The sequence below is a fragment of the Phoca vitulina genome, unplaced genomic scaffold, assembly GCF_004348235.1.
Source record: "Phoca vitulina isolate PV1807 unplaced genomic scaffold, GSC_HSeal_1.0 scaffold7, whole genome shotgun sequence".
Lineage (NCBI taxonomy): Eukaryota > Metazoa > Chordata > Mammalia > Carnivora > Phocidae > Phoca > Phoca vitulina.
In genome coordinates this window covers 62715934-62843261 of record NW_022589710.1, presented here as the reverse complement: position 1 = coordinate 62843261, position 127328 = coordinate 62715934, and the positions used below count along the sequence as shown (strand labels likewise).

The 127328-nt window shown below is 52.5% G+C and overlaps 1 protein-coding gene across 1 annotated transcript; it reads left to right on the top strand.

Annotated features, from left to right (window-relative positions):
• Nucleotides 1–6836: 6836 nt before the first annotated feature.
• SYNE3 (spectrin repeat containing nuclear envelope family member 3) lies at nucleotides 6837–97425 on the top strand. Its single transcript, XM_032405872.1, has 18 exons — nucleotides 6837–6909; nucleotides 41169–41326; nucleotides 50589–50761; nucleotides 51629–51938; nucleotides 59319–59480; nucleotides 61110–61457; nucleotides 64836–64972; nucleotides 65980–66154; nucleotides 72891–73073; nucleotides 73999–74142; nucleotides 75389–75523; nucleotides 78318–78479; nucleotides 78618–78790; nucleotides 79239–79368; nucleotides 80980–81138; nucleotides 84028–84177; nucleotides 85066–85104; nucleotides 95133–97425. Exons 2-18 carry the CDS (start codon nucleotides 41183–41185, stop codon nucleotides 95337–95339), a joined length of 2931 nt encoding a protein of 976 aa, XP_032261763.1. The 5' UTR covers nucleotides 6837–6909; nucleotides 41169–41182; the 3' UTR covers nucleotides 95340–97425.
• Nucleotides 97426–127328: the final 29903 nt, after the last annotated feature.

Here is a 127328-nt window from a genome sequence, read left to right as displayed (position 1 = left end):
CACGCAGCACCTCCGCGGTACCTATCACGCAGCACCTCCGCGGTACCTATCACGCAGCACTTCCACAGTACTGCGCATCCAGACCTGCCAAGCCTGCCCTGAGCAAGCAGAGCACACCGCAGCCGATTTCAAAAACATGTCTCCAGGGAGCGAAAGGACAAAGGATTCCTCTGCGTCCTCTGTGGAGAAGTCTTCCTGACTCACTGCCTCTTTCCGACTTGGAGTCGGTCCTGAAGGTGTGTTTGCAAGCACCGTCACTGCAGGGTCTAATTTCTCACAGTAGCGCACACTGGCCCCGAGCGAGCGTGAGCACATGCTCATCGTCCTTACCCTCGAGACAGCTCCTACAGGGAAGACAGGGCGAAACTGCCCCCCCCCACTTTCTAGATGTGAGGATGTTGGCGGGGGCCGCCCGGCTCAGCCAGCTGGGGGATGCAGAGCCCAGAGATACCCCAGGTCCTTGTCCAGAGGTTCTCATCCAATGAGCTTTTCACTCTGCAGGTCCACCCCAGGGCTGGCCGCCATGACACTCTCAAGGCTGCATTTACGTTTCAAAACAAAAACAAACAAATAAGCCAGGTTGCTGGTATCCTGTCATTTATTTTTTTTTAAAGATTTTATTTATTTATTTGACAGCGAGAGAGAGAGCACAAGCAGGGGGAGCAGCAGAGGGAGAAGGAGAAGCAGGCTTCCCGCTGAGCAGGGAGCCCGATGTGGACTCGATCCCAGGACCCTGGGATCATGACCTGAGCTGAAGGCAGAAGCTTAACCAACTGAGCCACCCGGGCGCCCTGATGTCCTGTCATTTTATGATGAAGCTGTAAGGGTCAGCGGCGGGGAACGCTGTGATTGAAGAGAAACCACACCACTGGGGTGTTTGGCAGCCACGGAGAGAGCCGAGGGCAGACGTGGCCTTCCTCGTATAGAGTAATTCAGAAGACACAAAACCACTCATGATCTGAAATGCACTCAGCCAGCCCTGGGTGTTTCATGGTAGGAAGTGGGAACTTTGAAGCTTTTCTTGCTGCATACACAGGTAGTCAGCATAACCAGAGCGCTCAGTCCTGTTTACACACACTCACACAGGACAGACTTCCAGGCTGGCGCTCTCCCTCTCGTGGCACATGTATTACATGCAGGCTGCTCGCCTGTTACTAAAGCCAGTGCAGTTCTTTGCAAAGTACAATTAATTTTTCATCAATCACCTTGACCCTTAAGGAACTCATCACACCAATGAGGCCAGAGATGAACACTTCAGCTTCAACGTAACTCTGTGTAAAAATATAACCTAAGAAATGGTTGGGGATTGAATCGTGACCAGGAAATGGTCTTCCCCTATTGCTACCAGACAAACAGAAGGCCCAGGGATTAAGCGTGGCCTGAGGCCGGGATGCCTGGATTTGTATCCGGTCACACATAGCTATGTGATGATGGGCAAGTCGTTACCCTCTCTGTTCCTTTGTAAAAATTAGATAATGGTAGCTACCCTGAAGGGTGGTGATAAGGATTAAACGAGTTAATATAAGTACAGGCTTAATACAGTGCTTGGCACATTGTAAGCCCTTAATCAATGTTAAGTATCATTACTACCCAGAACACCTTCCCCCAAACACTTGGACCTTCACGCCTCCCGTTTCTAGATTCCTCTAAGGTTCAATTCTGTACCGTGCAGTCTAGTATTTGATGACACGCAGTGTTGTCTTGTGGTTTCAGTGTTATTTCAATGTTTGAGTCTTAATGTTGCATCCTCAATAGACTGTAAATCCCTGGTCCTAGGAACCATGTAGTTTACTTTCGCCGGATTTCTACAACGCACAGCCCTGTCCTGGGCAACCAGTGGACACATAAACATCCCTGGAGTGTGTGCATCACTATAAACAAGTAGGAACAAATCTGTGGTGTGGTATTATATACGGGTACTACAGCCAAGAGCTAACACGCGAAGTGGGAAGACTTATAGAGACACAAAAACCCCCATACTGAACGTCTGTGGCTGGTTGTCTCACAACAACCCCCAACCGGAAACAACCCAGACGCCCTTCAACAAGCGAATGGCTAGACAAACAGCGGTCCCTCCATGCCACAGAACACTACCCAGCAAGGAAGTGGTAGGAACTCTTGGTACAGTGAAAGTAGCCAATCCCCAAAAGTTACACACCATATGAGTCCACTTATGTACTATTCTTGAAATGGCAAAAATGTAGAAATGGGAATGGATTAATGGTTGCCAAGGGTTATGGAGGGGATAAGAACAGTGGGGAGGAGCAGCATGAGGGACCCTTGGAGGATGGGGAAGACCTGCATTTTGATAGTGTTCAGCGTCAACATCCCGGTCCTGATATCGTGCTATATCGTTTTACAAGGCATCACTATTGGGGGAAACTGGGTAAAAGGTACAGGGATCTCTCTGTATAATTTATCACAACTGCATAATCTACAATTGTCTCTAAATCAAATGAATTTTACAAAACCACTTACGGCATGCCCAGCAGAAGCAGAAAGAGTAGATTGGGTTGCCCACTGATGGGAGAAATATGGCAAGCCTCTTCTAGAAGGGCTTTATTTTTTAGGAAGGAAGTTTGTTGATTGTACTTAACATTTTTGTTTCCATTAGTACTTAATCCTTGGGATATATTAATAGCAGTGTTTAGTCATGCTAAGCGACATTATTGTCTAATACCATCAGGATTCACATGGTTGGTGTTTTTTTTGTTGTTGTTTTTGTTTTTTATTTGACAGAGAGAGACACAGCGAGAGAGGGAACACAAGCAGGGGGAGTGGGAGAGGGAGAAGCAGGCTTCCCGCTGAGCAGGGAGCCCAATGCGGGGCTCGATCCCAGGACTCTGGGATCATGACCTGAGCCAAAGGCAGACGCTTAACGACTGAGCCACCCAGGTGCCCCGGATTCACATGGTTTTTTTAAACTGGCAGGAGTCATTGAGAGATCATCTTTTCCAATTCTCTCATTTCACAGATTCAGAAACTCAGAAGTGGCCCAACGTTACACAGCTAACTAGCAGCATTAACCAGGACTAGAACCCAGTCATCCCAGGATCCAATCCTGTGCTTCCAACCGCTCTGTATTTTTATTTTATAAATGCAGCACAATTAGTGGATCTAGATCAATATCCTGAGTTACCCCGGTGTCCATGCTTAGCACCTGAGATGACTCATTGCCCTCCAGCAGGGGTGCCCCTGCCCAGTTATGGGATGGCTGCTGCTGGTGGGGACAGCAACTTACTCTGAGACCAAACCAGGCTGGTGGACCCCTCACCCTCCAAGCACATAATAGGACCAGAGTGGGATAGTACAGAATAACGCTCGGAGGACTGGCCAGAAAGCAAACAGAGAAAGAAGCAGCTGGGAGCAGAGTCAGGATGAGAACCAGCTCTCCACGCCCAGATCAGGGCTTCTCTTATGGGGGACCCCAGAAATGGCCACCCCAGTGTGAGCTTTTCATCACTGTGTGGCCAGTGGCCTTTATTTAAGTCATCATGAAGGGGGGAAGCCAAGCTAGGGACAGAGAAATGGAAACCTAAGTTTCCAGAACACCAATTACCACCCGGGACCCTGGGCACGGTCCCTCCTTCCTGCCGTCTTGACTCAGTTTACCCATTCATACAACAAGGGGGTTTGGATTAGCCAGAAGAGTGGCTCTAGCTTTTGTTCTGAGCTTCCTGTACGGACCAAACACGCAAACAAACAACTAAAAATCAGGCTTGCAAAATAAGACTCATACAGATGGCTAGCCAACAGCAAATGTGTAACAGACCTGAATCATTTCCCCGGGCTTATTAAATCAGCCCCTGCTTCCTCATGCTGGCTGCAGGGAAGGGACATCGGGAAGGAGCAGTCAAAATTTCACTTTTTGGGAGACATCTTGTATGTTGCACAAACAGCCCCCACTGCCAAATGAGTCAGAATTTCCGAATGGCATAATTTTAGGGCCTCCTTGTGGTTCCCTCTCTGGGCCACTTCTGAAAGGGAGGCCTCAGGGCGGGGTTTCCTGTGCTCAATTCCAGAGATGCTGGAGGGGCTCTCTCCCCACCCCCCACCCCCATCCTTTGCCAGAATTTTCTTTCCAGAGCAGTTTTCGTTTCCACTCCTTTCTGTAGCCGTGGGTAATGCTGAAGACTGAAGACGGAGGTGAAGGCTTACAGCTTCCTAGCGGCAAACTGCCCCCTCTCCCGCATTGATTACTCAACATGTTCGCCTTCAGCGTGGACTACTTTGGAGCGGCAGAAGACTGGCACAGAATTAACAAAAAGTCACGCCCTGTGCTTACGTCATGCTCGAGAAGAGCAACGGGAGAGCATCGTCACAAATCACCAAGCCCTGTAAAGATGAAGATAATATTAATGATGACAATAAATCTACTAATATCGGCATGTAAAATATTTTTTATCACGTATATTTTCCCCTATGGAATATTCTTGCTATTCCCACTTAAGAGATGAGAAAACCCAGGTTCTAAGAAATCACATGGCTTGCTAGGGTTCACTCAGTGAAGGAGCAGAGCTGGGTCCAGAGTGTGGGTCTCGCAGCTTTGAGGTGGTGCTCTGTGCTGCGTGAGCTGGGAGTTGGGAGGGTTTGGGGGGTCTGGGGGGGAGGTCAGGGCATCTCTATGCACACCACCACCCTGTTCAGGAGACAGCCCCCTGGACACAGAATCATTGCACTGTGACCTCGACCTCTGGCAGTAGTCCTCTGTTTCTCACTCTCCATATCCCCAGGGACTCACACGTAGTAGGTGCTCAGGAAATATCTGATGAAAGACTGAATAGCTGTGTACTAGAACCTGTTGGGATCATGCTCTACCCAGAACAACTCACATGAGCGGCGTGCTCACACCACCAGGTGCAAAATTATTCAAGATGGATTCTTACTATTGAGCACATGTAACTGAAGAGGAAGACAAAGATGAGTAATGAACAGAAAGTTGCCAACTCCAAGTTTGGCGCTGGAGCTTGAGCTCTTTGCCCCAGGTGTGCCAAACCATCTCTCCCTGCAGGAAGCTGACTTCTGATGGCCCGCTGCTTCACCCTACCAGCAGAGCTGGTGGGACCATCTTCCTCCTTGTGCAAAGCACCTGACCTCCGTGTGCCTTCGTTTCCATCCTAAGACAGACTAATGGAACTTTTCCTAACCCCCTGGAAGACCTTGGCAGAGATGCAATGAGGAGATACACATGAAAGCATTTGGAAGAACAAAGAGCGTTATCCAAGTGCCAAATATCATAATAATTGGTCATTGCTGACTGCACCTTCAACTTGGCTGTTGTAACCCCAAGGCTTGTGACAGCACCTCAGATGGAGGCGGGATGATAATGAGAAACATAATAGGACACCTAGAACCGGTCAAGGGGAAGCGTGGGAGAGGCCCTTTGTGGGCATCTCCTATGACCCTGTGGATAATTATAGCTTGATGAACAGAGTTCTGAGTTAGGAGGTGTGGCTGATACTGGCATTCTCACTCCAGCTAGGTCTACCCCAGTGTTACTTCTGGGCTGTGGCATTCTTCTGCTTCGCCCTCAGTTTGGAAAAGACACACACACACACACACACCCATACACATGCATGCACAGCATGCACACACACACACACACACACACTATTACTATCTGGTCCTGTTTTACAATTTAATCTTTGTCTTCGGCACTGATTTGTTCAACAAATATGGATAGAGGACCAGATAAGCTCTCACTAAGAAACAACAGAGGAAAACACCCTCTGGGAAGCAGTAGATCTGGGCCAGCTCCCTAACTCCTCAAGCTCAGCCTCCATGGTGTCATCTGCAAAATGGGCGTCACTGACACCTAAATTGTGAAGACTGGAGTCCCCATGGTACACAGTTCCACAAGTTGTGTCGTTAGCGGCTCTCATTCCCATCCAGAGGAGACAGAACCAATCAGGCAAACATGTTGTAATTACTCTGACAAAGATCAAGGCTGGGGTGGAGAGACAGTTCAAAGGGCCCTAGTGCACTGAGAGCCAAAGGCAAGGAGGCAGATAAGATTCAGACATTCTGCTGCAAGGTTTAAGAGTTGGTGGAGTCGCTGATCAAGGTGAGAGGGTGTGTCATTTGGGTGGGAGCGCGGCGCTGGGAGAAAAGGGAGACACTTTCCGGGGGCCTTGCGTGGGTGGGAGGTCCAGATTATGCTTAGAATTCACATTCCTTGCGGCTCACGCACCGTCGCCCCCTCTCGGCATCCTGGGGGACTCCCTTCTGAGCCTGGGGCCCAGAGATCCCGCGCGCCGTGGCTCCAGGCACTGTGGGGTGGGAGGGACCGGATGGGGTGCCCCCACTGTCAGGCCAGCTGATAGGTGTCACTTCCTTCTTGGATTTCGCGCCTCAGGGGAGTGCCCTGGCGTTGGGCCCCGCCTCGGCTCTTGCGGGGGGGCAAGACCTGCGAGCCCCCTAGCCTTCTCCCCAAATCTAGACGCCCGAGGAACTCCCTCCCCGATCCAACTTTCCCCGGGGGAGAGGCAGCTCCGTGTCATCCCCAAGGATGAGACCCCGGCCGAGGCAGGCAGGGGTCCGGGGATCCGGGCGGCTCCCGGGCCGGAGTGTGCAGCCCCGGGCGCGGGGCCGGGGGTGAGGATGGGGAGACCCCACGGCAGCGCTCCCTCCCTCGGAGGGGTCTGCGATTGGGCGCCGGGGGGCTGTGGCAGTGCACCGGGGGCCTCGGCCGAGCGCGCGGAGCCGGGCGCGTCCTCGTCCAACCCTGCCCGGTGGCAGGGCCCGGGGGCGGCTCCCGCGGCAGGTCCCTGAGGGGACTGGGCGGGGCTGGGGGCGAGTGTCCGGCCCCGCCCCGGCCCCGCCCCGCTCCGGAGCCGCCGGGGACGCAGGGAGGAGGGCGGCTGGGCTGGAGCAGCCCGCGGCGCCGCGCTCCTGCAAGCTCAGGGCCGGGTAAGTGGCGCGGGACCCGGAGGCCGAGCTGGGGCCGTGAGGGTCGGGGCCGCAGCCCCCAGCCCAGCCCCGACGCGTCCCCCAGGGGTATGGGTCGCCGAAAGTCGAGGGGACCCGGGGAGGCGCGCCCGGCGCGGGGGCGGGGGCCCTGGCGTGACAGCTGCGGGCGGGCGGGTATTTTTAGTTTAAACCCAACCGTTCCCTGCCGCCTGCGAAGTCCCGGAGCCTTTCTGCTCCCCAAGCCTGGAGGCGCGGCCCCCCAGATAAAGCCCCTAAGCCCTGGGCAGCGCGTCCCCGGCTGGCCGGGCGCCGCCTCCAATCTTCGCTCAGCCTCTGCTTGGGGTCAGAGGACCTGTCACCGCGGGCCCGCGCCGCCGCGTGTCCCGGGCCTGGGCAGTAAACGCGGGCGGGAATACCCCGTCCTGGCGACCACGCGCTCGCCTCGGAGTGCCCGCGACAGCCCAGAGCCCGCGCGCTGGGCGGGGGAGGTCGCCCCAGGCAGCCTCGGTTTCGTTCAGACGCCTCCTGGCTGTGCAGCTCTGGGCAAGTCCCTCGGCCTCTCTGAGCCTCATTCCGCAACTCTCAAGGAGGGCGTAGCGAGGCCGAAGATCTCTTGCAGGACCTGAGCCAGCCCCAGATGGATGCTGACTCCGCTTAGGGTCTTGAGATCTTGACTCTAGACAGGGGACCTGGTGGAGGTAACCCAAGTGGTCAACCTAGGAGCCCGTGAGTGCCCCACCCTGCGCAGCCGACCTTTGCTTCAAAACTATAGGGCTGCAGTGGGGTGATAATCAATGTTATTTCTTCGCTTTGGCCCAAAAGCTCTGGCCCAGGGCTGCCCTGGGACTTCCTCCTGGCTCCAGTGGAGGAGCCTGACATGCCCAGGAAGCATGCCCTATCCCAGGTGACAGAGGGCAGGAGGAGACAGTGGGGAAAAGAGACGGTCCTCCCAGAAAAGGGAGCATGTCACAAAATCACTGCCCTTCTGAGCTTGGCGGGACAGCCTCCTTCAGCTACCAAGAAGAGAGAAAGCAGGCCCCGAGACGGGGAGTGATTTGCCCAGAGCTGCACAACCAAGAACAGAAGCTGGCTCTCTCAAAGGGTCAGGCCCTGCCTCATGCATAGCCAACTGCCCCCAGGGGTCAGAAGCTGGGAGGCGGGAGGCACAGGCCGGTGCCAATGGGTTGTTTTGCTCTGTTTCCTGTAACCGTGCCCCAGCGAGGCTCTCTGACACGTGTGGGTCTGCACATTCCTCAAGCAGGACCGCACTGGGCTGCCGACAGTCACAGCTGTGCCAAGCCTGCTGGCCCCGGGGCGCCGTTTTCAGCTAGGGAGGCCCCTCTGAGGGCAGCTGGAGTGGGGGAGTGGGCTGGGAAGGCTTTATTTCTGGAACTTCTGTCTTGCTGGGGGTCCTGAGGAGGCCTGAGGATTTGCTGGTGGCCCTGTGGGGAGGATTGAGAATCCAGGCTCTGGTTTCTGCCTCAGGGTGCAGGCTGGCCCCCTGCAGGCACCCCGCTTCGGGGTGAGTTTGAACTCCTTCGGTCTCCATGGGAACAACCAACCCTCTCTCCCAGCTGCTTTGCATGATCTGTAACCGCTGCAGACCTGTCCTTGCCTGGGTGGCCGCTGGGCCTCGTGATGCCAAACCCTGGGGCCGGGACAGTTGGGGGACCCTGGCTTAGCTGCAGGGTGACCTCCGCTCTGGGGAGGTAAGACTGGACAGGTCCAGCACAACCCCCCTAAACACCCTGGAGCCCCTGAGAGCCAAGAGGGCGGTGGGGCCTCCCGTGTTGCCCAGCTGTTAAGAATGGGGGTGGCCACGTTCGACCACCTGGGTCCAGGCCAGCCTTGGCCGTGAAAAAGTCACTTCAGCTTTCAGAGCTTGGATCTTCTTCCACAAGAGGGGGGGTAACCATAGTGCCCCCATCTTGGGTGCTGTGAGCATTAAATGAGACGCTCCATGAAGAGCGTTTTATACGGGGCCAGACACAGCACATGCAAGCAGCTATCATAGTTTATGGTGATGGGGCCGGGGGGGGGGGGTAGGTGGGGGACACCTGAGTCCCCCCTGCCCAGCGCAGCTCTGCCCTTTCCTCTCTGCCTTGAATCCCCGTGTCTGTCCAGTGGAGGGTGGCCCTGGAGCCTTTGCACCCCTGAAAGATGGTCTTCGACCCAGGCAGAGAGATTTGAGAGGGGCCTGCCAGGGGACCCCATGTGTTTGTGGGCTCTTAGGAAGCATTTCCTGTCTCTCCTACGGCCCTGACGGCAGCCAATGCTGCCGCTGCTGGCCCATTTACAGATGAGGAGACGGATGCAGAGGCCAGGAGCCACAGAGGCAGGATTTGACCTCCGGGCTTTTGACTTGCTGCTCTTCGTTACGCCCGGCTGCGTGTCTGTCTCAGAGGATAGAAGCACCATGTTATCCGCTGATCTTCAGGAGAACAGTATTGACGAGGCAGGATCCTGGTTATCTAAGACATTGGTATTTCCTGGAAAAGAATGGATTCTGGACTTTTTCTCCCTGTAACATCGAAACGTAGCTCAACAGGGCCGAGAGAGGAACCTGGGAGAAGGAGATGGAAGTTCTGGAATTGTCTGCTGACCCTCTCCACCCCTCCAGGGGATGGAGATTTGCCTCAGGATTTGGGGACGGGGCTGAGCAGCTAGGAAGCAGCTGGGGGACCGTCCCAGCAGCCAAAGCCTCAGTTTGGTCATCTCTAAAATAGAGATAAGAGGCCCCCACACCTCCCTGTGGGGTTGCTGTGGGGGATAAATGAGACAATGGGGGACAAGGCTCAGCAGAATGCCCTGCAGGCTGGGGACACATCATAGGAGGAGTTACGGTGGTTTTATTATTACTAATCCTCCTAATGTAACTGTAACAATGTGCTGCGGGGTGCTCCTCTTGCCTGGATTTCTAGGCTGCAGACTCTGGGCAGGGAATCCCAGCATCTCCGAAATGGCTTTGAAAGGCTGGGCAGAGAGCTGCTAATTATGAAGCTCAAAACGCAAACACTAACCAGGAGTTGTTAAGCGTTGCATACATGGGAAGTAAAAAGCAATGGCAAAATGGGAGAAATGAGCACCTTTAATGAGTCAGAGATGACCATTGTGGGGGCGTATGGGGTGTAAGAGGGGATTGGGAGGGTCACGGGGTCTGTGACAAAGGAATTCACCCTGTAAGTATCTGTAAGGATATGTATGTTTCCTGTGCGCCTCTCTACTTAGATCCTGTTCCACAGATTTAAGCAGGTTTTATAAAAGGCAAGGGAATGGTAACCCCAAATTGGGGTGGTTATCTTCGGTGGGGAAGAGGGCACAGGGTCAGGGAGGAGCCACCTCCACCCCCGGTGGCACCCATTATGTTCTGTTTCTTCTAGCTCATGGGTGCTATTTTAAAATATTTTTATGTTTCATCATTTACAAATCTCTGTTTCCATACACACACACACGCATATATTCCATTTTACATATCAAATCTTGCCTGCAAATAAAAAAGGTAATATGAAATATGAAACATTTCACAAAGCCCTCTTAGGAACTCAGACTCTTGCCATGGATTCAGATGTTAATCTGGCTGGATTTAAGAAATAAAACAAACACAAATCCTAGTGTGAGACAGACACATGGCTTCTTCTGGAGAAATCATCTCCCTCTTCTGAAGTCATAACAGCTGGAAGATGGTGTGAACACGGCAATCTCAGGTTATCAACAGGAGTTTTTAAGGTCTCGGTGTAATGATTTATGCTTTATGCTTTATGATTTATGCTCATGAATCAGAAAATCCTGAAATGTTTGAGCTGGGAGGAACCTCGGGTCACCTGGACCAACCTGCTGGTTTTATGGCTAATAGAAGTGCCCCAGCCAAGGTCAGCATTAGGCACATGGGCAGGGAAGACAGCTCACTCTGGGCTGCCACACCTGTGTGACTCTCATTGGGACACCACCTGCCACACCTCCATATTCGAGGCTAAAGTAACGCGATCATTTTAATTTTAAAAAGTCAGAAAAAAACTACAATGTGCCATGAGCACACACTTCCAGAACTTACACGAACACAAACATCATCAAAGGCCATACATAAGCTGTTTCCGCACTCCCCTTTGCTACAGAACCCTCCTGGGACAGCCCCTCATATTCCCCCCAGTCTTCATGGGGCACACTTGATCTACTTATAAGTTATCAAAACAACTTACTGCTCTGGGTATGGTTACCTCCATTTTTCAGTTGGGGAAACAGGTTCAGAGAGGTTGAATGCCTTGCCCCAAATCCCAGGGCAGGTAAGTGCTAGAGCAGGAGTCCCACCCCGAGGAAGAACTGAAAAGACAGGAAACTTTTTTGCGAGCGCGGTGTTGTGAACGCATCCTTCCCTCCCCAGAAGCTGCAATCCCCAGTGGCCCAGCCCAGCTGGTGGGTCATGGGGACATGCCCTGATCAAGCATAGTTGGGTGGTGTCTGTCCACCTGTCAGATCGCAGAAGGTGCTGGAAGCTGACGGCTCTCACTGCCACGTCTTCCTCCTTATGACCGAGCAGGGCAGCGGGGTGCTGAGATTTGGGGAATCCATCCCATTTTTGGCCCTGGTGCTCTGAATGCTCACTTCAATTCCGGGCCACCTTCCTTCTGCCCAAATCACAGGTATTCTTTGGGCCTTCCCTCTGCAGAGGCCAATGGGGCTCGAGGTGCCAGGGGATGTGTTCAGTGGTGGTTCTCCTGTTGTGCCCAGCCCATGCGCTCACCTGCGCAGTGGAGCCTGGGGCCCCGTCCCCCTGCCCTGGGTCCTGGGGCCAGTTGCGACACCGTGACCCCATTTGTCATGTGCCTGATGGGGCTGGTGGTGCCTCCCCCCGGAGCAGGGCTAATGCACAAGCCAGGCAGCTTTCAGAGACTGGGAAACAAGCCCTCCCTGTATGTGCCCGCGGAGACTGTGTGTGCAGTGTTCGCGAAGGGTTTGGAAGTGACAGCTGCAGGAGAGAATAAGAGCCAGCCTTGACTTCATCTCCTCTGACCCTTTAATTTGACCCGTGGGGAAACCTAGTCTCGGCGAGCGCAAGTGCCTGGCCCAGGTCTCTCTGGTGCCTCGAGGCCAATCTGGGATCTGAGATGGTGTCTTCTGGTCCCTGGCCAGTCCTCTTCCCTCGAAGCCACCTTCCCTAAAAGTCTGTTTCATCTGCATTCATGCTGTAGCACCAGGCGGGCTGGGCGTGCGGTGTAGACAGGCTTGTCTTCGGGCCTCATCACCAAGGCCTGCATAGAAGAGGTGGGCCCTTGGAGTCACTTGTTGAACTCTCATTAAACCAAGACTTTTATTTGAGGCCTGGAAAGGGCTGAGCCCCTCCCAAGTGACATTTGCTGAAATAATACAGCAGGCTGACTCACTGGGGGTAGCCTCTTTCCTTGTTGTTTCAAGGAGCTGGCCCTTCTGTGATGATGGGAGGCACTGGCCGGTCACCAGGCACGCTGACCTTCACCTGGGCCAGTCTCGGCTTCCTGCCCTTCAGAATGGGAGGCTGAAATTAGGAGAGCTCGAACGGGCCTCGGAGGAGATGTCTGGAGACTCTAAGTCTCCCGTTGCAATCTGCCCACCCTAGGAGAGGCCAGCTCACGTAAGCGGGTGAGTCCCTGCCTATCCCCTCCAAGGCTCCCCCTTGCTCTGAGGACTAAGTCCCAGGCCCCCAGGCTACCTGGCTGGCCTTTTGTGCTTTCTACCATCTGGGCTACCTCCTGGTCCCATGAGGCTACAAACCCATCCTGGACTTCCCCACCTCCAGACCTGCCCTCCCATTGTGACTTCTGCCTCACTGTCCCCCTCCCCCAGGTCCTCCCCACCAACACCTGCTGGGTAACTCTTCTAGAAGCCTTCCTCAGGCCACCATGCAGGGTTGGGGGTTTGTTTTCCTTTCCCAGTGTACTTTCCTTTTGGTGTTTAAATTTCAGATTTTGTATTTGATTCCCCGAGGATTGTGACCTCCCTGAGGGCAGAGATACAGGGTTTTTCATTCCCTCGTTGTTGTTATTTAATTAAAAGGCTCTAACTTTAAAATCAGATCTTACAAATATAGGGGTGCTGATGCCACCCTAATGAGCACCCCCAACTGGAGTGGACGGGCAGATCCTAGTGATTCCCAGGACACCGAGGAGAAAGGTGGGCTCCAGAGTCATGACCCAAGGCTGGGGAGAGAAGGGACGCTGGTCACCTCCCTCTGTGGCCCTCTTTGGAGACTGTCCTCTTGGAGAGCTGTCCATTTTCCTGGGCTCTCTGGGGCTGGCGCTGGACCTGGAGCCTGTCTGGAATCTGACATCTCTTGGCCCCCCTGGAGCTCACGTTTGATGCTCATTCCCTCTCTGAGTCTCTCTTGCACTTATCACTACCTGAAATCACCCTACGTATTTGCTCTTGAGCTTATCATCCATCTCCCCTGCTAGCACGTCAACTCCATGAGGGCAAAGATTGTTTTTTCTGTCCCCAGAGCCTCGCCATGGTGGTAGGTGCTCAGTCCCTATTTATGGGATGAATGGAAGTAGAAACTGACAAGGAGCGCTGACGCCCGCCCCCCCCCCCCCCAGGGGTCTGGCACACTTGATCGTGATGGCTAGCGTCTGCTCAGCACTTAGGAGTGGCCATGCTACTCTGAATGCCTCCCTGGGTTTTTCCCCTCTCTATCCTCCCAACAGCTCCGGAGGCAGGCTCTGAGGGTCCCACTTTACGGAGACGTTCAGCAACCTGCCCTCGGCCACTTTGCAGCAGAGTTAGAATTTAGCTCCAACTATCTGACCCCACAGCTCGTGCAGGGAACCGCCCGCCTTCACTGGCCTTTTCATGGTTCCATGCTGGGAGCGCGCTGGGCAGGACTCGGTGAGTCACACCCAGAACTCAGGCCTCCTCCCCAAGCATCGAGTTCTTTCCCCGCAACCCCCAGTGTCTGTCACACTGACAGGCCGTTCCTCAGAGGAAATCCTTTCTGTGGGGCCAGTGTCACATGGGTCCAGGAATGCCACAGGTTTTGCAGAGCCGGGGCCCACCCTGGGGTGCCCCACCCTGACCACCCCGACTACACCCTTCCCTCCCGCAGGCCCGGAGCTCCGCCTGCGGCTTGCTCACTCGCTGTTGAGAAGTGGGTGGCCACAAGCCGGCCGTTGTAGGCTGGATGTGAGCCAGTTGGGGTTGTCAGGTTAAATTCCTTTATTCGGGACTGGGCAGCAGTTTGGAGCCTGGCTTATGTAATTTGCATGTTTATCTGTTTGCTGATTTCACATTCAGCTTGGCTCAGAAATACTTGTAGAAAATGGATTTGTAAAAAATTCCATCTGTGGTATCTCTTGTCCCCATTTGCTTCTAGGTAAAACCACCTGAATGCCTGAGTGGGTGGGGGGGAGGGTAGATGCTCCCAGCAGTCTTTGCTTGTTCGTGTGCTCCTTTGGCAAGGCGAGGGGGTGGCCCCGCAAGTCCCTACACTTGTCCCCTCTAGGTAGCAGCGGGGTTTGTCATGCAGGCCCCTCGCTGGAGCCACTTTGCTGGGGGAGCCAGAGAGGCACGTGTTTGTGGCTGGGATGTAGCCCTTAGGCTCTGGAAGCCCTGTGCCTTGGGCAACCGCCTTCCTTCAGCATGCTGACGTCAGCTGAGCTGGACAGGGGAGGAAGGCTCCAGAAGCACGTCTGTGCCCCTTGGTTCGAACGAGCCTGGTGGGTGAGTGCAATCTTGGCAAGTCACATCACCTGCATGGGCCAGGCCAATTCACCTGCTCCCGGGGCTGGTCACACCTTCCCTGCCATAGGGTCACAGGTGGATGAGGGAGTCCCAGCTGCAGGTGAGCGCTTGGTCTCAGCTGCTCTGAGCACTCCCTCTTTTCCCGGGGTACTCCCTAGCTGGGGAAGTGAGTCTGGTGGCAGCGTGGCTCACGTGCAAGGGAGCTGGCCACTTCCGCCTGCCTCCGCCCCGGCACTCCCAGTGGTTGGATCCACACAGCTGCTGGTGAGCTAGCCCTTGGCTCGGGTGTTCTTGGCTGGGGCCCATGCTCCGGCCAGTCCCAGGGGCGCGACGGGCAGAGCCTGCCCCTCCTTGGGAAGACTCTTATTGGGGTATAGGGTGCAGACTGTGTATCTTGATCACTCATTTCCCTCCCAGGTTCCCGGCCATCCCTAATGGCCAGAGTGACTTTTTTTCTTTTTTTTTTTTTTTTTTTTTTTTTAATTTTTAATATTTTATTTATTTATTTGACAGAGAGAGAGAGACAGCGAGAGCAGGAACACAAGCAGGGGGAGTGGGAGAGGGAGAAGCAGGCTTCCCGCCGAGCAGGGAGCCCGATGTGGGACTCGATCCCAGGACCCTGGGATCATGACCTGAGCCGAAGGCAGACGCTTAACGACTGAGCCACCCAGGCGCCCAAGAGTGACTTTTTTTCTTTTAGAGAATGGCCTATGGGAAAAAGTCAGTGTCACCCCACTGGGCCCTCGGGTCTTATCCCAGCCCGGGATCCTCAGTACAGTGTGAGGGTGTAAACGAGGTCTGAGGTCTGAGTTTGGACTGGGGGCTACTGGTCACAGACAGGATGAGTGTGGTGGCACGTGCTCAGAGCAGGGGGTGACAGTCATTCCTTTCTCCATCTTCATCTCTATCTTCCCTCTGACTTTTCCCCTTTATCCTTCTGGTTATGCAATGTTTTCCTAATCACCTGGGCTTCACTTTAGGCCAATGTAGGAATCTCTGGACCTCAGGCTGCTTGTCTGTGTTTTTTAAAAGCTCCCTGGGTGGTCCTGCTGCACAGGGCTGGTTGAGAACCCCTGGGTTCTGTCTCCGGGTGGCACCTGTCTGGCTCTGATGCTGGCCCATTCCTAACTAGGAGCAGGCCTCGGGCACAAGCTAGCAAGAGCTTCAGATGGAGTTAAGTAAATGGTTTATATGCACAGTGTTTATCCCTTATGATGTTCTGCACACGGTAATCGATCCTCACTCTGGTTTTCTATTTGAGGTAAAGATAAAAATTCTCCTTTTAAAAGAAATTTAAGTGTAAATGGGGAGAATTAAAAAAAAAAGCACTAATGAGAAAAAATAGTAAAACCAGGCATCCCTAGATGTGGCCAAAATCACAGATGTGATGCCCAGATGTCCAAAGTGTGTAAAAACTGTAACTGGGTGACCTCAAAGGGCACCCCCAGGCCCCACGTCCTGATGGACCTGAGAGGTGCTCACCATGGATGGCCTAATAAAACGGACAGATAGCCCAGACTGTTCACACCAGCTGCCTGGACCCAGAGGAAACAGGGTTAGCAGATTCGGGGGTGATGGTACATGAGGTGTCCCCCTCTTGCTTTACTCAGTGACCCCCCCAAACAGACCAGCTGGTTCTCTCTGTTGCAGTGGGTCTCCACCTCTCCTGGATCATAGTGGCAGCTGGGAAGCCCCCTGGGCAGCACTCGGGGCTTCCCCCCCACACTCCCCCCGCCCCCACCGGAGACATTGCTGCATAAACCCAGTGAATGCAAAGTTACCAGGATCTGACTCCATAGGACTCAGGCACCCGCCCTGGCACGTGGGCGGATCAGGTCATGGGGGGCTAGCAGTGCTGGCCCCAGGCCTTGACTTCTCAGATGGAGGAGGGCCCTCACCCTCGCCCCCAGTGCTTACACTATCCGGAAGGGACATAGAAACAGAACTTCAGGTGAACAGACCCTGCCTGGCCCCAGCCTGCTTTTCCTGCCTGTGTCTGGGGGGAGCCACCTGTTGCCACCGGCGAGCTGGTCCCTGTGCCTTCCTTTCCTGATTGTGTGAGGTTCCTGTTGTCTTTTAACTGGTCAGCCCACTCTGGGTATCAGGGATTGCAGACTTCTTGCCGAAAGGAATAGTATGGAGTCTTCTAATTTCCAGACCTCTCAGGAATGCTGTGCTGATCTGTGGGGGTGGGGTGAGGTATTTCTCTTGAGCTGATAAATAGCATCGGCAAACCTTTTCTGTGACGGGACAGATAGTAACTATCTTTGCCTTATGGGCCGCACAGACTCTGTTGTAATTTATTCAGTTCTTCTGTTGTATGTAACCCTGCCGTGGCTGCAGCCCGGAACAGCTTGGCTTACGGATGCTGGAATTAAGAGTTTCCTGTCATCTTTACCTATCGTAAAGTATTACTCTTTCAGTTTTTCCCCCAACCATTTATTTTTTTATTTTTAAAGATTTTTTTTACTTAGAGAGAGAGAGAGAGCATGAGCAGCGGGGAGGGGCAGGCAGAGGGAGAAGCAGACACCCTGTTGAGCAAGGAGCCCCATGCGGGGCTCGATCCCAGGACCCCAGGATCATGACCTGAGCCAAAGGCAGATGCTTGACTGACTGAGCCACTGAGGCGCCCCTTCCCAACCATTTAAAAACAGAATCATCATTCTGTGTACTGGAACGCGCAATGGGTTGTGGTTTGCAGGCCCCTGTTCTAGAAGCCCGCGCTGCAGGGGAGGGTGGGTCTTGCAGATTGGAGCAAGTTGTTCTAATCATTTCAGTTCTGAAAACTAGTTCTGAAATAGGTCCCGATCTTCTAAGCCTGCTGCTTAAAATAGAACCGTGGGTCTGTGACTTAGTTCCCGCATTCAGCTAAACCTTAAGTCTAGTGGCGAGGAGGAGAGGAACCTGGAGGGATAAAACTTGTCCTGTGCTGGGTGTGCAACCTTGGGCAGGTGGCTCAGCTTCTCTGAGCCTTGCTTCTTCCATCTGGAGAGGCAAGAATAGTGGGACCTACCACGTCAATGGAATGATCAGTGCAGGGCTTAACACATACCGGGCACATGGCACAACTCTGCAGGAAGGTCAGCTATGTCCTCTCCCCTCTGCAATGAGTTCAGGAGCACAGGTGGATGGGAGTACTTTTTTCCTTCAGCCAGCAGCCCTGCACAGTAGATCTTACTTGGCACTTTATGGAGAAGGAGGCCCAGAGAAGTTACAGAGCTTGTCCAAGGTCACAGCTGATAATAAATAGATCTAGATCTATTTATTTATATATTTATATATATATGTATTTATATAGTAGATCTAGAAGACTGTGTAACTCGAAGGACCTAGCTCTTTCCATGCAATGTCCTTGCAGGGGACCAGAGGGGGGTTAAATCTAATTCAGCTATGTACTTGCTGAGCTGTTAATGTAATCAGAATCTTTCCTTTTACAGTCAGGCTCTTGTAACTCCTCTGTGCTGTGCCTCAAGTTCTTTGGGGACGAGCATCATTTGGGGGACCTCACGGACTTCCAGCAGCTTGTGGGGGGCTCCAGGCTGAGGGTTTTGTGTAAATATCTTAGGGGGGCAACTTTGTCGTTCTGCAAAGAGCTCTAGTTTAGAAGTCCCAGCCTGGAAACAGGCATCTGGGGAAGTCTTTAAGTTTATCGGACCCTCTTGGGCAAGAACATCTGTGGTGTCTGAGTCTCTGCGGGGTTAGTGGGGAAGGCTCTAGAAGGTTCTAGAAGACTGGATTCGGGGTAGCTGCATTTGAAGAATGGAATCATCGGGGTCTTAGGAAACATACTGGCGGTGAGTTCCTAACCGGTGTTAGGCCTCGGTTTTCCCTTCTGTAAAATGGGGACAGAAATGTCATTAGTGGCCTGTTGCCTGAGCACGTGTCTGTGGGGCGCCTGCAGTGGGCCTTGCTCTGAATGCACAAAAGAAGGCTGGGGAGGAAGCCTGGCCTTGGATTATGGAGGCCTCTGGAGATAAAGCCCAGGCAAGGGAGACCGTGGCAGGGTCGGTGCATCTGGGCCAGCCGCGGTTAGGCTCCGGGCTGGGTTTCCTGCACCCCTTGCTCTTGTCTGAAGGCTTCATCAGAGAAGCCGGGACACCCGGACATTGGACTCGCCAGTCAGCTGCCCCGTCCGTAACCTGGAGCATCTCCTGCTCGGTTACCTGAGGACAAGCGGCCTGGACCCAGGCTGCTGGAAACCCAGCCCCCACCTGTGAGTGGCCAAGAGGTTGGGGTGGGGACAGGGGTGTCAGGAGAGGGGGGAAGGGGTCTTGGGAGAGAAAGAAAGATGGACACAGGTGTGACCAACTGTCCCCAGTGTGCCCTAGATGGAGGGGTTTCTTGGGATACAGGACTTGCAGGGCAGAAACAGGGAAAGTCTGGAGCAAACTGGAGCAATCGGTCCCCCTTGGTCAGTCGGTCACGCCGCCCTGACTGCAGCATTGGGCAGTCTGGGTCATGGCTGGGCAGTGTGGGAGGGGTCAGCTCTCCCCTGAGCATCAGGGTCTGCTCAGAGCCCCTGTGCATGAGGAATCACCAACTCTGCTGTCCCCTGGGTCTGTGGGTGCATGACGGGAGAAACCAGCCTCACCCCCACCCGCCACCCCTGCAGGTCCGGGTCCCAGAGCACAGAGCATTTCGGAAATGCCATGGGGTGAATGGCTGGGGTTTGAGGGTCTCCACCACGCTGGGGCAAATGACTCAGATGCTCGTTCATGCTTTGCCACCTTGCATATGCTGTTTCCCGTCCCTTGGGCGCCACCTCTGTGACTCATCCATCCCTTGGCCCCTCACGACAAGCAGTGTCTCCCACCCCCACTGTGTCCCTCTGAGCTGAATCTCACTCAGCTCCCTAACTGGCCTTCTATGTTTCTGCATCTTTCTCCCCATACACTGCGAGCTCCTCAAGGGAAGGTCCCCACTGTAGTGTTTCCTCTGCTGCACTTGGCACCTGGAGGCCCTGTAAAGGTTTCTTGAAGGAATGAATGACACTGAACATGTAGAGCAGAGAGTCATGCATTCCTTGCTGAGGACCTCCTGTGTGCCAGACGCTGTCCTGGGAAGTGGGCTGGGAGCAGTGGGCATGACTAGCAGAGTCTCTGCGCTGATGGAACGTGCATTCTAGAAAGATCTAGAATCCTCTAGATTCAACAAGCAGGCAATAACTGCACAGACCATATCAGAAGGTCACATATGCTCGGAAGGAAATGCAAAGAAGAAGGGAAGTCACTGAGCCCCTGCCAATTGCCAACAGGCTGGGAATGGAGGGGGGGCGGCTGATGGTTCAGGCCTAGCACATGCGGCGCCTTCCCATGGAGGCAGAAAGAAGGTACCTTCCCCTGGGTGGTGGCGGCCCTCCTGTGCAGTGCTGTCAACTCAGGGTTGGTGGCATGTGGACCCTCAGTCCCTTCAAGGAAATCTGTAAAAGCCAGCATTGTGTGAGGCAGGGGAGAAAACATATTTGGGAAAGTCAGATGGTGTCCTGTGCCTCGTGCGGGAGCTGAGTGTGTGTCTGCTCCTCTCCTCAGCGTGGGAGTACCAAGTACCAGGCTCCCATGCTGGCCACACTTCTCCCCCCTTCCCCCCCCGCCCCCGCCGCTGGGTGGGTGACCTTGCCAGGGCAACAGCAAGAAGGGACATGGGCTCCCAAAGGGACTGGTGGCAAGAACCCAGGTGCCCAGGCTTTTCCAGGAGGAAAGGGATCAGTCTCGCTCCAGCCCCAGGCAGGGGACTACCAGGGAGAGGGCCAAGGGGGATACGGAGGGTGACAGCGTCATCAGCTGCCATGGGTTGCCCCTGACAGTGGAGTGCTATCCCCTGGGGCTGACGGGGTGCTCAAGCCCAGACACAGGGCCCTCCAGGAGGGGTGCAGGGCCACAGCGCCCTGAGACTGGGAAACACGCCGCTCCCCTGGGCCCCAGAGGATGGCTTCGACCCGGTGCTGAGGTCTGGGCAATTCGGGTGGCACTTCTTAGTCTACGAGGATGTCACTCTGGGGGTAACACCCTCACGCTGAGATGCCAGAGCACCGAGGAACAGAAGTCAGTCCACAAGCCAGGTGCCCTTGGCTTCCCACAGACACATCCTAAACCTGGCATCTTGAAGCCCTGGCAGGAACAGGCATGAGCTAATTATAATCAGCACAGCCTGTGAACAGTTGACCTTGGACTCCAGAGAGGTGAAGGTTCCCTGGAGGGAATGTCTCCAGAGTGCTCTGAGGCTTGCAAATACAAGGCAGGTGTTAACAATACAGGGTGTGGACTCTTCTGGATAGTCCAGTGGAGATCTCCTTGCAGCTTCAGCAGAACGGGGACGATTTTAATGGGACTCCGCTAAGAGGAGAGAAGAAGGCAGCAAGATTACTTGCTGTGTGACCTTGGGCAGGTTAGGTAACCCCTCTGAATCTTGATTTCCTTATAAAAAAAAAAGCCAATCATTCCTGCTGTGGGTCTGAGAGTAGGTGAGAGACCTCAATGAGCTGAATGTGTATAAACACCCAACGCAGTACCTGACACCTAGTAGGTATTTAGCAATGTTAGTTCCCAGCCCTCTACCCATTGAAAAATCCCGGAGGGCTTCCTGGAGGCAGTGATGGGTAAATGGAGCCAGGGAAAGAAGAGATAGAGGGGAGAAGCCCCAGGGAGCTCCTGTTGCTGGGAAGGAAGTGGGAAGTGTGGAAGGTAAGGCTGCCGAGGTAAATGGAGAAGGACTTTAGCTGTCCTGTTAAGATGGAGGATTTTCTCAGGGTATACGGAGCACTGAAGGGTTAAAGTCAGGAAGGCCCTGACCCTGAGCCCTTGCATGCCCTCTTCTGCGGAGAAGAGAGGACTCAGGTCCCTCTGCCTCCTGCAAGACAGGCAGGCTTCTGGGGCACCTGGGTGGCTCAGTCGGTTAAGCGTCTGCCTTCGGCTCACGTCATGATCCCAGGGTCCTGGGATCGAGTCCCGAGTCCATCGGGCTCCCCGCTCATCGGAGGGCCTGCTAGCCTGCTTCTCCCTCTCCCTCTGCCCTTCCCCCTTGCTTGTGCTCTCTCTTTCTCTCAAAAAAAAAAAGAAAAAAAGACTAGCAGGCTTCTGGGGGAGGAGTTGAAGCACTCTGATGCCTAAGGCTTGGGAACCAGGCACGGTTTTGGCTCTGCAGGGCCAAGGGTCTCCCCAGGGTTCAATGAGCACAGCCCCCAGCGCTCCCTCCCTCCAAGAACTCCCTTCTGGAATGAACACTGCCTTCCTTGGGCTGTTCATCCCACAGCTGGAGTGCCTTTTCTTAATTGAAAAGTGATGTTCAGGTTGTTCTGTTTTCTAAACCAAACCTGAAAACCACGGGAGGGCATTTTTCTTACCTGGAAAGAATGCCGGGCTTTCTAACCTGCCTTGTTCTTGGTGATGACACAGGCCCAGGGTCAGTGGGATCTGGCCCACGTGGGTCCCTGTGGGTCCTGGTGGGTCTGAGAGGCAAGCCCTACTGTGCCCCAGGCTCAGTGCCGGGCTCTTGTGTGCTTGTTGATGCTGTTGTTATCCTCACTTTGTAACTGAGGAACACTGAGGAACAGAGAGGTTAATAAACTTGCCCAAAGTCACACAGCAAACAGATGGAGCAGCCAGGTTCAGTCCCAGACTGGCCATACTTCAAAGTCTCTACCTTTTCTGTGCAGCATAATGTGATTGCTGGGCTTAATACTCATTTGAACTTGTTTTGAAAGTCTAACAGAACCGCAAAATCTCTTAATGTGTTATTAGAGTGTGTTACATTAAAGCCCTTTAATTTTTTTTTTAAACTGTGACTACCACCTTAAGGGAATCGAAATTTTAACAATGTACCTGTGATTCCACTGCTGTAAGAGAACCCCTTGTCTTTTTCCATATTCCTTTCAATCTTTATCTTTTTTTTTTTTTTTTGACACAGCTTTTGCATAATTTACCAGCAGGAGTTGGCAAACTACAGCCCCCTGGCCAAATGCCACTTGTTTTTATAAACAAAGCTGCTGGATCACAGCCATGCGGGTGGTTTACACATTGCCCCTGACTGTGTTCACACCACAACTGCAGATCTGAGTAGTTGTGACAGACACCATATGGCTGGAATACTCCCCGATCCTTTCCAGAAAAAGTTTGCCAACCCCTCCTCCAGAATGCACGGAGTCTTTCAGCATGCCCTTCCTCCTGTTAGCTACAGCATTATGCCACGGTGTGAACCATCACATTGTTTCATTGTGAACGGCCCAGAATATTCCACGAAATGATATCACACACTTTTCTCCATCATTTCCTCTTTGCTGGACTGTTATATTGCATCTTTGCTTTCGTTTTGTTTTTCCTCCTTTCCTCATCTGTCAATTTATTATTTATTTAAAACACTTACATAACACCTGCTGTTTACCTGCGCTGTTCTAAGCATTTTACCGATAGAACTCACTTTATTCTCAGATCAGCGATAGGAAGTTCATATTATTATTACCCCCTTTTTAAAGATTTTTTAAAATTTATTTATTTTAGAGAGAGAGAGAGCAAGCAGGGAGAGCGGAGAGGGGCAGAGGGAGAAGGAGAATCTCAAGCAGACTCCACGCTGAGTGCGGAGCCTGATGCCGGGCTTGATCTCATGACCCTGAGATCACGACCCAAGCTGAAATCAAGAGTCGGCGGCTTAACAAACTGCGCCACCCCGGTGCCCCCTTACTCCCATTTTATAGATGAGAAAGTGAAGTCAGAGAAGTTAAATCCACTTGGCTTAGGTCTGAATCTGCTTAGCAGGCTAGCTCCGGAAGCTTAGCATCTTTTAGGAAGTAACCAGAAGAGGCAGGCCTTTGTGACTGGGTGTGAGTGGGAGTCTAGGGCAGTGACTCATCAGGATGAGCCCTGCCCTGCACTCCCTGCCCAGCCCAGCTGCCCCACATCACCCAGGTGTGGCTATTCTCTGGTCTTCCTTGTCACAAGCCAGGCAGCTAGGGCCCTGTGACCACACGCTTTGTTTCTCTGTGGAAAGGGGGGTTCGCCGCCATTGCTGAAGAGTAAGAAAAGGCAGGGCCAAGAAAAGGATGTGTCGCGGTCAGGAAAATACCACGTGGGTGATAACAGCAAGAGTAGATCAGGGACTCCGCTTTGTGGCCAGAGGGGTCCCGGGCTTGCTCAGTTGTTAAGTAAGTGATAAATTTGCAAATTCTCTAGTCAAACTGAGAACACTACCACCAAAAATGCAATGTAACTGTCCAGCAAAACAGAAACGGCTAAGGATGGTTTGTGACATCCACCCGTGGAATGTTCTGGATCACTTACAATGAGAACTGTTAATGGTTAACACCATGGGTGGTGTGTGGCAGGCTTGGTGTTAGTCTTCCCCGAGTCAGGGGGCCTTATGAGACCTGCAGACCTCACCAGGAGGATAGGCAGGCCCAAAAGGCGACATGACATTTCCAGGCTCACAGAACCCTCGTGGCCCACCCCTGAGGGTCTTGGGGGACTGATTAAAATCCCTGGTTCACAGAGACATTCTGAAAGGTGAATTCAGTGAGGGCTTCCCACAGGACGTGTGAACTGGTGAATTACAAAAGGTCTCAGGCTGAGAAACGCCATGTTATAGAGATCGGGGGTGGGAGGGAGACCATGGGAGAACGCTGGATGCCATGCCCATCTTCCAGAAGCGAGAAGGGAGACTGAGTTGTCAGGCCACCCAAGGGTGCAGGACCTGGTCGGTTCGCTTCCTCTCTGTGATCTTCACGCCAACCGACAACCACAGCGTCTGGTGCAGAGTAGAGGCGTTGAAACAAGATTTGCCATTAAAGGCGCCGAGCCTCTCCCAGGCTTTGGAATGGAGGGAAGGCAGGCCCGATGTGGTTCTCACTTAGAAGATGAAATGAGCCCAACCCAAACCTCTGCCTGCTCACTCGGGGTCCTTTGAGAGCCTGCCCTTCTTCTTTCCCTGGCCTGTCTGGGTGGAATGAGAAGGCACAAGGCGGGGGAAGTTAAGAGCTGGTTTTTCTCAGCCTTCAGTTTCTGGAACCCCCGGCCCAAGGCCCCCCACAGCTGCGGTGTCCCTGTCTGGCCTGATTGATTTTGAGCCGTACACCCAGGAGACCCACTGGGGAGGCATCACCAGGCCCATCAGCGGTAACCTCAAGCTATGCAGGCCTCTCGGGCTCGTCTCCATCTCAGCCGCGCTTACCGTGTGGGGCTGGCCTCGGCCGGGCGCCTTGTCAGTCTGAGCTGCTGGGGTTCACCCCCGAGCTTGTGTGCCTCTGCAGTCAGTCGGGTGTGTGATGGGAAATCCTGTTCTGACTCAGAAAGGAACCCCCCTTCTCTTGCCTTCCTGACTCACTTCCTCATTTTGCTGACCATTCTGCATCGTGGCATGGGTGCTGGGGCCGACAGGCCTGAGCTTGCTCCCGACTCTGTGCCTCGGCAGCCGTCTGACCTGGGTGGGACAGTTGGTCCCTCTGAGCCTCAGTTTCCCCATCTGTAAAGGGGCGCAGTCACTCCTGCCTTGGTGTCGGTGGATAAGGGATGCACAGCATCTGCCCCGTGCCTGGCACACAGCAGGGGGCCTCCCATGTGGGAACTTTTGCTCACATTTCCCCCAACCCACAGGAGCCTCCTTTGGCATCCAAAGGTCAAGCTCCATGGTAAACTTGACACCCACCCAGGGCAATTGTAGGCCACAGATGAGCCTGAGGTGGGGACAGTAGAGCAGGCCGGACACCTGTTACCCACCAAACAGCGTTGGCCACAGTGCGTGGCCAGGTGCTTTGGTGGCTAAGGGCCCCCGAGGACAGGCTTCAAGCACAGACACTGTTGGGAGGCTGGAGGCTGCTTTCTACAGCTCATTAGATGTTTGCACATTTGATCAGATGTCGAGAAAAGATCTTTTGACTTGAACCCTTGGCCTTGTGAAGAGCAGGTTTGTGATGAGAAGGATGCCTTAGGGAAAATGACATTTTAGGAGGCATTTCCCAGGGCGCCTGGGTGGCTCAGTTGGTTAAGCAACTGCCTTCGGCTCAGGTCATGATCCTGGAGTCCCGGGATCGAGTCCCACATCGGGCTCCCTGCTCGGCAGGGAGTCTGCTTCTCCCTCTGACCCTCCTCCCTCTCACTCCCTCTCATGCTCTCTGTCTCTCGTTCTCTCTCTCGCAAATAAATAAAATCTTAAAAAAAAAAAAAAAAAAGGAGGCATTTCCCAGCATGTGGCCTGAGGTGCCAGGTTGCAAAGAGCCTGCTCAGTCCCACGTTGTTTCAGAGGGTTGGGCAGATGCTGTCTGGCCGCTTGTGGATCTGTCACTGACCAAAGGATGCCACCCCCTTGCTCATGGACCCTCACTAGCTCCCTATTGCCTGCAGATGCAAGTCAGCCCACCCCCTTTGTATCCCCTGCCATTCAGGCCCCAGAGCCTGCCTCTCTGACAACTGCTTCCTTCTGTTTCCCTTTAAGAATTCCCAAGCCCTCTCTGCAGCCTGAACTTGGCCTTGCATTTTTTCACCTCCTAGCTTTTGCTCACACTGGCCCACCCACTTGTCTTGTTCTTTGCCGCTTTGCATCTTATCCAGGCCCTGCTTTTCCTCCACACCTCAGCCAGAGTGTCCCCTCCTCTGTGAACCCCTCCCTGGAACTCCTGATCACCAGCATCGCTCTGTTCTCTAGGCTCCAAGAGCTTCTGGTGTGCCTCTCCACTTGGGCACCTGTAACGGCCCCATTCAGAGTTCGCGGTCATGCAGACCATGAGCTTTGTAACCTGTAGGCCGAGCCAGGCTGGGCGCGGGCCTCAGCACTGGGCACACCTGGGTATGGAAGTCAGATGATCTTGGATTTGACTCCTTATCTCCCAACTACTATCTCTGGGCAGGCCGTGCGACTTCTCCATCTCAGTGTCTTCATCTATAAACTGGAACTGGATACTGAGACCCAACTCTCAAGTATAACAAAATATTTTTATGATTAACTCAGCAAAACCTGTCGCATCGAGTAACTTCTCACAGGGAGTGTTTGTTCCTCCCAGGAATTCCCAGTACCGAGGGATGTGTCCTTGAGTTGCAAACCCTGGCAAGCCCATTGGAATGCTTCCCAGGGCCTCACTCTGCTCCTGAGTTTGCTCAGCCCACCTCTTTGGGGTGGCAGAGTTTGCTTTCTGTTTGTTCCATTGTGGGATGTGAAAGTTTCATGCCACTCATATAATGTCCGTAAGCCCGCTTTGCATGCTGGCGTGGTGTCAGGTTCTCAGAAGCAGTCTGGCCCAAGGGGCTGGCTAGGCTGCAGCTCTGGAGTCCAACAGACCCAGGTTCAAATCCCAGCTGTGCTTCTTGGGCAACAGTAGTGACCAGTTCGGAGATTTTATTTTATTTTTGAGAGAGAGCAAGCGCATGCGAGAGAGTGAGTGGGGAGAGGGACAGAGGGAGAGAGAGATTCTTAAGCAGGCTCCACGCTTACTGTGAAGCCCAACATGGGGCTCGACCCCACAACCCTGAGATCATGACCTGAGCCAAAATCAAGTCGGTCACTTCACCAACTGAGCTATCCAGGTGCCCCTGAGAGTTTAAAGTCAAGTTATTTCACCTCTCTGTGACTCAGTTTCCTTATCTTTGCAGTAGGGACTATCATAACAACCTTCAAAGTTATCTTAAGGATCAGGTGAGGTCATGCATGCCCGGAGAGGGAGGGGCATGTTGACTGGCACCTAATGTGGGCTCAGTGGATGGAAGGTACAGGTTCACCATTTTGAAAAAGATCTCCAGCAGCCCTTTAGCTCCTCCCATATGGGCATATACCACTGGTAAAGTGCAGGGTTTGGATCCCTGGAGGGAAGAACTTTCTTCTCCCCTGAGCTATGTAAAAAGAGGATGGGCTGCCTGGAAGAGGTAGTGAGCCACCCATCACTGGAGGTGTGCAAGGATCTTGGAGGCCTTTTGATGGGCATATTTTTAAGAAAATTCAAGCAAAAATGGGTGCTTAACCAAGGTCTTTTTGATTGGCCCTCTTAGTTTTTGGATGCTGATTGTTTCTTAACAAAACAGCTTTATTGAGATAAAATTCACAACATACAGCTCACCCACTTAAAGTATACGATTTGATGACTTTTAGTACATTCACAGAGCTGTACAAACATTACTGCAATCATTTTTAGAACATTTTTATTACCCTAAGAGGAAACCTGCACCACCCGCATCCTCCTCCATGTCTATAGATTTGCCTGTTCTAAACATTTCATATAAGTGGAATCATGTGGTATGTGGTCCTTTGTGATTGGTTTCTTTCATAGCATCATGTTTTCAAGGGGCATTTATATTACGGCTTCATGATTGCTTCATTCCTTTTTCTTGCTGAGTAATATTCCATGGTATGGATATAACACATTTTATTTACCCATTCATAAGTTGATGGGCGTATTGGTTGTTTCTGCTTTTTTGGAAGTCAGATGATCTTGGATTTGACTCCTTATCTCCCAACTTTTGTCTGCACGTTTTCATGTGGGGACATGTTGTAATTTCTCTTGGGTAGATATCTAGGGATTGTTGGGTCCTCTGGTAACTATGTGTTCAATCATTTAAGGAACCACCACACTGTTTTTCAAAGTGGCTGCACCATTGTATATCCTCACCAGCAGTGTATGAGGGTTCCACTTTTTCCACATCTTCGAACATACTTTATTATTATTTATCTTTTTGATTCTAAGCATCCTAATGAGTGTGAAGTGGTTTCTCATGTTGGTTTTAATTTGCATTTCCCTGATCGCTAATGATGTTGAACATCTTTCAGTGTGCGTATTGGCTATTTGTATATACATCTTCTTTGAAGAAATGTCATTCAGATCTGTTGCCCATTTTATAATTGGGTTTTTGTCTTTCTAGATATAAGTCCCTTAATCGGATAAATAATTTGCAAAATTTCTTTCATTCTGTGGGGTTTTCTCTTTGCTTTCTTGATGGTGTCCTTTGAGGCACAAAAGTTTATAATTTTGATAAAGTCCAATTTATCTAATTTTCTTTTGTTGCTTGTGCTTTTGGTGTCACATCGAAGATAACATGCCCAGTCCTAGGCCAGGAAGATTTATGCTTATGTTTCCCTCTAAGAGTTTTATAATCTGGCTTTTTGCAATTTGACCTTTGATCTATTTTGAGTTACTTTTTGTCTGTGGTGTGAGGTAGGGGTCCAAGTTCTATCTTTTGCATGTAGATATCAAGTTGTCCCAACACCAGTTGTTGAAAAGACTCTTCTCTTCTCATTGAATTGCCTTGACACCCTTGTTGAAAATTAACTGTAACTATGATAGCTAATTGTTTCTTTATCAGTGGGTCAATTTGAAGAAATGTGCATTACGTAGAAGGTGTTTATACCAAGATAAATCCTGGCCATAGCTCTGCCATTGAGCGGGATCTTGGGTGGATCTCTTTCTAGCTATAAGCCTCAGTCTCCCCATCTATAGAATGGCCCAGCTAGCTAAGAGGATTCCTAAAAAGTGGTCCACTTGTTACATACTGAGACTCAGGGAGGTCTCTGCAGAATCTTTCATTGGCTCCTTGGGGTAACCCATCATCCTGTGAGCTCGGCCCTGCAGCCTGAGATCTGGAGCCAGTCTCAAATCTGAGGGCAGTTTCAGTGACTCCCTGGCCTGGGTTGGCCCCATGAAAGCCAGCCTGCCTTCCTGAGAACATCGATGTTGTGCTCAGTCAGTAAGCAGCACTGCCATCCTCCATGCCAGCGATGCTCCAGGCCTGTGTGTACTGAGCAGATGAGACATGGCCTCCACCCTCGAGGGCGACAGCGTAATGGGAAGGTAGGCACATCAACAACAATCATGGAGCCAGTGGGGCGAGCTGGTGGGTGCTGTGTACCGGGGGCTGCAGGTGCGAGGGGCAGATGACAAAACACGGCTTTGCTGGTAAGGCCATGGGCCTGGCCCAAATGCCAATACTCGCGCTAAGAAGTATCTGGAGAATGTTAGGTTCAGCTGTCCAGGACATTCACGGTCTTTCATCCACCACCTAGCTGCGGCTGTTACTTTACTGACACCTTTGGCTTTCCAACCTTCCCTAACACGCCAGCCAGGTAGTACTGACCACTTGTCCGCAGGTAAAGTGCTCTGGTTAAGGGGAAGAAGCCTCTGGAGCCAGTCAGCCAAACTGTCAAAGTTTCATTTCCAGCTTTGCATGCTTTGGGGAAAGTTATTTAGGATCTCTGTGCTTTGTTTCCTTATCTATAACAGGGGGCTGATAATAGCATCTCCTTTGTAGGGTACAGTGCAGAGAGCTAGCTCTTAGGAAGGTCTCCAGCTCTGACACGTTGGAGTTGTGGGTTGGAACAATGGAGCATTTGCTCCAGCAAGCTAGGCGGGCTTCACAATGGCTTGTTATAACCCATGGCTCTTGCATGTTGTGACCTGGCAACAAAGTAAAATTAGCCTTTCCGTCTCCAGCACAGAAGATGATCATTACAGTCCTGTGCATTTGGATAGAGCGGGGCTTCTTGGCCACAGATAATTCCCTTACTAAGAGTGATTCTGTTGGAAAAAGTCCCAAGGTGAATTGGATGTGCCCTTTCCCTTCGTGACAACCTTCTAGTTTAAAGCCCAGAGAGGATGGAAGTCAGGTGGCAACTATTGCTTCCACTTTACCAACAAGGAGACTGAGTTTGGGAGCTGGTTGGTGGCAGTCTGCACAGGAACCTGGGTCTCCTAATCCCATTCTGGGGCCCACGTGGCCCGAGAGGAGGCTCTGATACTGGGTTAGCAGAGTTGCTGATGTCCCCCCTCCCCCATCCCTGCCTTTCTCCAATTTTCCCTGAACCTGCAGCATGTGTCCATCAAGGACCAGTACAGCCAGAGAGATGCTCCTTCTGGTTCCATACTTCTTCCTTTTAGTGAAAAAAGAACTGAGCTAATAATTATCAAGTACCTACTAAGTGCCAGTGGGAGTAAATATTATTCTTTATAATTTCCAGATTTACCTATCTGTTCACAAATATTCGTAGCACCCGCTGTCTGTCAATGTCTATCCCAGGTACCTTGATCAAGAGAGCAGTGATCAAGACAGGCAAGGGCCGGGCTCAGATATGCAAGTTCACGTTCAAAGGAGAATGGGCGGAGAGCTCAGTGCTGCTGGGGAAGTTGTTGATTTTCATCCTGTGGCAGCCACTGAGTGAGCTGAGTTGTGTGCAGGCATCCAGGTCCCTTTGGAGCCCAGCCCGTCTGGGAGCTCCAGGAGCACAGAATAAGGCCCCCCCAGAACCGCTGTTTCAGAGCTCAGAGAGACCGTCGCACATTACATGCTTTTGGCTGTTGGTTCAAGGGGTTGGGCCTCAGAACCACCGGTTCAAGGAGTCGGCTGGCGCAGCCCTTGGAATTGGAGCGGATTCCTGTTGGCTGCGTGTCCCCCTGTCACTCAGCTCCTTACTCCTCTGGCCTTCAGCCCGCGGGCCAGGCTGGGAGCTGAGCCACCGAGAGCCTTAAAGGAGGAGGGGCCTGGGAAGTGCTCTTCGGAGCCGGAGAGCTTAGTAAGGGCACCCCGAGTACAGATGCAAGTCCATCAGGTGGTTGGCCTTTGGGGACTGCAGATTAAAACCACAATAAACTATCCCTGCCCGCCGATTAGAAGAGGCTAAGATTGAGAAGCTGGCCGTGGAAGGATGTGCGGGAACCAGAACGCTCACACAGCGCTGGTGGGAATGGACTGGGGTGAGGCCGCTTTGGAAAACAGCCTGGCAGTTTCTAAAAAATGTAAACATCACACCTACCATATGATCTGGGCTCTCCACTCCTAGGTATTTCTGCAGGAGAAATGAAAGCAAATATCTGCACACAAGTGTTCAGAGCCGCTTTATTCATAAAAGCTGAAAACTGTCCACCCGTGGGGTCTGCGCAGACTGGGGGCTATTACTCAAGGCAGAAAGGAATGAGCCGTCAATATGGGCATCAGCATGGAGGTATCTCAAGGTAGTTGTGCCCCGTGAAAGAAGCCAGGCCAAAAAGAAATAAATACATACATAGGGCATCATTCGATTTATGTGAAATCCTCCAGAAAAATACCAGGTCATCTCCAGCGACAGCACACACATCAGCGGTTGCCTGGGACAGCGTGTGGGCAGAAGGGAGGGATCAGAAATGGGATCAGGAACCTGGGGGGTGATGGATGTGTCTTTGTCTTGAGTGGGGTGATGGTTTTATGGGTGTACATGTCAAAGCCTACAAATTGTACCGTTTAACGATGCGTTTATTCATCAATTAGACTCCCAGGAAAGCTGTTAAAAATGAAGGCAACCCCATCTCCAGTCAATTAATCAATAAGATGAGTCTGACCCTGCCCTCCTTCGGCAAACTCCTCAACACATATGAGCAGTAAAACAGGAACAGTGTGGTTCAGCTGCAGGGTCCCATACTGGGTCCATGGCTTACTAACCATGCCGTGCCCCCCAAGCCCCCAATTTTCTTTCCGTGAGGTGGAACCAGTGATCCTAACTCCTTCCTAGGTCGGGAGGAGAACATGGGGAAATCCACAGAAAGTGCTTAGTAAACCTGTAATAAAAGCAAAGCATGCACAGGGTCCACGGGCACCCAAGGAAGGGAGGGGGTCATTGTGCAGGGAAGGAGGAAGCTGGGAAGGTCCCCACCTCTCAGTGGCTATAAGTGGATATTGGAAAGGAGAACAGGGAAGAGTCTGTGGGAAGGAGGTGTGGAGGGGTGTGGTAGGAAGGGACTTAGCAGCCAGAACTAAGCTGGAGGAGGGGGCAGCACCCAGACTCGAAGCTCCTGGAAACCTCGACAGTGTGGTGCAACAAGGTGGGAGCTCCATCCTTGAGGGTCGCAAGGAGCACTGGCTTCATCCGCCAGTCCAGGGTTTCTCAAATTGGGACCTGAGGAAGATTTTTCTGGGGGCCACAGGTTGTATGAGAAGTTTTACAATTTTTGTCTAATAAAAACAAATTAAAAGTTAAAACTGTACATGTGGGGCCATGCTTTCAAATTGAGAGACGAAATTTTCACCTAGCAGAAAGCTCTCATTTCTAAAGTCCGTGTTGCTAAGAGTGGGTTCTGAGACTGTGTTATGTGCAACTATGATTTTTCCTTTAAAGAGGTTTGCCATCACCTTATTCCATCAGGGAGCTGCCAGAAGCGGGGGGCAAGGCGTGCGTCGTCGCTGTGGCCAGACTTCCTCCCATGGGCTACGTACGGTGTTATCAGTCCAGACAGTGCGGGGGGGGGGGGGGGGGGGCGGGGGGGGGGGGGGGGCTGCAGAAGGGCAGGCAGGTCTGGTGGGCTCGGGGATGACTGTGGGAATTGCCCCTCTCCGGGGAAGATTCCTCCCTGAGAGAAGGCATGAGGCCCTGGGGACCTGACTTGCGCCTCGGCTTTGCAGGGCCAGTAAGGGGCCTGGAGGAGGAGCATGGGGACATCTGTCACGGCAAGGCTGTCACAGATCCCTTGGGAAGGGAAGTCAGGGCAGGTGCAGGGACAAAGGGCTGACATCCCATCCTGGCTTCCATCCCGTTGGGCCAGCTCTTCTCAGGCAGGGGCCTTGGAGGCGGGGGCAGCACCTGGGGCTGGCCTTGCTGCAGGCCAGAAGGAGCACTGTCCTCCTGGGTCAGAGCCTTGGGAGATGTCATCCATGGGGTTCTTGGGAGTGTGAGTGGTGTTTTTACCGCCGGAGCATGGGATTGAGTCACGGCCTGTGGTGTGAGAAACCAACCCCCACCTAACGCTCTCTTCTGAATCAGAAGCCAGGAGGACCGCGTTGACTGGCCAGAGCGACCTCGTGCCTGTGGTCTGAGGCTCTGTGTCCCAGCCAGGTCGGACTGGTACTTGGATGCACTGCCCAGCGCTCTCTGACCTGCATCTGATGGCCAGTCGCTGCCTCCTTGTCTTCTGACCGCCCTGCCCACACCGCCAGCAGCTGACCATGACGCTGGGGACAGGGTGCCTGTCAGGACCGCCCCCCCTCAAGATCCCTACAAGGAGCCCTCCCCTTCGAGGCCTCTGATTGGTGCCCCCCCTCCCCCAGCAGCCGGAGCCAAGCACACCTGTGCCCCAGGAGCTGTGGCCCCACACCTTGGAGCCACCTGCCCTGCCCCAGGGATGCATTCTGCCCACACCCCCTTTCCCCCATTCTCTCTTAGTTGCCCCGTGCATTCTCTCCCCTCCCAGATATTTGTATTTGACTTTGACCATGCTTAGACCATGGGTAGAAATCTTGGCGTCCTCCGGGCCGTGCCATTTGATGGAGAGCTTGGCTTTAGTCCGTTGAGAGGACTCGGAAATGCTGTTTTAGAGTCAGTGTCTGGGGCGGGAGCTGGGCCAGAGAACGGTGTTCACCGCCAGTTACCATTTATCCGTGATGGACGGCTGTTCGAAAATCGCTCTCAGAGCCCTTGCTGTGAAAGCCGTCGCTGGCCCGTCCCCTTTGTGGCTGGAATTGTAAAGTGGACCCCACGACCCTGGTACGACCCGGGGTTTCCGGTGTCAGCATTTTCGAGGCGGCGGGCAGAGGGTGGGTTGCAGCGGCCTGTCGTCTGTGTGGCTTTGGGGCCGTCCCTTCGCCTCTCTGAGCCTGTGCTTCCCTCTGAGACAGGATAAAGCCCAGCATAGGTTCCCAGCTCTGGATTCAGCCCCCTTGGAGGCTGTTGAAAGATGAAATAAGATGGTGCAACACTTCTGTCCCTGCTCTTCATGCTTTGCTCTCAGAATCACCTTCTGCGCACGCCAGGCAGGAGAGAACCCCCCAGGAACATCCCGGGGCTCTGAACGACGCCCTGAACGGTGGCCGGGCCACATCATTGTCGGCTGGACGTAAACAAAAGAGTGTGTTCCCAGAATCCACTTGAAATAAGCTTTGGGATTAAAACCAGCTGCCTGCTCAGTTCCTGAAATTCCATCTGTGTCCACAGAGCAGCAGGAATGAGTAAGGATGGAAACTGTGGCAGGGCAGGAATGAGTCACGGGGAAGCCAGGCGAGTCACAGAAGGGGCGTGCACCCCGTTCCCCGGGCTCTGGGTCAGCGTGCGGCAGGGGCCCCTGGCCAGGCCGGTGGAGCAGGCGTGGGCTGTCCCTGCCTGTAGGGCCTGCCACAGGGGCCAGGGGTTACTCAGGTCTGCATGCTGAAGCCTTCTGGGCTCCAGAAGGAATGCCAGTGGCCAGGCACTGCTTCACCAAGGCTGCCTGGCAGCAGGGGCCGGATCTCTGAGCAGAGGCCCGGATTTCCCCCTGGAGTGGCCTTCTTGGAACTTAGATGTTCATCAGAGATGATCCGCAGAGGGCTGGTTGCCCCAGGCTCCCTGCACTGCGTGGGCAGCCCTCAGTGGGGTTTCAGGGGACACAGGCAAGGGCGTGGAAGCTGCATAGAACCATGTGTTTAAAGAGCAAAGGCAAGTCCTGCACCTTCTACTTAACATCCCTCTGACTTTGGGCAACGTTCTTAGTATCACTGATCCTCAGTTTTCTCAGCAATAACGTAGGGGTAATAACAAGTCTCTCACCGGGGCTTTGTAGGATAAATGAGTTAATAGCCATAAGCCCTTCATCCTAGAGTCAGGCACACACAGAGTGCGAGATACTTGTTGCCTATTACGATTATTATCCTTAATCCTGCATCCGCCACCTTTGGCAGGCTTATTTGCCTTTCTGAGTCTGTTTCCATCTAATAAGTCCGGCCACATAACAGCCACTCTGTGAACCTGACTTTGCCCCTCTCTCTGCGTGGGAAGGGTTCGTTGGGTGTCACGTTGTACGGCGTTCCCTAATGGAATTTGGTTAGGTCCGAAGCAGGATGCTTACGGCGTCTGGATCACCAAATGGCAAGCTGTATTCTAGTGTTTGCGCATTCCCAGAGAATGTGTTGGAGGGATTGAGGCAGGGGACTGTCCCAGCCTGGTCCTTACGGTGTCTGCCCCTTACCCGTGGCACCACAGAGCCTAGTCGGGGCCTCCGCCCTACAGCCTCAGCTCTGCGGGTCCCAGGAAGGGGAAGGAGGGGTCTGGGCCCACTGACCCTTCAGGAGATAGGGCTTTGAGCCCCAGTAGACAGTCAGTATCAGGCAGTTTTATTGGTGCAGTACCCGGCTTCTGCTGCTCAGTGGCTCCCAGCCCTTCGTCCCTCCAGTTTAGTGGCAAAAGTGGCCGATCTCCAGGCTCCCTCTCGTCTCCTGGCAGCTTCTCGGCTGCCGCACCCCTGCATTGGCAGGCCCCCGAGGTTTGCGGCTGGACTGAGTGGATTCGGCCCACCTGGTTGGATCCTGTCCAATATGGGGTCACTGCCTGCCCTGGGTCACTTCTGTCAGATGCCCCAGGGGGCAGGGAGTTGGACTGGGTTTTGGAGGTGGTGTGGTCCGTGAGACAAGCACAGACTACGGAATCTGACAGAAGGAGGTTCAAATCTCAGTGCCGAAGCCGTGGGTCTGTGTCTAGTCTCAGTGTTTTTTTGTTTTTGTTTTTTTTCCCAAAGATTTTATTTATTGTCAGAGAGAGAGCACAAGCAGGGGGAGCAGCAGAGGGAGAAGGAGACTCCCCGATGAGCAGGGAGCCCAATGCGGTACTCGATCCCAGGACCCTGGGATCATGACCTGAGCCGAAGGCAGGCGCTTCACCAACTGAGCCACCCAGACGTCCTAGTCTCAGTGTTCTTATCTGCGAGTGGAGAAGGTGGGGGCAGCCCTGGCCTCTGAGCCCCTGCTTTCCTGATGAGTCCCCATAGCATTCTAAGAGGAAGGTGCTGGTGGAGAGGAGAAGGTGGGCTGAGCTCCCCCCGCCACCCAGCAGCCTCAGTGCATAGCACGAGGGGAAGCCAGGCTTCTACCTCTGCCGCCCCCTGTGTCACCTTCCTCTCAGGTCGGGGGGCCCCCGGGGCCTCGAGGCCAAGTGCCTAGCGCGGTGTAGGCCGTTTATCATGGCCTGTTCGTGCCCTTCTCTTCCCTTTGGGCTACATCCCGTTTCCAGCACCCTCTGCCCACCGCACACTTACTGACCATGTTTCGGCCCCTCGCTTTGCCCTGAGCCTGCCCCCTCAGCTCTAGTTATGCTCCCCCCTTTTGATCCCACGAGTCTTGCCAGTCTCCTCCAAATGTGTTGGCCTCCCAGACTTATGGCTTTTGCCCCGGGTTCCATCTGAGCACATGATCTGTCCTGACTCGGCTTTATTCCCACGCCCTGGCCTGGCTTGTGTGTCGTCAAGGCCAAAATGTCATTTCTCTTCCGGCCGTCATTTGTAACCACACAGGACGCTGGAAGCCAGGGCAGTTTGCTTTCACTCTCTCTCCTCCGGCAGGCAGCCTTACCTCAGGGGCCCTCCTGCAGCTGCCCCTCTCCGCCCTGACCCCCCGCCTCCCCCCCCCCCCCGTGAGGGCGGCCCCCCCCCCCCCCCCCCGGCCAGGGTCACCTGCCGGAAGCTCAGAGATAGTTGTGTCCCCCCCACATGAACCCTTGCTGGCTGTCGTCCCCCAAGGGCCTGGACATGGCTCTGGAGCCTCTGATCTGGCACCCCACCCCCTACCCTCCACTCCTGCCCCCAGCCCAGCTTCCTCTGGTCACCTCCTCCCTGTTCCCATGCTCCAGCCTCACCATCCCCCCGCCCCCTCCCTGCAAGAGCCTCCCCACTGCCCCGAGGGAGCAGCACCTCCCACCCAGCCCACCTGCTCCAGACCAGGTGACAAGCCCTCCTTTGCGGCCCTATGGCCACTGCCTCTTAAAGCTCACGTGGGTCTGTCCCTACCCCGTCCCCACTCCAGAGCTGCACCTCTGCCCCTGGCTTCCACAAAGGGAAGTCCATGAGATTCCCACTAAGCTTGCGGTGAGGGATGCCTTCCTGGTCCTTAAATCAATGGTGGATGGGCTTTTCTTGAGCTGCCCATTTGATTTTTAACTAAAAACTTTCAACCTTGCATCACAAAACAGGCTCTCCTTCCTGCTGGCTGTGAGAAGGTGTAGAGCAGGAATACCCCCCCACCCCCCAAGGTCTGGGTACTGAGAGGGAGCTCCTGGGGGCATTTAGGGGCCAAAACTTGGATGGGAAACTGGAGTCTTATTGCTGCTAACCTCTAGCGGCTGGTGGTTCCTGCACTTCATGCCGGAGGCAGAACCAAAGCAAAGCCCCCTCTCCATTACCAGTGCTGGTAACTTTGTCACCGATATTTTTGTGCTGCATTGCGGTTGTAGGTATTTGAAATGTCCTTCCTGCCCCTCACTGCTTCAAAATTAAGACAGTGATCAGCCCCATTGTTAGCTCTTGTGATTTAATGTGTTAATAAAAACGTGTGTGTGCGTGCATGTGTATCTCATTAATTTAGTCTTTTGATAACTGGTTTTTTTTAAAAGATTTATTTATTTATTTATCTATTTATTTATTTAGAGAGCAAGCGCAGGGGGAGGGGCAGAGGGAGAGGAAGAGAGAGAATCTCAAGCACGCTCTCCTCTGAGCACAGAGCCGGACTCGGGGCTCGATCTCACGACCCTGAGATCATGACCTGAGCTGAAACCAAGAGTCAGACATTCAGCTGACTGAGCCACCCAGGTCCCCCGATAACTATGTTTTCATATGATTGGTTTCCTTTGTAATTCTTTGCATTTTATTGTTGGCATTTCAAGCCTTTATTCAGAGAAAGTCCACAGAAGTTAAAAGCTGTCCCGCTTGCCTCAAAACCCCCACCCTGGCATGAGCTCATCCATCTGCGGCCCACGCGTGTTCAGGGTTCAGCTTCTCTCCCGTGAGCTTCTTTTTTTAATTTAAAAAAAATTTTTTTTTTAACTTTATTTGAGAGAGAGAGCAAGCGAGCACAAGCAGGGGGGAAGAGGGAAAAGCAGGCTCCCCACTGAGCAGGGAGCCGACGTGGGGCTCGATCCCAGGACCCGGAGATCATGACCTGAGTTGAAGGCAGCCGCTTAACCCACTGAGCCACCCAGGTGCCCCTCTCCTGTGAGCTTCTCGAGACAGGCCTAGCTGGGAGCGTGTGTGTCACTGACTGGGAACGAAATGGTTGGCAGAACGGGCCTAGATGCCCCGGTCTCCTGGACTCTGCCTGCAGGCTCACTGAGCCCAGCTTAGTGAGGCCCCTTGGCGGAGCCCTGCCCCACCCCGCTGGACCCCACATGTCCCATTTAGTGTACCTCGGGGTCTGCAGACCGCCCTGCCTCACAGGCCTTGGGCATTTGCCGCCAGGAGGGCTCTCCCAAGCCTCTCTTGGCCTTTTGGCGATTAAGACAGTGCTTCCTCGCTGTCCTGCCTTCAGAAACTCTGGGAGACTCCTTTCTGCCCCTCCCATGCCTTGCTTTGTAAAGTTACGTAAAAGCCAAGCTTTTGGAAGCCAATCAAGTCCCACACTAGACGGGAGATTAAAGACACAATGAACCAATTTAGAGGCCCGCACATTCTAATGTGCTTTACAAACGGAGCATTCAAAGACAGGGAGTGGCTTCAGGGAACATATTAAATTGTTAGAAAAAAAAAATTGTCTGGGTGGCTCAGTCGTTGGGCGTCTGCCTTCGGCTCAGGTCATGATCCCAGGGTCCTGGGATCGAGCCCCGCATCGGGCTCCCTGCTCCGCAGGAAGCCTGCTTCTCCCTCTCCCACTCCCCCCTGCTTGTGTTCTGTCTCTCGCCGTGTCTCTCTCTCTCTCTGTCTGTTAAATAAAGAAAAAAATCTTTAAAAAAAAAAAAAATCAAAACAGCTCTGAAAGGAAAACAACAGGGTGGGCGACTGAGCTCTGATTTGCAGGCCCAGGTCCCCCTTGCAGACAGCATCCGTCCCCTGCAATCTGGGGGCAGAGCCCACCCCGTGCCGGCCCTGGTGGGGGCCTCAGAGCCCCAGGTCCTCAGTCAATGCTTGTTGAGCCACCAGCTGATGATCAAGAAGAAAGGGCCTGGGGCGCCTGGGAGGCTCAGTCATTAAGCGTCTGCCTTCCGCTCATGTCATGATCCCAGGACCTGGGACTGAGCCCAGCATCGGGCTCCCTGCTCCACAGGAACCCTGCTTCTCCCTCTCCCACTCCCCCTGCTTGTGTTCCTTCTCTCACTGTGTCTCTCTCTGTCAAATAAATAAATAAAATCTTTAAAAAAAGAAAAAGAAGAAAGGGCCAACAAACCAGTTTTTTTTTTAATTTAATTTTTATTTTTAAAGTGATGGTTGCTCTTCCTAGAAAATTCCCAGAGAGCCTGTGGAAAAATAAGGAAACAAAAGCTTCCAACTGTGTGTTTCCACCATCCACAGGCAAATCATCTTTAGCCAAGTGGCCTCCAAGGCCACTGTGCCAGGAAGAGCAGCCTGAGGTCACGTGGGATGTGGCTGGAGCCACTTCAGGCCATGCCCCCTGCAGTCAGTCAAGTGGACATGTCAGGGCAAGACTGCCCAACTTTTCCCTAGGAGTGTAGTTTTTTGTGGTTTTGTTTGCTTTTAGTGTAGAGTTGTAACTACTAAATATACAATTTTGCCTAATTTTTTGGTATCATTATAAGAATTCTCCATCACCCATTCATTTTAAGCATACATTTTGTGGGCTGCATAATATCCCGAAATGCAGTGTACCATACTTCCCTTAACTAATCTCCCACCATTGGGCGTTTTGGTTGTTTCTAGTTTTGCTTTGTTTGCCATTTTAACCAATGCTACATTCGTTTTTTGGTGCGTTAAACTTTATAGCAATTCTGGGATGTTTCCACAGCGGAGGGCTGACTCTGGGCAAGGCGTTATGGAAGGTTGAGGATAAGCTACACACAATCCCTTCACATAAGATGCAGATATAAATAACTTTAATCCAAAGTCGGTTATCACTGCCATAAGGAGACAACTAGAACTGGAATACAGAATAGTTCTGCCTGGGCTTAATGGGATTCTAAGAAAGTTATGGGCGAAAATCTGAGCCACTGTGTCTGCGGCTAAAAGGTAAGGGCGAGGGAGTGGAGGGCAGCATAGAGGAGGGCTGGTTTCTCTGGGGGATCCAGGCCAGCAGGAGGGCTTCCCCGAAGGTGGCAGAGCAGGTGGGGCTTATCTCAAGTGCAAGGTCAGTTGATTGTCCATGGCTGCCACAAGCTAGGTGGTCTGTGGCTCAGTGGAAGAACACCAGTGATTGTCCGCCGTGGACCTAAGTTGGTGGCAAACTAGCAACAAGACCGCTGCTAACCTGGCCATCCACAGCCCTGAGATCGTAATATTCAGGTGAGGTTCTGGGGCTGGACTCCGCTTGGCCGATGCCAAAAATTATTTCTTCAGTTGAGGCTTCTTGATCCATTCAGATCATGAATCATTATGCATCACGGACATCTCAGATTGTATGTGTTTTGGGATTCTCTTTTGGAGGCGCTTCAACCCACAGAGACAGAAGAGGGTTGGTCCTGAGTCCCCAGGTAGGGTGAGTGGGAAGCAGGGAAGCTGAGAGGCCGGAGAGAATCCTTGCCAGCCCAGCACCCTGGGCCAGCTCTCCCTGCTCAGCCACAGGAGAGACCTGTTCTCCGTGGTCCTTTGGAGGACTGTGTAGCCGAGTGGGAGCACCAGGAGGGGCGCTGGTGGGGTGTGGGTCTGTCCCCAGCGTTGGTCCCCGCCTCCCCTACCCCCCACGCCGCCCTACGTTCTCGCCTGCTGGCCTGATCTCATGTGGTCCTACCTTCAGCCCCTGCAGCTGCCATGACTCAGCCACCCCAGGAGGGCTTCGACAGGAGCGTGGAGGATGCCCGGGCATGGATGAAGGCCGTGCAGGAGCGACTGCAGGTCAACGACAACACCCAGGGGCCCCGGGCGGCCCTGGAGGCCAGGCTGCGGGAGACCGAGGTATGCAGAGGCCGTGGCTTCCATGGCTTCCGTGGCTTCCGTAGCCCCGTGGCCTCGGCCATGTCACTCCCCCCTCAGGCCTCAGGTTTCCAGGCTGTTAAATGGAAGGGGTGTGTCTCAAACTTTGATGTGTTGGCATCTCCTGCGGATTTGGGTTTGAGTGCAGATTCTGATCCAGGAGATCAGAGTGGGCCCCATCATGGCATCGCTAACATGCTCCGGGTGATGCGCTGCTGCTGGTCCTGGGACCACACTTTCTCAGTGGCCGTCTGGTTCTTCTGTCCCGGCAGAGGCACCATGCGGCCAGGTGGGTCCCCAGTGTCTTCCTGCTTCCCTGCGTCCCTGAGCCTAAGGTCCCTGCCAGGTCTGGGTGGGTCCAGTTCGGCCTTCAGGAGGGTGGAGAAGGGGTTCTGCCCAGTGAGAAGTGACCCCAGGGCCAGGGTCTGGCCTTGCTCCCCACAAGGCAGGGCTCAGGGCCTGTGGTGCTAGGCCTACTAGAAGAGCTGGTGCCCAGGGCCTGGCGTTATGGGGCCCCCATCCAAGGACATCTGCTCCAGGCCAGGGGACAAGGGGGAAGAACCCAGGCATGAATCAGAGACCTGGGTTATAGTCTCCATGAGGATGCTAAAGTGCTGTGTGACCTTGGCCAAGTCCCTACCCCTTTCTGGGCCTCTGTTTCCCATCTGTGAGCAAAGCCAGGACTGATGCATTTCTTGGGTCACATCCATTGGGATGTTCCTGGAATTTGAATCTTCTGAGTCCTTGTCAGATGAGCTTTCTGTTTCCCTACAGGGTCATGTGCTCCTCAATGACCAGAGACAGGTATTCACAATAAAACTGTGCCTGGCGGGGCAGAGAGCATGCGTTCTGGTTTCTTGGACATTCTGTTTAATAGAACAGCTCACTGGATTTGAGTGAGGACAGACTATGGAGTCTGGACATCTTGGGTTCAAATCCCAGCTCTGCTTCTTGCTGGCTGTGTGAGTCCCTGCAAGTCATTTGACCCTGTTGGTCTTCCATTTACTTCCCTTCTAGAAAGGGATGCTGCTAATTATCTCAGAATGGTGCTTCTCATGCCTCCACTCTGGTGGAATCACACTTTTCACTAGCCTCCCCTTTGTCAGGCCTCGGACCATGACCTTGGGACCCCCAGGTAATCGGTTCGTTCCTGTCCCCTGCCCTCAGGTTGCTCCCGACACACACCTTAATTAAATACAGCCCTGCTCCTGCAAGGTAGGCGTGGAGGGCCCTGCCTCTCCCAGGGGCGAATGTCGCCTGCCTCCTGGTGGAGCACCATCTGAGCACTCACCATCCTGGGCCATGTGTCCTCCTAGGACAACCAAAAACAAGTGCTTGATGGGGCTGGTTAAAGTCCCCCCCACCAAGTGACCATCATAGCAGAAAGGCGGGAAGACTTTTAAGTCATGTGATCAGAGGCTTCCCAATTAGACAGTGAAGTGAGCAGAGAACCCAGGGCTCTTGGAGAACCCCAAGGAGGTCGCGTCCCCCAGCCTGGGAGATCAAGGGAGGCCTCTGGGGACAAGTGACTTTACTGTTGAAGCTCAAATACAGAGGAGGTAGTCAGATGGGGGGATGCAGGGGTGAGGATGGGGAGGAGGGGCCTCCAGGCAGAGGGAGCAGTGTAGGAAAGGCCTGGAGGTGGGCAGAGCCCAAAGCACATGCTTGGAGCCCCAACAAGGCTAGTGATGGGGTAGCACCGAGCATCAGGCAGAAGCAGGGGGCAGGGCCAGAGAGGTGGTTAGGGGTTAGAGGGTGACAGCCTGGAACAGCAAGCCAAGGGGCTTGGACGTCTGTTCTGCAACAGGGGGATGGTGGATTGGAAATTAGGATGATCAGGAGTTGAAGGATTCTCCCATTGGAGAGGAGTTGGCAGCCCGAAGCCCCTTCCCATGTCAGACTTGGCCTTTCTCATCAGCAGCATTATTATTGCCACCAGGAGGCATTTATGCAATGATTAGTCCTCCCAGATCACCGAGAGAGGGGACCCGACGTTCATTCGACACCTGTTACGTGCTCGGCGCTGCCCTTTCCGCTTTCATGTTTAATTTTACAAAAGCCCTGTGAATGTGGTTTTATTGTCCCTACTTTTCAATAACAAAATGTGATTCCTAGACACAGTGATGAGCCAAAACTCCAGAAATTGATCTCGTCAGGGCTTGAACCCAGGGCTGAATCCAGAGCGTCACTGGCCATCCCCACGCGGGGGCCTGGGGCAGTGGAGGCAGGCAAGGTCCACCTTACTCCAGGGCTCACTACATAAAGGGGGACAGGTATGCACATAATCCACAGCACACAAGGGTGTCCTGATGTTATTGATGTTATTCTCCTCCTCTAAAACCTTCTATGGCTCCCCATTGCCCACCAAAGGAAAACCAAACTTCACCTGGTGTCAAAGTCTGCCACACCCCACACAACCCTGTTTTCCGGCTTCAGCTGTTCCAGCACTGTTCCCCCCACCCCCAACCAGCAAGCACAAGTCCTCTCCTGTTGGCAGATGGCCTAGCTGTCCTCTCAGCAGGCCTCTGGCCTATGCTCTTGCCTCTACTTGGAATGCCCTTTATTGAGTGTGGGTGTGGGTGTGCTTGTGAAATGAAGCACCGCCCCCCGCACCGTGCCCCAGCTCCTGATGCTCTCCGTCTGGGAGCACCACAGCCCTGCATATGTACTCACTCTCTCAGGGCCTTTGGACCTCGGACCCTTACACCAGCAGGTCATTACCCTCCTCCGAGGCGAGGGTGGTCCTTAGGAAGAGCCCTTGCCCGGCCCAGGGACTTGACTTGGAGCCTAGGCGGAGGCGTCCTGTCCTGGGTCCTTCACTGCTGGCTCTCCCACGGGGCTCAGGCATGCTCTTTTCTGGGCTTTGACATTTCAAAACCAATTTCGCAATAAGAAAGAAAACCTTTCGCTCTTGCCATCTGGTGAAGGGAGCAGCTAGGGACTTTTCCACCTCTCCAATCCATGGGACCCCTCTCTGGGGCCTGGGGGTCTCCCTTGTGGGCGCCCCCCGCCCCACCAGCTCAGTGATGTGCGTTCCTGGTAATTGTTTGCTAGAGCAGCCAGGACGTGAGTTCCAATCCAGCTGGGATGCCTCATAGCTATGTGGCCAGGAGCAAGTCCCGCGCCCTCCTGCAAAGTGCGGGAAGAGCCCTCTCCCCCTTGTGCAGCTCAAGGACCCTCAGGGTAGTGGAAGCCTTCTGGGAAGGGAGACTGGAGAGAGTGTTGCTCTGGGAAATAGGGCTCTGGCAGGCTGGGGTTCGAATCCCCGCGTGGCCGTGGCGCCTCGGGAGAGTTTCTGGAGCACCTGGAGCTTCAGCTTGTTGGGGTGGAGGTGGGCGTGGAGGTAGCCACCCGGCGGGAGGGATGAAACATGGAGGCGAATGACTCACTGGGCCCCTTGGCCAACTGCAGGCCCCCCTGGCAGAGCCGGCCCAGTGGCTGAGGTGGTTTCTCGTGGTTTCGATGCAGGGATAGGTGCATGCCGACCCTCCCCGCCTGTGCCCAAGTCTCCAGGAGCTGGTCCCCCAGGTCCCGGCATCTCATCTCTTTGCTCTCTGGTTCCCAGCCTCCGTGGCCCTGCACTCGGGGCCTCGCCTCCGCCGGGCTGCTTCCTAGCTGGCTTCCAGGCGCCCCCTCTGTGGTCCGAGACGGGCTGCATTTCCTAGGATTTGGCTTCCAAATGCCGGACACATCGTGCTTCTCTGCCTCTGCTCAAGCCCCCGTCGCAGATGCTGCCACGTCGCTAAGAGCTGGTGCCAGTGCTACCTCCTCACAAAGCCTCCCTGGGTTTCCCCACGCTCCTCTTGGAGCGCCGATCATCACTTTGCGGTGTCTGTGGCCCGTTTGCAGTCCTCTGTGCTCTCGGCTGCACACCCCACCACAGCCTGCAAGCGCCAGGCCTTACTTGTTCATCCTGGACCCCAGGGCCCAACACAGTCCCCAGCAGAGTACTGAGAATAGTACCCCGTATGGTACCTAGCATTGTACCCAGAATAGTACAGCACAGTGCTCAACTCCACACCCTGCATAGTACTGAGCATAGTACCCAGCACAGTGCCCAACTCAGTACCAAACATAGTACTCAACACAGTGTCCAGCATAGTACCCACTACAGTGCACAGCATAATACCCAGCACAGTACTGCACATAGTACTCAGCACAGTACTGAGCATACACCCAGCACGGTGCCCAGCTCAATACCAAACATAGTACTCAACACAGTGCCCAGCACAATGCCCAGTATAGTACCCAGCACAGTACTGCACATAGTGCCCAGCATAGTCTGAGCATAGTACCCAGCATAGTACTGAGCATAGTACCCAGCACAGTTCCTGCCTGCATCTTGGCCTCATCTTGGGAAAGCTCTGACTAACCCCATTCCTCCAGCCTTCCTGATTTAGTTGTTCTTCTCTCCCCTGCGGTTTTCCCTCCATCCAACCCCCACCTGACTGTGGCCCTCACTGGCTCCTTCCAAGCAGGATCATTCTGTGGCTGCAGGTCAAGTACCCCTTCCCAGCTGGCTAGTCCCTCTTGCCAAGCACTCCTGGATCTTGCCCTCCCTCAGCTATAAAAGAACCTCGCACAGCGAGAGAGCGTAATCATGACAGCAGTGAAGAAAAGTGGAATTTTCTTCTTAAAAGCTTAGGCCCAGCCTCCTGGCCCCAGGCCGACAGCGGATATCCCATTGGTTGATATTTTGGTTTGGGGGCAGAGGTTTCTGCTTTGGGTCAGGAGGGGCTTGGTGTTCTGTCCGCCTTTGGGCCTGGCCCTCCTCTCTTTGGTAGGGAAGCCACAGACTCACTCCCCTGCAAAGGGTAGTGGATCAGGGGCCTGCCATGTCCCCTCCATCCAGCCTGCACCTGTCTGAGCATGGGAGGCAGGAGAGCAAAGGGCCAGAGGCCTAGAGGAGGTCACACAGTCAGGACACTAGGCTATGGGAAAAGGGCCGTTGTCCTCAAGGGGACTTCCCAGGCCTGGCTGGTTTGCTGTCTCTGGGGGTGACGGAGAGACTGAGCTCAGCGTCTTCCCCCACAGCTGTTGGCTCCCTGGGTTTATGGAGCTAGATTCTGATGGAGCCTCATTTGGGCAGCAGGTATGAGAAGGCCGCTCCAACCACTGCAGAGAACTGTCCCCCAAAGCTTCAGGTTTCTGTGGGTTCCCAGTGCCCTCTTCTATAAAACTGCTGTTACCGTGGCACCTCTCTTGTGAGCTTGGGTGTGCACATTCTGTCTACTCCTCGACGCCGGGGGTCAGAAATCTCAGGTCCTTCATCAGATTAAAGCTCATGGGATGGTAAGAAATCCCGAGCCTCACTGTGGGACCCCTGCTCCTGAGTGATGTGAAATGTTCTGTGCAGGGGGTGGGTAGTCTCGCTCGGCCCAGAACATTCCGCAGGGGCCCTTGGATCTTTGGTCCACGCTAATCACTAGAGTATCTTTGTCTTCCACATCACTCCCTGCTGCTGAGCGGGACTCGGTGTCTCTGTTGGGTTCTTGCTGCAGCCATGACCCTCTGGGGCCCTGCTCTATCCCACTGCTTGGCCGGGACCAAAAGGAAACAAAACCTCTCTCCCTGTCTTGGGGTAGCTCCCTGCTCTCCACTCTCCCCGTCCCCCCACCTCCACACTCATAGACCACAGAGACAGCCTGTGGAAGGAGCTTGTTTAATGTCTCTCTTTGATAACACAGGGAGGAGGGGAAGCCCCTCTCTATCATCATCATCACCACCATCATCGGTAACCATTCTCCTATGAGGTGACAAGGATTGACACCACTGCCCATTTGCACATGTTGGAAAAGGATCTACATCATAGCTCAACCGTTTGGCTCCCCCCAGCCGGTCCCGGTGCCAACCACAGAGAAGGGTCAGAGACGGCCAGCCCCCTGGGATTTCATACTGAGAAGGCTGGCTGCCAGCCCCCAGGGAGACAGGCTGGGCAACAGAGCTTGAGCTGTAAGCAAATGTGCTGTCAGTGAACAGGGATCAAAGGTGGGAAAAGACAGTACTAACAGTGGACAGTTATTTAGTGGCTGACAGTGGAACGTGGCCAGGCGGTGTGCCCCGGGGCTCTCCCTGCATGAGGGAATGTGACCATGACCCTGGGTGGCGTAAGGCCCACATTTCACAGGCCTGGAGAATCTAAGTACCATGATGAAGGTCACGCAGGTAGGAAGGAGTGGCTTTGGCATTGGAATCCAGTTGTACTTTTACTGCAGAGACCACGCTTTAGTGGCCAAAGAAGTAAATAATACCAATCAATAAGGAGAAGAGCTGATGTTAATCAGAGGCGTACTAATTGCTAGACATGGTGTATTAGTCTGGGTCCTCCAAGAGGCCAGTGCCAAGATGAGATTAAAAGTTCAAGATGTTTTAGTACTGGAAGTCCTAGCCTCAGCATCAGACAACAAAAAGAAACAAAAGGCGCCAAATTGGCAAAGAAGAAATCACTCTTTCACTCTTTGCAGATGACATGATACTCTATGTAGAAAACCCAAAAGCCTCCAGCAAAAAAATTGCTAGAACTGCTACAGGAATTCAGCAAAGTCGCAAAATATAAAATCACTGCACAGAAGTCGGTTGCATTTCTGTACACTAACAATGAAGCAGAAGAAAGAGAAATCAAGGAATTGATCCCATTTATATGCATTGCTCCAAATTATATGGATCCCATCACATGCAATGCACCAAAAACCATAAGATACCTAGGAATAAGCCTAACCAAAGAGGTAAAGGGTGTGTACTCTAAAAACCTATAGAACACTTATGAAAGAAATTGAGGACGACACAAAGAAATAGAAAAACATTCCATGCTCATGGATTGGAAGAATAAATATTGTTAAAATGTTGATGCTACCAAGGCAATCCCTATCAAAATACCATCATCATTTTTTCACAGAGCTGGAACAAACAATCCTAAAATGTGTATGGAACCAGAAAAGACCCTGAATAGCCAGAGGAATGTTGAAAAAGAAAAGCAAAGCTGGCGGCATCACAATTCCGGACTTCAAGCTCTATTACAAAGCTGTCATCATCAAGACAGTATGGTACTGGCACAAAAACAGACACATAGATCAATGGAACAGAATAGAGAGCCCAGAAATGGACCCTCAACTCTATGGTCAACTAAATCTTTGACAAAGCAGGAAAGAATGTCCAATGGAAGAAAGACAGTCTCTTCAATAAATGGTGCTGGGAAAATTGGACAGCCACATACAGAAGAATGAAACTGGACCATTTCCTTACACCACGCACAAAAACAGACTCAAAATGGTTGAAAGACCTAAATGTGAGACAGGAATCCATCAAAATCCTAAAGGAGAACACAGGCAGCAACCTCTTCGACCTCAGCCGCTCAACTTCTTGCTAGATACGTCTCCAGAGGCAAGAGAAACAAAGGCAGAACTGAACTATTGGGACTTCATCAAGATAAAAATCTTCTGCACAGCAAAGGAAACAGTCAACAAGACTAAAAGACAACCTACAGAATAAGAGAAGATATTTGCAAATGTCTTATCAGATAAAGGGCTGGTATCCAAAATCTAAAAGGACTTATCAAACTCAGCACCCAAAAAAACAGAAAATCCAGTCAAGAAATGGGCAGAAGACATACCCAGTCACTTCTCCAAAGAAGACATACAAACAGCCAACAGACACATGAAAAAATGCTCAACATCACTTGGCATCAGGGAAATACAAATCAAAACCACAGTGAAATACCACCTCAAACCTGTCAGAATGGCTAAAATGAGCAAGTCAGGAAACGACAGATGTTGGCAGGGATGCAGAGAAAGGGGAAGCCTCTTACACTGTTGGTGGGAATGCAAGCTGGTGCAGCCACTCTGGGAAACAGTATGGAGGTTCCTCAAAACGTCAAAAATAGAGCTACCCTACGACCCAGCAATTGCACTACTAGGTATTTACCCCAAAGATACAAATGTAGTGATCTGAAGGGGTACATGCACCCCAGTGTTTATAGCAGCCATGTCCACAATAGCCGAACTATGGAAAGAGCCCAGTGTCCATCGACAGATGAATGCATAAAGAAGATGTGGTATATATATACAATGGAATATTACTCAGCCATCAGAAAAATGAAATCTTGCCATTTGCAACAACGTGGATGGAACTAGAGGGTATTATGCTAAGCGAAATAAGTCAATCAGAGAAAGACAATTATCATATGATCTCACTCATATGTGGAATTTAAGAAACAAAACAGGTGAACATAGGGGAAGGGAAGGAAAAATAAAATAAGAAGAAAACAGAGGGAGACAAACCATGAGCGACTCTCAATCATAGGAAACAAACTGAGGGTTGCGGGAGGGGAGGTGGGTGGGGGGATGGGGTAACCGGGTGATGGGCATTAAGGAGGGCACGTGACGCAATGAGCACTAGGTGTTATATGCAACTGATGAATCACTAAACTCTACCTTTGAAACTAATAATACACTATATGTTCCTTAAATTGGATTTAACTTAAAAAAAAAATTTTTTTAAAAACTCAAGATGTTTGATAGGAAAACATCTGTGAGAGAAAATGATTTGGGAGCCCCATGAGGCTGGGGGGGTGAGGTCAGTCTGATACAGGTCCGACCCCCCAATCTAGGAGATCAGGGAGTGTCTGGGACTGGGGTTGGTTCTAAGGGAGTCTGGCCAGGCCGTGGAGCCTCCTGGACCAGTCACCCATCAGAGGAGCCCAAAAGCCCATAGGAACAGGTCTGCCTTGGTGTTTCTGCTTGGTCACTGGAGGGAGCAGCCGAGGGGCCCTGGGTCAAGCCCACTCCCGTCAGTAGACCTGCGAGGCAGATTCTCACAGCCCCACACACCGTGACATGCACCTTGCATTTTCTCATTTCATACTGAAAAAAAAAAAAAAAAATCTGGGAGCTAGGTCCTATGAATGATCCCATTTTACAAATGAGAAAACCAAGTCCAGGGTGCCAGGCTGCTAATAATGCAACCTGTCTGAGTTCACAGAGCTGGAAGCGGCCAAGTAGGGAAGGGAAGGAAGTTACATCATCAGCTCTGTGGTGGTGCGCTCATCTCCGAGGCCCCCTGCTTCCAACCTCAGGGCCGTTAGCTGGCTGCCCACAGTCACGGGAGAAGGATGCAGGGGCCCCGACGAGAACCCCAGCCCCTCTGGCCTCCAAGTCCTGGCTCTTGCCAACATGCCACTGTCTTGCCAAGGCTCTGCCCGCTTGTATTTTGTCTGACCCCTGGAAACTGGCTTTTGTGTCCACGACAGAAACTATGCCAGCTAGAGCCGGAGGGGCGCGTGAAGGTGGACCTGGTGCTGCGGGTGGCCGAAACCCTCCTGGCGTGTTGCCGTGAGGACCAGAAGCCCGAGATCCTGGCCCAGCTGAAGGACATCAAAGCCCAATGGGAGGAGACGGTCACCTACATGACTCACTGTCACAGGTAGGGTGGCTGGGGACCCTGGCAGGCCTTTGCAGCTGCTGGGGACCCTCCTTGGCCGCCACCACACTGTCCTGGGGCCTCCGCCCAAGGGACATTTCTCCAGTCCTGGGATCGCGGGGAACAAGATGTTCTCTTGGGATTTTGGCCAGCGCCGCCTGCCTCTTTCTAATTATAATCAAGCTTAATGATGATAATAGGCAGTGGGAGCCCCCTCGTGTTTTGCCAACAATTAGTTCTTAGTAACTTGCCATGTGTTCGTCCTCCAGCAGAATGGCAGAGTGGCTCTGGAGTGAAAATTGCCTTGCCAGCAATTCAGCCTAGATCTCTGCCTAGACCTGGGAGCCAAGGAGGGATGGGGGTTAGACAGACCTGAGATTGCCCCTTGCTCTGCTGGCTACTTGCTGTGCGGTCTTGGGAAAGTTACTTGACCTCTCTGAGCGCCAGGCTCCTCATCTGGATAAGGGGTGTCACCAAGTGTTCCTTGAAGGTGGTCGAGAAGATGGAAGAGGATAACAAATGTCAAGGGCAAGGCACAGTAGGCCCTAAGTACACGGGAGCCGCCAGCGTCCCCTTCATCTTTATGAAACCAGAATGTTGAGGGCTGGGGTGACTCGGCCCAGTGGTGTCTGCTAGAATTCCAAAGTGGTTTGATGTGGGCTGGATAGGCGGGGCCATCTCCATGTTACAGACGGGGAAACTGAGGTGGGCGAGGAGGCAGGGAGAGGCAGCGAGCTCATGGCACCTCTGGAACCCACACACGGGCCCCCAGCCTTCTGCCCTCTGAGCCGGGGACAAGCCCCCAGATACTCCTGCGCTCTGGACACTATTAGACACGGGGGATCATGGCCCCATGCTCTCTGTCTGCAGCCGCATCGAGTGGGTGTGGCTGCACTGGAGCGAGTACCTGCTGGCTCGGGATGAGTTCTACCGCTGGTTCCAGAAGATGATGGTGGTGCTGGAGGCCCCCGTGGAGCTGCAGGTGGGCCTGAAGGAGAAGCAGTGGCAGCTGAGCCACGCCCAGGTGCTGCTGCACCACGTGGGCAACCAGGCCGTGCTCCTGGACCGGCTGCTGGAGGAGGCGGCCTCCCTGTTCAACAGGATCGGGGACCCCAGTGTGGACGAAGATGCCCAGAAGAGGATGAAGGCCGAGTACGGTGTGGTGAAGGCCAAAGCCCAGGTGCGTGAGGTGGGGTGGGCTCTAGCTTCGCCCCTGCATCCAGTTATCCGCCACTGTTTACCCATGCAGCTACACGTTCGCTCCCTAAACATCTACCCCCGCGCCGTACTCGCCATCTACTGCGCACCCACCCAACACCCAGTCACCCGCCGGCCACCACCATGCATCCACCTGCTCGCCCTCCTACCCACTCCCCATCTGTCTCCCCACTGAACTACCCAATCTGCCATTCGCTATCCCCCCACCCACTACCCATCCCCATACCCCCCAACCATCTCTCTGTGCCCACCCTCCCAGCCATCTGTTACTCATCCAGCCATCTCCCGCCAGCCTAACCAAGCTCGCATTCACCCACTGTCCATGCACTCGCCCCCCCACCCCCTCACTACCACACATCTGCCTTCCACCTACTCACCCACCCACCCCCCCGCCTTCACCCACCTGTCAGCCTATGGTGTACCGTCCACACACCTGGTGCTGCCTGGTGCTGAGTACACATGTGGTGCTTAGCACGTGTGCACTGACTGATGCTGTGATGCTCGCCTTTGCCCGGCTTCTCTCCTCTTCCCCCCCCCCCTCCTTCCCTTCTACCACCCTCCAGCCCTTCCTTCTCTGCTCGATTTTGACCTTCCCCCAATCCTTCTGCCCATTCTTTGTCCCCATACCCACACCTCATTATATCCTTAACTATTTTTTTACAGATTTTATTTATTTATTTATTTATTTATTGAAAGTGGGCAAGCAGGGGGAGGGGCAGAGGGAGAGGGAGAGAGAGAATCTCAAGCAGACTTCCCGCTGAGCACGGAGTCCAACGGCCCATATATCTTTGATTTTTAACCAGTCCGTTGAGTTATCAATTTCCATTACGGGTATTTTTTAAAGAAATTCTAATTTTTCTTTTTTTAATTACCTCCCTTGTTCTTTCTCTCATTGTATAAATTTTGCCCTCCTTCCAGATAGGGGCTCTATCTGTAAGCATTCTAAGTATACATAGTTTGCAATCTCCATCAGATTGTTCAGGTGGCTGAAGTCCAGAGCCTGACCTGACGTCCACTGGGTCTCCTGAGGGGATGAATGATTTCCTTGGGGCCTTTGTAGTTTTGAGCTGTGAGCTTGTGCCGAGCAGGACTCTATCTGTAGATCCCTGTGGCTGGGGCCTGACCCTCCAAGTGGCCTGTGTTTGCTTCAGCCAGGCTTCCCCAGGAATTCACCTTCATGAGTCCTCTGTTCATATCAGTGTGTTCGCTGGGGAGTTCCTGTTTCTAAACTTGAACCCCAAGCCAAAATTATGTGAGAGGCCCCTGGCTCTGTACTCTGAAAGGTGATTGTTTTTCTCATTTGTTTTGGTTTTATTTTTATCCCAGAGCCCAAGCTGAAACCCGGACTTCTTTCTTGTATTTTGCATATGGGGAGATTTTTCTAGTTCTCCCTTAAGGGTTCTGACATTTGGCATTGACTCCTCTGCCCAAGTCTCACTTCCTCCACCAGCCTGAGCACTAAACCCAGGAAAACCTCAAGCACACCTGTGAGTTTAGCAATCTCTAATCTTTGCTTGTGGTCCACTCGATGTCTCTTCCCTTGGTGTGTGCACACACAGGCCTACGTTTAAACAACGCTTGTTAAATTTTGTGCAGCAGTTTTGGCTGTCGGTCGTGGAAGGGTATTCAGGCTTTCTAGCCCACCATATTGCTGGGTCCTTCCTGATTGCAGTTTAAGGGCAACAGGCCTATAACAAACAGGGATCCTGGAATGCACTAACAAGAACAGGACTGAGGTCCCTGAATGCTTGGGAAGGGACCTGGGTTCAAGCCAGGCTCTGCTGCTTCCCAGCTGCATGGCCTCGGGGCAGCTCACCCTACCTGCAACCAGGCTGAGGACTGAATGGGTTCACAAGTGAGCCCTTTGAAAACTGCCAGATGGCCTCCCAATAGAAATTTACCTCTACTCTCAATAGCAATGAGAATAAATAGCAACCACCATGGAGCTTGAGACACAGCAGGTGCCCGGAGCTGTTTGTTGAATGAATGAGAGCCCCACCCTTCAGCTTGGCGGCACACAGTGCCCAAGGCCCCGGAGGGAAGGGACTGGAGGCTGTGGGGCAGCTCTGTCCGGGCCAGAATGGAGGGGCAACGTGGGTAGGGAGCCTGGCTCTCATATGCATGGCCAGTTGGCCCTCCCCAAGTCCTGAGTGGGGGCAAGGATCATGATTCTCCAGGTCTGCCCCTGGGGCCCAGGCAGAGAAGCTGCCTGCCCCCGTGGCCTCCTTGTTGTGACTTTATAGGAAACAGGTGCTCCTGTCAATCAGCAGAGAGCCTTTGCAGCATGCAGAGGACAGGAAATGGAAAGTAGTTAGGCTTGTGGGTGTGTGTGTGTGTACACACGTGTGTGCGTATGTGTGCGCGCGCATGTGTGGAGGGGGCGTGCCGGGGGCCCCTCGTGAGCACCAGTCCTGGCCCACGTGGGGAAATGATCACCTCAGAGATCCGCAAGGTCACTCCGGGGGACCCTTCCCTCACTGGATCCAAAAGATCATAAAGCACGATTCTTCTTGGCGACGTCTATCTTTTCTAAGTCTCTTCATGTCTTTGGGCTCATTTGGTCCTCCCAGCCTTCTCGTGTGGTAGATAGAGCAGGTTTGACTGGGCCTATTTTGCAGACTTAAACAAACATCTAAGTGGCAGGCCCCACTGTCCCACTAGGAAGACTCAGAAGGTTCTAGGCGACGCTTGAGGTAGGCTCCACCCTCAGCAGTGCCTCAGGTCCTGGCCCCGTGCCCATTGGCGAGGGTCACGCTGAGAAAGTGGAAGGCAGCAGTGAGTGGGAGGTTTGGAGCCCCTGGAGGAGGGAGCACCGTGCTTCCTGGGGTTTCCAGGAGGCAGAGACCAGCTAGCAGGGTCTGCGGGGCAGGAGCATGGGGGCGCCTGTGTTTGCGGGGTGACCTGATCCTGCGTGGAGAAGTAAATTCAGTTTGGCTTTTCCAGCTGTTGGCTGAAGCTCACAGACACTGGATTTTCTCTTCCTGGCCACCAGAGCCTTGGGAGCTCTGTTCTTACTCACGGGGGGCCCTGTCAGCCCGTGGACAGGGAGGGGCTGGTGAGCCACGGAGCTGCTGCTTGTCTCCCCCGGACTGGGCCATAGCAGACCAGAGGTGCCGGCTAGGGAGGGGTCGGGGCAGGCCCCTACGAGCCCTCTGAAGTCATATGCAAACCTGTATGAGTGCCTTTTGCTGGGGAGAAGAGCTATAGCTTCCTTCAGATTCTAGAGGGGGGCATGAGCTTCCGAAGACAGAATTTACTGAGCAAATCAAACTTTGGCGCTGTCCTTAGTAAGAGATTTAACTTCCAACCCCAAGGTCCTCATTAGTGAAATGGGATATAGCCCCCCAACACACACCAACCCCCGGGACACAGCCCAGCCTTCCAGCCCTAGACAACAGGAAAATACCCGAGCTCTATCCTAAGCAAGGTGGGGAACGCTGCATGTCCTGGGGTCCCTGAAGATCCTTCGTGGTCCAGATACCTCCTGGGCACCTGCCTTGGACATTGGACAAAGGCCTCACCTTGCATGGAAGGCTTTCCCAAGGCAGATAAGAAAGCCAGCCCAGGGCAGGCAGCTGAAACGCTCCTAGCCCAGGGACAGGACAAGGGCCGTGTCAGAATCCCCAGGGATCCAGGCCTGTGCTCAGGGTGGGTCTCCGTGGCGTTGTCCTAGTCCGCTCAGGCTGCCATAACAGAACACCACAGCACAAATGTATTTCTCATGGTTTTGTAGGCTGTGAAGTCCCAGATCAAGGTATTGGCAGATTCAGCCCCTGGTGAGGGGCCTTTTCTTGGTTTGTAGATGGCTTGTAGAGAGAGAGGGGGACAGTAAGCTTCTGCTGTCTCTTCTTATAAGGGCACCGATCCCATCCTGGGGACCCCACCCTCATGACCTCAAGTGATCCTAATCTCAACGGCCCCACCTCCAAATACCAACACTTTGGGGGTTAGGGCTTCAACCTATGAATCGGGGGGTCACAACTCAGTCTGTAGGGGACATGCTTTGTATTAGTCCCTTGCCTTTCCCCAGCGAAGAGTGCATTTCAGCATTTCTCAAGCTAGTTAGCAGGTCATAGTTTTCACCCCCTGAAAATCCATGTTTGACTTCCAATATGTTCATTAGCAAAGCCACTGGTGTTGCGGGGGACAGGAGCACAGAGGCACTGTGGGGGCCACCTCTGGACTGTGGCCTTTGCGGCCACCCCCTGGAGGGAGGTCCCGGGACTCGATCTGCTGGCCAAGCTCTGGGGTGAGCAATGGCATATTGTCAACCCCAGACCTCAAGAGTCAAGAATAGAGCAGGCTGGTTGCCAGTGGGGTCCTGCTTGTTTACTATGAGTTTTATTTTTAATCCACCAATTACATTTTGTGAAAGGGCCAGGCGCCCAGCAGCATCCCCCGCTTCCCAAGGCGGCTCTCGAAGGGGGCGTGTCCGTCTGGCATCTGGGCCATGAATCAAAGCGGTTGGCGCAGGCTTGCAGAGGCATCAATCCACGCTGCCCTTGTTAATTGGTTGGGTTTTGACATTCCTGACAACTCTGCCTGCCACCGATGGTTTAATTGCTCGGTCTGATGAGGGAAGGTTGAGGACTCCCCCATTTGTCACCCCTGTCATCCTGCAGCGGGGCCGGCCTGGCCGAGGCTGAATTGTGCTCTGTGATCGTTCTGCCTGGCACAGAGCGGGTCTGGACGCCTGCCCCGCTCGGCCGTGCAGGGCTCCGAGCGTCTGCTCACTCTCATGGAGACTTTTATTTACTCTGCGTTTCCCAAGCGCCAGCCAGCACCTCATTGCTCATACGCGGGGCCGCCGGCCAGCACGTTCCGGGGCAGACTTCACTTTGCTACAACATTTATCACCATCATCGTCAACCAGGGGCCCCGCATTTATTCTCTGCTTGTTATTCCTGACCCACTTTCAGAAATGAGGCTTTTCCGGGGACAGGGGCAGCTCTGGAAGGGTTTTGATGGATGCAGACAATCCTGCGGGAAGAGGGGGCCAGCACGGGAGGCGTGATGGAGAGGGCCATGGTCTCTTGGTCCACGTTTGGAATTCAGGCAGCCGCTGTGCGCTGCTGGTGATGCTCTGAGCCTCAGTCCGTTAGTGGGAGGCTCCCAGCTCTTCACTGAAGGACTTGGTCCTGTGCCTTGGTTTCCCCATCTCTAAAATGGGGATATTTTCTCCTCCCTGTCTTGGTTGTTGCAAAGGTCTAAATGAATTAATATGAATATTTTCAGGTGTGGTGAGGACTTTCTCAAAGGGCAGGGAAGTTTTCTGAATCCACATGTCTGTCCACACTTGCTATTCGAGAACTTTTGACTCCGTTTTGGAGAGGGTCAGCGCCCTCCTGGACACAGCCAGCTCCCCGGCTAAGTAAGAGCTGAAGCCAGCAAACAAGGGCCTGTGGGCCAAATCTGCCCCATCTCCTGATTTTGTACGGCCCACGAGCTGAAAATGGCTTTTACCTCCTTAAAGGGAGGAAAATAAAAAGCAGAATCTTTCAGGACATGTGAAAATGATACGAAATTCACATTCCAGTGTCCCCATTTGAGTTTTATGGGAATACAGCTTGCTTTACGGGTTTGCCTCTGGCAGCTTGTGAGCCACAACCTAGCACCTTAACTGGCTGCACCAGACACCACAGGGCGGATAAAGCCGGAAACACCCACTGTCTAGTCAGCCCACCTCTGGATCGGAGCGGTGATTTTGGAATTGGGCACTGGCCACTTAAAATCTTGTCTAGAAGGCCCTTCAAGAGTTACGTGACCTCCCAACATCAGCCTGGACATCTGCATAATGGGCGGGCTTGGCATCATTGGGAAAATTAAGATCGTGCTTGCCATGTTCCAGGGTTCTAGGCACATAGCGTGTGCTTATGAAAAGGAAGTCCCCTCTTTCGCTCTTCTTGGCTCTCCTTGAAAACTTCTCTCTGCTGGCCACACTCCATGTTGATTTCTTCCTGCCTTTAGGGAAGCGTTCATTCACAGAGCACCTTGCGCGGGGCCTGGGGAGGAAGTCAACCAGAGCCCGGTGCGTCGGGAGCCCTTGGCTCCCCCAGCGGATGACAAGGCGTGGGCAAGGCCAGGAGGAAAGCACAGGACGAGGGAAGGCTGCTCATTGAGCCTGGGGGCAGCGGGCCAAGTCAGAGGAGGTGGGGCCTGGAGGTCAGTGTATCTGGGTGGAGCTGCTCACTTGCCCACTCCGGCTCTCTTGGGTGTGACAAGAGTACAGGGGACAGCAAGTGACAGGAATCAAAGGCTCACAGGTATTAGGTGCTGACTAGCTGCCCAGCGTGATTCTGGGGTTGTGTGAGCTCTGCATTTAATCCCACTGCACCCCAGTGAGGTGGGGGACTGTTATTATTAACCGTATGTATAGGTGCCGAGACTGAGGCACGAGGCAGGCCAGGGTTCAAGCTGTGGGCAGTGGGCTCCCGAGCCCAGGGTGTTGACCACAGGGCCCTGCCCTTGACCCGTAGGCTGCAGCACTGAGATCTGGGCCTGTGGGCAGTGGGGAGCCATGGAGGGCTTTAGAGAAATGAGGCTGTGTGATCAGGGATATGTTTGAGAAACAGAGTCCCTGGGGGCACAGGTCTTATAGCAGGGACACTGCTGTTTCCCCGATGACAGCCGCCCTCAGGACACCATCTTGTCCCTGAGTGGTTAGAGCGAGAGTGGGATTGTCTGCAAAGCGAGGTGACTCCAGCTCATGCTAGCAACATCACCGTACCCGTGAGGAAATGGGGGCAGCCTGCTGCTTATTTGCATGCCCTGCAGACACGGCTGGCTCGGTGCACAAATGCCATTGGCCCAGTCTTGCCTTCTGGGTTTGAATCTTGGTGCTCTCCTACCCAGGTGACCTGGGGCAAGTGCTCTCTGAGGCATCGCTCCGTGCCTCAGTTTCCCCATCTGTCAAACCAGGATAATAATAATAGTGTCAGCTGATGGGGTGGGCAGGAGAGCTCAATGAGATGGTAATGCACCTCAAGTTCCTCGAGCGGTCCTGGCACCTTGGCGAGTGCTCCAGTGATCACTTTGTGTAGCAGGAGTTGTTACAATGCCCCCGTCTTGAGTGCTACCCCCAGGGCATGGCAGGAAAACATGTCGTTGACAGGCCCAGTGTGGACATGCTTTGACCAAGAGTCTCTTGGTTGACTCTAATAAGGTAGAGAAGAGCATCTGGGGATGTCTTTATCTTCGGCAAAAGGACAGAGGGTTGATTGCATCACACACACACACACACACACACACACACACACACACACACACAGAGGCAGGCCTTGAAGGCCAGGGGTGCTCTGGGCTGGGGACCTTCCTAGGTGGTGACTCTCCTCCCCTCCCACAGGACAGAGTGAGTCTGCTGGAGCAGATGACCCGGGAGCATGAGCATTTCCAGGCAGATGTGGACGAGTTCCAGCTGTGGCTGAAGGCGGTGGTGGAAAAGGTGAGCAGCTGCGTGGGACGGACCTGCAGACTGTCCACCCAGCACCGTCTCTCCATGCTGCAGGTAAACTGGGCTGTGTCTCTGTCAGAGGGGGCCACTGAGGAAACGCTCAGATCTGGGGGCTCTGTGTTGTCGTTTGTTGGGTGTGCTGGGGGCCACGAGATACAAAATCCACGGCACACAAACCCCACATGAGAAGCCTGGAATCTAGTGCAATATGTTTGGGGCCTCTGCTGCTTTCTGGAAATCTCTGAGCCAGCAGGGCATTTGGAAACCCAAGGCGGGGGCAGCATGGTCTGGACCAGTGGGTCTCAAATAGGGGACATTCCAGCGATGTCTGGAGATACCTTTTGGTGGTTACAGCAGGGGGTGGAGATGCTAATGGCATCTAGTGGGTGGAGGCCCGAGATGCTGTGACGCATCTTGTGACGCACAGAGCAGCCCCCACAATGGAGTGACCCCACTGCAGGTGTCAGTATGCCTCGGGTAAGGAACCCTAGCGTAGGCATCAGGCCTGCGGTGGTGAGAGGCTTGGTCCACTCTGGCCTTCCTGAATGGCTGTGACCTTGAATGAGCTTCTGACGTCCTCTGTAAAGGGAGTGTTACTTACCGTCAGTAATTCAAGGACCACATTATAAGTTTTGCCATAGATATACAGCCCCTGTACCATTTATTTCATATTTGTACTTAAGGTGACTCTTTTTTAAAAAAAACAGTGAACAATGACCCAAGAACATCTTACATGACTAGTATGAGAATGTTCATCAGACCATATTTGTCATAGTCCCAAACTGAAAGCAAACTCAGATTTTAATCAGCAGAGTACTGGATAAACATATCGTGGAACAGGAGATATATATATATATGAATACTACTCACAATAAAAAAAATAAAGTACTAATATATACAAGAACATGGAAGAATCTAAAGGGCATTTTGCTGAAAGAAGCCAGTTTCCAAAGCTAATATATTCTATGATTTCAGATATGTGGAGTTCTAGAAGCTTTTGGGATATTAGAAATGCTCTACATTTTGATCACAGTGTGGATACACGGGTGTGAATATTTCTCAAAACCATCTGAACAGTAGTGCTTAGGATCTATATACTTGACTCCATGCGTTGACAGTTCAATAAAAAAGTGAAATATTTTGAAGGCACTTTCAAACAAAATAGATTTAAAGGTGTTTATATAAATTTTTTTAATTAAAAGCGGATGAATATTTTATTTGAAGGGAAAATTTACATCATTGTCATGAATGGAAAACCAGCACTCACTCCTAATTTGTAGAGAACCATAAAATAAATATAATGAAACCAAATGGGGTCACTAGGCTCTCTTTGGCTCCATACTTCTGCCAGCCGAAGGCTCCAGGCCTGAGGCTGCCTCCGTCCGCGTTAAAAAGGAAGATCAACAAACGTCAGAGAGGGTTGAAGATAGACCCAACAGAGATTTTCTCCTTGACTTAATCAAATGGCTATAAAAGACACCGGAAGGGAATTCTGTCCTCACCTTGCGTGTCAATGCTACGAAGGCAGACAGTCCACTCCTTGGAAAGGCGCCCTGGACTCTAACCTGGGAATCAGGGATGGGTGTTTAGCATGACCTTCCCCGGGGCTCGGGAAAATGCAGCAGATGTTTTCTCTCTCCCCTCATGCTTTTCTCTGTCTCCGCCCCCCCCTGCCCCCTTTAGGACATCGCCGATGATTTTCCCCAGGGTGAGAAGTCCTTGAGGAGGTTGGAGGAACAGGCTGTGGGCATCATCCAGAACACCTCTCCTCTGGGCGCAGAGAGGATCACCGAGGGACTGGAGGACATGCGCAGAGTTCTGGAGAAGCTGTGCGTCCTCTGGAAGGAGGAGGAGGAGCGGCTGCAGGACCTGCTCAGGTCCATGGGGGCCTGTGAGCAGCAGTGGCAGCAGCTGGAGGCCGAGCTGGGAGAGTTCAGGAAGGACCTCCAGAGGCTGGCCAAGGAGGCCCTGGAGCCCGCAGCAAAGGCGGGGACCGAGGACGAGCTGGTGGCCCGCTGGAGACTCTACTCGGTAAGCAGTGTTCGGCTAAGACATGGACCGTCCAGGTGCCCTGTGTGCCTCGGGGCCTCACCACTTGGAGCTCCCTTGCCTGGGGAGGCAGGGGGCGTGAATCAAGCTAAGCCTTAAGTACACCCACTTTAGTTTCCCTGGATCTTTGGTAACCTGAGTTCCCTGGGTGTAATACGCAAATTAGGTGTTTGTACCCATTTTCCAGATGAGGAAACTGAGGCCTGGAGGGATTTCACTCCCCCCACCCCCAACATCCCCAGGATCAAATGATGAGTCAGAGGGTAAATAAGACCAGAGGTGGATTGGCTTTGAGTTTGCCATTCCCTTGCCCAGTGGTGGGATGTGGGGTGGACTTCCTGAGCCCAGAGCAGGGAGAGTTAGGTCAGAGGGAAAGTTCTTCAGTGTAGAGATGATGGGGTTCTGGGGAGACCCAGCAGACAATGCCCATCCTGGGAGGGTGGGGTGGCTTCCCACTCAGACACAGCGTGCAGTCAGAGTGCATTCGCCTTCCTCCCACCCGTGTACACACTCAGGAGGTCTGACTTACGGACAGAGAGATTTCTAAATAAGGATTCACATCCTCCCCCACTCCTATCTTTACTTACTAACTCACTGGGTTAGCTCCACCTTAGCGCCATTAGGGGAAATGTCTAAAAGAAAAACTACCCAGATCCCACCTCCAGTCTGCATTGTTGTTCTGTTTTTTCTCTTCCTTCTAATGCTTGCCCATCTGCAAAAATATTTTTGTGTGGGTAGAAACAAGGCACATAGTGTTTAGGGCTCACTGAGCCTCGTAGCAGCCCAGATTCCCCTGCAGCGACCACCTTTGCCCAGAGGGAACGTGCTTCCTCTTTAGGACTGTCCGCCTCGGCGCGGGTGGAGGTGGAGAGCACAGGGGTCAAGGGCGGGGGCTTTCGGGTCAGACTGCCTGGGCGCAGGTCCAGCATTCTCTCCTTGCTAACTGCGTGGTCCTGGGAGAGGTGCTTTAAACCTCAGTTGTATGCAGAACAGGAATGAACCCACGAAAGCTTAACAAGTGCTTGGCATAGCACCTGCCAAAGCCGGTTCTCAAAGAGGACAAAGTCGGGAGGGAAAGCCTAGAAAGCCCTGCCTCTGTCCCATCATGAGAGCTCCCTGCCTGCGCCCGGCTGTGTGTCAGGAAGCCTGTCCTGAGGCAGGAGGCTGACCACCTCCCTACGAACTCTCTGCCCCACCTGGTTCCAGTGTCTTCTCAATTACAGTCAAGCTGTGACTAACCGCAACCAATGAAAGGAAGCGTGGAATTTCTGACTCAAGACGTTTGTTCGTGGGGGAGCATTCACACGGTTGTCGTTTGCACTTACTGTGCGTTCTGTAGGAGGAAGCAGGCACACACACAGCTGACCTGCTCCATCCCAGCCCTCGGAGTGGCGGGGTGCCCTGGGACGAGGCCCACGAGACCCACCTGCTTCGGCCGGGAGCAGCCGTGGCCCAGCAGAGCAGGGGAAAGGTAGAGGGCACTTATCGCATCTTGCACCAAGAAGGAAATGTGGACTATTCCCTCTTTTGAGAAACAGGCCTACTTCAGAGAAGGTGGTAGTGTCAGGACCCCAGGTGAGAGAGCCACGTGTTCACCTTCAAATCGACACAGTCCGGTTATTATTTATCTGGCATGCAATGTGCTGAGTGCTGGACAAACCTCTGCCGGTGGGGGGGGGGGGTACTGCCATGATCCCCTTTTATAGATGGGGAAACTGAGGCACTCATGAGTTGAAGACTTGCCTGTGGTTATGACCCTACAGGTGGAGGCAGGGATTTGAACTTGAACCTAGACAGTCTAACTCTAGAGCACATGCTTCTAACCCGCTGTAACAGCTCAGACTCCCAGCTTTAGCAAATTAGCACAGTGAGAGGCAAGGACCAGGAGCGAGGACACCGGAGCTCAGGCTGGCCGTGATGTCCTGATCTCTGTCCCAGTCCCGAGACCCTCCCCCACAGAGAACAGGGCGAGGGAGTGATCTGTGGCGTCCCCCTGCGGACCAGGCAGGACCATTCATTGGCTTCAGGGAGACTTTTTGTGCCTGAGGTTGAAATCAGAGCAGTTTTGTGGCTAACGCAGCATTGACCACAGCTGCCTCACACGGCCCCCCTCCCGGGCATCCCAGCAATCCAGAAACTCAAGATGCCCACATCATGGGTGCAGAAGGCCAAGTGTCTCTTGTCCACAGCGTGGCCAGCCTTCCTGGGAGCGGGTGTGCGGGGCTTCCTCGTGAATGGTTTGGAAACTGCGAGTTCACACACACCAGTTGTGTCTTCCTCTTCTATGAAAACTTGTACGGATTTCATTACATTTGCTTCATGATTGAATGTGGACAGATTCCGCATCCCGCTGCCCATACAGTGTTCCCTCCTGCCCCTAGCGGCTGCCTCCCATCCATCTGAGCTTGCGCCCTTGAGCTCCGCGCTGGTCCCAGTTCACTTGCGGTTCGCCCAGGACTGAGGCTGGCTGGTGCACTAGTCCCTGTGAGTGGAGGATCTGGACCAAGGCTCAAGGTTGCGTGGGGGGCAGCTGGGGAGGGGCACGGCTAGGCTCCTGCTCTGTAGCCAGTGCCTGGTCAAGGGGGTGGCCCCATTTTACCAATGAGGGAACCCCCCGGGTTGCCCAGCTAGGAAGGGGTCGAGGGGGTTTCCCGGACAGCCTGTGTCATGCCAAAGCCCAGCCCTTTCCACTACCCCATCTCACCTCCTACTGAGCACGGGCCCAGCAAGCGTCAAGGTCAAGGTCAAATTCCGCACTTCCTAGGACAGCAGGAAAGGGCTGTGTCTGGTGTCAGAATGCAGTCCAGCGAGTGGAGTTGGTTCAGGAGTGCTCAGGGGAAATATCCTCTTGGCCTGCCAATAACACGAACCAGATTCACAAAGCACCTTAGATTGTTGTTTTCCTTTAGTGCCGCAGAGTCTAAGAGCCAGAGGGCCCAGCTCCCATGTCAGGTCCACTGTCTACTTGCCCTGCAACCGTCAGGAAACTCTCAGCCAGAGTTCCCTTGGGTATACAATGGGGACACGGAGAATTACTTCCTAGGGTCTTTGCCCAGCTTCAGTGAATGGGACACCCAGAGCACTCAGCGTGGTGCAGTGTTCCCAAGATACTCGTTGTTTGTATTATTAGGTGTGGGCCCTCAGGACAACACTGAGGTCAGTGATAATAGAAAAACCAGCTTGGTGAGAGCAAATGCCAAGGTCAGGGCACAGAGCGGGAGAGCGGGGCTGAGCTTCCGGAGACCCCAGTCCCTGCCCTGGGTGACGGGCTTCTCCCAGGCTAGCCCACTCCCACCTGCCACACTCGTCCCCCGGTCACTGACTCTCCCACGCCCCTCTGGTTTCGTCCCTGTGTCGTAGGCGACGCGGACAGCGCTGGTGGCCGAAGAGCCCCGGGTGGCCCGGCTGCAGGCCCAGCTGAAGGAGCTCATCGCCCTCTCCCGTAACCCGCAGCCTCTCTCCGACAGCGTGGTCGCTGCCCTCCAGGAGTTCCAGAGGTATCCGGGCTGAGGGAGGTGGGACTCGGGCTGTGCCTTGAACCTCACGCTCAAAGGGTCTTCTGACCTCATCGAAGGCCATCACACCTGGTAACTCTAACATAATTCTGGCGCCCTCAACCCCTGGCATTTTGTTCCCAGAAGGAGGACTGGACTTAGCTTTGTTCCATGCGGCGTGGCTCATTCACCGACTTCCATCCCGTCTCTGTGTAGCATCACGGTGGGGAGGCGTCCACCACGTAATGGCCAAAGGGAGGGCTCTTCAATAGACAAACACCACCCTGCTGCCTGCAGATGGTGCTGACTCAGCATCCGAGCCTGTCTTCAGACCAGCCTCTACCTCCGCCTCGGCCCCTGGGCTCAGGCAGAGCCGGGGCTCCAGTGTCCTAGCTCAGCAAACACCAGCAAATCAAAGATCCACCCGCGCTGGAGCTGAGCACAGTGTAAATTTGCAACCTGTAGCTATTTTTGCTCCGTGAGCCTCAGAGGTGTTGTGAACACAGCGCAACTGTCCATGTATCCAGAGCACTTTGCGTCCTTCCGCCTGATGAACTTGGGGGGCTCCCCCTTGCTGTGTGTCTATATCTCAGAGCAGGGGCCCGGATCCAGCTTCTCTTGTTGAGGTTTTATGTGCTGGCTCTCTATGACTGGAAGTTGTAGTTGAGAGATTATTTCTAGAAATTATTAAGGCCCAGGGTGATGGTCTCTTCGATTTTGCTTTAGCTCCTGCGAGGTGCCTGGGGATAGGCAGTACCAGGCTAGGGGCTCCATGATTCCTCTTCGAGGCTTGAGATTCTCTGGTCATGAGGCTGGGCTGCAAGTCTGTCTGAGAACTGGCTTACTTCCAGTGCATGTTAATCCAGAGGGGGAGACCTCTGAGGCCCCGTGGCCACTCCCAGCAGCCTGTGGATGGGGGAGAGCCCACCATGGGGATAGTGTGCGCTGGGCTCCCTCGGGGTCCCGGTAGAGGCCTCAGTTCTGAACTGACCCCTCTCTCCCCCTTGCAGCATGAAGGGGAAGAGCACCAAGCTTCGCAATGCCACAGGGCTGGAGCTGTGGCAGCGTTTCCAGCGGCCTCTGCAGGATCTGCAGCTGTGGAGGGCCCTGGCCCAGAGGCTCCTGGATGTTACCGCCAGCCTGCCAGACCTGCCCTCCATTCACACCTTCCTGCCCCAGATCGAGGTAACCAGGTCCCGCCAGGAGGGCTGACCAGTGTGGGGGTGGGGGGGAGGAGGGAGGCCCCCAGCCAGACATGACACTGTAGCCTGACTTCCAGGGAAAGGCGTGTTCCTGGGTGCTCCAGGAATCTGGGTAGAGTTTGCTGCACCCTGCCTGGCAAGTCCTGAGTTGGCACAGGAAATGTTATCAGTGACAAAGGTCATCCTCAATTCTTGGGTGGACCACAGGACTTTGTACTGACCCTCCCACACCCTTTCCCTCCAGGATCCTCCTGCAGATGGTCCTCTGGGGGAAGCATGAGCAATTCTAAGGGAGAGCATGTGAGGCCATTACCTTTACTGCATGTGTATCAGTTAGGATGCATGTGACAAGTGACAGAAATTCTGACCAATGGCAGCTTAAAATCCAGAGGCTTCCAGGTGGTTCAGGGCTGGCTTGATAGCTCAGCAGTATCTTCTAGGACCCAGGCTCTTTCTAGCTCCAAGCCACATCTCCCTTCATGGCCCCAAGATGGCTGCCACCACAGCAAGCTTGCATCTTCACGTGAACAACATCTTGTTCAGGAAGGAACAGCAAGGGGGCAAAAAGGCTTTCTCTATTCACCATTTTGAACAGGGAGGCAAACCCTCCTTCCCAGAAGCCCAGGCAGATTCCTTACCTATCATTGGCAGGTCACATGACTATCCCTCGGCCAATCACTGGCTGAGAATGATGGGATTGCCAGGACCAGCTTATATGGATTATAGACATAACCCTGTGTTAAAATGTGATCAAAGAAGACAATTTAGATGATACGAACAAACTTTATTTAACACTTCATGAAGTGGACAGCCTCCTTTTGGAGAACTGCAAAATGGGGCAGACGGCCAGAAGGTTTCATAGGATGCAGAATAAAGAACAAGGAAAAAACAGATAGAAAATATCTGATTGGCCAATGGCCAGCCTTGTTTGGGTTGAGAAGGCCGAGAGTTGGCTTGATGTTTGGGGATCGCAGACTAGATATAATGCGTTTCTGGCCAAGCAGAGCATTTACGAGAACTCAAAACTTACCTGGAAGTTTCACTTTGTTGCTTGGCATCCAGGGTGGAAGCAGCCCCATCTTGACCCTAGAAATTTATTTCGACACCTGTGACTGGACACTTTGCCATCTAGACACAATGCTCGTTGTTGGGTGAGCAAGAAGGAATGAATGTTGGGTGAGCAGAGGATGGCATCTACCACAACTGCCCATCAACAGGCAGGCTCTGATTAGCCTGTCAGCACTGCCTGATGGTATCCTGTGGAGCTCTGACGTCCATAAAATACTTTCAGGTCCAGCGAGTCTAAGACATACTGAGTGGGAGGAGACACAAAAGAGTATCAGATCATAAGCCTCATTTTATATTAATTTTCATTCTGGTTATGAAAGTCGTGCCTGCTTGGAGATGTAAAGATTTGTGAAGAAGGAAACAAAAAACGCCCAAAATCCCACAAACCCTTAGGACCACTGTTAACATGTGGAGGGACAGAACATCACATTTTCTATCCAACCTGGTATTTCTGGGGAGGCCCTTCAACACATGTAAAATTCACTTTGCGGAGCCCTGAGGATTTTACATGTGTCAGAAAAATCAATTTTAGCTCAGACAATCCCAAGTAATACCATACCCTTTATATCTGATGAAAATCCATCTAGCCATTTCTATGCAATATGGTCACCAATAGACAGAATCCTTAAATAATTCATGACAATTTTCGCGTATTTGGGATCATGTTATATAGTTGTATATTCTGATACTTTTCGTTGGCACATCTGAGCTTTTTCTTGGCACAGGGGACACCTCCAGATCACCTGGCCTGGAGACCAGCAAGGTTTACAATTGCGGTCCCACAGAACTATATATATTCACATAAGAGCTGCTGCCTGAGAGTCTGGCTTCTAATCAGCCTGAAACTGGATGTTGATTGATTCCTTTTTCCCACACACTGGCAGGTCTTGGTACTCCCTCAACAATGGGAGCTATTAGAAATAAATTAGGCTGGTGGTGCCTGGCTGGCTCATTCGGTAGAGCATGCCACTCTTGAGCTCAGGGTCATGAGTTCGAGCCCCATGTTGGGCATAAAGCTTACTTTAAAAAAAAAAAACAAAAACAGGCTGCTTAGACAAGCACAAAAGTTTAAGAGACAACCAAGAGCTAGGGCAAGGTTGAACAATAAGTTTAATATCCTATACAAGGCCACTTCTTCAAGACTGGGAGAGGTGGCTTCTTCGCCTAATACATAGAAACAAACATTGATTGCTAAGCAAAATGAGGAAACAAGGAATATGTTCCAAATGAAAGAGCAAGATAAAACCTCAGAAAAAAAAAAAAAAACCCTAATGAAATGGAAATAAGTAGTATACCTGATAAAGAGTCCAAAGTCATGGTCGTAAAGATGCTCACTGATCTTGGGAGAAGAATGGGTGAACACAACGAGAACTTCAACAAAAATAAAATAAAATAAAATAAAATAAAATAAAATAAAATACAAGAAAGTACCAAACAGAAGTCACAGAACCAAAGAATACAGTGACTGAACTGAAAAATACACTAGAGGGTTCAGGAGCAGACGAGACGCGGCAGAGGAAGGGATCTGTGATCTAGAAGACAGGGTACTGGAGCACACTCAGAGCAGCAAAAAGAAAAAAAGAATTTTAAAAAGTGCAAATAGCTTAAGGGACCTCTGAGACAACACCAGACAGAATAACATTTGCATTATAGATGTCCCAGAAGGAGAAGAGAGATAAAGGGGGGCAGAAAACTTACTTGAAGAAGTAAAGACTGAAAACTTCCCTAACCTGGGGAAGGAAACAAACATCCAGGCCCAGGAAGCTCAGAGAGTTCCAAATAAGATGAACCCCAAGTGACCCATACCGAGACACATGATAATTAAAATGTCGAAACTTAAAGAAAGAATCTTAAAAGTAGCAAGAGAAAAATAATGTGTTACGTACAAGGGAACCTTCAGGAGACTATAGGCAGATTTTTCAGCAGAAACTGGGCAGAGGGTCTGAATAGGCATTTTTCCAAAGAAAACATACAGGTGGCCAACAGGCATATGAAAAGGTGCTCAACATCACTCATCATCTGGGAAATGCAAAACCACAATGAGATATCACCTCACACCTGTCAGAATGGCTAGTATCAAAAAGATAAGAAAGATAAGAAATAACAAGTGTTAGTGAGGATATGGAGAAAAGGGAACCCTCGTGCACTGTTGGTGGGGATATAAAGTGATGCAGCCACTGTGGAAAACAGTATGAAAGTTCCTCAAAAAATTAAAAGTAGAACTACCCTATGATTCAGCAATTCCACTTCTGGGTATTTATCTAAAGAAAACAAAAAACACTAATTCGAAAAGGTATCTGCACCTCCATGTTCATTGCATCATTATTTACAATAGTGAAGGCCTGAAAACAACCAAAGTGTGCACTGATGGATGAATGGATGAAAGAAGATGTGATGTGTGTATATATATATATATATATATATATGTAATATATAATGGAATGCTACTCAACCATAAAAAAGAATGAAATCTTGCCACTTACAGTAACATGGATGGATCTTGGGGGCATTATATTAAGTGAAATAAGTCAAGCAGAGAAAGACAAATACCACACGATCCCACCTCTATGTGGAATCTCAAAAAACAAAACAAAACTCGTAGACACAGAGAACAGAATGATGGTGGCCAATGGGGCGGAGTGTCGGGGGTAGGCAAAATGAGTGAAGGGGGTCCAAGGGGTACAAACTTGCAGTTATAGAATAAATAAGTCATGGGAATGTCAGGTCCAGCATGGTGACTGTTGTCAATATTGTAATGCATAGTGAAAATTGCCAAAAGAGTAAATCTTAAAAGTTCTCATTGTCATTAGGAAAAAATAATTCTAACTTTCTATGGTGACGGATGGTACTAGATTTATTGTGGTGATCATTTTTGCAGCATATACAAATATCGACTCGTTATGTTGTGCATCTCAAACCAATATAATGTTATATGTCTATTATACTTCAACTACAAATTTAAGGAAAAAAGATAAAATGTTTCCAAAAAGTCATCACTCTAAATGGCTGCATAATATGCTTTTCCATTCTTACAATATTTAGGTTGTTTCCAGTTTTCCTTGTCATCAGTTGTATATGTTGAATACCTATGTACACAGATTTTGATCTCCATTTCCATCATTTTCCTCCTCATGTTGCTGATGAGGGACCGGAGCCAGAGAGAAGTTAGGGCGTTTGTTCAAGGTCAGGCCACTTGAGAGGCAGAGCTGAGGCCAGAATGATGGGTTCTAGCCTCTCCTCTTGTATTCTTATTCCTGCTTTCACACTGGGTCCTGGGAACAGGTTTATGAAGCAGGCAAGGCAAGACAATTTTATTATTATCCTTTGACTGTTAAGGAAACTGTGTCCCAGAGAGGGGAAGGCACTTGCTCAAGGTCACACAGCAACTGAGTGTCAGGGCTGGCTTTGACCCCGGTCTGTTTGACTTGGCAGCAGGTGCTTTTCCCGCTGGATCACAATTGCATTTCCGTCCTGTCCTTCTCACTGGAGCAGAAAGCTAACCAGGACCTGTACCAGGCAGGAGGGAGAGGTACTGTCTTTCTAGAATGTGACTCAGGACTCCCAGGACAGGAGTCTCGCAGAGCAGTGTTTTGGAAAAGGGGGCAGGACTGGGTTTGTCCATGTTTAAATGCTGTTTGCTGCTGGGATCATGTCTTGGATTACGCTCACCAGGCTTTCCCAGGAAGGATGGCTTTCAGGGGCTAAGCTCAAGCTGCCAGCCCTATACGTCTTGGCTCAGCTCCTACACCTAGCCTCAGGGTAGCCTATGGACTTGCAAAGTTCCTCCAGAACTGAGACGCTAGGTCCCAACGTTGGACATGGCTGAAATATTCGTTTCCGGGGGTGACTGTAACAAAGTGCCCAAACTCAGTGGCTTAGAGCAACAGAACCTCATTCTCTCATGGTTCCAGAGACGGCAAGGCCACGATCAGGGTGTCTGGAGGGCCATGCTGTCTCTGAAGCCTCTAGGGGAGAAGCCTTCCCTGCTTCCACTAGCTCCTGGTGTTTGCTGGTGGTTGTTGGTGTTCACTGGCCTGTAGACCCATCCCTCCAATCTCAGCCTCTGTGGTCACATGGACAGCTTCTCCCCTTCTCTTCCCTCCACGTGTGTGTGTCTGGGTCCAGATTTCCCCTTTTAATAAGCGCATGGGTCACATTGGATTCGGGTCCACCCTAGTGACCTCATTTCAACTTGGTTACCCCGGTAAGGACCCTATCTCCAAATAAAGTCACATTCGGAGGTAGTTGTGGGGGATGGTGGCTAAGACTTCATATCTTTTTGCAGGGAACACAGTTCATCCCGTAAGAGCTGGTGTAATGACCCTAGCAGAGAAGGGCCGTCTGTTAGTGTGTGCTCGCTGTGGGATGTGCACCATGTTAAATGCTGTCTAGGCCTCCCCTCATGTCAGCCTCATACAGCCCCATAAGTTGGGTGTGACTACGCCTGTTTTTTGCAGATAAGGAGACTGAGTCTCAGAACTACCCAAGGCCTCCCAGCTAGTACGGAATTCACACTCACGAGGGCCAGGCCAAATTCTTAACTCCTATGTCCAGGTTTGCTGAAAAGGGAGTGCAGGGCACCTTCTCCCTAAAGAGGCTTGTCCTCTCTCTGGCTGATCACAAGCCACATGCCTTCGTGGGAAGGTTAAACCAATTCAGTTGTGTCCGCCATGTTTGTGCGCCCTTCCTCTGGGGACTCTCTCTGCCCTCCCAGGGCTGCTGGCAAAATTGCCTCCTCTAGGGAGCCTTCTCAGATTTCCCCAACCAGGAGTGTTCAGCTCTGCCTTGAACACCCATAGGGTTCTGTCGAAACTTTAAGGGAAATGATCACTTTGTGCCCTGAATTATAGTTACCTACCTGGCTGGGGGTCTTTGTTCTTCCTTCCCAGCTCTGCAGCTAGCTCAGTATCTCAGCAACATCACACGTATAAAATGGAAGGACTCTGGCCAGCTAAAGACAAGACCCTTGGCCTCCGGGCCCCTGGGCCCTCAGAGCAGCAAGACGTGCTTACCCCAAGCAGCGAATTAAGCAGCAGGAACCCGAGGCTTGGCCCAGGGCTTTGGGGCGGGAAGAGGGAGTGTAGGCTGGGGATGTGGTCAGGGCAGGCTTCCTGGAGGAGGTGGGGCCTAGGCTGTGCTGAGTTCTGGCTGCGTGGGAGCCAGCTACTCATCACATAAGTCTCCTTTAGGTCCTTCCTTCACCTGGCGAGCTCCTACACATCACGATTCCACGCACGTGTCACCTCCTCTGGGGGGCCTTCCTGAATTCCCACTGACCATGCTCCCCTAGGCCCCTAGCCCCCTCAGAATGTCCTAAACAGCACCCCCAGGGGTAGTCCCACTGCTGTCGGCGATGGGGGGGGTCACTGAGGAAAGGATCACCGGACAGTGGCAGTGGGGGTGGCTAGGGAGGAGGTGGAGTTCTTGCCCAGGCTTTGGTGATAAGATGGAAGTGGGGGGCGAGAGAGCAATCGCGTTGACCCTGAAATGCAGGGCCTCCCTGATGCACCCTGCCGCCGCCTCCACCCCCGGCACAAAGGCGTGCGTCCCGCGGGGCACGTGCAGCAGGACAGACGCGCTCCTGGACAGCTTCCCAGCCCGGGCCTGCCCTGCTGGGGCCCTGGGCTCACTGGACGCCTTGTCTGCCGTAGGCGGCCCTGGCCGAAAGCTCCCGCTTGAAGGAGCAGCTGACGGTGCTGCAGCTGAAGAAAGACCTGCTGAGGAGCGTCTTCGGCCAGGACAGAGCGGCGGCCCTCTTGGAGCAGGTGGTGAGCTCCGTGCGGGACCGGGACCTGCTGCACAACAGCCTTCTGCAGAGGAAAAGCAAGCTGCAGGTGGGTGTCCCGGGCCTTCCTGGGAGGGAGGGGGGCGGCCTGCATTCCTGCCTCAGCTGCACCACTGGCCGCTGGGTGGCCTGCCCTCTCCCTCTGTCCCCACGGCCTCAGCTCCTCGGCTGTACACCGGCTGCAGTGAACGAGCGAGCCTTCTCACTGGTGTCCTAGGCACCTGCCGCCCCCACCTCTGCCCCCCCCAAGCCCCCCTCTACACCGCTGTCACACAGAACTGGCTTCCCCAGAGGGCTGGGGGCGGGTGTCAAAGGAGAAAATGCAGAGAAAATCGCCTGTAAAATTAAACCACCATAGAGCTGAACGCCAATATTATTAGGAACACATTTCTGAATGACGACCCCGAAGTTAAGGTGTAAGGTGGCGGGTGATGGGGAGTGTATTCTTTCACATAACAGACATGAGCTGAGCGTGAGCTGCTCACGGGGCTCTGAGAGGGGCCGGGCCCTCACCGGGAGCTTCTTTCACATCTGGGATCTGTCTCACCCGAGGAGCCAACATTCAGCCCACATCTGAGGGTCGGTGGGGCAGAGGGTCTCTGCGGCAGCTCGTCCAGCTCTGCCCTTGGAGCCAGAGAGCAGCTGTAAAGGAGTGGGCATGGCTGTGTCCCAATAAAACTTTATTTACAAAAACGGGCCTCTGGTGGGATCTGGTGTGGACGTGTTACGAGATGTAGTTCTGTACTAGAGAGCAGAACAGCCGTCATGTGAGGACCCCACGGTGATTCCAAGGAGGGCGTCCAACCCCCGCAAGGGCTCCAGGAAGGCTTCCTGGAGGGGGTGATGCCTGAGTGGGTATGAGGCAGCCAGGAGAAGGCTGAAGAAAGAGCCGTGTTGCTGTGAGTGGCAGGTTGTACAAGGTGCCTGTGAGGAAATTTCTTAATTTCTGTGCTGCCCGTTGTGTGTCTCCGCAGAGCTTGCTGGCCCAACACAAAGATTTTGGGACTGCTTTTAAGCCCCTCCAGAAGAAGCTCTCAGACCTCCGTGGCAGGGTCCAAGCTGAGAATGGGCTTCAGCAGGACCTTCCTGGGAAACAGGCCCAGCTTTCAAGGTTGCAGGTAAGGGCTTGGTGGGGCCCGAGTGGCCTGGCTCGGGTTCTCCGCTGCGCCCAGAAGCAGCTCCCCTCCGGCAGCAGTAACTGGCCAGACAGCCACCACCGAGCCCCTTCACCTGAGCTCTGAACCTTTCGTCTGAATCGCTGCTGATTTATCTGGTGGTTTCTGGCCTCTGAGAGACCTTTCGTACCTGCAAACTGCTGATTCTGGAGCCCAACAAAATGATGTTTACTCTGTGATTCCAAAGTCTAACATGTGTATTCATTTTTCTTTAAATTGCTTTGCTAAGTGTTCCTCATGAGTACAGAGGTCCAGTTAAATAATCGGATTTTGAAAGTAAGAATAAATGTTTTAAAACACATGCAGGGCGCCTGGGTGGCTCAGTCGTTAAGCGTCTGCCTTCGGCTCAGGTCATGATCCCAGGGTCCTGGGATCGAGCCCCGCATCGGGCTCCCTGCTTGGCGGGAAGCCTGCTTCTCCCTTTCCCACTCCCCCTGCTTGTGTTCCCTCTCTCACTGTGTCTCTCTCTGTTAAATAAATAAAATCTTTAAAAAAAAAACACATGCAGACTGCACACAGGCTGACTGTTGATAATTATCGGCTTGATAAGGAGCTTGAAAGATTTTAAATGCGTGCGATACAATTATTTTAAAACTCCAGCATAGCTCATGCCTACATTAAGAGGATTCTTGGGAAGACATTAAAAATGGTGCATTTGGGGGCTTTGAAACTCAAGTTGGGGTGTGATTCTTCACAAAGAGAGGTGGTCATCAAGTAAGAGTTCAGATGGGAGTTTGCTCCCCAGAGACGCCTTCCAGGCTGGTGTCCCAGAATTTTTTTTTTTTTTTTAAGATTTTGTTTATTTATTTGACAGAACGAGAGAGAGACAGCTCAAGCAGGGGGAGTGGCAGGCAGAGGGAGAGGGAGAAGCAGACTCTCTGGTGAGCAGAGAGCATGACGTAGGGCTCGATCCCAGGACTCTGGGATCATGACCTGAGCCAAAGGCAGACACTTAACAGACTGAGCCACCCAGGCGCCCCATCCCAGAATATTTTTGTCTCCTTTTAAAAATCTCACCAGCTCTGAGAGGAGGCCCATCAGATGGCCATATGGTGCAGCTCTCGGGGTGGGGTAGCCCCATCATGCCAGGACCCTCCCAAGCTCCCCCACTCAGAGGCCCCCCCCCATCCTGATCAGCTCCCATGACAAGAGGCAAACAGGACAGCCACACTTGCTGCTTTTCCTGCAGGGACTGCAGGAAGAGGTGCTGGACCTGGGGGCACAGATGGAGGCCACGAGGCCTCTCGTCCAGGGGAACCCCGGCCACCAGCACAAAATGGACCAGATTTCCACCGACTACCAGGCCCTGAAGAGGTCTCTGGAGGTAAGCCCAGGCACCTGGGATCCTACACTCCGGGGCTCTTTCTCTGCCTTTTCTTCCTTTTTCCTTCAAACCTTTCCATTTTTCTTTTTCCCTTCCTTTCTTCTCTTCCTCATTCATTCAGCAGATGATTATTGAGCGCCTCCTGTATGCCAGGCAGTGTTCTGGGCCCCAGCCAGACAGCCAAAGCCCCTGCTCCCTGGGGGGTTATATTCTAGTGGGTAGTTGGACCATGAGTCAGCAAAACAGCAGGTTCAGATACAAATCCAGGTGTGCCAGGAGGCCAAGGAACAGAACAGGCTGCTCTGCTCCCCACAGCAGCCCTGGGGTGCAGTGGGCATTGGCTGTGTTAAGGGCAATCAAACGTTGCACGGCGGCTGCTCGGAGCCTCCTCTGCAGTGCCCTCTAGCGGCCGCCTGGGGCTCCGTGGGGTACGCACATTTCTGATGGCCCCTTGAGCCCTGGGAATGGAATGGGGTGCAGGCTTCTTCAAAACTGGCCTGAGGACAAGTTTCAGTGGCTGATTCAGATGGGGGCCTGGGACTGCCTTTGTCACAAGTACCCTGGGGATTGTGGAGCCGGCTGTCAGGCAGCCATTCCTCAAGAAAACTTAGTCTAAGGTGGGCTTCTCCACTCTACCAGACCCAGCCTATTTTAATAACAAATGTTCCCAACATCCCATGCCATCCCAAAACTCAGAGAGAGTATAAGTGACCCACACAATTTAAGAATGGCATGTAATGCCCTTCCTGTAATAGGAAAGAAAAAAGGCAAGTTAGAATAAAATGCTTGTCTTGCATGTAAGCGCTGAAGGTGGTCACAGGAAGATGCGCCCCGCCTGGGTGACAGCCGAAATGCCTCTACTTTATGAGATTCTCTGAAAATGTGAACAACCTTTGGTGAAGTTTCAGTCACACCAAAGCACAGTCTTCCATCCGCTGACGAAATAGAGGCATTCCTGGAAAAATCAGCGTGTTTATTAGAACTGCAGAAACCTCTGTGTTTGTCCCTCATCTGGGGAAAGTGCCCGAGCTCGGGTCATGATGGGCAGGGTTTTCAGCACTGTGGATTCAGGCAGGGCTCGAGGAAACCTGGCAGGCCGTGGGGCAGCAGGATGGGAACACCTGTCGCTCTCACTGTATCTGCAGGTGTCATCCCTGCCCCATCACTGTCACAACAATCAAGCCCCCCTCCCCCCCCCACCCTGCCCCGTGAGCTTCCAGGAAACACGGCTTCACCTGAAGATGCCCATCGATCTAAGTGATGCATAAGGTCTAGATGAACTAATGCTGGCGGAATGCTGATACTCCAATGCTCTCGTGACTCTTCATTTATTGTCTACATACTTCTTCTAAGAAGTCGTGCCCCCCTTTTATTACTGTGGTACTCAGGGCTTTTTAAATCTAATAAGTGCTAATAAGTCCTTCCCCCACAGCCCAGGTGATCCTCCTGTCTCCCCCTGGGGGGCACATACCCCCCTAAGCGACCCGAGGCTATTGAAAGCATGGGGTCTGAGCTGGTGAGCAGGGGACAGGAGGGGTGGTGGTGGTGGCAACATTGTGGAGAAGTGGAGTCTTAGGTGACTCTTCAGGCTCTGGTCACTGGTTTGTTGCAGGAAGATGGGATGCACTGTCTCTGCGTCCCCAGCTCTAGTGGGCCTGGCGTCCAATGGTGTCAGCCAGCATCTGGAATGCAGGAGGGCAGGGCCCATGGTGGCCTCTGCCAGGGATCACAGGAGACCCTGGGGTCTGAGTGCTCTGCAGTGGGCTGAGAGGGAGGGCTCAGAGGGCCCCAGGTTGGGTGACCAGGAGGACAGGGGCCCTCCTTCCCTGAAGACAGAAGAACGAGGCCCCAGCCTCAGAGAGCTGAGAGTGGCTGACCCAGAGGAGGGGGGGAAAAAAGCAAGACCATTTTCAAAAATTATCAGAATATAATCAGATATAGAAAAGCAAACATCTAAGTGTGTAGTTTGATGAATTTTTTAAAACTGTCCACATTACAAGTACCCAGATCATGACACAGAATCACAGAATAATAGTGGCTTCACCCAGCCCCCAAAGCCCCTCATGCCCCCCACGGTCACTGCCCACCACTCCTGGCACCTGACTTTCAACTTGGAACACCATGGATTGGGTTTGCCTGATTTTATACGTTATTTTCATTGAATCAGAAACGTTTTCTTTTGTCTCTGGCTTCTAGCTGTCCGCTCATTCATAATGTATTAGATTGTTGCGTAGATTGCTCATTCTTGCTGCTGTAAAATATTCCACTGTCTGAAGCGACCTCAACATACGTATCCGTACTTCTGTTGATGGCCACTTGGGTAGTTTCCAGTTTGGGGCTATCAGAAGCAACACCACATGCATGCCTTTTGGTGAAAATATATTTGTATCTGTTACGTAGACACCCGGGGTGAAACGGTTGGGTCATAGGGATGCCTGTGTTCAGTTGTAGTAGATACTGACCTAGGGTTTCCCCCAGTGGGGTATGACTGACACCCACACTAGCGGTGGGCAGGAGCTCCGATTGCCCACACCCTCATCCAGACATGGTACCGTCTATAGAAGTTAAGACAGGCTTAGAGATACTTTAAACCAGAGTTGGTTTTTCCAGAATAAATTCTCTGTCCTGGGCAGAAGGGAGGACTCACCTCTTGTGTTCCTGCTGGGTGGGGAGCCCTGGCGGGGGGGCATCTTGCCCCAGGGCAGGTCCGGGGGTCCTGCAGAATGGAGGGGCCCGGAGTCCCAGTGGCCGCCAGCGCTCAGAGCGCCCTGGGCCCCCCGGGGCTGTGCTATAGGACCTCACGGACAGGAGCCAGCAGAGCGTGCGGGAACACTGCACCTTCCACCACGAGCTGCTGGAGCTGCGACAGTGGATTGCCATGGTCACTCAGAAGCTGGAATCACACCAGGAGGATGCGGGCCCATGGGACGCCCAGTCCCAAGAGGTCAAAGTCGAGGTAAGGTGGCTGTCCCAGTTCCCTCACTTGCCTCCCAGAAGGCAGGCTTGGGAGGCCAAAGATTCCACACGGGGGAGCAGAGACCCCTGCCCCGAGAGCTCACTGTGGGGGCTACGTTTTCGCATGTGTGTCCTTTAGAGGCTGCTGGCTGGATTCCCGGAGAAGGAGGCCCAGCTGCCCCTGGTCGAAGCGCACGGCCAGCTGGTGATGAAGAAGTCTTCTCCGGAAGGGGCTGCCGTGGTCCAGGAGGAGCTAGAGGAGCTGATGGAGTCGTGGCAGGCCCTGAGGCAGCTGGAGGAAAGCCTGCTGAGGTGAGGGGGTCCCCGGCTCTGAGCCTGGTCTCAGGCAACACCCCCTTTCCATGCAGGGGAGAGCTCAGTGGTGCCCTTAGAACAGGAGGCTGGGGTTCGGCTGGGTGCCGAGCACGGCGCCAGGTGCCTCCGTGCATCTCCGCTCTGGCCCAAGGACAGTTCTAGCGGGAGCAGTAGCAGCCGGGGAGTGCCCCAGCGGGGCGGCGGCGGGGGGTGAGCCTCCAGCCCGTGCTGGCCTGGGCCTCGCCTGCATTGATGGGTATAGGCACTTTAATGACAGCGTAAGGTGGGTCTCCAGTGGGAAACTGGGAATGCACGTGCCTGGGGAACGTTCTGACAAACCCGAAGGATAGTCGACCCGAAAGATCGGCTCCTGCCACGTGATGCCCCGGTGACCTGGTGAGTCCCCATTGCATCACCGCGGTGACTGGACCGTTTGTCTCTTCAGCCTCATCAGAAACCGGCAGCTGCAAAAGACAGAAGTGGATTCAGGGAAGAAAATGATTTTCACCAACAACATCCCGAAGGCCGGGTTTCTCATCGATCCCATGGATCCTGTTTCCAGGCGTCCCCGTCAGGTGCGTCTGCCTAGTGGGGCTCCCTGGGCCCTGGGAGGCTGGGGCCGGAGTCAGGGATGTGGGGGGTGGTCTTCAACAAAGCCCCCTCCCCGCCAGCGGCCACATGCTTAGCTCAGGACTCGGCCACGTCCCATCCTGGGTGAACCTGTCCCTGCTCCTTGTGCCACGGCACAGAGGGACCCGGAGACCCCAGACCCAGGCCACAGGGAAGGTCAGAAGCGTCCCTCAGGCAGACAGGTCCTCACCCCTTGGAGAAGACGTAGCCAGCCGGCCCTACAGGGCTGAGAGCTTCCTGCTGGCCCCGGATTGAATCATGCAGGCTGGGTCCCTTTTTTGTGCCATAAGCTGTATTTTGTTCAAAAGATCTAGCCTAATGACCTAGTGTCGTCCATCCCTTCTCTTGACGGCTTTTAAAACAAGGAACCTCATTGAAAAGACGTTCCTTCCTCGTTCTTCAGAAGCCACACGCCAGCTCTCAGTCTCCCCTGTATTCTTGTACTGCCCCTTCCCGAATCACCTGCCAAGCGTGCCTGTGCCCGGAGGCCTGCGCTCGGGGCCGGGGCCAGCTGTGGGTGAAGCGGAGGCGCTTCTGACCCGCAGGAACGCAGACCCCAGTGCAGAGCCTCCGACACTGCAGTGTGCTCCCCGCGTAGGAAAACGCAGATCCCGCTTCGGCAGGGCCCAGGACTCTGCATTCCTTGAAGCTGGAGGGGGACGCCCGGGCTGCTAGGCCTCGGAGCGCATTTTGAGGAGCGAGGAAGTGGGAACCACAGGCAGTTAAGGGCAGTGGGCTGGGGCAGAGGGCAGATGCTGTGGGAGCTGATGCAGAGAGACTGGGACCCAGTTCAGAGACAGCAAAGGCCTCCTGGGAAAATGTAGGGGAATCCTCATGGCCCAGCGGGAGTCAGGGAGAGGAGAGGAGGGGTGTGTCCCATGCAGAGGAGACGGTGTGAGAGACACAGAGGGAGAGAGCACAAGTGCCAGGGGTCAAGAGGTGTCTGGGGCTCGGGCTCCGGGGGTGGGGGTGTTGGCGGGGAGGGTGGTTGGCGGCACGGGGTCCAGCAGAGCCAGGACTGAGGCTCTCAGAGGGCCACACCTACGGCCTTGCTGGACGGACTTGCATTTTAGACAGCTCCCTCTGGCTGCAGAGCCCGGAGAGGGACAGGTGTGTGCAAGGGTGACCACCGTTATAGCCATCCTGGCAAGGAATGGTGGTGGCTGCCACTAGGAGACCAGCAGGTGACCACGATGACCCACTGTCGCAGCTCCAGCAGCTCGGGGCTGAAAGTGCAGTGATCCTGCGCGGTCTGCAGGCACCCGTCCACGAGGTCCTGCGGCACAGCCCCGGGGGGCCCAGGGCACCCTGAGCACCAGCGCACACTGACCCCCTGGGCCACCCCAACCCCGCAGGACCCCCGGACCTGAATCAGAATTAAACTCCTAACGTGGCCACACTGAATGGAGAGACGTGCCCCCTCCCACCAAGGCCTCTCTCCTTACCTTTGGGCATCCTCATCCCCACCCTATGCCTCAGAGGAGACCCCCGGGATGCGGGCCCAGGGGGCTGTTTCACCTCTGATGCATTGGTCGTGCTGCTGCGTGTTCCTTCAGGCAAACCCGCTCCAGGAAGAAGGCAGCCATGAAGGTTTCTCCCAGCTCCTGAGGGACTTCGAGCAGTGGTTAGAGGTGGAAAATGCCAAGCTGGTTAGAATCATCGCAATGAGAACGGCCACCGCCAAGGATTTGAAGACCAGGGAAATGAAGCTACAGGTTTGTTCCCACGGAAAGGCCCTCTGTCCACAGGGTTTGCCCCCGTGGATGTGTTTGCCACCAGGGAGTTCTTCAAAAAAAAAAAGAGCACACACATGGCTTGTGAGCCATTTTTACTTGTGTATAAATAACAGTTCTTAAACTTTTTTGGTTCACGTATTTTAGAAGAACCATTCATTCATTCAGCCTATGTCTGTATTTCCCCAACTTGGAAAATATCACTACTAATCACGACTCTGAAATCAGTTAGCTGTTGCTGTGTAACAAATCATCCCAACCGTTTGTGGCTTTAGACAGCACATGTTCATTTAACTCATGATTCAGAAGGTTGGCAATCTAGGCTAAGCCCATCGGGGCAATGCTTCTGGTTTTGTGGGGCTCCCTGATTTGCTATCAGTTATAGGTTGGCTGGGTGGCTCTACTCTGGGGGTTGGCAGGCCGCTGGAGATGAGCATGAGATGGACCACACATCTCTTCTCCTCTTGTGGGGCAGCCCAGGCTTCTAGTAGCAGAGGCATTGTCCAAGGGCAAGTGGGAGCACCCAAGGCTTCTGGGGCCTAGAGTAGGAACTGCCACATTACTTGCCCTGTATTCTGTTGGACAAAGAAAATCACAAGGCCAAGCCAGATTCATGGGGAGGGAAAACAGACTCCACCTCTTGAAGGGAAGGACTCAAGGTCATATTACAAAGGGAATGGATATGGCGGGGGGAGGTGGGATGGGAGCGTCGTGGTCATTTTTGCCATCCTTCTACCACCAGTCTTCTTTCTACTCCACTCCCACATCTAAATAGTCCCCCACCCCTCCTGGATTCCACCTCCTGGGTGTGTTTTGTTCTGCACCCTCTTGCTACCACTATGTTAATCTAGGTACTTACCATTTCTAACCTTGATTTATGGCAGTAGGTTCTCAGCTGGCCTCCTTCCTTCCTTTTGGGCCCCCATCCAGGTCACAGCTCAATTCTGCAGCCAGAGTGACCTTCAGCATCATAAATCTGGCTTTGTTCTTCCCTTGATGAGAACCTTTCAGTATAGAGTCCAACCCCACCCCCACTTTAAGCATATCACATGAGGTCATTCTCAACCAAGCCCCAGCCTACCTCTCTTTTTCCTAATTTCTCAGCACTTCTACTATGATATGTTAGGGTTTAGATTTCTTTTCAGCTCTCTTATTTGGAATTCATCTGGGTTCTGGAATCTGTGGTCTAGAGTCTTTCTGGAAAATTCTCTGATACTTTCTTAACTTATTGCCTCTTAACATATCGCCTTGTTTCCCTTCCCCTCTCCTTCTGTGTTGCTGCTGAAACATGGTATTCCTTCTCACTGTGGGCTCTATGTCTCCTCCCTTCTCTTGTGTCTTGTTCATCCTCCAGTCTCTTCCTGTTGCATTCTGGAGAGTTTTTCTACCCTACCTTCCGGTTTACTAATTCTCTCTTTAGCTGTGTCTCATTCACTATTACACATGTCTGTTATGCCTTCAACTTTTGACACTATATTCCCCAGTTCTAGAATTTCTACCCAGTTCTCTTGAAATACCACTCTGTCACTTTTCGTAGCTTCCAGATCCCTGCTGAACTTTTTAAGCCTGGCTTTTAATTCTTCGAGCCTAGTAAAGAGACCTGTTTAACCGAGTGTGTCTAATAACGAGTGTGTCTAATAATTCCAATATCTTAAGTCATTTTAGGAACAATTTTTCTGCGTGTTGTTTCTGTCTGTTCTTGTTGTCGGTGTCTTGCATGTATGGGGCTGCTTTGATTATGTGTGATAGAGGTATGGGGGTCATTTGAGGTTGAGGATCATCTCTTCTCCAGAGGGAATTTTGTCTGTGGCTTCCAGGCAAGGAGGGCTTTCTTGTTCTGAAGCCAGGGAATCGAAGTTCAATGTTGGAGGCTCCCTGCACTCCTGGTGACTTGGAGTGGGCTTCGATCCACACAGGGTGTGAGTTTATTTCGGATTCACCTTTAGGAGCCTCAGCCACAGGGGGAGCGGGTTATGAGAGTCTCCACCCCTACAGAGCCCAGACCTTGACCTTTGTCTCCATAGCCCCGTGAGGCTGCCAAAAGCATGATCTGTTTCACAACTGTTTCTTCCAGAACGGCAGGTGTCCTGCAGGCAAAAGCAGGCCTGAACACTGGGCTTACTTCTCTGGGCTTCATCACTTCCCAGATTTTAGCCTGATGTGCCTCGCCCTCTTGCCAACTCTTTGATGCCTTTTAAGTGTTTTTAATACTTTGTCCTCTCGAGAGGTTTGGTCCAATCACCTAGGGGGTTATGAGCAGGAAGTCCGTCCCGCAGACCTCCTACCTCACATTTGGCCACGACTCATTTCTCGCCATCACTGCCCAACTCCAGCCGTATCAGAGACGGCTTGCAATCGCCCCGGGTTAAGCCTCCTTACTCTTGTACAGCTCTCATTCTAGTGGGTTCTGAGAAGCTAAGCAAACTGCCCGTATCACACTATGAGCAGGATGGGGTGAAAGCAGGGCTACAAAGCCAGAATTTAGACCCATGCACTCCGATTTAGAGCCCCACTCCTACCCCCACATCACTACGGCTCAGGAGTCCTGAAGATTATCTGCCCAATCCCAATAGCGCATGTCCAGGCTTAACCATGCCAACAGAAAAGTCGTAGCTTTTTATAATGATGGCAACTCTTATGTCAAGCCCTCCAGAGGACTCGGTTCTAGAACATCAGAGATGGAAGTGACCGTGGAGGTCATTCTGTATTGTTCCAGAAAGCGACTGCCCGTGGATTTGCACAATGGGATTCTCACTTTACAGGCTCTGCCAGCCTCCTCTCAAGTGAAATTTGACTGGCTCCTGCTGACCGGCCTTGTGGGGCCGTCGGGGCCATCTGGAGGGCACATGTGACACTGCTTTTCTCCCACAGGAGCTGGAGGCTCGGGTGCCAGAAGGTCAGCATCTCTTCGAGAACCTCCTCCATCTCGGGCCAGCAAGGGGGACCTCCAACGAGCTGGAGGACTTGCGTTACCAGTGGATGCTGTACAAGTCCAAGCTCAAGGACTCTGGCTACCTGCTGGTAGGTGCTAAGGAAGCACGGGCCCCAGGCCCCGGGGATGGGACTCCGGCTGAGCCCAGGCTCATGTGGGGAGACAGAGCTGGGCCATGCTCACGGGTCCTAGTGCTTGGCTTTAAGATGTCACGTGGCCGTCCTGCCACCCCATGTGGCTGGCGCTCCAGGAACGATGGCAGGAGCCGTCCCAGTTAATGTTTCAGGAGCGCTTTGCTGCCTTCTGAGCTGAAACCTTCGGGACCCCATTCAGTCCTGTCTCCAGTCTCCAAAGGGCTGGGCGGGGGGGGGCGGTGATGGCTGAGACTCTGAGAATTGGAACTCCCGGGGTCATGGAGCTAGGAAGCAGCAGAGCCAGCATTCAGAATGCCCCGCTGGGGAAGGCGTGATAGAGGGGAGCATGGCCCTGGGGTCCCCGTGGCCCTTTGCACAAAACAATAGTAATAGTCATGAGAGCCTTTATGAAGTGCGATGTCCTCGTAACAACCCTATAAAGGAGATGCTGTTGTTATTCCCTGAGAAGCGACGGGGAAACTGAGGCACAAGGGTTAGCCCCAGATGGGGGGCCGTTGAGATGGCCTCCCCAGACGCCAAGCTTTGGCGCTCCAGCTCCGCGGTCCCTGCAACAGCCATGCTGGCCACTAGGTGTCAGTGCAGCCCCGGCCTGGTGGCCGCCCGCCCAGGCCTTCCCAGACGGAATCCCACCTGGGCCTGAAGTGCGTTAAAAAGCTCATTAAATCGAATCACCTGCTGGTTCAGCCTATCCAGATGACCAGAAGTTTTAAAGAAACACTCCCCTGACAGAATGAATATTCCATTACAGGCTCTGCTGGGATTTGAGTTTCACTCACTTAACGTCTTTTTTTCCCCTTTTCCTCTCCTTCCCGAAAATAACAGACACAGAGTTCTCCAGGGGAGCCGACTGGATTCCAGAAGGTACCGTGTCTGCCATCTGCACACGCTAGAGGGCAGGGCGTCTGGAGGCTGGTAGGCCTGCGATGCTGAAGCCAGACTCCTGGGCTTTCTGGAAGGTTCCATGAGGTCCGAGGCACATTTTATGGGCAGTGAGCTCTGGGCTGCCCTGTGCTGGGCCTCGGGGCCCTTGGGAAGCCCCAGGAGGGTGCAGAATGTACTCAGCTGTGACACACCCATGATAGAGGAGGGACCCTGGAGTTTTTCATGCAAAACCAGGACACGGTGGGGAATGGACGGTTATGTGGTGACAACGGGTGTGCACCAGGACTGTCCCAGGAAACCCGGACCGTTCCGGGCACACTGGATCGTGCGGCCCCCTGAGTGGTGACGGGCGTCTGGGGCACGGCGGTGGGGGGGACAGAAGAGGAAGGGGGAGTTGTGCCTTTCCTGTCCTACCAGCAGGTGTTTGCACTCGGGCCCGCTGAGAAGGGCTCAGAGCCACTCCCGTGGTGCTTGCAGGCCAAAGCAGTCACAGTAACAGCATTAATAATGCTAATGAGTAACAATTATTATTACTCGAGATGCCAGGTAGTGCCCGTCCACGGTGTGCCAGGAACCGTGCTAAATCATGGTCAGGGCATCTCATTTAAACTGTCCCATCAACGCTCGAGAGGTGTTACTCCCTCCGCTTAAGCACGAGGAAACGGAGCCACGACAGGATTGGAATCCCTCGTTCGGCCCAGGCGTGCGGCTTCTGGGTGGTCTCTGGCCTCTGTCTCCAGAGCCCACATCTTGACTTTCCACACTGTGCCTTGGAGACGGCATCCCGGGGGCCTGGGGGGTATCCCTGCCTCAGGGAAAACCCAGTGTAAGTTGATGTCACCTTTTCCAAGAGAACACACTTGTTTCCCTGCCAAGCCCTGGCCGGCAACGAAGTGAGCCTTTGGCGTGCTCTGCTCCAAAGAGCTCTGGGTTCCTCAAGATCCCTAATGCCATGGAATCTGTTTCCAGGTGCTTTGCACACCAGGATTTCTTCTTGGTCTCCAGCTGGGGTTCATGTCTCACATCTGCAGGGCAGTGGGTGTCCCCTGGACTGGGTGGGGCCATCACAAGACCAACGCTATGCTTTGGACCCGGCGTCAACTAGCCTTGTGGCTTTGGGCAAGTTGCTTTGCCTCTCGGGGCTTACTTTCCCCATCTGGAAAATGGAATTATCAATGCTGACTTTCCTTCCTTCATGTATGAATGTGGAAGATCATGTGAACGGTTGTTTGTAGAATTTTCAGAGAGACTAGAGGCCTGGTTTTCCCCCCAATTTAGAATAACACAGAGCCTCCCCCAAGAAATGGGGAAGAGCATCAGGAAGGATGGGGTGGCTCCCACAGTCTAGCCTCGTGGCTCCTGGTGGCCTCCACACTTTAAGCCCCTCCCTGGGGAGCCCCCATCTGATCTGGAGCTCCCGGGTGGAATCAGTGGGAGTCATGTCTGGGTCCCCTGATGCCTTGCACACGGTGAGTGCTCACTGAATGTTTCTGAGTAGGGGGACACATGGCTGGGGGCACCAGGCCTCTAGAGCAGACTCAGTTTCCTGGCAGCCTGTGATTGGCAGAATGTGGAGTGTCCACAGCCTTGTGTTCATTTGCTGTCTCTCATTCATTCATTCATTCATTCCACAAGGATTTACTGAGCACCGACTTTGTGCCAAGCACTGATTCGGGCACTTGGGATCCATCAGTGAGCACAAGAGCAGAGACCCACCCCAGTGGACTGCATGTCCCAGCTGGGTGGAGGGTGCCTGGGAGGAAGGGTTCACACGTCTAGCTGGTGGTGCTCCGCACAGTGGCGCGTCTCTGGGGCAGGGGCCCCAAAGGGCAACGGCGGATTCGGGTCTTTATAACAGGTGTTGTCTCATCCGTGACCAGCACAGGTTGGGCACAGTTTTGTAGGGTCTGCAAAACAGGCAGGCTCTACATGGCTAAGAAAAAGTGTGCTTATTCGGGCTCTGTGTAAAATAATTGAGTGTGTGAAAATTTGAGTCCAGTGCTAGCTGGCTGGCTCTTGCGAAGCCCGCTGCAGAGAAGTAAGCAGCCTACAAGCCAGTGTGCAGAGGCCATCTTGGGCTCACTTATGTGACAGCTTAAGCACAGATTTCTGGGTCCCACCCCGAGTGTTTGATTCACTGGGGCTGAGTCTCTACTCTGAGAACCACGGCTCCGCACCCTGGATCTGAATCTAGGACCCACCGTTAGTGTGTGTTCCTGTTGACGAGTCCCTCAGCCCGTTTTGCACAGAACAGAATGAGGGTCCACCGAGCTAAGGGTAGGCAGAGTTCTTGTAACAACTGCGTACAGTAGGTTCTTTTTTTTTTTTTTTTAAAGATTTTATTTATTTATTTGACAGAGAGACACACAGTGAGAGAGGGAATACAAGCAGGGGGAAGGTCAGAGGGAGAAGCAGGCTTCCCGCTGAGCAGGGAGCCCGATGCGGGGCTCGATCCCAGGACCCTGGGACCATGACCTGAGCCGAAGGCAGACGCTTAACGACTGAGCCACCCAGGCGCCCCTGCGTACAGTAGGTTCTTAACTGCCATGTAAATGAGGCCCGAAGACTTCTTTGGACACCGCACCTGCTTATCTTTCTGCGAACCAAGGGAGCAGTGACGCTTCTGAGGGTGGGGGATTCTTCCCTTCGGTTTGGTTCTTGTGGTCGGTGTGTGGGCATGTGCGTGCGTGCACTGTGCACAAACACACACACACACACACACACGCACGCAGGCCTGACAGGCAGAAAATAGACTCTGTCTTCAGGTGTTGTAATCTTGCCAACCTAAAAACATTTCGTATGTGATTTTTAGTCCAAAAGGAAGAAAAAAACCTGCCCCAAAGCTAATTATTTATGAGCAGTTGGTTCTCCACACTTTTTTCTTTCTCTGCGTGCACCGAGTCATTGAAAGCTCCAGCGACGTCAATGGCTTCAGCCTGCTTGTTTGTATAAACACAATAATTAAGATTTATTAAATTTGCAGCTTCCTACACACTTGCCAGCTCAATGCCACCGGATCCGCGTGCCTGCAGCCTTCAGACACATGAAATGTAATTGCTTTTTAAATTGCAACTGCGCCGTGAGTCACCTGAATTTCTGCATTGGCCCCGGGGAAAGTGGGGTACAGTCCTTCTTGTGACAAACTTTGCGTTGAAGAGCAGATTTGCAAGGGTTTCTGGTGGCTTGGGTCAGCTGGGGCAGGGCCAGTGCCCCAGTTTGCAGGAGTGGAGAGCAAACGCCTCCCGTGCACGCTGTGGACCCTGGTGCAGCCCCAGATGCTGAGCGACCCAAAGTTGCATTTTATTTACTTGATCATATTGTGTAGGTCTTAAGACTAGTGATTTTTCACATTTTCACATTTCTGGAATTTGGGCGACTTACTACGGTCTACTCCTCTCAGCGAGGATTTGGGCTTGCTTCCCTCCGCCACCCAGGACGCTCTCCACCTGAGATTTCTCTAAATGGAAAATCTTTGCTTGTAGGTGGTGTCCTGTTTTGTTTTCCTTTGGCTCACACTGATTTTGTAAACTCAGACACCCGGCCTCTGGGAGCTCCGGCCTATGGTTCACATTCGCAGGGAAGAATTCCCCTCGCTTCACCCAGTGCCAAGATCATACCTCATATTTCCTTGCTTCCCCTTTCTGGGAGGTGGGATTACTCCTCATTTCCCCTGAAAGGGAAGGCACGGCCCCTCGGTGCCCCAGCTTTAGGTGGAGTCTCTCGTCAGGTGCCCCATCTTGGTTGGTTCTGTCCTTCCTGAGTGGTTTGTAAAATAATGACACACCTCACAATCGGCATCCCAGATCAGATGAAAAACTCAGATACTAAATCTAAGGAAGCCTTTGTGAGTTCTCCATGTTAGATGGTAACTTTCTCTCTCGGTAAGTATGATTTTTTAAAAATCCCTACTGTGTGCTAGGTACTATGCTGGAACACTCACGTGCCTGGCCTTTGCCACTCAAAACCACGTTTTTTTTAGTGGGAGGAGCGTGGCCTCTTGGCCCCTTCTCCATATGTGACAAAGGGCCCAGTTCAGGTGGGGACAGAGGAGATGTCACTTGGCTTTGTCCCCGTGTGATTCACTGTGCAACTTTGGGGGCTAAATTTGGCTCTTTCTTGGTCAAAGGGCTGGGCCTGGCTGGGACCGCGCAGTCTCTGACCTTGAAAAGGAGAGAGCCCTGGACGGGCTTCCACCCATGTGCTGTGTTATCCCAGGGCCCTGTCTGTCCATCCGTCCACCGAGCCCAGAAGCAATGAGCTACCGCCGATGTAGGAAAGAGTCTATGCTAACCCTTCGGACATCAAGTTTTTGAAACTTGTCTTTGACTTCAGAAATCCAGACAAGTTCATCTCTATGTGCTCTATTTCCTCATCCTCCCGTCACCCAGCCCACCTGCCTTCTGCGCCACTTACTCATCCCTCCCCCACCCAGCCCCTGGCAACAACGGATTATTCTACTGTCTCCGTAGTTATGTCTTTTCCAGGACATCATAGAGTTGAAATCAGACAGTATGGAGCCTTCTCAGATCGGCTTCTTTCATTTGATAATATGCATTTAAGTTTCCTGCCTGGTTTTGGGGTTGCTTGATAGCTCATTTCTTTTTGTACCGAGTCATATTCTGTCGTACTAATATTCCACTTCTGGTCTTTTTTATAGACCTCTTTCCTCAATGCTGGATCCAGTCCAGGGTCACCCAGTGCATTCAGTTTGTACATCTCTTTGGTTTCCTCTAGGCTAGAACTAGTCTTCCGTTTTTCTTGACCTTGACCTTGAGTCCAGGTCAGAGATTTTCTAGGATGTCCCTCAAGGCACATTTCCCTGGTATTTCCTTGCGATTGCAATCGGGCTGTGCATTTCTGGCAGGAATGTTGCAGAAGGGATGCTGTGTTCTTGGCGCATCTTACTGGGAGACCCATGGTGTCGCTGTGGCCCCAACATCGCTGATGCTAACTCTGACCGCGTGATTAAGGGGGTGCCTGCCAGCCTTCTCCCCCATACAGTGCTGTCCTTTCTTTTGTAATTAATAAGTCATCTCTGCGGCTGCTAGAGACACTGGACGTACAGTGCCTCTTTCTTCAGTGGTTGTATCTACGGGGTTTTCTGCAGCCATCTGGGCAGTTCCTTCTGCTGCCACGGCTTTGTTTCCTGACTCCGGGCTTCCCACTCTCTTGGGTCCATCTCTCCAGTCCAGGTCTCCTTTCTGACTTCAGTCCCAAAGGCCCGCCCACCTGCTGGACATCTACTTGGGAGTCCCACAGACCCTCAGACTCAGCATGTCCAGAGATAGCCTCATTGTATTCCCCGCACCCAACCAAGCCCCAGTCCCCATATCAGTGAAAAACATCATGACCACCCACTTTCCCAAGCCGGATGCCTCCGGGTCATCCCAGACCCTCACCAACCTTGGTTCTGGTCCTAAGCTCAGAGCCTGGTTATGGATGGATCTCAGATGAGGAATGATGAGGGAAGGAAGGAAGGGAAGGGAAGGGAGCCATATGCCCGTACATCTGCTCCCAAATGAGGCTCGCATCCTTGCTTGAGTAATGACAAAATCTCTCCTCACTCCAGTCGTCGATCCAGAGGTCCTTCCCACCAACTAACTAAACGACCTCTAAACGGCCAGCTCAGATGATGTCATCTCCCATCTCTCTCCAAAACCAACTCAAGGTTCTGGAAAGATAGTCTGTGGCCTGACCATCATGTGCAGAGCCACTCAGGATGGAGATAAAATGAACCCAGCCCCACCCCAGCCACTGCCGTCCTGTCCCTGCGTGGAACTGTCCAGAGCCCCTGAGGTCTCACGGGAAGTGAATCCGGGGCTGTAACTCGGTGCTTTGGCAGCGAGCAGTCAGCGAAGCCATTATCACAGGCATGGCGAGCAGGCCCTGGCCCAGGAAACCCTGGCCACCCTAAGACTCACTGGCGCAGTTGGGGAAATGCAGTGGGCCCCAGACACGGCCCCCTTCTGAGGGAAACCCAGGGAGAGGAAGCCAGCCAGCATGTGGTGCCTTCAGGGATTGGAGAAATTGCTAGTGATGGCTTCGTGGTGGCCATCTTGAATTGCCGGGGGAAAGCTGGCCCCTACCCATCCCTCTTGGTGCTGGCCTGGAAGCATCTCTGTGGTGGTGAAACCCCACCCAGGAAAGCCCTGAAGGCCCCGGTGGTGACGCAGCGTGACTTCCACACTGGGGGCCCCAGCTCGGGGTGGGACCAGATTCAACAGATGTAGGCTGACTGACACCTCGGGCCCGGGGTGACTCTCGTTGTTGGTGTTGTGGCTGAGTTGTTTCTTGTGAGAACACCATGCGGGATGGTGGGCAGAGCCTGGGCGTGGAACGATGTGGTGAGGGAGGCTGTCTGTGTGACCTTGGCCTGGTTCCTTTCCTGTTGGCTCGGCTTCTTCCTCTGGGGAATGGCCGGGGCGGGGAGAACTGAAAGCCGCTGGGCCTGGGGGCTGTGTCCGGGGTGTTCATCAATGGCAGAGCATCTGGACAGTGGGAAGAGCCACAGCCAGTGGTCAGCGAGGATCTGTGTGGTTACCCCATGGACACCAAGGGAGGAGCAGACAGTCAGACGTGCAGGAAGGGAAGGACTCTTTCATTCCCTATTTCATTCATTCAGCACATATTTGTTGAGCAAATGAATGTGGACCCTGCCTCCGAGGAGTCAAGGGGACCATGGACTTTAATCAGTCATCCAAAGGGAAGGTACCGGGGCTGTGAAAATGTATAATGGGGCTGTTTTTTGGTCTACAGCAGGGGAGGTGCCCCTGAGGAAGCCACTCACAAGCTGAAACTAGAGTGATCAGTAGGAACTAATTAGGTGCATTGGAAAAAGGAGGGAGATTAGTATTCCAGACAGAAGGGATAGCCTGTGCAAAGGCCCAGTGGTGGGAGGACATGAGGGCCTTTGAGGGGACAAGAGATGGCATTTAAGGAGGGTGGTGCTTTTCTCTCTGATGGGCCTGAGGAGATTGGTGGTGCCTGATCCCTGGCACCACCAGGTAGAGGGGGAAGCTTGTGGGGCTGTAGGAGCAACTTATCTGCCCCAGTATCCACCAGTTAGAGGAGGAAGGGAGTGAGCATTTACTGAGCGTAGCATGCATTGCCTCATTTATCCTTCTCACTTTGGTAGGCAGGCATCATCCCTCCCTCTTCCCCAACACAAGAAGGAACTGCGGCTCAGAGAGACTGAATGACCTGTCCTAGGTTATACCGCTAGGAAGTGCCAGAGCCAGGGTAGAACCCAGAACTCGAAACCTTTTCTTTTCCCCCACATCACCTTTCATCCATGGTAGAAGATTAGGTCACATTTACTATGATAAACTCGTCTTGCCTGAACTCCTCAAAACTCTCGAGTCTCAGGTCTGTGTGAGATCTTGAAGGACTTCCAAGCATTTAGTTACCCTACATAACATCTATTTCCTCCCCCCCCACCATGTGCTGTCGACTCCCTGCTTCCATACCCTAAGGGATTGGGGGTGTATTGCTTCCAGAGGAAGCCCCTTCTCTCTTCGGATAGTTCTAACTGGGCAGAACACAGGTAGTACTTTCTCTGGGGAAACTGAGGCACAGAGCAGCTCCCAGATCTGGGAAGAGCTGAGATTGTCAACTTCTTTGTTGGCTTCTAGAAAGGTAGTTCATGCCTCTGTGTGTGTGTGTGTGTGTGTGTGTGTGTGTGTGTGTGTTTTCTAAACATCTGAGGATCATTTTAAAATGTATCTCTTATTTCAAAGAGCATCTCAGAATTCAGGTCCCTCAAAGTGAAAATGTGAGCTCTAAGTGAACAGCCACTGGAAGTCTTTTGAAAAAAGACCACCCCTTGTCAACACTTGTCAATGCAAACACACTTAGGACCTTCAGAGATGTTTTCTCCAGAGGATCCTGGCCAAGGCACTGTTCCTCACTTAAATAAGCAGAATGCTAGCTCTGCGAATGCAGGTGTAAACAAACAGGACACTGTAAACAGATTTTGCATTTGGGAGACCATTAATTATAGGGTTTTAGTTTAGTGTAATGCCGGGCTAGCATGGGCCTGCAGCATGTTGTTCTCTTTTCCTTTCTCCTGGATGGGTCAGAGATTTGGAATCAGAGAGAGTCAATGTCACATGTCAAGGAGTCAAGTTAGAGTCCACACAGGCTGAGGCAGCCCCACATGAACCAGGCAGGTGCCAGGGAACAGAGCACGTGTCAACTAGGTCTGACACTGCCCGGCAGCTGTGGGAACTCATGCTCACTCAGCTGCTCGGGTGACTTACCTTCCCCCACTCCTAGAGTCCCTGCTGATACCAGTGCAGCCAGGAGGGCCTCTCCACCGTGTGGGTTGTAAGAAGTCTGGTTTTGCAAAATCAGTGTCGAAGGGCTTCGGTGAGTGAGAACATTTGAGGCTGGAGGCATAGGGTCAAGTGTTATCAACCTGGAGGAGATCGTTGGGGCAGGAGATGAGGTGACTCAGGTGTGAGAGCTAGAGAGTCAGAAGTGCCCAGGTCAGAACCCCCCCCAGGAACACCCCCATTAAGCCATGCTTCCTCATCACATCAGCACTGCCATTGCCATCATCATCCTCGCCATCATCATCACCTTATCACCATCACCACCACAACCATCGTCATCATCCTCACCATCATCACCATCACCACCACCATCATCACCTTCATATCACCATCACTGCCACCATCCTCATCACCATCCTCACCATCATCATCATTGTTATCCTCACCATCATAATCATCACCACCGCATTATCATCATCCTCACCATCCTCACCATCATCACTATCATTGCCATCACCACCATCATCGTCACCATCATCATCATGCTATCACCATCACCACCACCATCATCATCCTCACTATCACCACCATCACCACCACCATCATCACCTTCATCATCACCATCCTCATCACCATCCTCACCATCATCATTGTTATCCTCCTCACCATCACCACCACCATCATCATCATCATGCTATCACCATCACCACCACCACCATTATCATATCCACCATCATCACTACCACCATCATCATCTTCACCATCACCATCCTCATCATCTTCACCATCACCATCACCACCACCGTCATTATCCTCACCATCCTCATCACCATCACTATCATCATCACCACCACCACCACCACCATCATGCCATCACCATTATTACCACCACCATCAACACCTTCACCATCATCATTATCCTCACCATCATCACCATCACTTGACTGTAGCTTTGGATTCCTGGAGGGTGACCCTTTGTTTCTTCAGGGGGCCAAAAGATACATTCTACAATAATAGTCCTACTAATAAAAGCTTAAATACTTTTAAATTGGTATATAAATATACTTTGAGTCTTCTCTACAGCCTGACAAATGGGGGTAGGTGTTTTATCCCCATCTTGCAGAGAAGGAAACGGCTCAGAGAGGTTATTGACTCTCCCAAGGTCACGTAGATACTGTGTGACAGAGTCTACGTTGGAACCTAGTCAGCCAGGTTCCTAAGAGGTAGGCCTCTGCCCTGCACCATGCTGTATTTTGGCCACGGGACCTCTACTTCCCTGAGTCCCCAGCTCTTGGGCCTGGACTCTTTGGCAGTGAGGACATCCCATGAGGCCACAACCCAACCAGTCCCCCTAGACTTTAGGAAATGTCTTTTGGCCACTTTCATGGATGTTGCCACAAGGAAGTTCATTAGGCATTTGGACCTGCGTGCCTGGCCTTCGGGTGATATTGGTGGTGTTGACGGTGAAGGTGGTGATGAAGAAGGAGGAGAAAGTGATGCTGAAGAGCATGATGATAAACATGGTGGTACCTTTCATACCTTGAATGATTTGAGAAAACCAGAGATCTTTGTTTCTGGCAAAATTGACATTAGCCCCACTTCACAGTCAGGCAAACTGAGGCCCGCGCGGTCAGACAGTCAGCCAGCCCAGGGACTCTGCTTGCATAGCGTCCCCCTCGCCCTCCCTCCCGCTCAGGGCCCCTGCGCCCACTCACACCTGCCTTTGTTCTGCAGAGTCCGCGGTGGCCGGCGCGGTGGCGAGGACTCCGCTCCCTCTTCCCGAAGATGTGCCGCGTGGCGCTCCCCCTGCAGCTCCTGTTCTTACTCTTGCTGCTCTTCCTGCTCCCCGTTGGGGAGGACAGCCGCAGCTGCTCCATGGTCAACAACTTCGCCCGCTCCTTCAGGCTCATGCTCCGCTACAGCGGCCCACCGCCCACCTGACCCCAGGCGGCCCCTCTCCATCCCTCCGCCCTCCCCGGTGCTGCTTCGGGGGCTGCGGAGGCAGGTGGCCACCGGACACGTACTCTACTGACGTTCTCCAAAGAAAACCACTTTTTATACGGTGTCGTCTTAGTCTATTTATACAGAAGCTGTCCTGTGTGTGACTAGGGGAGACTGGATAGAATTTTTATAGCCTCTGTATGTAGATGCTCAGTCTTTATCGTTTCATATATGATGTCTCTTTGTGGGGGGCGGATTCCTAGCACTTTGTGGGTCCAGTGGGATTGGGTGGCATTTTGCCTTGGTCTGCAGTCCCCCCCCTCCCCCGCCCTGAAAAGCAGGAGCAAATAACATGTCACTTATGGCCACCGCTTGCCCGGAAGCCGAGCCCCGAGCCCAGCTGTTAGTGAGAAGACCCCTGAGCTGCGGACATGGAAGAGCCACGCAGGCCCTCCCTCAGCGCCCGGTTACTCTTGCTTTAGGCACAGTGAGGACAAAGGACAGCAGCTTAGACTCTGTGGGTTGGAAGCAGAAGCGGTGATTATCAAAGGCGGGCCTGGTGACAGCAGTGACAAGTGACAAGTGATAGAGTGATATCAAGGAAGGAAAAGAAGAGCTATAGTGAGCAGACCCAGAGCATTGAAACAGAGGGGACAATGGCACACAGCAGGGGGCTCCGTGGGCGGGGGTGGGAGCGCTAACCACAACCCCCCGCCCCCCCCAGCCTCCGATAGCACAGAGCGACAGTGGAGGTCCGCGGCCATGACACTGATCCGCAGGCACGCTGAGCTGGGGCCCCACGTGCTGTGTGCAAGGAGAAGGGAAGGAGAGAAACTTGGTCGCGGGAGTCTTCATGCAGAATGGGGAGCGCGCTGTGTGCAAGTCCCAGGAAGATGCGTCCCTTCTGTTGCTCTCTGCTTTTTCATGGTCTGTGACTCAAGCCGAAGGGCCAGAAGGGGAGCAGCTGGGAGGCCAGGCACCAGGGATCGAGGGTCCAGGACAGAGATCAGAGATGGACCTTGGAGCTGAGCCCGTCTGCGGGGCTCTGCCTCTTCCTCCCCCGAGAAGGGACTTCAGAGAGAGGCGGGTCTTCTGGGCCCCGAGTGTCCCACACAGGGCCTCACAAGGGGCCATGGCCCAGGCCGCCCCAAACCCCAAAGGAGGCTCCCTCTGGGCAGGGTGAGGCTGTTAATCTCCCTGCAGCCCCTAGGGAGGAGCCAGGGGGACCCTGTGCTGGGCCCTGAGGCCAGAAACATGTCCCTTCCTCCCCAGGGAATTTTGGATGGCTCCTAAGTGCATTATAACTGGATCGTGTTTTTCCTCAATCAACACTAAGTGTCCTTTCAGAAAACGCCTAGTGCCCATTCTTTACAAACTGGTTTCGTCTGTAGGAGACCAAGACGGGGTCCTGCAGGCCTTTGGGATCACAAAGTGTCCAGACCCAGAAAGGCCCTGTAAAGGGAGGGATATGGAGGATCCAGGAGGGTCCTGACTGTCGGCACCAAGCCCCTCCCCACAGCACTCCTGCACACTCGGCCCCTCCCTCTCCAGTGGCCGAGGAAAGCCCGAACCCAGGCTTCCCTGAAACTCAGAGGAGCTGGACATTCACAGGCAGGAAAATGGTACTGCCCAGAAGAGGTCTTGGTTCACACTCAGCACACTTTTCTCCAGATACCAGGAAACCGAGCCACAAGACCATTCTCCAGGGACCACTGCCGTGGAAAATCAGGACTGAGTGAGCCAAGGCCTTGGGCCCAGCTGGCCAAGCCCAGGTGCTCACTGGGCCGTGTGGGTCCGGCGCTGGAAGGTCAGAATGGCAGGGCCTTCGAGCAATCTCCATTCCCACGCTCCCACTTTGCAGGCGGGGAGGCTGAGGCCCAGAGAGGGGAGGAACTTAGCCATGGCCACACAGCGAGAGCCAGGAAGGCCAGACAGAGCCAGGGACCCCCACCCCCAGGCTCACTGTAGCTGGACGCCCCCATGTCAGGAGCTCCATCAAGGAGCAGGCACTCCAGGCGAAGGCTGCTGTGTCCCCTGTGGCCCATGTCGGGAAGGGGGGATCTGCAGTGTGCAGGCTGATGGCGGGGGCGGGGGGGTGGTGGAGAATGTCTCTGCATATTTTTTAAACTTTGATAAGGAGGCCATAGAGCCTGCTTGTTTGCATAACTTTTTTAAAAGAGAATTGATATTTTCATTACTTTCCTATAAATACAGTTGTGAAATAATAGCTCACTTGCTGGTGCTTGTCAAGTGTAATCTCTTCTGCTTAAAGTGGATGCAGACAGTTATGATTTTTATGACTTTCCAGCTTCCTGAACAACAACCGCAAAGAGCTTTCAAGTGCCATTTGAGAAAGGTGCCCCAGTGGGACCTTGTGTGTTTATTTTTCCTCTGTCCCCAGAGTGAGAGTCGTGGAAAGAAATGTGAATATCATGGCACAGCCCAGCTCTGTGTGTTTGTGTGTGTGTGTGAGAGAGAGACAGACAGACAGAAGGAAAGAGGGGGAGAAGGAAGAAGGGGAAGAGGGGGGAGTATGGGAGGGGGAAGCAGAGGGAGAGGGGAAGAGGGGGGAGTATGGAGGGGATAGGAGGAGGAGAGAAGGGGGAGGGCAGAGGAGGAGGGGGACTATGGGAGGGGGAAGCAGAGGAGGGGAGGGGGAATATGGAGGGGGCAGGAAGAGGAGGAGGGGAGAAGAGGGAAGGCAAAGGAGGAGGGGGGAAGGGAGGAGGGGGGAGAGGAAAACAGTGAATATGATCAAAGGTGCCAGTCCCCTCCTCAGCTGCCCCCCACCCTGCCCGTTCTCTTAGTCTGAACTCGCGGGGAAAGGCCCATGCAGGACCCGAGGGTGAGGGGTGGGATGCGCGGGTGCGGACGGCAGGGGAGACTCAGGAGGAGCTCCGCTTCGGAGCAGAGGGGACAATGGTATCCAAAACAAGAGCGCCTTCCATTTGGTGCTCGCAGGTGCCCGGCCCCTTGGTGGGTGCTCTTTGCTCTGGATGTGCAAGCCCTCAAATGCTACATGTTTATTGTCACTTCTATTCCTGGCGCAATTATTCATCTGCAGCCATGGGTCATGGTAGGAATTTGTGGTTGGAAATACCAAACTGAGAAGCCCACTTTGCCCCACTGGAGATTTTCTGAGTTGGAAATAAACATTCTAGTGATCAATTTGGCCAAGACTTAGGATAAGCTCTTGCCCCTCCCCGCCTCCTGCCCACCGTTAGTCCCCAGAGCAGGGGCACTGAGGGACCCCCGAGGGAGGAAGGGAGGCTGTGCCTGGGGGGGGCGGGGGGTGAGGGGTCCAGGGTGTTCTGTGAATCCTGAGGAGCGGCTCACGCTGGTGGCGGCAAAGGGATGTCCAGTAAGCCTCTTGTGTCCCTGGCCCAGCCAGGATTGTGCCCTAATTCCCTCTCTCGTGGGAACTCAGCTACTCCAGCGGACCTCCCCCCACCCCACTCTTCTCAGCCAGTCTGTCACCAGTCTGGGGCAGGACAGGAGAGGTGGCGAGGCCGTGAACTGGGAGCTCAGCACAGGCCCAGCACTAAATACATCGACACTTACTGCTATTACTGCATCCAGGGCAGACACTGATAATAGATTACTGAGACCTTCCCCTCCCCCTCTCCAGCCCAAATGGACCTCAGAGTCCTTCTCAAAACCACTCCAGGCATGGGGCGCCTGGGTGGCTCAGTCGTTAAGCATCTGCCTTCCGCTCAGGTCATGATCTCAGGGTCCTAGAATCGAGCCCCGCATCAGGCTCCCTGCTCCACGGGAAGCCTGCTTCTCCCTCTCCCTCTCCCCCTGCTTGTGTTCCCTCTCTCGCTGTGTCTCTCTCTGTCAGATAAATAAATAAAATCTTTTAAAAAAAAAAACCACTCCAGGCAGCTGCTGCCAATCAATCCATGGGTCATTCGAGAAAAACCTATTTGACCTCCTTGCACCTGATACCCATCCCCTCAGAAAACTCAATTTTGGCCTCCTCCTTTTTTTTTTTTTTTTTAAATTAGGATGTTCCCAATCAAAAATCACTTTCCTTAGTTTAGTACATGGGTGATGCAAGCTAAGCCCAGAAAGCAGATAATGGGATGAATTACCAGATCGAACTTTCAAGGGAAGCAAAATGGAGTAGGAAATGCTAAATTACCTGGTTTTTCTAGTGGTCAGAGGTGGGAGGGCTTTTATAGACTGTCTTGTTCCAACCTGTGCCCATTTTGCAGGGGAGCAAACTGAGGTCCCAGCAGCTCCTGTCCACCCAGTGACTCAGGGAGTTAGGTCCAGAGCTGGAGACAGGTCTCACTGCATCAGATAACAGAGTGACAGTGCTCAGTGCTGGACAGGGTGCAGATGGAGCTCTGACGTTAACAGCTGGGTGACTTTGGGTGAGCACCCTGTCACCGTCCCTGCAACCATAAAAGGGGAAGTTAGCCCTGGAACACGCCCCCCGGCGAAGCGGGCATCTCAGCAAGACAGAGGGTAGAGTGGGTTCAGGTGGCACTTAGGTGGATGAGTGGGTAGCTGGATCCTCTGTGTCTCTGTCTCGTGCTCCACCAGAGAGCTCGGAGGCCTCCTGGTCACAGGAGTGAGAGCAGGTCGCGCCACTGCCTACCCCCTGCGCCACCGCTTGGCAGGGCTCTCTGGGTCCGTTGGGTCCTTATCCTCCCCAAGGTGTTGTGGGCATTCCTTCCCCACTCGGGGTGCTTCCAGGCCCACCTTTTTTAAGACCTGGGGACAGGCAGATGCATCACGTGCCCCTGCTTGCCCAGGCTGTGCTCCTCCCCAGTCCCGGCCCTGTCACCCGGGGCTAAGCTTTTGAGAACAGCTTTGTGTTTGGAAGGAGCCCAGGAAATTCATATTTGCTTTCATTGCTTCTGCAACATGAATTACTCCTGGGTGCAAATCCCGGAAAGAGGCGCTCTCTGAGCTTTTCCAGGCCAGCCCCTCACTTTCTAGCAGAGGGGAAGGGAAAGCACGGGGACACATCCACAGGTGGCCATGGGCACCTCTGGCAGAGGGCCAGATTCAAAGGACTGACACCAGCCATCAGTTCTCCCTCGGTTTCAATGACAAGAGAAATGCCTTCTGTCTGTCCAGGTGAGAAGGAGGAACTTGTTTTTAAAAGGGAATTTAAAAAACAAAACTCACAGCAGCGCACCCAGAGCCTTAGAGAACAGTCAGCCAGTTGAGCATCCCCCACCCACCCCATGCCCGCCTGCTGGTTGTCATGGTAACATACCCGTGCTCACTGGTTGGTACCCAACCACCTTGTCCAGATGGGACAGTGAGCGTACGGAGGGATCTGTTTCCCCAAAGGGTCCGGGCTTCCTTCCAGGGATGCGGACCCTTAAGGTCAGCAATCAGGCCCCCGGCCCGCAGCCCCCCTGCCTGTTCTGAGAAGAAAAAGAGGGAAGAAACCTCCATTGAGGGCCTACAAGAGGGCCCTGACTCCTTTGAAAAGCCTGTGTTACGGGTCACGATCCTGTGGAAAGCAGAGCCCAGGGAGGGTTAGCAGCTTGCCGAAAAGCAACCAGAGAGTCCGCGAGTGGCCCGTTTGGGACTTGAACCCAGGGATGATGGGCTCCAGGCCTCTCCGTGGAACTCCAGCCTCAGCTGCCTTTCTGTTCTTGGTGGCCATGGGCTGCTGCTTTGGCAGCCGGTTACCAAGTAGAGGGTGACCCGGAGCAGGGGCTGCAGGGCTTTGCCCCAGGCCCACTCCCTCCAGGGAATTCTTCACCTCCCACTGACATCGGGAACGGGTACCACCACGATGAGTGCCAGAGGCTGGGGACAGGTGCTTGTGTCCCCTGGAAGAACGGAGACAGGCTGCCTCTCACAGGGCGGGGATGGGGGGCACGGGGTGGGGGACCAGAGTGGGCTTTGTGACGTCACTGCCCGAAAAGCTGCTCTGATTTCTTCTACTAGAGAAAAAAAGAGGCGTTTTCTCTCTAGGGGCCGAGGCCATGCATGGTCTAGAAGTTTTATTGGCAAGGAAGAAGTGGACAGAGGCAGGTGTGCGTGTGTGTGAATGTGGTGTGTGTATACTATACACACATCTGCTCAGAAGCAGATGGGGCAGCCTGGTTCCCAGCCCTGGGCTTCTGGAAAACAGACACACCATGGTCTCTGGCAACCTCAGGATGACCGTGCTGGACCCAGGACATTTCCTCAGATAATAGCATTTTATACTTCTTCTGGAGCAGCTGTTTGTCCCCTGTCATTCTCCACACAAAGGGGAATGTCAGTTGACCCCTGAGATTCTCTGCCATCTGGAAATTTCCTTAAGCTGGTCTGGAAGTGATGCTCTCTCTTTCTCTTGGGACAGCTTGTGAAAGAGGACTTAGCTCGAGGGGTCCTAGATTCACCCACGTCTTACTGTGTGTGTCTGTGTCTTTGTGTTTTAGAAGCCCCTGGTGTTCATAAGGTGCCAGGGGCAGGAAAAATGGCAAGGTTCCAGGACCGGCTTTGGAGGAATGAATGCTTTCTCCCTCCATTTCAAGTCCAAGAGACCAAGCCTCTTGTTCCAAAGCCCAATGGATTCGTTAGTGTGTCTCGTCTCCTCTCCCAAGGAAGGATCCAGGCCTCTGCAGAGCCCCACCTGGAGGCATCAGCCACATCCCTGCAGTCTCTCTACCCTCAGACAAATCCTCAGGGGCAAAGCTGCCCCATCTTTGCAACCTGACATTGACTGGCTCTTTACAGCGCTGGATCGGTCTGGTTAAGGCAGCGTGGACCAGGCGACTGGCCTGGTGGAATGGGTGTGTGTGTGTGCGCGTGCGCGCCACGTAAGTGGGTTTTGGCATGAAAAGCAAGCTAACTTCACTGTTTAAAATGTTCTATTATGTAGACAGTATTCACGGGGACCATATCCACTCTCATCATATTATTTGTGATTGTAAAACACGCATTTGCAATAAATTAAGCTTTCTGGGAAGGCAAGCAGTATCGGAGCCAAGTGAGTGTCCTGAAACATGTGTGCTTTATCTCGGTTCACATCAAGTCCACAACCAGCCTAGAGCCTTCCCTGCTCAGGAGGGAGGGACGCGTGGCCTCTTCTAGTCTCTTCTCAGTACTGTGTTTCAAAGTCCCACTGACGTCCTCAGCCCCTTTCTGTTGTTCAAGTTGGAAGGAGCTGTGTTCTCAAAGACTGGCTTGATGTTTTTGTTGTTGCTTTATGTGTTTAAAAATGTATCTGCTTTGGGCGCCTGGGTGGCTCAGTCGGTTGAGCGACTGCCTTCGGCTCAGGTCATGATCCTGGAGTCCCTGGATCGAGTCCCGCATCGGGCTCCCCGCTCAGCGGGGAGTCTGCTTCTCCCTCTGACCCTCCCCCCTCTCATGCTGTTTCTCTCTCGCTCGCTCTCTAATAAATAAATAAATAAAATTTAAAAATGTATCTGCTTTATGTTTGGAAATAAAAATCTCTATTTTGGTCTATGAAGCATTGTGTGGTTTGGAAAACTCTTTCTGAAGTCGAGGGGTTTTGTCTGAAGAGGTTATGAGGAGAAAGAGGGTAGGTGGTGAGAGCTGACTGAATTTTAAATTCTGGCTTCTGGGCAGAGGCAGGGCCTGGTTTATGCAGAGGATGACCTCAGGGCAATAGCGGTTCTCAGCTCGACAGGAACATCGGGATCACCCGGGAAGCATCTTCGCAAACATCACCAGCATCTCCCCCAGAGCTGGTGGGCTGTAATCCGGGGGGTTGGCCAAGTGGATTTTGAAAATTCTAAATGCACCGAGTAGAGAGGCGGCCCAAAACAGAGGCAGGCCCCAGGCAAATAACAGAAGGCCCTCCCAGCACTTTGCTCCCACCCCTTGGATCAAAGCCCCACGTTGATGGTTTGTTTAACAAACAGTTCTTAGGTCTGGGGATCTGGTGTCTGAACCCACAGGGCACTGGGCGCCATCGCCAGAGAGGGTGCAGAGAAGGAGAAGGGGGGATACCATTCGAGGAGAGGTCTAAGAGACCAGTGGTGAACCCCGGACCCACCGCCAGTTAATGAAGCCTCCTAGCAATGGCCCTAACTTGCCAAGAAAAGGGGAATTTGTGTCCAGAACCTTCTGTTTACGAAGTGTACCCTTCAGTTTCGAACACTATCCACGAGAAGGCTTTAAAACAGAAAGGCTTTGCCTCTTGCATTATTTACTCCCCGCCCCAACCCCAAATTTTAAAAATCTGCTGTTAACTTCAATAAGGCTCATAATACTTTTCCTAGTCTGTTATCTGAAGAAACCCTCGTCACTTATTAAGAGGAGAGAGAGAAGGACCTCTCAGGTGAGAGCAATGTGTCTGTAATCCCTCGCTCCTTCAGTGGCTGGTGGAAGGTTGAGACCAGGTTTTAGAGTGCGTGTTCATCTAAGTGGTGTCCAGAATTGTGAGTGAGAAGGACTTGGAATCCTAGATGCGGGATCCGGTTCCGTGGCACGTGCCCTGGAGCTCAACCCCATTCCGATCACTCCCTGAGCCTCTGACTTGGATGGGAGAGGCTGCTCTGTTAGAAGGGGGTCCTTGGTTTCCAAGGCCGGCCTTCACAGCAAGGGAACCGGTGAAGTCCCCAGTGCCCCAGCTGGTGGCCGCTGGTGCCAAAGGACAGAACGATTTTCTATTGCGGGACTACAGCAAAAGCAGCGTTTGTTTGCTACAAGGAATGTCCTGAAAGAAGGGAGTCCACCAGGGATCCTGGGGCCCACTGGCTAATGCCTTAGAGGAGTGCCCAGGGCCCTCGAAGAAACTCCCGTGAATCTTGTGGCCTGGGGTAAGGGGGCTCCTCGGCTTCTAATTAGCTGTCCCCCAAAACAAAACATAGGCGGTGGAGACAGCTAGAACTCCATCCCCTGGGATGCTCTGCCCTTTAGGTGTATGTAGGTCCTGGCGTTGGCCGGTGTAGCTGATTCCAAAAAGCCTTAATCTGTAGAAGGTGAGAGTGTGCCGTGCATCGTTGATGGTAACTGGGGCACACATTTGTTCCTACAACGGAGACATCAAACCCTGGGCCAGGCACTTCGGTGTTAAAACATCATCTCAGTGGGAAAACCATAGTCTAAATCTTTACGGTGCTCTCATACTCCTGGCTGGGTGATTAAGTCATTTTTTGTAAGAGAGGGAGAGAGAGAGCGAGAGGGAGAGAGAGAGAGAAATGTTGGGGGGGAAGGGCAAAGGGAGTGGCAGAGAGAGAATCTTAAGTAGACTCCATGCCCAGCACAGAGCCCGATGCGGGGCTCGATCTCACAACCCCGAGATCACGCCCTGAGTCGTAACCAAGAGTCAGACACTGAACCGACTGAGCACCCCAGGTGCCCCAAGTCATTTTTACGACTATGTGATTTTTTCCCCCCCGCACAACCAGCCCTGCTATGGAAGTAATTCTCTTCCCTGTTTTCATCTGTGGCTTCCCAGCCCAGCTGTGACACGTTTAATTGGAGAGATTCATCATCTTTCGTGGAAACCCCTGGGTGAGAACGTTATTCAGCTACTTGGCCTTGGCCCTTTCTGTCACCGTCTCACCAGCCCTGGCTCCCAGCGCTCCTGCAGTGACCTCTCGCCACCCTGCTTCCTCCGATTAGGCGGCGAGGGGGGCGACCCCGGCCTGCTCGGGGCTCCCGTAGAGGGGATTCCGGATGGCGGTTGTGTTTTGGCCTGCCTCCTGCTCGGCCACCGCCTCCAGTCCCGCTGGGTCTTCACGGTGGCCTTCTGCTGCCAGTTTCTAACGGGAGGACTCCGCTACCAGTGGACATCAAAGGAAATTGCTCCAAATTGTCCCGCAACCGTCTCTCTCACATGTGAGTGTGGGGGTCCCGTCCTTGAGCATGTGCAAATAATTGAGGCCCTTTTGCTTTGGAATAAGGTGACGGGATGACAAAAAGAGAAGTTAAAAAAAAAAAGGCTAAATGCAATTCGGTATCCTGGATCGCATCCTGGAACAGTAAGGGGACGTTATCAAAAAACTCAATGAAATGCAAATGAAGTCTGTAGTTCCCTTAATAACATTGCACTGGCATGAATTTCTCGGTTTTGACAAGTGTCCCACGGTTATATAAGATGTCAGCATCAGAGGAGACCGGGGGGAATGGTGTCTGGGAACTGTGTGCTATGTTTGCACCTTTTCTAAAATGATTCCAAATAAAAAAAAGTTTTTTTAATACAGATTTTTTTTGGCCTTGGGAAAATCGTGAGGGTGTGGTCCTGGGGACTTCCAGGTGAGACCAGAGCTCGGGCTGAGGGGGCAGAGGCTGGGCAGGTCTGGGTGTCCTGGGATGTGAATCTCCTAGGCATGGAGCTCGCAGCGTGACCAAATGAGAGAACGGGCAAAGTCTTCACACCTGGGCACCCACCCAGCGACTGGACATGACACTGGGACTGGGCGGTGTGAGGTTCCCACCCATGGGAAGACTGGACAAGCAGATGGGGAGGTCCTCTCGGCCAGCGTGGCTCCGGACCCCACTGGAGCACCGTCCACACCATGGACTTCTGTCCATCCACTCCTCGGGGTACTGCTGGGAGACGCTTCTCTGCCAACAGGCTGTGACTGAGCTTCTTACACCTGGGACGCTGACATGCCCTCCCTCTCCCCCCAGCCCCACTCCCAGGCTAATTTATGGCCATTGGTTTGCATTTTCTCCTCCTTCAGCTGCTCTTTGATTCCTGCTCTGTTCTCTCGTCCCCTGGCTTTGACCAGTTTCTGGTTCCATAAATCCAGATCTGTTTTGATGTTTACATCGTCCAGGACTGGGCTGGCTAGCAGGCCAAATCTAGCTGCCACCCATTTTTGTTTAGCCCGAGAAGATAACCATGATTTTTAAATGTTTAAATGGTTCTGGTTTTTTTTAAGATTTTTTTTATTTATTTGACAGAGAGAGACACAGCGAGAGAGAACACAAGCAGGGGGAGTGGGAGAGGGAGAAGCAGGCTTCCCACGGAGCAGGGAGCCCGATGCGGGGCTCGATCCCAGGACCCCGGGATCATGACCCGAGCCGAAGGCAGATGCTTAACGACTGAGCCACCCAGGTGCCCCTAAATGGTTCTATGTTTAAAAGGTCACATATCGAGTGGTTCTGTAAGTACCTCCATAACATCTTCAATTTTGCCTCTTAGCCTGTAAAGACCTGAAATATTTCCTATTTGGCCATAGAGAGAAGCATTTGTGAACCCCCACTCAGGGGTGCTGCTTACGCAGCTGCCCGCCCAGGCACTGTGTGTATCTAAGCTGTTCACCCCTGGATCCCAGCCAGATCCTTCTGGAAGACTGGCTCCCTGTCGGCTGGCCCTGACCCCGCTGAAAGGGACCAAGGAGAAAGCCCACTGGACTGGGTGTCAGGAGAAATTGTTCCAGCCCCCAGCAATGGCCACCGACTCCCTCTGTGTCTCCGGGTAACTTCAGTGCCCGCTCTGCTTCTCTACGTCCCTCGCTGTCAAGTGGGGCTTTGGATGTGAACTGCTCTGGAGAACTCCCACGGTGGCGTCGGTCCTCTTTAAACCATCCTTCACGTGACCACCAGGAACACGCAGAGAGAACAACACGGGGAAGCTCAGGGGAGAGCCTGCGGCTAATCCTTCGTGTCGGGGCCACGCGTGATGAGCCAGGCAGGTGCACGTGCACACTCACACAGATGCACACGCTACACACCGTAGACACATGCCCGCACATGCACACCACCCGCAGCCGCACACACGTGTGCTCACGTCGGGAACAAACACACCTACTCCCCGCACATACTACGCACAGACGCACCTCATAGACACACGGACCCCTGCGCACACACCACACACACACACAGATGCACACATATAGACACGCACACGACACACAATTACCTTCCCTGCAAACCCCACGCAGCCCCCCACACACACACATGCATGACTCGCTGTCCAGCCTTCGTGACTGTGTTTCCTGGGGCGTTAGACTGGGAGCCCCACCAGAGTTCTGGGGCACATCCCTGGGGGTTCCCTCCTAGACTCTTGGCCTGATTAAGTCTCTTCAGAAGCCAGAAAATTAAATTGGGGGCCACTTTTCTGTTCCAGATATTGTGCATAATTTGAGGATTACTGTGGGCAAGGAAAAGAGAATGGACATTTCTGTCTCTCACTCTCCCTATTTTTTAACTGAGCTTGAAAAGAAAAAGACTGTTGTGTGGGTTAATGAGCCTTTTGATGGGCGAGGTCAGGAGAAGGTAGGGCCCGGCGCAATCCAAGCCAGCATGTGAATACGCAGCAAGTCTTGCCTTTCGGGGTCAGGGAGGGGGTCGGTGATGCAGGGGCTATAGAGAAAGAGATTGCATTTAATTAAAGAAACATCTTCTTACAATCATGTTTGTGCTGAAAGGCATGTCCGACCCCGACCAAAGGCCCAGGGGGCCAAACACAAAACGTGCAGTCTGGGTTTCCAGCGCACCTCCCCCAAGCTACGTTTTCACATGTATCAAAACCCGAGTTTATCCAGGAGTGGGGGGAAGTCAGGGAGAGAGCCATTTATTTTATGAGTAATGCATACTGGGCTTAATAACATGATAACGTAATAGTCACAGTTTGCTAGGCACTTATTTCATTTGGTTCTTACAATAGATGTCAAATCCAACTCCCAAGACTGTTTATTGGGTACTGAAGAAGGAACAAAGCCTCAAGGTGAAGACTACAGCAGGGTTGGAGAATGTGGAACAAAATCACCCCGTCAGAGGTACCTAATAGATTTATCTGAATCACTGCCCTAACAGCTGGGTTAAGAAGGACTCTGAGGCTTGAACTAAGCAAAGAGCTCCAAGATCTCTCGGGGAGGACCAGGGCAGCGGTGGGGGGAAGGGCACATTTGGATTCCTTCTCTTAGCCTAATTTGTCTCCAAAAGTGAGAGGATTGCTCTCCACCGGGGCTCACAAACTCACATGCCTACAGAACCGAGCCAGGAAACGCCAATGAGAGATGAGACCACGTGTAACAAATACCATGAAAAAAGGTTTTGGGGCGGGGGGAGGGGGCCCTGCCGGTTGTTGCCATGAGGGTGTGGGAGCTTTGGGTGACTGCATCTGACAGTTCTGAGATCACACAAGATTTCAGATTTTAATATTAGAAATTTTTTTCGTTTTAGTGGCAAGTAGTTTGAATAATTAAAAAGTACCTGTGCAAACTGTGTGTGTATGTGTCTATATGTTCGTGTGTGTCTTTAGGCTGGATGTGGCCCATGGGCCTTTGCTTTGCACCATTTAGTCTAATCCCTAAGATTTCTTTCAGTTCCCAATTCTAAAATTGTGTGTGGGATGCAGATCCAGAGACCGTGCGCATGTGATATGTTTCTCAGTGGGACGCATAGTTCAAAGCCTGGTCACTCACCCACTGGGCCCGAGACCGGTTTGAGCACCTACTATGTGCCTATCAGCAGGCTTTAACACACATTGTCTCACTCAAGCTTCACAGTGGCTCTTCTCGTTCTTCATGCAGCTGAAGATACAGGCTCAGAGAGGTCACAGACTTGCCCAAGATTGCACAGCTCACAACCAAATCAAAGTTTACTCCTTGGTGATTTTTCAAGCTTTCTGGTTTTGTGGGTAGAAATTCCATGACAATCAGAGAAAAAGACTCCCTGAACACTGATAACTGCATAAAGCTAAGGAGGACTTGAACCCGATGTAGCATCTAGGTCCACTGTGACGTTCCCAGTGTGCAAAAGATTGTAACTGGATCCTCTTCAATGAATAACCCAGTAGGCGCTATCGGGGCTGGGCTGGGACTTGACACCCCTTGGCTGCCTTCCAGCTCATAAACTGTCCTCAAGGGCCGCCTGGTTTTGGCTGTTGGTGGAAGGTGGGAGAGGAGAGGTCCTGGAAGGCAGTATCTTTCCCATCTGTTCTGCATTACGATGCTGTTAAATATTTCATGCTCTCCATTGTACCAACAAATAAAAGCAGAACTAATCTCTTTGTTTAAGGTTCCCTGACCGACATTGCTGGTGATTTAGCAACATACTTATTTTCTCACAACTGGAGGAGACTGGTTCTGCGGAAGGTTTGGGAAGAGAATGGCTCTCACCCACAAAGCCAACTGGGAAGTGTCCTGATGCTGATGGAGAGAGAAGAAACGACAGCTCTGGAGACGTGGGTGAGAAAAATGCTTTTCATTTGTCTCAGCCATGGAGATGAGAGCCTGGGAGACAAGACTTTCTGGTGTGTACCCATCCACCCATCCATCCATCCATCCATCCTCTGTCCATCTGCCCATCCATCCATCCATCCATGAGTCCATCCATCCATCCATCCATCTCTCTGTCATCCATTCATCCATCTGTCCATCCATTCTTTTATCCCTATTGCTGGAAGGCAGCGACAAGCCAAGGGGTGAACATGCCCTCTAGAAGCTGGAAAAAGCAAGGAATGAATCCTCTCCTAGAGCCTCCAGAAAGAACACAACCCTGCTGACACCTCGATTTTAGCCCCATTTTGGACTTCTTATTAATCTTTTTTTTTTTTTTTAAGGATTTTGTTTATTTACTTGAGACAGAGCACAAGAAGGGGGGAGGGACAGAGGGAGAGGGAGAAGCAGACTCCCTGCTGAGCAGGGAGCCCAACATGGGGCTTGATCCCAGGACCCTGAGATCATGACCTGAGCCAAAAGCAGAAACTTAACCAACTGAGCCACCCAGGCGCCCCGGACTTCTTATTAATCTTATTAAGATAATAAATCTGTGTTATTTCGAGCCGCTGAGTATGTGGCAGTTTGTTACAGAAGCGACAAGAAACTAACACACCATCCCCTAAGGGTCACTGTGGGCGTTAGAAGAGCCAATATTTAAGAGCGCTTAGCCCAGTGCCTAGCACATAGGAGGTGCTCAGCACTTGTCATTGCTCTTGCTTCTATCACCACCACTGTTCTGATGCGCTGTGGGGACAGGGCAATAACTAAGGTTTTTTGATTTAAAATGTAATGCATGCCCATTGAAACAAATTTGGTAAACAAAGAAGGTACAACCTGCTACTTTCTAAAAGGATACCTGTGACAGATGGGTTGATTACATCAATTGCCCCGAATCTTCACTCCTCTCTCTGTCCACCCCCACTTTGGGCAGGTCACTAATCAGGACCCTGCCTGTCTGGGTGGGTTGTCCCCCATGCCTCGGTTCTGGGCTCAGCCAGGTGACTGATTTTGACCATTGACTTGGCAGCAAAGGTGACGGTGAAGCAGAGGCCTGGGAGTATTTGTACCTCTGCCTCTCTGAGAGCACATGCCGAGGCTAGCCGGCTGGAGGAGGGGAGTCATGCGACCCAGGACCTGCCATGGCCCCCATGGACCGCCAGCTGGTGAGGGACCTGTGACCGAGTCGAACCAAAGAGCCGCCTCACTGAGCTCAAATAGCTGACATGCATCTTCATGGGCTAAACACACGATGATTCCTTCGAGCGGCTGGATTTGGAGAACGTCTGTCATGTAGCGTTATTGCTGAGACAGGTAACTGGCATAGAATAAATATAGCAATCCATGGACTGGAGGCTTGTGATGTGCTGGGCTCGGTACTAAGTCCTTTGGAGACACCAGCATTTCTTACGAACACACTCGGGTAAGAATCACCTAGAAGCTTGTCAGAATGTCCCGGTGTCCCAGCATAGTTTCACTTCATCAGGAAAACGGGAGGGGCCTGAGAACCTGCATTGTAACCATCTCTTCCCTTGACTCTTGGGCACCATCACATCTGGGAACCACTAACCCTCATTCTCTCATTTCAGCTTTGCTATCTCCCGGCGAGGCAGAGATCCTCATGCCCATTTTACAGACGAGGAAAGTGAGGCTCAGGGAAATAAGTTTGCTCATTGTTGCGAGGGGGAGCCACAGCGTGACCCCAAGTGTCATGATGGTCAAAGACAAGCTCTCGGTCAGTCCCCAGACGCTGCCCACTGTGGTCAGGGCTGGGTCCATGAAGCTTCACCTTCTGCCTGACATTCTGGGGGCCACCACTGCCACCCCCCCCCAAGCCGCCGCTGGTCCGTGATGTTCTGGGCCCACCCGAAGCTGGGCCTGCTCCAGGCAGAGGTGAGAAGTGTCCAGGGAAACATGAAGTCAGCGTTCTTTACTAAAATGGAAATTGTTGTTAAATAAGGGCATAAATATTGAATTACCCACCGAGACTCCTCTTTGCATAACAACTTCGAGTCCAGATTCAATAGGAAGCAGGCTTAAAGTAAACACAGGCTTAACGTCCCATGCCTCCCCGGCTGAAGGGGCCGCACGCGGTGCTCCCCGGTGACGTGCGTGGCTGCTCCCCGTCCACGGCCTCGGACACCACGAACGGCTCCGATGTGAAGAGTCTCACCTCTTTGCTGTGAGGCGCCCTCCAAGGATGGCCCCACGGGCTGGGGTGCGTGGTGACAGTGTCACCGTGGGGGGCTCCCCGTGGCTCCCCAAACAGCGAGTTTCAGGGGACACGTGGAGCTGTCTCTGCGTGACTCACACCCCTTCACCTAGATTTTTCCCTCTTTTACATTCAAAGCAGGAGCAAGGCAGCTGTCCCGGTCACCCCGCCTCTGGTGGGGCATGAAGGCCGCACCCCGCCGCCCGCCAAGCCTTTTCCGGCCAGGGCCCCAGCCGTCCCCCTTCTCTGGGGGGTCCTCCTGCCCATGAAATGGTCAGTGGCCACGGACCACGTCTCAGGAAAGCTCCCCAGCAGGTAGCGCGTTGTCTCCTCCTCTGAGATCTGTTCCAAGGGGGCCCTCCGCTTCAAGACGCCAGACTCCATCTCCATCCGAACCCTTTAAAGATGACATGGGCAGAACCTCGGAACAAATCCCGGGGACGTCCCTTCAGCTGAAATGGCCCAGCATCTGAGAGGCCGGCAGGTGCCTGGGGACAGCGGGAGTGTGGGGGCAGGGCAGAGGCAGACAAGACCTGGAGGTGGGGGGTGGGGAAGCCAATGGCCAGGTCATGAACAGGGAAATGACTTGAGTGACACGAGTGGTGGTCACACGGGCTGGTTCTCACGTGGCACTCACCATGTCGGGTGTGAGCTAGCCCCCACGTGTAACCTCCGCATCACTCCCGTGAGGCGAGGACAATTATTGCTCCCATTACACAGATGCAGATGAGGAAACTGAGGCCACCTGGGTCCCCACCCATTTCTAAGCCAGATCTTCCAGCCTTTTGGTATTTTCGAGGGGTGCCCCCTACCTCTGTCATATCCTTCTTCCGCAGTGCCTCTTGGGAATGTTAGGATTGACTGGGGTTGTTTGCCCCCAAAGGCCCTCGCCGGCGTGGGGCCTGCTGAGGAGTGCCAATTGTTCCAGTAACTGGGTCTTTGCGTCTGCCCCCAATCCCAAGCCCTTCGGCCTCCAGCGCCCACTAAGCCTCAACCAGAAACAACTCGGCCCCACTGCCCCAGAGACATCTGGTGATGTCTGCAGACATTTTCAGGTGTCACAGCTGGGAAGGGGATGTGGACCAGCATCTAGTGGGTGGAGGCCGGGGATGCCGCTGAGCACCCCACAACGCTCAGGACGGAGCCCACAAAGAACAGTCAGCCCCAAATGCCAACAGTGCCAAGAGCAGGGAACTCTGCTCTGTCCGCAGGGCCTGGCTGACTTGTATCCGGCCCCTCATATGACGGTCTTGCTTCTGAATGCCCCCCACTTTGATTAGGCCCTCGAGAACTCATTCCTGCCTCCGCATAAGCCTACCTCCCACCTTTGGGCATCTGTGGTTCTCTGTCGATCCTGACTACGTGCCTGAGGGGCCACCTGCCCCCTGCCACCATTACCACAGGCCACCAACTGTGTGGTCCTCGTCCCACCACCCACGGCGGGTCCGCCCTGCGCACCTGACCGCCCACCGTGCCAACTTTACCCCTTGGGCCTGACGACACCCAGGTCTTGGCCAAGACCAACTACCGTCGTTCTGCCAAGACACAAAAACGGACCCCCACCGAGACAGGGTCTTCTTGCCCCCCAGGACAGTGTCCTGCTCAGGTCCAACAACCGCCCACCCTGCTTTCTGCTGCAGCCATTCAAGTCCCAGGAGCCCGGAAGCCCCATTCCCTGGGCTCCAGTGCGGAGGCGAGCCTGGCAGTGGAATAAAAAGACTTGGTGACCCGTGCCTAAAAATAAAAATATTATTCAATTGTCATGTCTAACAGAGTGCCTGACGCAGAAAGCAAACCCATGGCAACCGGATACACACACTGGAAAACTTTCCACGCGGGTGGATTAGAACAGATCTCAGCTGGGCCTTCTGGAAACCAGAATGAACAGGCGTCTTTGCAGCTCTCTGGTTTCTGGGCTTGGATGGGGTGGGGGGGCTGTGGGTGTGTGTGAAGGAGAAGGGCAATGCCCCCCCACCCCGGCTTCCACTGCCTCCTTGGGATGTCCCCTGCTCTTGGGGGGAAGGCAGCTTTGGAAAAATGAATGAGGTAAATATGAATGCCCCTTTTGCCTCCCTAGTTAACAAGATCCTCTCTCCTTTGGTACCCACGGGAAAATGTGGGCTCTGGACTAGACAGACTGAACTATCCCTTTGCTCCCCCAAATACTTTCCTGCCTTTAGGTTTGTTTCTGCTCCACGCCTTGTCCAAACCATCCTTCCCTGTCACCTCCACACAACTAAATCTGACCGATCCTTCTGGCCCAGCTAAAATGTCACTTTCACTTCCTCCAGGAAGGATTTCCAGATTTTTTTCCCATCCGCCAGCCCTACCCCAACCATCTGCAGGCAGCAGTGGTCTCTGTCTGCCTGGGCTTCTCATGGCACTTTGTCAACGCTTATATGGTGCCCCTTAACTTAGCGCCTGGAGCCCTGAGCGAGGTAGACATGAAGTCAGGCCAACCAGCTCAGAACCCAACTCTGTTCCTAAGGAGTTGTGTGCCTTTGAGCATTTCACCTCACCCCACCTTAAAGTCCTCACCTGTAAAATGGACCTGAGGGGCTTACGTTCTAGGGCTGTTGGGATTTTGAAATAGCAAAATGTAAGGCCCGGCCTGTGCAAAATAGCCTCCTGACAATGCCCGTCGTCATGACGAGCACCTTCGGGCAGGAGAGCGTGAGCTCTGGGTTTGAGGCTAGCTTCGCTGCCCAAGAGGTGTTAGGTTTTGAATTGTGCCCCCCCCCCCAAAAAGATATATTTGAAGTCCTAATCTGGGGATTAGGTGTCTTAGAAGGTGACCTTATTTGGAGAGAGGGTCGCAGAAGATGTCATTAGTTAAGGTGAGGTCACACTGGAGTAGGTTGGGCCCCAAGCCAATACGCCTACAGTCCTTACAAGCTGTTGTGAAGACACCCAGCCAGACAGCCACGTGACCACAGAGGCAGAGGCTCGACCAAGCATCCACAAGGTAAGGGGGCGCTTGCCCGGCTCAGTGGGCTATGCGTCTGCCTTCGGCTCAGGTCATGATCCCGGGGTCCTGGGATCGAGCCCCGCATCGAGCCCCGCATCGGGCTCCCTGCTCGGCGGGGAGTCTGCTTCTCCCTCTCCCTCTGCCCCTCCCCCCACTTGTTCTCTCTCTCTCTCTCTCTTTCTCACTCGCTCACCCTCTTTCTCACATAAATAAATAAAATCTTACAAGGTAAGGAATGCCAATGATGTCTCCCAGCAACAGCCGGAAGCTTAGAGAGAAGCTCTGATTGGATTCTCCCTCACAGCCCTCTGGAGAAACTAGACCTGCCGAATCCTTGGTTTTGGATTGCTGGCCTTCTGAAGTCTACAGGAATGTATTTCCATTTCTTTAAGCAATCTGGTTTGTGGTGTGGGTGGTAGCAGCCCTGGGAAACTCAGACATCCGGCATTCCCCTCTCTCAACCTTGGTTCCTCCATCCTAACCTGGGGCTCAGGGCGGGTAAGAGGTGGGAAAGCGCTGGGCACCTGGTAAGGGCTGGATTCATATTTACAGAATCTGACACTCAGCCACCTTCAGAAAAAAGGCAAACAGAGGTGGGGAGATATGCCTATTCCCAGGCCAGCCCGAGGGGGTGCCACATGCGTGAGAAATCCAGTCAGCAACGTCTGCTCGTGTGTCCGGGCATGTTTATACTCCGGCACCTTTCATGGAGGTGGGCAAGGTTCTAGAACACTCACCGGACAGTAAGTTAGAAAAAGAACCCGCCGAAGCAAGTACCGATAGAATTTAAAACTGGCGCAGCTGAACAAGTATGTTGGAGAAGGCCCGGAGTCCCACCGTCCCACACCCCCAGACCAGGCGGCGAGGAGGTCATCTGCTGTTTTTATTTGCCCTGCATGCCTTCCCATTGCTTCTTAAAATAGCGGTTCTTTGAACTGCTCTGCCCTCCATCCCTGTGACTCGTGCACCTGCCAATCCGGTACCGTGGCCAAGGGGGTGGTCCCATGACCCAGGCCTGGCCAATATGGCCTCCCCATCTCGCGGCCATAGTAAGGTAATCATCCAGGCAAGGCGGGTGACTGAACAGGAGCAATCCCCTTCTGGGACTCTCAATATGGAGGGTGGGAGAGAGAAGGTCTACCTTCAAGGTGGCTGAGCTGGGATGACAGACGCCTGGACTCTCTGCAGCTGTGACATTCTGTCCCCTTACTGCATGGAGAAAATCACCTACAGCAGAAAAAACTAGCTCTACACACAGAGGACAGCAGAAGAGCACGTTGGGGTGTGTGTGTGTGTGTGTGTGTGTGTGTGAGTGTGTGTGTGAGTGTGACAGACAAAGGGAAACTGAGGCCCAGTGATACTATTTTAGTCCTCGGGCCAGCCTCATTCATGAACTTCCCGGTTACGTCGGTCAATAAATCATCATTTTTACTCTAACCAGTTTGATTTGGGATTCTGACATCCACAGTGAGAAAGTCCTGCTCAACACAGGAGGGTTGGTGGACGTGAAGATCAAACAGGGAAACCTCCCTCGAGAGCAGGCCAGGGCTCCAGAGAGGTCCCAAGGAAGAGTGATTGCGTGCCCCACAGAGGGCCTTGCCTGGAGGGCTGTTTGGTTGGGGGGCTTTTCAGGAATGCCTGTCTGGCTATCCATCTGAAGCCTCAAACCCCCACTCTGGACATCCTTCCCAGAACTATCGCCATGCTTTTGCCCACACTGCCATCTTGGGTAATGCGGAGTAGAAAATGCTGGTTGATTTGCTTTCCGGAGACAGACCCAGAGCACAGCGGGAAGGATTGGCCCCAGATTAGAGGAGTCATGCCTTTTCTGCTAAGACAGATGTGAGGGAGAAACAGGGACCACTCGTGGACATGGGCTGTAGGTGTGCAGAGACAAGGAGCTTCTGTCTTCTGTGTCAACGTGACTGAGCCACGGGGTGCCCGAATATTCTGGGTGTGTCTGTGAGGGTGTTTCTGGATGTTCACATTTGAATCAGTAGAATGAGTCAAACAGATCGGCCTCCATAATGTGGTGGGCCTCCTCTAATTAGTTGAGCTGAATAGAGCAAAACGACTAAGAAGGGATTCCACCTGCCTGCCTGCTTGAGCTGGGACATCGGTCTTCTGCTCTCGGGCTGGAACTGACACCAGGCCCTCCTGGGTCCCCAGCCTTCGGACTCGGACAGGAACGACAGCACCAGCTCTCCTGGGTCTCCTGCTCACCCGCTGCAGATCTTGGGACTGCTCAACCCCGTCATAACTGCGTGAGCACATTCTTTGTAACAAATCTCATTCTCGCTACGTATCTATGTCCTCTTGGTTCTGTTTCTCCAGACGATCACTAAGAGGACGAGGCCCAGGTGACATGGAGACCACAGGGGTTCAGGGGCATCGACCACACTGCAACAGCCCTCAGCAGCCTGGGGAGGGGTGAAGAAGACAGCGTTGGTTCCACATTGTGGCCCAAATGCCTTGCAGCCGGCTGACCTTGGGCTGGTTTCTTCACTGTTAGGAGTCTCAATGGTTTTATCTGCACAGCGGGGCAGGAGAGGTGAACAGGGAAGGCCCCTCTGGCTCTGGGTCCAGTCGAGACCTGAATAACACAAAGGTGTGAGTGTCCTGAACCCTGGGGGAGGGGTCTGGGGAGGGCCAGGCAACTGTGCCAAGACCCCAGGATGGTCCCTCAGTGGACCTGGGTCCCCAGCTCCGCCAGGCGCACACCCTCCCCTCACCCGAGTCTCTGCCCGACTGTCCCCTTGTCCCAGACGCCTTCCTGACCACCCTTCTCACATAGCACTCCCCTACCCTCATCCCACGGCAGAGCCCCAGGCTTTACTCGGTCTGTGGGGTTTCTCTTTAGGCTCATGGCGTCTTTGACCTGCAGGTTCGCCTCTCTATCTTCCCGCCAGATTGTAAGCCCCGGGAGGACGGGGACTTCGGTCTGTCCACTGAGTACCCAGCGCCTTGTCCAGTGCCTGGCACATGCCGGGCCCCAGGCTTTGTTATTAGGGAGGCTGGCGGGAGGTGGCGTGGGGCCCTGTGGGCTGCCGGAAGCGTTGAGGTGTCCCACACTCTGGGCCTGAGCCATGAGAGGGGTTTGAGCAGGGTACACATGATGGGCTTAATTCTCTGACAAGGTGCCTCCCTCTGTCGTTGGGGGAGGTTGCAGGGCCAAGAGGAGAGGCAGTAGGGAGCTGTTAGGAGTCCAGGCCAGAGAGGACTGAGGGCGAGCTTCGACTCTGAATGCATAAGAGGCAGACTCGCAGCTGAAGGGGAGACTGGGGCGCCCGCAAACACTCTTTCCTGGGCCAGAGGCCGGGACTATAGCAGCCTCCCTCCCAGCATGCACACGGGCCCAGGGCAGAGCCGGGATCCCCTGGAGGGAGGCGGCAGACTCAGGAGAAGCCAAGAAAATGTGAGAGGTGCAGGGTGGGGAAAGGGAGCTCTGCCCCCACAAGCCCAGAGCTAAGGATAGAGGCAGGTGGAGGGAGAAGAGGGTATTCAGGGTGCAAATGGAGGCCTACTCCTGGACGATTTAAAACAGCAGGTCTCTCTCTCTGCCTCTTGCTACAGAACCATCCATGCTTAGCACCAGATAATGCTTCTTTTCCTGTGCCGCCCCAACCTTCAATTTATTTTAATCATATTCGTTTTAATCATATTTATTTTAATCATATGAGAACTATTGGATTGTTCAGATTCCTTCAAGCCAGAGACAAGCAAGATTTTCACTTGTCCCCAGCACTTTCGTGGACAGCTGAGACTAGAGATGAGGCTGGTGGTCCCAATGCCTACGCTTTTTCTAGGTGGGGGCTACGGACTCAAATGCCCCAGCCCAAGCCCTGTCTTCACTGCGTTTGACCTCGGACAACGCTTGGGAGCCCCCATTCGCTCACCTGTACCTCCCTGGGGTTGCCATGAGGACTGGCGGGAGCTCCACCAGGTCCAGGGAAAGTGACCAGTAAATGTTAGTTTCCTCCCCCGTTCAGTCTGCCTTTAAAAGCTGGGACCGGGGGCGCCTGGGTGGCTCAGTCGGTTAAGCGTCTGCCTTCAGCTCAGGTCATGATCCCGGGGTCCTAGGATCCAGCCTTGTGTCAGGTTCCCTGCTCAGCGGGGAGTCTGCTTCTCCCTCTGCCTCTGCCTCTCCCCCTCCCACCCACCTCCCCTGCCCGTGCTCTCTCTCTCTCAAATGAATAAATAAAAAATCCTTAAAAAAAATAAATAAAAGCTGGGACTGCCTTGGCACAGCCTGGTGCCTGGCACACAGAAATGGAGCTGAGCAGCGCTTGGTGAATTGAAATCAACTCGGGGAGACAAACCTCCCAGAGAACACAATTTTATAAACTCATCCTATTTTGGAGTCTCCTGCTTCCCTAATTTTAGGGAAACCAAGATATTGAACTTTGATGACCCTCCCGTCTTCCCCAAAGGCTGTAAATTCTGCCAACGAGTTCTCAGATAATAAATGTTTTGCTTGTGGAATTTTCAGATTCTCTTGAACAATAAAAGTGACCCTTGGCCTCGATTATCACATTTCATGACAGAGTCAGGCCTCAATGGTGGGCCAGTCCGGAGGTCACAGAAACATCTGTGCAAAAGCAGAAGATAATGCCCACTCCAGATGAGGGCTGCAAGCTGGAAGGTTCCATGCAATATAAAATCCCAACTCGACTCCCACCATGGATACACTTCCTTAGAAACTCAAATCTGATTTGGGCACCAGAGGGGAAAATTAAAACCAGAAACTGAGACGCAAATGCCATATTTTACTTCATTTTGTTTGTTTGTTTGGTATGTGCATTTTAAAAGAGACAGACCCAAATAGCTTCCTGTTCGGATTTTACTCTCAACAAAGTTAAACTCCCTAAGTCATTGTTCTCAGTGACAGATACTGTGACTTCAGAGGCTTGGAGATATTTTTATTGATGTTATGAGCAGGAGAAGAGAACTGGAATTCCCCTGAGCACACACACACACACTGTTTGTCTTGTCTGTTGCTAGAGCCCAGCCCCTGGCACAATGCCTGTCCATAACAGATGCTCACCCAGTATGAATGAAGCCATGATCACAACCATCCTAATCAGTTTGGCAAACATTTTAGAGTCACAATGCACTTTGCATCCCTATGTCAACAGAAAGCCCGGAACAGCTCAAGTCCAGTACGTGTGGGCTTCAGAATGGACATTTGCCTAAAAGACGGTGCTTAGACCGCCCCCGCCCCCATCTCCTGTGAGAGCCCAAGCCAAGTTCCGCTAGCCCCATAGCTAGGTGGAAGCTGCCTCCCTAGTTGGAGGGCTAGTTGCCTTCTCATTTGTCATGTAAGGAATGTCACGCAGCGACACGGGTGCCTTCAATGTATTCCTTGTCGGTTACATCTGCAGGCATCTCACCTGCAGAAATGTCTATGAATCTCCTAGGAAGAGTTTCAAAGTCAGGGGTCTATACATTTCCAGCTGTGTATTAGAAAGAGCACAGGACTACTAGAAGGGGAATTAAATCTGAGTAATACTGGAACAAAGGAGGAACAGGACACTCAGACAGTCGAACACTTTAAGTATTGCATGAAAACAGCAGAAGAAGGAGCTCTGTGAAGTTAGAGTTATCTGAACCAAAACTCCTGGAAAAAATTCAAGAAAACTACCTGGACATTCAAAAATTTTCAGGGACTATCCTATACTGAGTTATTATAAGAAAAAAGAGAGGGGCACCTGGGTGGCTCAGTCAGTTAAGCATCTGCCTTTGGCTCAGGTCATGATCCCAGGGTCCTAGGATCGAGCCCCACATCGGGCTCCCTGCTTGGTGGGGAATCTGCTTCTCCCTTTCCCTCCCTCTGCCGCTCCCCCTGCTTGTGCATCTCTCTCTGTCTCTCTGCCAAATAAATAAATAAAATCTTAAAAAAAGAAATAACTTTTAAAAAATAAGAAAGAAGAGACTAAGGAGCAGAATCATAAACCTACTGACAACAAAGCATACCAGAAAGACATGCTCATAAAAATAGATCAAATGGAAACGTACTATTTTTTAAAAAGCCAAAAGGCACTAATAATATGATACAAGGCACATAAAAACATATAAAGAGTATCCCCAAAACCAAAAATATGATGAGATAGAACTCAAGAATTGGAAATAGAAGAAAAAAATCATTTTAGAAATGAGGACAGAACGAGAAGAAACAATTGCAAACAGCAGCACAGAAAATGCCTGGAGAGAAATAAAAGATAAAAAGCAGATACATTTTAAAAAATAAAAATAAATAAAGAGACAAAGAAGATTTGAAAGGCAGTGACAAATGCTAAAAATAAAAAAAGAAGATCCAACATATGGATAATGGGACACCCTTAAAAAGAAAACCAAAGCAAGAAAATAGAAAAAACACTAAAAACCATAATTCAAGACCACTTTCCTGAAAGAAAAATATCGAGCTTCATATCAAAAGAGCACACTGTGTACCTAAGAACATCAACTGAACAAGTCTCCTAAAACCACAGACTTTAAGGAAAAAGAAAAAGTTCTTTGGGAGCTTCGGGAAAAAGAGCATGTGACTTACATGGGTAAAGAAAACTGAATTGCTGTAAAAAGCTTTTAACATCAACAATTTATACCAGAAAATGTAATAACTTAGTCAAGATATACAAGAGGAGAAAATGTGAGCCAAAGATTTTACATGCGGGAAAACCAATTTTCAAACACAGAGGATATAAAGATGGCACAAACTGTCATCCATGTGCAGGAATCAGAAAATATTGTCCCTGTCATTACTTCTGAAGAAATCTACTAGAGAATGAGCTACTATCAAAAGAGTAGAGAGGCATCCACAGTTGGACGTGGTGAACATTGAACATACACGTACGTATAGATGTGCTGGCCCCATGTTCGGATGATGGAGCTAAGGGACAACAACAGAACAGTGGGGAGAGGAGAGGGAAGCATATGGAAAGACATTTTTAACTATGGTCAGTAATCAGAATTGGTGGTGGTTGTGTGAATATTATCATGGCCGATGTGCATATGAGATCATGTAAATGATTAATTATGGGATATTTGAATGCTAACATCTGTGTGTCCTTGATAAGTGGGATGCTCAGTGTGGAAGGAAGAAAAGATGTGATAGAAGAAGTTAACTCAAGCAAACAAAACAAAACACTCTGTCGTTTTGATTTGGCTTAGAAATATCAGTATGAACTCGTGAGGCATTATCTGCATATTACAGATATCCTAGCCCTGTTCACTGAGAAGAGCAAGAAGCAAATATTAGCTCAAATAAATCATAGACCTAGATGTAGGAGCTAACACTGTAAAACTCTCAAAAATATATAGAAGAAAATCTCTGTGACCTTGGGGGTAAGAAAGATTTCTCAGACAGGATACAAAAAGTACTAACCATCAAAGAAAAAATTAACCAATTGGACTTCACTATGTTAAAACCTTTTGCTTTTCAAAAGATACCATTGGTTCAGGAGGTATATGGGAAATTTCTATACCACCTGCTCAATTTTGCTGTGAACCTAAAACTGCTCTAAAAAAATATATTTTTTAAAGGTTTTATTTGACAGAGAGAGAGACAGCGAGAGAGGGAACACAAGCAGGGGGAGAGGGAGAGGGAGAAGCAGGCTTCCCATGTAGTGGGGAGCCTGATGCGGGGCTCGATCCCAGGACCCTGGGATCATGACCTGAGCCGAAGGCAGACGCTTAACGACTGAGCCACCCAGGCGCCCCTAAAAAAATATTTTTAAAAGAATTTTCAAAGAAGAGACCAAAGCTTTGCATCATTTTATAGAAATCCTTTATTAATTACAATTTTGTATTAAAATTATAGTGAAATTTTAAGGGCTGACAGAGTGCAGGAAGAGTAGTTTGGGACCATCAGTTAAGGGATGTTTTGTGGCCCCTCTTCTGCAGGGTCCCATCTGACTGAGATGTTCACTTTCAATCAAGGTTGGGTTTTATAATACTGGTTCCCAAAAAGGACATAAGGATATAATGTTTTTCCTAAAGTTGTCTAGCTAACACACTCTCTCCTACCACTATACTGCTAGCTATTCTCCTATTTTAACTATTTGAAAAATAGTTAACTATTTGGGGGGCGCCTGAGTGGCTGTCATTAGGCGTCTGCCTCTGGCTCGGGTCATGATCCCAGGGTCCTGGGATCGAGCCCCGCATGGGGCTCCCTGCTCAGTGGGAAGCCTCCTTCTCCCTCTCCCACTCCCCCTGCTTGTGCTCCCTTTCTCACTGTGTCTCTCTCTGTCAAATAGATAAATAAATAATCTTAAAGAAAAATAGTTAACTATTTGAAAGCTCATAATCATTTTCATGCCTAAAGTGAACAACTCTAACACATGGTTGTTGCAGCACATTTATGCAATAACAAATGCAGGTTTTTGCTTCAACTGATTGGCAACATTTCAACATATAAAGCACAAAAGAGATTCTCACTCCAAGCTACATCTAGGAGGCTTGCTAATACTTCAAAATGGATGTTTGGCAGTTAATAAATCTGAATGCCATGCCTTGTTCATATCACTGCTCTTGTTATGATGATTAGATATGAGACAATTGCATGATTGTTGATCACACACAAGTTCAGGGATACCAGAAATGACATTGAAGTTGGCATCAACTATTTGACCTTCCAAAAGTCAACCCAAAGCTAAGGCCAAATATCAGATTTTGGCTCACTACCAAAAAGCTGAAGTTGACTTTTGGTGTATCATTAACTTTTTCTTGACTACAGTGTTTGGTTTTTTAAAATAAGAAGCATGTATTTCTTTACGATTTTGAACAGATATTTCTATTAAAATCGCACATTAAAAACACTAGCCGTCTCCCACTCCCCCAGGAAAAAAAAATATGGGTAAGAACATTGGATTGGATCTCGAAATAGTTCGCAACATTTTTGAATACTGAAAGGAAAAAAACCCACACACCATTAATGTGCACCAAAAAGAAGTATATTTTATGGTATGGAAAGTATACTATGATAAAGTCATTAATAATTTTTTAAAAGCAAAAAAAAAAAATGCTAGAAGAGACTAGAGCTTTTTTCTTAATTGTAAAAGCAACAATGATAAAGACACCATTAAGAAACTGAAAAGGCAAAACACAGACTGGGAGAAAATATTTGCAATGCATGTACCCGATAAAGGACTTGTATTCAGTACACATAGAGAACATCTACAATTCAACAATAAGGAAACAAACAACTCTATTTTTAAAATAGGCAAAAGTCTTGAACAGATACCTCACAAAAGAAGAAATGAATGTACAGTACAGATGAGATACCACTATACGTCCACTGGGACAGCTAAAATAAAAAACTCTGAAAATACCAAGTGCTGGAAATGATAGGGAGTACCTGGACTTCTAATAGATCACTGGGAATACACTGGAGGGATCTTTTGGAAGACAGTTTGGCAATTTCTTACACAGTTAAACATAAACCTACCATAAGTCTCAGTAATCCTACCCCAAGAGAATGAAAACATAAGACTGCGTAAAGACTTATACAATGGACTATGACCTGGTAAAAAAGGAAAGAACATTTGTAAAAGAAGCCAGTCTTGGAACAGAACATTCTAGATGTTTCCATGCACATGAAGCTGTAACATAGGTAAACTAGTCCATAGTCATTGAAATCGACTGGAAGTTGCCTGGCTGGGGTGGGTGTGGATATGTGGCTGGAACAGGGCATACAGGAACTCTCTTGGATGATGGAAATCGTCTCTGTCTTGACTGGGGTGGTGATCACTTGAGTACATAATTTGTCACAATTTGTCAAACTATACACTTTATTGTATGTAAAGGATATATCAATAAAGTTCATTAAAAATAATAAAGTAAAAAGATAGTCACATATTCGTCCGTATAAGTATTGGGGCTCAGGGGAATGCTAATTAATCACACCTTTTTTCTGCTTCTTTGTGTTCAGAAATAATTGAAAAACAGATCTAGGAACCAGACAGATGGAACTCTTAAAAAAAAAAAATGAGCTTTATTACTGAAATGACCAGATTAAAGAATCCAGTTTAGCTGTGTGAGCACTATTCGGGTCCCTGATACTTCCCCTCCCTTGCAAGGCTGGCAAAGCAGATACACTGAGGATCATGCCACACATCCATCACACCCATGGGTGCCCCATTGCATGGGACCCTCAGAGAGGCATCCAAAACGCCTCACAGAACTGCCTGAAGGAAGCAAAGCCAGCGAATTCACCCAGCAGCTCCTCCCCACACCTGTGACTAGTGAAAGGCCAGATCTCGTCTTTCAGAAGGCCCCGTGGTTTTGCCTGGGATGGCCAGCATTTGCAAAGGAAATGAGGCAGAGCCAGCCCTTGCCATGAGACTGTGAACAGCTCAGGGGCAGAGACCCCAAGTTACTCATTTTAGTATGAGTAGGCTCAAAGCAGGTGCTTGGTGTCCACCGCACAGTAATTACTCAACAAATTCAGGAGGAGCTTTCCCCCTAAGAGGGGGCTGGTCCCAGGACAACTTCACAGCCTCAAGGGAGACAGCAGACAGCCTCCCCTGCCACCATCTCTCCGACCACCCTGGGAAGACATTCCTGCCCCCCCCCCAAAGGCCATCTTCTGTGTCTCTGGCCTGGCCACCTTCTCCAGCAACTGGAGTCAATGCCTGGGGTAACCCTCAATGAATGAGGGACCGGTGGCTGAAAAGACACCCCAGCTTCCTGCTGTTGGAGGGACAGTTCTGAGCAGTGCTACAGTGTCCCAGCAGGTCCTCTGCGGGACTGAGCGCCCATTGCTCACAACAGTAACTCACCAGGTAGGTCACCTGTCCTTGGCTTTATGTCCTTCCTCGCCCCAGAACCACCTCCCAGGAAAGCCACTTACACCCAGGTCTCAGGCTCCACTCTTCGGGGAGCCTAAGCCATGAGCGAGTGAATGGCAAGAGCAAAGGGCAACGAGGGTGAAATGCTTGTGGACTGTTTACAGGTAAAATGAACACCCTTGAGCACAGATGGCCGGTGTCTCCACGTCACCCTCAGTTACGAGGCTGCCCCCTCAAATCCACCAAGTACAAAAAATAAAATTAGGGGCGCCTGGGTGGCTCAGTCAGTTAAGCATCTGACTCTTGATCTCAGCTCAGATCTTGATCTCAGGGTCGTGAGTTCAAGCCTGGCGTTGGGCTCCAGGCTCTCCGAGGAGCCTACTTAAAAAAATCAATTCAAGTTCTACTGATACTTTCCTTCCTATTGCCAACTGCATTCGCGAGCCGGGGCTGCCCTAACAGAGCACCACAGACTGGGGGCTTAAACAACAAAAATCTATTTCCTCACAGTCTGGAGGCTGGGAGTCCCAAGATCAAGGGGACAGTGGGGCTGGTTTCTTCTGAAACCCCTCCCTTTGGCTGGTAGATGGCTGTCTCCTCCCTGTGTCCTTGCAAGGCCTCTTCTGTGTGTGGGTCTGTGTCCCAATCTCTTCTTAGAATGATACCAGTCAGATTGAGTCAGGGCCACCCCATATGGCCTTGCTCTCCCTTAATCACCTGTCTGAAAACCCTGTCTCCAAATACAGTCACGTTCCGAAGTCTAAGGAGGGGTAGGACTTCAACATCGGAGTTTGGGGGAAACACAATCCAGTCCATAACACTAACCTTGAATCTTTCATGTAAAAGGGGTTGGTTGTTCATTTGGTTTGGGGGCCACCAAGTGGAGAAAGGGCCACGTGGTACACGGGACCCTCCGGGACCGCACATTCTCCCACCCACTTCCTTCCTGCTTCAGACGCCCACGACACCCGGCCACCTGTTGCTCCTTTTGAGCTGAGAGTGAACTGAACTCCCCCTGGAGTTTTTTTAATTTAAATCTCCTGGCAGAATATTGATCCCGCCCACCTCTTTTTTCCTACTCCGGATCCCCAAAGGGGCTGCCAGTAACGAACGGAGACCCAGCCATGCAATCTTCTCCAACAAGTGAGCTCGGGTTCCCGAGGTGTAGACGAGGTGAAGTGGTTTTTATTTGTGTTTTAACGTCTTCAAACTCCAGAGTGTTTCCCCTCAGCCCTGGAAGGGCTCGAGCTCTTTGCCTTCCACCTGCCGCCCGCAGACACAAAGCTCTGTTTGTGTCCCTGCGGCTGCGGGGGGAATGGCTACCCCGCGCCACCTCATCCACACACAGGCCACAAAAGCCCAGCACGAGGTGAGGATCAAAACAGGCCAGGCCAGGCGCTGCCAAGCCAAACACAGAGGCAACGGGGTGCGAGCCCAGCAGAGAAACCAGATTCCCCTGGAAATCGCTGCTCCCCAGCGCGTCTGGAAGGCCGGCTCCAATAAAGCGGCTCCGGAAGGCCCGAAGGACCCCCACGGCCCTCATCCTGATGGAGACGCCAATAAAAATCTCCGAACATCCAGGCTGCAGGGCCCCCCCGGCGCTGCCCTGGGGCCATAAACCAGGATATGAGCAGCTGGGGAGCCGCGAGGGAAGAGGCCTGCTCCCAGAAAGCCCACCAGCCAGCCGGCCTGCAGGCCAGAAGGTAATGGAGCCGCCGTTAGGGAAAGGGAGGCCGAGGCCGGCTGAACCGGAGGGGAAGCCGCCTGCCCGGCCCAGGCCCCGGCTCCCAAACCAGGCCCGAGCTGTAAAAATCCCTGGGAACTGCGGGAAGGCCGACAACTGCCCGGCAACTGCAGGTCTCGGGGAGATTTGGGAGGAGGCCGGCCTCAGGAAGCAGCCCCAGGCCCTGGCATGGGGAA

What these genes read in the sequence shown, in the direction of transcription:
- SYNE3 (XM_032405872.1), top strand. Translation starts at nt 41,183, where the DNA reads ATGACTCAGCCACCCCAGGAGGGCTTCGACAGGAGCGTGGAGGATGCC. An exon ending in CCCGCTGGAGACTCTACTCG is followed by an intron (nt 61,458 to 64,835) that starts GTAAGCAGTGTT and finishes CCTGTGTCGTAG; the next exon opens with GCGACGCGGACAGCGCTGGT. An exon ending in AGCCGACTGGATTCCAGAAG is followed by an intron (nt 85,105 to 95,132) that starts GTACCGTGTCTG and finishes TTTGTTCTGCAG; the next exon opens with AGTCCGCGGTGGCCGGCGCG.